This window comes from Bombina bombina, chromosome 9, assembly GCF_027579735.1.
Source record: "Bombina bombina isolate aBomBom1 chromosome 9, aBomBom1.pri, whole genome shotgun sequence".
Taxonomy (NCBI): Eukaryota; Metazoa; Chordata; class Amphibia; order Anura; family Bombinatoridae; genus Bombina; species Bombina bombina.
Genome location: NC_069507.1, coordinates 264,476,770 through 264,620,948, shown reverse-complemented (window position 1 = coordinate 264,620,948; position 144,179 = coordinate 264,476,770). Strand labels below are relative to the sequence as shown.

The following is a 144,179-nucleotide window of genomic DNA, read 5'->3' as shown; positions in this document are numbered from 1 at the left end:
CAGCGGTAGTGAAAAAGCAGCGTTATAACCCATAACGCTGCTTTTGTACTCATAACGCAAAACTCATAATCTAGCCGTATATTTGGTAGCTCATTATAGGTGCCCCCTAGGGACCTTAGTTATATATTGGCACAGGTTGTATTTTATGGGAAATAGATCATGTCAAACTAATCTCATTAGATTATACAAGGAAGTAAATAAAAAACACAATTTATGTAAGAACTTACCTGATTAATATTTTTCATGGTGGCGAGTGTCCACAAGCTAGTTACTGATGGTATATACATTCCTATCAGGAGGGGGTAAAGTTTACCAAACCTCAAATGCCTATAAATACACCTCCCACCTCACTCATACCTCAGTTTAACGTATATCCAAGTTAGTGAGGTGAATAAGGAGTAAAAGCATAAAGAAGAGGAACAGTATAAATAATGTGCTTTATCATAACCCCAAAAAATGGGTGGGTCTCGTGGACTCTCGCCACCATGAAAGAAATTAATTTATCAGGAAAGTTCTTACATAAACTATGTTTTCTTTCATATAGGTGGTGAGAGTCCACAAGCTAGTTACTGATGGGATATAATACCCAAGATGTGTAAGTCCACGAGTAACTATAGAGGGAGGGATACAATAAAAATAGCTATTTCTGCTGAGAAATTAAATCCAAAATAATAATTACGTTTTCTTAAAATAAAAAATAAAAAAAAAATAATAGGCATTAGAATCAAACTGAGGCAGCGGTCTGAAGAACCTTTCTACCAAAAGCTGCTTCCGAAGAAGCAAAAACATCAAAATAGTAATATTTAGTTAAGGTATGCAAAGAAGACCAAGGTCCCAATTTATCAAAGGGCTTGCGGACCTGATCCGACACTGCAGATCAGGTCCGCAAGACCTCACTAAATGCAGAGAGCAATACGCTCTCCGCATTTAACATTGCACCAGCAACTCACAAGAGCTGCTGGTGCAACGCCGCCCCCTGCAGACTCGCGGCCAATGGGCCGCCAGCAGGGAGGTGTCAATCAACCCGATCGTACTCGATCAGGTTGATTTCCGGCGATTCCTGTCCGCCTGCTCAGAGCAGGTGGACAGGGTTATGGAGCAGCGGCCTTTAGACCGCTGCTTCATAAGTTGTGTTTCTGGCGAGTCTAAAGACTCGCCAGAAACACGGCCCTTCAAGCTTCGTACGGAGCTTGATAAATGGGCCTGATAGTGGCTGCTTTACAGTTTTGATCAACTTAAGCTTCATTCTTGAAAGCCCAAGATATGGCAACTGATCATGTAGAATGATCTGGAGACTGGCCACCTAAAAAAATAAGCTTTGGGAATCAGAAGTTTCAACCAAGATGCAAAATAAAATGGCAGAGGCTTTCTGATCTTTTCTAGAACCTGAAAAAAATGACAAATAGACTAGAAGGGGCCTATTTAATAAGGTGCAGTGGACATGATCAGATATTGCGGATCATGTCCGCTGCACATCGATAAATGCCGACAGCATACGCTCTCTGCATTTATCATTGCACTAGCAGTTCTGGTGAACTGCTGGTGCAATACCGCCCCCACAACTTATTTGCAGCCAATCGGCCGCTAGCAGGGAGTGTCAATCAACCCGATCGTATTCTTTAGACCGCTGCTTCATAACTTGTGTTTCTGGTGAGCCTGAAGGCTCGCCAGAAACACAGGGCATCAAGGTCCACTCAGAGCTTGATAATTCAGGCCCCGAAGTCTTTCTGAAGTCTTTAGTAGCATCAGCATAATATTTCAAAGCTCTTACCACATCCAAAGAATGTAATGATCTTTCAAGAGTATTCTTAGGATTAAGACACAAATAAGGAACAATAATTTCCCTATTAATGTTGTAAGAATTCACAACTTCAGGCAAAAATGTTAACGAAGTCCGCAAAACAGCCTTATCCTGATGGAAAATCAGATAAGGAGACTCGCAAGAGAGATCAGACAATTCAGAAACTCTTCTAGCAGAAGAGATAGCCTAGATAAATAACACTTTCCATGAAAGTCGTTTAATGTATAAAGAATGCATATGCTCAAAAGGAGGAGTCTGCAAAGTCTTTAATACCAAATTTAGACTCCAAGGAGAAGAGATAGATTTAATAACAAGTCATGGAGGCCTATTTATCAAGCTGTCAACCGCAAATACACGGGAATTCCGCAGCGTAATTGTGGAGAGCCTGATTCCCCTTATTTATCAAAGCCTACAGACCGGCAAAAGTAGAAATCTGTGACATAACATACGATCCGCCGGTCTCAGTCCGACACAGATCGATGCTTACATCATTACAAATGTTCCGAATGCAAATTCGGCACTATCTGACTACTTTTGCTATTTAACGAATATCTAAGTACGCTCGCCACTATTTCGGCCCAGCGTACCTGCTTTTCAATCCGCTGCCCTGGAGGCGGCGGATGCCATAGGAATCAATGTGAGTCTGAAAGCAGCGAAAGCTTATGTTCGATGCTGCCAGATATCCCATTGATTCCTATGGGAGAATAAAAGTTATGTTTACACCTAACACCCTAACATAAGCCTCGAGTCTAAAAACCCCTAATCTGCTGACCCGACACTGCTGCCACCTACATTATACTTATTAATCCCTAATCTGCCGCCCTGACACCGCTGCCACCTACATTATACTTATTAACCCCTAATCTTCTGCCCCGACACCGCCGCCACCTACCTTATACTTATTAACCCCTAATCTGCCGCCCAACACCGCCACCACCTACATAAAGTTATGTCATAAATAATGTTATTAACCCCTATCCAGCCGCTCCCGGACCCCGCCGCAACTAACTAAAAGTATTAACCCCTAAACCCTTGGCCTCCCACATCACTACCACTTACTAAGTCTATTAACCCCTAAACCGCCAGCCCCTCAAATCGCCATAAACTAAATTGAACTATTAACCCCTAAACCTAACAACCCGCTAACTTTATATTAAATATTACCACATCCCTATCTTATAATAAATTTAAACTTACCTTTATATTTAAATTAAACTATATTAAACTACTAATTAATCTACCCTAACTTTTATACTAAAATTACATTAAACTATATTAAACGAATAATTAACCTACCCTGTTATACTAAAATTACATTAAACTACAAATTAAAATAAATATATTATATAGTTAAAAACCTAACCCTACTCAAATTATTTAAATCTACTAGTAAAAATTACATAGTTACAAAAAACTAACAACTAAGTTACACAAAATAACAAACACTAAGTTACAAAAACAAACAAACACTAAGTTACACAAAATAAAAAATAAATTATCAAATATTTAAACTAATTACACCTAATCTAAGAGCCCTATGAAAAGAAAAAAGCCCCCCAAAATAAAAAAAAACCCTAGCCTACAATAAACTAGCAATGGCCCTTAAAAGGGCCTTTTGCGGGGCATTGCCCCAAAGAAATTAGCTCTTTTACCTGTAAATAAAAAATACAAATACCCCCCCAACAGTAAAACCCACCACCCACACAACCAACCCCCCAAATAAAAGCCTAATCTAAAAAACCTAAGCTCCCCATTGCCCTGAAAAGGGCATTTGTATGGGCATTGCCCTTAAAAGGGCATTTAGCTATTTTTCAAAAGCCCAAACCCTAATCTAAAATTAAAACCCACCCAATAAACTCTTAAAAAAGCCTAACACTAACCCCCGAAGATCCACTTATAGTTTCTTAAGAGCCGACATCCATCCTCAATGAAGCGGCAGAAGTCCTCATGGAAGCCGGCAGAAGTTTTCATCTAAGTGCGCCGATGTCTTCATCCAACCGGGCAGAAGTCTTCATCCAGACGGCATCTTCTATCTTGATCCATCCGGCGCGGAGCGGCTCTATCTTCAAGACACCCGACGAGGGGCATCCTCTTCTTCCGACGTCTTCTTCCGAATGAAGGTTCCTCTAAATGACGTCATCCAAGATGGCGTCCCTTAGATTCCGATTGGCTGATAGAATTCTATCAGCCAATCAGAATTAAGGTTGAAAAAATCCTATTGACTGTTGCAATCAGCCAATAGGATTGAGCTCACATTCTACTGGCTGATTGGAATAGCCAATAGAATGCGAGCTCAATCCTATTGGCTGATTGGATCAGCCAATAGGATGAAAGCTCAATCCTATTGGCTGATTGCAACAGCCAATAGGATTTTTTCAACCTTAATTCCGATTGGTTGATAGAATTCTATCAGCCAATCGGAATCTAAGGAGCGCCATCTTGGATGATGTCATTTAAAGGAACCTTCATTCGGAAGAAGACGTCTGAAGAAGACGATGCTCCACGTCGGATGTCTTGAAGATGGAGCCACTCCACGCCGGATGGATGAAGATAGAAGATGCCGTCTGGATGAAGACTTCTGCCCGGTTGGATAAAGACATCGGCCCGCTTGGATGAAGACTTCTGCCGGCTTCCATGAGGACTTCTGCTGCTTCGTTGAGGATGGATGTCGGCTCTTCAGAAACTGTAAGTGGATCTTCGGGAGTTAGTGTTAGGCTTTTTTAAGGGTTTATTGGGTGGGTTTTAATTTTAGATTAGGGTTTGGGCTTTTGAAAAAGAGCTAAATGCCCTTTTAAGGGCAATGCCCATACAAATGCCCTTTTCAGGGCAATGGGGAGTTTAGTTTTTTTTAGATAGGATTTTATTTGGGGGGTTGGTTGTGTGGGTGGTGGGTTTTACTGTTGATGGGTATTTGTATTTTTTTTACAGGTAAAAGAGCTGATTTCTTTGGGGCAGTGCCCCGCAAAAGACCCTTTTAAGGGCCATTGGTAGTTTTTTGTAGGATAGGGGTTTTTTTATTTTGGGGAGGATTTTTTATTTTCATAGGGCTCTTAGATTAGGTGTAATTAGTTTAAATATTTGATAATTTATTTTTTATTTTGTGTAACTTAGGGCTCCATGTACTAAGCCGTCAATTCATTCGTCATTGTAGACGTGGATAAACTCGCCGTTACTCGCCACGGGCGAAATGTGTCCGCTGTTGCTATGTACTAATAATCCCACAATAAATAGACACGTCTAGCCCGCCGCGAGCAGTGGCGGAATATTGATAAATTTGACGCCTCGCTCGCCGCGACTAAGCTGATGTACTTAACTTTCAGTTCAATTGTCTGGCCAATTGTTAACACGTGACATGCAAGGTGTCACGAACGTCATAGTAGTAGCGGGAATAGAATTTTGCTCCTATAAAAGTACAACTTTTCTAAACAACTTTATTATTGTTCCAAAATTTTTGGAGAGTGATTACAGAGCGTTATTTTTTGTGATCTTTATTTACAAAATCGATATGGCTTCATCTGGATCTGAAACCGCTTCAAAATCCAAGAATCCTCACTTTTCGCATCAGCAAAACGTCGTTTTGATTGACATGATTATTGACTCTTATGATTATTTGTTTGGATGTCGTGTCAAACAGACAAATTTTTCTAGGAGGAAGCAGATCTGGCAAAGGATCAGCGATGCCGTTAGTGCCCAGGGTCCAGGAAAAAAGGATGTCGATCAGCTGAAGAAGCGTTACAACGACATTAAACGTTTTGCCAAAGCTAAATTGGCCAGAGAAAAAAAATCGGCACGTGCTACCGGAGGTGGACCAGCATATGTGGCAGACCTCAACGACTATGAGCAGAAGCTTGTTCAGCGCCTGGGACCAGAGATCATCACTGGCATAACGGATGATTGTAACAGTGATTTAAGAGGTAAATGTACAACATAATTGACGCAAACATGTTTGTTAAATTATGATAGCTCATTGTCTCCAATATATATTTCTTAAAAATAACATGATCTTACTTCTTACGCTTCCGTATCTGAATCCATATAGGCCCCAAATACTCTAATCATTTATGTCGCATATATTTATAAGGGATGGTACAATAATAGGGTTGTTATACTGCCTTTTTTTAAAGCTATAACGGAAATATACATTTGTTGATTATAAATATAGTGATCCCTAAAGATAACACCCATGTGTTCATTTACAAACCAGTATTGCATAGAAACTCCTTAAAGAGATAATGACAATAGAAATAATGTAATTTGAAACTATTACAAAAATATTGATGTTGTGTAACATGGTATGTTCGACATTAATCATGAAATACAATTATTTTAAATTCATATCACTTTAACTTTTATCTCTGCATATTCTGACTGACCCCAGATCACATGCCTTCTTAAATCTCTGATCTATTGACTTCCATGTAGCGGTATTTGAGTATAGAATATTATTTTTAACATCTTTCAAAATTAGAATATATAATTGTTCTCCGCTTTCTAAACATATACTTTTTTCAGACATAGCTATGCACATAGTTGACGCAGTCATATGACCCATCTATGTGCATCAACCAATGATCATTTACTGTGCCTGTATAGATTTGCTTTTCTTCAAAGTATATCAATCCAATGAAGCCAAAAACATAATACAATAAAATATTTTTGAAAAAGCATTTTCTTATGAGATCTCGAAAGGAAATTTTATTTGTTCATGTCCCTTTAATGATTGAGCCTTCATTCACTGCTGTGATTATATTATTATTATTAAAGGGACACTCAGGTTTTATTAAATTTTCATGATTCAGATACAGCATGTAATTTTAAACACCTTTCCAATTTACTTCCATTAAAAAAAATGTGCTTAGTCTTTTATATATACACTTTTTTTGAGTCACCAGCTCCTACTGAGCATGTGCAAGAACTCAGACTATACGTATATGCATTTGTGATTGGCTGATTGCTATCACATGGTACAGGGGGAGTTGAAATATACATAACTTTAAAATGTGTTAGAAAAGAATCTACTACTCATTTGAAATTCAGAGTAAATGATATTGTATTGTCTTGTTATCTTGCATTTGTTGATTATGCAAATCTGCTGTGTTTACTGGTCCTTTAACACTTTTATCTTTCAGTTTAAACTAGAAATAAAAAGAAAACTAAAGTATTAATATTTTTATATATTTTTTTTAAAGCAACACCAACAACACAAGCAGAGCCTGTGAGGAGTAACAACGAAGTGCCCACTTGTTCTACTTCGTCTTCTGCTGTTTACAGACGACCCAGTGCAGCTGTTTCCAGACCTTCGGCAAGTTTTTCACATGGCCAATTCATACGCTCCACATCTACTGTTACACACAGTACTTTATCAGCGGACACACTTCCTGATGTAAGGACCAGCACTCCAGAAACTGGTGTTGGCAGAGCAACTGGTAAGTACTTTACAAATTTAATGAATAATTTCAATGTTGTGTGTTTTATCTCTTTTATCTATCAAATAATAAAAAAAATTTGGACAAAAAAATTTCAAATGTCATTATTGACATAATCGATTTAGAGATCTTTTACTGATGGAATGGAATTTGAAGGACAAATGGCAATGATCTTAGATTTTCATGAAAGGGACACTGTACAATTTTTTTTAAATGAGGATTCATGTAGAGAATGCAATTGTAAGCAACTTTCTAATGGGTTTAAATTTTATCATTATTTTCTTTTTGAGAATTGATAATAGTATTAAATTATAAAGGTGATTGAAATTCCATGCTATATATCTTATTCTCAAAAATATTATTTTTGGTTCAGTGTCCAGTTAATTTCAAAGTACATTTTCATTAATAATTTTACTAATAGAAATTTCACTGAATGTAATAGCGTTTGAATATATGGTTACATTGACTAATAAACCATTTTTATTTTATTTATTTATTTATAGGTGATTTGGGACGTCTTTTCTAGAGATTGACTGGACATTCATCTCCATTATTTGATGGTATGTATCACATATGTATATATATATAATATAACTTAAATTTGTGTATGACTGTTGTATCTGCTCTCTCCTTCTATTCTATTTATGCAAGTGTTTTTAGAAATTTTTATTTTTATTTACTAACAATTTGTTATGTCTTGATCTAGAAGAAGAAAACTCATCAAGGGAGATCACTATCAATCTCATGCCAATAGTGGAAAATCCCATTCAAGATGAACCACCAGGAGGGCATGATGTAAGCGAGACTCCAGATATTCTTGAAGAATGTGGAGATGCACAACCAGATGAAATACACACACCGGAAAACCTGGAGGAACCAGTTGAAACACAGGCACCACCAATTACACTGGAAGCAGGTGCTCTTAATATTGATAATACACCGGCAGAAGGACTATTGGCCGATGTGGGATTAAGGGAAATGTTGACCCTTGCAAGGCAATATAGAGAGGACCACAGAGATATGCAAAATATTATAAACACTAATATTGAACGCTGGGCAGCTCTGTCAAAAAAAAATATTGAACTGGAAATGGAAAGGAATGACATTGAAAGGCAGAAATTACAGCTGCAAAGAGAAATGTTCCAGTGGCAGAGGCAGATGGATGAAGAGAAAAACCTGCAAATTAACAGAGCTTTATCCATCACTCAAAGGACAGTACAATCTCTGTTGTCTATTGTCAGTGAAAGGGAGGGTACAACAGACCCAAAGAGGCCACGTCTGCAGTGAACATTTAATTGATTATTTATAACACCTTAGTCCCTAAAGTTGTATTTTATGTTAATTGTTTTCATCGATATATTTTTAAATTAGTTATTATTTGTGTTCTTTAAGTTTAAAATGTTATTGTTTAATAAAGACAAATTTTTTTATGCCCAAAAAATATGTTTTATTTACATAAATTCAAAATCACTATTGATTCTTCACCAAAAAAGTTTTTCTCATTTATTAATTGTCATCATGAAAAAACAAAAAATTAAATCAAATAACATATTTTCGGTATAAAAAATCTACTTGTTCCATTAACATTCCCAAAGTTGCCCTAATTTCAGAAATTTTTTGTTTAACATGATCTTCAAGACAACTCTGAGTACTTTTGTCTTCAGTTTCTCTAGTTGATGTTGAAGATAAATCTGTCGCAAAATAAAGGCAAAGAAAAATTCCATTTACATATACATATGCAATGTATCATATGGTTTATTTCATCACAAATATTACCTCCTGATGTGTTGTTATCTAGGTTATCTACTATATTGGCTTCTACACTTATGTCCACTCCTTTAAAGCTTTCATCTGAGCCAACTCCTAGTAGAAATATAAAATATGTATTAGTTAAAACTTTCATTTTCTTAGATTTAAGATTACTGAGTATGAAACATACCTTTATCTACCATCATTGTTGTTAAAACTTCTATCCTTGGTTGAGTATCACCTGAACTCAAGGCTTCAAATATTGGCACACTATCAGGATTTTGAAAATCTTCCATTTCAATACTATTTTCCATGTCTTCCATGGTAATATCTATGAACGTAATTACAAAGATAAAGATAGAAAACTATTAAAGCCAAAACCTAAAATATATTATTTTAAACTTAAATAATAAGTCATTAAAAGGGACACTGAAACCATTTTTTTTCTTTCATGATTCAAATAGAGCATGCAATTTAAATAAACTATCTATCTATTGTACTTCATTCTTTTGGTATCTTTATTTGAAAAGCAAGAATGTAAGTTTAGATGCCAGCCCATTTTTGGTGAACCAACTGTGTTGTCCTTGCTAATTGGACAGAACCAATAATAAATTGCTGTCCATGGTGCTCAACCAAAAAATGGCTGGCTCCTTAGTTTAGATGCCTTCTTTTTCAAATAAAGATAGCAAGAGAATGAAGAAAAATTGATAACAGAAGTAAATTAGAAAATTGCTTAACATTGCATGCTAAAACTATTTAAGCCAAAACCTAAAATATATTATTTAAAACTTAAATAATAAGTCATTACCTGTCTGTGTGTTTTTATGAAAAACTTCATATGGTTTGGGAGATAATTCAATATCCAATAGTGTTATTGGCAAAGGTGGAGAAAGAGCTTCACTTCTGGGTGTTTGCACCAACATTGACCCGAGGTAGCGTTGTGGCTGTTCACACTTCATTTTCCTACTTTTCATATCTATAAACATATATATAAAAAAAAATAGAATTAAAAATTTTTTTTTTAATTAATCCAAGTTGTTTATTTTCAAAACATAAAAATTAAGCTTAAAACTACAATTATAATAATTGGACACTGAACCAATTTTTTTTCTATTGGGACTGTAATAGAACATGCCATTTCAAACAAATGTATAATTCACTTCAATTTTTACATTTGCTTCATTCTCTTATTTATTTTTTTTATATAAAAAAAAGGCATCTATGTTTTGGGTTCTACACAATGTAAAACACTTCTTTATTGGTGCATGGATTTACCAACCAATCATCAAGAAGAACACAATAATGTTTTCATACACAATGTGCCTGCATCTAAACTGAAATTATTGCTTTTCAAATAAAGATACAAAGAGAATGAAAATAAATTTGATGATAGGAGTACATTGTAAAGTTGGTTAAAAGGGCAATTAGATTTTACTCTACTTATTCAGTTCTGCATGCTTACTTTTCTAACATGTTTCAATGGTATATACTAATATATTTATATTTTATTCTACTAACTCAGTTCTGCATGCTTACTTTTCTAACATGTTTCAATGGTATATACTAATATATTTATATTTTATTCTACTAACTCAGTTCTGCATGCTTACTTTTCTAACATGTTTCAATGGTATATACTAATATATTTATATTTTATTCTACTAACTCAGTTCTGCATGCTTACTTTTCGAAAATGTTTCAATGGTATATACTAATATATTTATATTTTATTCTACTAACTCAGTTCTGCATGCTTACTTTTCGAAGATGTTTCAATGGTATATACTAATATAGTTATATTTTACTCTACTAACTCTGTTCTGCATGCTAACTTTTCAAACTTCTTTTAAGTGTATATAGTAATATAGTTAAATTTTAATCTACTAACTCAGTTCGGCATGCTTACTTTTGTAACTTGTTGCAATTGTATATACTAATATAGCTACAGTAACACTCAGAAAATAATATTGTACTTAATTCGTCAATGATGACGCAGTTAAAAAATACCATCGTTATTTTCTATTATAATAAATAATGTAATATATAATTTTGGAACTTACATGTCCTTATCAATCTTCAAATCGATTTATAGTACTTCGGTTCTCTTCTCTTCAAATCACTATATTTTCTAAGACACTGTCGTCTTGTTCTTTTAATTTTTGAAATACGATGCATTCTTCTCAGCATCTCATATATAATTTTGTCTCTGCATTCCTGTCTCACTGCCCTCACACCACCAATCCTTTTAGGGAAATATTTATCCATGGCATAAACTAATATCACCAATTCGCCAGCACCAAAAGGTTCAGGACGCGACATGTTTGACGATGACGTGATTAATCGTTATGTCAATCATTAGCGCATTGATCTAGATATGTATCCCCGAAAAATTTTAAACAATATAATGTATATGTGGATTAATGTATTTTATGAAGGTTTGTAAATTGAATCAATGTTTATAGTTATTACAAATGATATTTTGTGTCGCTTGTTACATCTACAATTCAATGACACAATACAATGAATTGCCATCAGCTATGGAGGGATTACATTACACTAATCACATTATTTAAAAGAGTGAGAGCAGCTGTAGACACTAGTGTGATGTCACAAAGACAATGTATTAACTATAATATATTGTCTGTAATAACTTTGATCATAAACTTTATTTATTTGAAACCTTTGATAATTGAAGAGCAACAACTGTTATGTATTTAACTGTTTATCATGAGTGATTTTTAATAACCTCAATTCTTAAAAAAAAAGTAGAAGACAAGTTAATAAAGAAAGTTTTTTATTGATCAACTGAAACTTTAATCTTAAATCTTTAATCTTAAAAGTCGAAGACAAGTTAATAAAGAAGTTAATAAAGAAAGTTTTTGTATTGATCAACTGAAACTTTAATCTTCAAAATATTGTTCGGCAACCATGTCCCTTGTTGCCATACCACGCCTTTTAGCTTGTTCTAAACATATTTCTTCAGTGAAATCATCAGCTTCTATGGTATCTTCATCTTCTAATGGACAGCCTCTTTTTATTGCTATATTGTGCAGTATGCAGCAAACCAATATCATTTTTGCAACTTTCTCTGGTGCATACTGCATAGCACCACCAGAACGATCAAGACATCAAAACCGCATTTTCAGAAGACCGAAAGTCCTCTCAATTAACCCCCTGGTAGATCGGTGAGCTTCATTGAAACGTACTTGACTTCTGGTCTGTGGGTTGTTATAGGGAGTCAACAGCCATTCTGTACATGAGTACCCTTCATCTCCTAATAGAAGATATAATAAATATAAATATTAATAAAAAAATAATTTTAAAGATTGAGAACTATACAATACAAATTTAAAATATACAGATTACAGTCGACAAATTGGGCGCAATTTATGTACATTGAAATGAGAGACAAATTAGACGCCAGTTATGCTTACCTAGAAGCCATCCTTCAGGCATATTTCCGTCCTCGAACTTCCGGTATAAGCCAGTCTGCCTTAAGATGCAAGAATCATGACAGGAGCCAGTAAAGTTAGAACGGACACTGATAATCCTCATGTTGGGGTCACAGACCATCTGGACATTCAAGGAATGGAAATGCTTTCTATTCCTATAGATCTCCTCACGAGCTTGAAGTGGTCTTACAGCAACATGGGTACAGTCTATGGCACCTAGGACATTGGGCATCCCAGCCATCCTATAGAAATTGGACTTTATAGATTGCCATTCTTCAGGGGTAGATGGCAAACAAACATATCGATGAAAAATAACCATCATAGCCCCAATGACTTTGGATAAGTGGCGTGAAAAAGCAGATTGACTCATTCCAATAATGACGCTAGAAACTGCCTGAAAGGAGCCTGTTGCCATAAAATGCAATGCAGCTAATAGTTTCAGAAGTCCCGGAATAGCTTGTGAACGAGCCGTCATTGGCTCCAAATGATCTTCAATCTCTCGATACAGGTGTAATATGGATTCACGATCAAGCCTGAATCTTCTTATGATCTCTCGGTCAGAAAGGCCGTGCAAACCAACCCGTGGAAGGAATACACGGGGACACGAACTCTCCTTCTTCTAACCATACGATTAGCGACATTTCCAGTATTCTGTCTTCTAGCCCGGATTTGCATCACACAGAGAATAAACAAATACAGAATTCTCTCCATAGCTGCTGAAATGAACAATGTAAGTACAATGCTGATATTACTGCCTTTTATATATGTCTAGACGGGCGTCTAGAGTGACTTTCCTATTGTTTTCTACCTTGCCCGCCACCTAAAAGGTGGCGAGGCAAAAATAACGAGGTGGGAGCGGAAATTGTCGCGAGCGGACAAATAGATTTTTTAGTACATTCGTTTTTGGCGAGTTGGTGGTCAAATGTGTCTAATTACAGTGAAAAATGGAGAGGTAGCGAGGTTTGGCGGGTAAGTACGCTCGCAATTTTAAAGATGCAAGTTTGAACATAGTTGACGGCTTTGTACATATCAGTTTGCGAGTTTTGACGCGAGATTTGTTGCGGGTAGCTCACTGACTGCTTAGTACATGGAGCCCTTAGTGTTTATTTTTTTTGTAACTTAGTGTTTGTTATTTTTTGTAACTTATTTGTTAGTTTTTTGTAACTGTAATTTTTACTAGTAGATTTAAATTATTTGAGTAGGGTTAGATTTTTAAATATATAATATAGTTAATTTAATTTGTAGTTTAATGTAATTTTAATATAACAGTTAGGGTAGATTAATTATTAGTTTAATATAGTTTAATGTAATTGTAGTATAATAGTTAGAGTAGGTTAATTAATAGTTTAATATAGTTTAATTTAAATCTAAAGGTAAGTTTTAATTTATTATAAGATAGGGATGAGTTAATATTTAATATAAAGTTAGCGGGTTGTTAGGTTTAGGGGTTAATAGGTTAATTTAGTTTCTGGCGATGTGGGAGGCTGGCGGTTTAGGGGTTAATAGGTTTAATTAATGGTAGTGATGTGGGAGGCCAGAGGTTTAGGGGTTAATACATTTAGTTAGTTGCGGCGGGGTCCGGGAGCGGTGAAATAAGGGTTAATACGTTTATTAGAGTTGCGGTGGGCTCCGGGAGCTGCGGGATAAGGGTTAATACGTTTATTAGAGTTGCAGCGGTGTCAGGGAGCAGCGGAATAGGGGTTAATAACTTTATTTGGTTGCGGCGGGGTCCGGGAGCGGGGGGATAGGGGTTATTACATTTATTAGAGTTGCGGTGGGGTCCGGGAGCGGCAGAATAGGGGTTAATACGTTTATTAGAGTTGCGGTCGGCTCCGGGAGCAGCGGAATAGGGGTTAATAAGTTTATTAGAGTTGCGGTGGGCTCCAGGAGCGGCAGGATAGGGGTTAAACAGTTTAGTATAGTGGAGGTGTTTATTGACAGTATATAAATAAAGCTGTGAAAAAGCCGAATAGCAGCGAGATCGATGACTGTTAGTTAACAACACTCCACTGCTCATTGCCCCGTACTTGGTGTGCAGCTTTTTGACAGCTTTTTTGTTAAATATGGAGAGCGTATTCAGGTCCGCGGCCGCAATTTTAGGCGATGTCAGGCGAGCGTATTGGTGCCATCGAATGCAAGTAAGTTGACTGCTTGATAAGTAGGCCTCAAAGCCTGTACGAAACAGTGAAAATCAGGAAGATTAGCAATCTTTCTGTGAAATAAAACAGAAGGAACAGAGAATTGTCCTTTCAAAGTATTGCAGACAAACCTTTATCCAACCCATCCTGAAGAGACAGAAGAATCCTAGGAATTCTAAAAGAATGCCAAGTATAATAATGAGTGGAACACCATGAAATATAGGTTTTCCAAACCTTGTGTTATATTTTCCTTGAAACAGGTTTACGAGCCTGTATCATAGTGTTAATGACTAGATATGTGCATGGCTAAAAAATTCGTTTTGTTTTCGGTTCGGATCGATTCAGACTTTTCGAACAGAGAATTGTCCTTTCAAAGTATTGCAGACAAACCTTTATCCAACCCATCCTGAAGAGACAGAAGAATCCTAGGAATTCTAAAAGAATGCCAAGTATAATAATGAGTGGAACACCATGAAATATAGGTTTTCCAAACCTTGTGTTATATTTTCCTTGAAACAGGTTTACGAGCCTGTATCATAGTGTTAATGACTAGATATGTGCATGGCTAAAAAATTCGTTTTGTTTTCGGTTCGGATCGATTCAGACTTTTCGAATTTCGGTTCGGATCGATTCGAATTCGGCAAAATTCGAATGAATTCGTTTTGGATTTATTCGGATTCGAATAAATTCGGCTGAATTCGGTTCTATTCGGTTCGATTCGGTTCCGAAATTCGGAAATTCTGTATGTTTTAGGTGGGATATGCTGTGTATTAGACTAATATTATGTACTGTATATTAGGTGTAAATAGTACTAGTGTAATACACGGCCATCCGAATCTACCGAATAAAGTCAGTATTTAAGAGCTTTATGGGCTAACACCGGAATATAAAGCTCTTAACTAGAGTGCTACAAAGTACACTAACACCCATAAACTACCTATGAACCACTAAACCGAGGCCCCCCCACATCGCAAACCCTATAATAAAATTATTTAACCCCTAATCTGCCGACCGGACACCAACGCAACCTACATTATAGCTATTAACCCCTAATCTGCTGTCCCTAACATCGCCGACCCCTACATTATAGTTATTAACCCCTAATCTGCCACCCCCAACGCCGCCGCAATCTAACTACAAGTATTAACCCCTAATCTGCCGACCGGACATCGCCACCACCTACATTATAGCTATTAACCCCTAATCTGCTGTCCCTAACATCGCCGACCCCTACATTATAGTTATTAACCCCTAATCTGCCCCCCCCAACGTCGCCACAATCTAACTACAAGTATTAACCCCTAATCTGCCGACCGGACATCGCCACCACCTACATTATAGCTATTAACCCCTAATCTGCTGTCCCTAACATCGCCGACCCCTACATTATAGTTATTAACCCCTAATCTGCCCCCCCAACGTCGCCGCAATCTAACTACAAGTATTAACCCCTAATCTGCCGACCGGACATCGCCGTCACCTACATTATAGCTATTAACCCCTAATCTGCTGTCCCTAACATTACCGACCCCTACATTATAGTTATTAACCCCTAATCGCCCCCCCCCCAATGTCGCCGCAACCTAACTACAAGTATTAACCACTAATCTGCCGACCGGACATCGCCGCCACTATAATAAATGTATTAACCCCTAAACCGCCGCACTCCCCCCTCGCAAACACTATAATAAATTTTATTAACCCCTAATCTGCCCTCCCTAACATCGCCGCCACCTACCTACAATTATTAACCCCTAATCTCTCGCCCCCAATGTCGCCGCTACTATAATAAAGTTATTAACCCCTAAACTTAAGTCTAACCCTAACCCTAACACCCCCTAACTTAAATATAATTTAAATAAAACGAAATAAATTTACTATAATTAAATAAATGAATCCTATTTAAAACTAAATACTTACCTATAAAATAAACCCTAATATAGCTACAATATAACTAATAATTACATTGTAGCTATTTTAGGATTTATATTTATTTTACAGGCAACGTTGTATTTATTTTAACTAGGTACAATAGCTATTAAATAGTTATTGACTATTTAATAGCTACCTAGTTAATATAATTACAAAATTACCTGTAAAATATATCCTAACCTAAGTTACAATTAAACCTAACACTACACTATCATTAAATAAATTAAATAAATTAACTACAAGTACCTACAATTATCTACAATTAAATAAACTAAACTAAAGTACAAAAACAAACAAACACTAAATTACAAAAAACAAACAAACAAACACTAAATTACAAAAAATAAAAAGAATTTTAAACTAATTACACCTAATCTAAGCCCCCTAATAAAATAACAAAGCCCCCCAAAATAAAAAAATGCCCTACCCTATACTAAATTACAAAAGTTAACAGCTCTATTACCTTACCAGCCCTTAAAAGGGCCTTTTGCGGGGCATGCCCCAAAGAAAACAGCTCTTTTGCCTGTAAAAAAAACACATTTTTTTATTTTGGGGGGCTTTGTTATTTTATTAGGGGGCTTAGATTAGGTGTAATTAGTTTAAAATTCTTGTAATATTTTTTTATTTTTTGTAATTTAGTGTTTTTTAATAGCTATTGTACCTAGTAAAAATAAATACAAAGTTGCCTGTAAAATTAATATAAATCCTAAAATAGCTACAATGTAACTATTAGTTATATTGCAGCTATATTAGGGTTTATTTTACAGGTAAGTATTTAGTTTTAAATAGGAATAATTTATTTAAGTATAGTGTATGGTTAGGTGTAATTGTAACTTAGGTTAGGATTTATTTTACAGGTAAATTTGTATTTATTTTAGCTAGGTAGTTATTCAATAGTTATTAACTATTTAATAACTATTGTACCTAGTTAAAATAAATACAAAGTTGCCTGTAAAATAAATATAAATCCTAAAATAGCTACAATGTAACTATTAGTTATATTGTAGCTATATTAATAGCTAGTAGGGGGCTTAGATTAGGTGTAATTAGTTTAAAATTCTTGTAATATTTTATTATTTTTGGTAATTTAGTGTTTGTTTGTTTTTGGTACTTTTCTGATGGATGGAAGACCTCTTCTTGCCCCGCTTGGATGAAGACTTCTGCTGGTCTGGATGTCCTCTTCTGCCCCATCGGATGAAGACTTCGGCCCGGCTGGGTGAACACGACTCAAGGTAGGGAGATCTTCAGGGGGGTAGTGTTAGGTTTATTTAAGGGGGGTTTGGGTTAGAGTAGGGGTATGTGGGTGGTGGGTTGTAATGTTGGGGGGTGGTATTGTGTGTTTTTTTTTACAGGCAAAAGAGCTGTTTTCTTTGGGGCATGCCCCGCAAAAGGCCCTTTTAAGGGCTGGTAAGGTAATAGAGCTGTTAACTTTTGTAATTTAGTATAGGGTAGGGCATTTTATTATTTTGGGGGGCTTTGTTATTTTATTAGGGGGCTTAGATTAGGTGTAATTAGTTTAAAATTGCCGGTCTGGATGTCCTCTTCTGCCCCATCGGATGAAGACTTCGGCCCGGCTGGGTGAACACAACTCAAGGTAGGGAAATCTTCAGGGGGGTAGTGTTAGGTTTATTTAAGGGGGGTTTGGGTTAGAGTAGGGGTATGTGGGTGGTGGGTTGTAATGTGTTGGGGGGTATTGTGTTTTTTTTTACAGGCAAAAGAGCTGTTTTCTTTGGGGCATGTCCCGCAAAAGGCCCTTTTAAGGGCTGGTAAGGTAATAGAGCTGTTAACTTTTGTAATTTAGTATAGGGTAGGGCATTTTTTTATTTTGGGGGGCTTTGTTATTTTATTAGGGGGCTTAGATTAGGTGTAATTAGTTTAAAATTCTTGTAATATTTTTTTATTTTTTGTAATTTAGTGGGGGGGTTTTTTGTACTTTAGTTTATTTAATTGTATTTAATTGTAGGTACTTGTAGTTAATTTATTTAATTTATTTAATGATAGTGTAGTGTTAGGTTTAATTGTAACTTAGGTTAGGATTTATTTTACAGGTAATTTTGTAATTATTTTAACTATGTAGCTATTAAACAGTAAATAACTATTTAATAGCTATTTTACCTAGTTAAAATAACTACAAAGTTGCCTGTAAAATAAATATAAATCCTAAAATAGCTACAATGTAACTATTAGTTATATTGCAGCTATATTAGGGTTTATTTTACAGGTAAGTATTTAGTTTTAAATAGGAATAATTTATTTAAGTATAGTGTAGTGTTAGGTGTAATTGTAACTTAGGTTATGATTTATTTTACAGGTAAATTTGTATTTATTTTAGCTAGGTAGTTATTAAATAGTTATTAACTATTTAATAACTATTGTACCTAGTTAAAATAAATACAAAGTTGTCTGTAAAATAAATATAAATCCTAAAATAGCTACAATGTAACTATTAGTTATATTGTAGCTATATTAATAGCTAGTAGGGGGCTTAGATTAGGTGTAATTAGTTTAAAATTCTTGTAATATTTTATTATTTTTGGTAATTTAGTGTTTGTTTGTGTTTTGGTACTTTTCTGATGGATGGAAGACCTCTTCTTGCCCCGCTTGGATGAAGACTTCTCCCGGTCTGGATGTCCTCTTCTGCCCCATCGGATGAAGACTTCGGCCCAGCTGGGTGAACACGACTCAAGGTAGGGAGATCTTCAGGGGGGTAGTGTTAGGTTTATTTAAGGGGGGTTTGGGTTAGAGTAGGGGTATGTGGGTGGTGGGTTGTAATGTGGGGGGGGGTATTGTGTTTTTTTTTACAGGCAAAAGAGCTGTTTTCTTTGGGGCATGCCCCGCAAAAGGCCCTTTTAAGGGCTGGTAAGGTAATAGAGCTGTTAACTTTTGTAATTTAGTATAGGGTAGGGCATTTTTTTATTTTGGGGGGCTTTGTTATTTTATTAGGGGGCTTAGATTAGGTGTAATTAGTTTAAAATTCTTGTAATATTTTTTTATTTTTTGTAATTTAGTGGGTTTTTTTGTACTTTAGTTTAGTTTATTTAATTGTATTTAATTGTAGGTACTTGTAGTTAATTTATTTAATTTATTTAATGATAGTGTAGTGTTAGGTTTAATTGTAACTTAGGTTAGGATTTATTTTACAGGTAATTTTGTAATTATTTTAACTAGGTAGCTATTAAATAGTCAATAACTATTTAATAGCTATTGTACCTAGTAAAAATAAATACAAAGTTGCCTGTAAAATAAATATAAATCCTAAAATAGCTACAATGTAACTATTAGTTATATTGCAGCTATATTAGGGTTTATTTTACAGGTAAGTATTTAGTTTTAAATAGGAATAATTTATTTAAGTATAGTGTATGGTTAGGTGTAATTGTAACTTAGGTTAGGATTTATTTTACAGGTAAATTTGTATTTATTTTAGCTAGGTAGTTATTAAATAGTTATTAACTATTTAATAACTATTGTACCTAGTTAAAATAAATACAAAGTTGCCTGTAAAATAAATATAAATCCTAAAATAGCTACAATGTAACTATTAGTTATATTGTAGCTATATTAATAGCTAGTAGGGGGCTTAGATTAGGTGTAATTAGTTTAAAATTCTTGTAATATTTTATTATTTTTGGTAATTTAGTGTTTGTTTGTTTTTTGGTACTTTTCTGATGGATGGAAGACCTCTTCTTGCCCCGCTTGGATGAAGACTTCTGCCGGTCTGGATGTCCTCTTCTGCCCCATCGGATGAAGACTTCGGCCCGGCTGGGTGAACACGACTCAAGGTAGGGAGATCTTCAGGTGGGTAGTGTTAGGTTTATTTAAGGGGGGTTTGGGTTAGAGTAGGGGTATGTGGGTGGTGGGTTGTAATGTTGGGGGGTGGTATTGTGGTTTTTTTTTTACAGGCAAAAGAGCTGTTTTCTTTGGGGCATGCCCCGCAAAAGGCCCTTTTAAGGGCTGGTAAGGTAATAGAGCTGTTAACTTTTGTAATTTAGTATAGGGTAGGGCATTTTATTATTTTGGGGGGCTTTGTTTTTTTATTAGGGGGCTTAGATTAGGTGTAATTAGTTTAAAATTGCCGGTCTGGATGTCCTCTTATGCCGCATCGGATGAAGACTTCGGCCCGGCTGGGTGAACACAACTCAAGGTAGGGAAATCTTCAGGGGGGTAGTGTTAGGTTTATTTAAGGGGGGGTTGGGTTAGAGTAGGGGTATGTGGGTGGTGGGTTGTAATGTGGGGGGGGGGGTATTGTGTTTTTTTTACAGGCAAAAGAGCTGTTTTCTTTGGGGCATGCCCCGCAAAAGGCCCTTTTAAGGGCTGGTAAGGTAATAGAGCTGTTAACTTTTGTAATTTAGTATAGGGTAGGGCATTTTTTTATTTTGGGGGGCTTTGTTATTTTATTAGGGGGCTTAGATTAGGTGTAATTAGTTTAAAATTCTTGTAATATTTTTTTATTTTTTGTAATTTAGTGGGGGTTTTTTTTGTACTTTAGTTTATTTAATTGTATTTAATTGTAGGTACTTGTAGTTAATTTATTTAATTTATTTAATGATAGTGTAGTGTTAGGTTTAATTGTAACTTAGGTTAGGATTTATTTTACAGGTAATTTTGTAATTATTTTAACTAGGTAGCTATTAAACAGTAAATAACTATTTAATAGCTATTTTACCTAGTTAAAATAAATACAAAGTTGCCTGTAAAATAAATATAAATCCTAAAATAGCTACAATGTAACTATTAGTTATATTGCAGCTATATTAGGGTTTATTTTACAGGTAAGTATTTAGTTTTAAATAGGAATAATTTATTTAAGTATAGTGTAGTGTTAGGTGTAATTGTAACTTAGGTTATGATTTATTTTACAGGTAAATTTGTATTTATTTTAGCTAGGTAGTTATTAAATAGTTATTAACTATTTAATAACTATTGTACCTAGTTAAAATAAATACAAAGTTGTCTGTAAAATAAATATAAATCCTAAAATAGCTACAATGTAACTATTAGTTATATTGTAGCTATATTAATAGCTAGTAGGGGGCTTAGATTAGGTGTAATTAGTTTAAAATTCTTGTAATATTTTATTATTTTTGGTAATTTAGTGTTTGTTTGTTTTTTGGTACTTTTCTGATGGATGGAAGACCTCTTCTTGCCCCGCTTGGATGAAGACTTCTCCCGGTCTGGATGTCCTCTTCTGCCCCATCGGATGAAGACTTCGGCCCAGCTGGGTGAACACGACTCAAGGTAGGGAGATCTTCAGGGGGGTAGTGTTAGGTTTATTTAAGGGGGGTTTGGGTTAGAGTAGGGGTATGTGGGTGGTGGGTTGTAATGTGGGGGGGGTATTGTGTTTTTTTTTACAGGCAAAAGAGCTGTTTTCTTTGGGGCATGCCCCGCAAAAGGCCCTTTTAAGGGCTGGTAAGGTAATAGAGCTGTTAACTTTTGTAATTTAGTATAGGGTAGGGCATTTTTTTATTTTGGGGGGCTTTGTTATTTTATTAGGGGGCTTAGATTAGGTGTAATTAGTTTAAAATTCTTGTAATATTTTTTTATTTTTTGTAATTTAGTGGTTTTTTTTGTACTTTAGTTTAGTTTATTTAATTGTATTTAATTGTAGGTACTTGTAGTTAATTTATTTAATTTATTTAATGATAGTGTAGTGTTCGGTTTAATTGTAACTTAGGTTAGGATTTATTTTACAGGTAATTTTGTAATTATTTTAACTAGGTAGCTATTAAATAGTCAATAACTATTTAATAGCTATTGTACCTAGTAAAAATAAATACAAAGTTGCCTGTAAAATAAATATAAATCCTAAAATAGCTACAATGTAACTATTAGTTATATTGCAGCTATATTAGGGTTTATTTTACAGGTAAGTATTTAGTTTTAAATAGGAATAATTTATTTAAGTATAGTGTATGGTTAGGTGTAATTGTAACTTAGGTTAGGATTTATTTTACAGGTAAATTTGTATTTATTTTAGCTAGGTAGTTATTAAATAGTTATTAAATATTTAATAACTATTGTACCTAGTTAAAATAAATACAAGGTTGCCTGTAAAATAAATATAAATCCTAAAATAGCTACAATGTAACTATTAGTTATATTGTAGCTATATTAATAGCTAGTAGGGGGCTTAGATTAGGTGTAATTAGTTTAAAATTCTTGTAATATTTTATTATTTTTGGTAATTTAGTGTTTGTTTGTTTTTTGGTACTTTTCTGATGGATGGAAGACCTCTTCTTGCCCCGCTTGGATGAAGACTTCTGCCGGTCTGGATGTCCTCTTCTGCCCCATCGGATGAAGACTTCGTCCCGGCTGGGTGAACACGACTCAAGGTAGGGAGATCTTCAGGGGGGTAGTGTTAGGTTTATTTAAGGGGGGTTTGGGTTAGAGTAGGGGTATGTGGGTGGTGGGTTGTAATGTTGGGGGGTGGTATTGTGTTTTTTTTTTTACAGGCAAAAGAGCTGTTTTCTTTGGGGCATGCCCCGCAAAAGGCCCTTTTAAGGGCTGGTAAGGTAATAGAGCTGTTAACTTTTGTAATTTAGTATAGGGTAGGGCATTTTATTATTTTGGGGGGCTTTGTTATTTTATTAGGGGGCTTAGATTAGGTGTAATTAGTTTAAAATTGCCGGTCTGGATGTCCTCTTCTGCCCCATCGGATGAAGACTTCGGCCCGGCTGGGTGAACACAACTCAAGGTAGGGAGATCTTCAGGGGGGTAGTGTTAGGTTTATTTAAGGGGGGTTTGGGTTAGAGTAGGGGTATGTGGGTGGTGGGTTGTAATGTTGGGGGGTGGTATTGTGTTTTTTTTTTACAGGCAAAAGAGCTGTTTTCTTTGGGGCATGCCCGCAAAAGGCCCTTTTAAGGGCTGGTAATGTAATAGAGCTGTTAACTTTTGTAATTTAGTATAGGGTAGGGCATTTTTTTATTTTGGGGGGCTTTGTTATTTTATTAGGGGGCTTAGATTAGGTGTAATTAGTTTAAAATTCTTGTAATATTTTTTTATTTTTTGTAATTTAGTGTTTGTTTGTTTTTTGTAATTTAGTGTTTGTTTGTTTTTTGTACTTTAGTTTAGTTTATTTAATTGTAGATAATTGTAGGTACTTGTAGTTAATTTATTTAATGATAGTGTAGTGTTAGGTTTAATTGTAACTTAGGTTAGGATTTATTTTACAGGTAATTTTGTAATTATTTTAACTAGGTAGCTATTAAATAGTCAATAACTATTTAATAGCTATTGTACCTAGTTAAAATAAATACAAAGTTGCCTGTAAAATAAATATAAATCCTAAGATAGCTACAATGTAATTATTATTTATATTGTAGCTATATTAGGGTTTATTTTAAAGGTAAGTATTTAGTTTTAAATAGGATTCATTTATTTAATTAATTTAATGATAGTGTAGTGTTAGGTGTAATTGTAACTTAGGTTAGGATTTATTTTACAGGTAAATTTGTATTTATTTTAGCTAGGTAGTTATTAAATAGTTATTAACTATTTAATAACTATTGTACCTAGTTAAAATAAATACAAAGTTACCTGTAAAATAAAAATAAACCCTAAGCTAGCTACAATGTAATTATTAGTTATATTGTAGCTAGCTTAGGCTTTATTTTACAGGTAAGTATTTAGTTTTAAATAGGATTAATTTATTTAATTATAGTAATTTTATTTCGTTTTATTTAAATTATATTTAAGTTAGGGGGTGTTAGGGTTAGGGTTAGACTTAGGTTTAGGGGTTAATAACTTTATTATAGTAGCGGCGACGTTGGGAGCGGAGATTAGGGGTTAATAATTGTAGGTAGGTGGCGGCGATTTTATTGAGGGCAGATTAGGGGTTAATAAAATTTATTATAGTGTTTGCGAGGCGGGAGTGCGGTGGTTTAGGGGTTAATACATTTATTATAGTGGCGGCGATGTCCGGTCGGCAGATTAGGGGTTAGTACTTGTAGTTAGATTGCGGCGACGTTGGGGGGGGCAGATTAGGGGTTAATAACTATAATGTAGGGGTCGGCGATGTTAGGGACAGCAGATTAGGGGTTAATAGCTATAATGTAGGTGGCGGCGATGTCCGGTCGGCAGATTAGGGGTTAATACTTGTAGTTAGATTGCGGCGACGTAGGGGGGGCAGATTAGGGGTTAATAACTATAATGTAGGGGTCGGCGATGTTAGGGACAGCAGATTAGGGGTTAATAGCTATAATGTAGGTGGCGGCGATGTCCGGTCAGCAGATTAGGGGTTAATACTTGTAGTTAGATTGCAGCGACGTTGGGGGGGGGCAGATTAGGGGTTAATAACTATAATGTAGGGGTCGGCGATGTTAGGGACAGCAGATTAGGGGTTAATAGCTATAATGTAGGTGGCAGCGATGTCCGGTCGGCAGATAAGGGGTTAATACTTGTAGTTAGATTGCGGCGACGTTGGGGGGGGCAGATTAGGGGTTAATTAAATTTATTATAGTGTTTGCGAGGCGGGAGTGCGGCGGTTTAGGGGTTAATACATTTATTATAGTGGCAGCGAGGTCCGGTCGGCAGATTAGGGGTTAATAAGATAATGCAGGTGACAGCGATAGCGGGGGCGGCAGATTAGGGATTAATAAGTGTTAGATTACGGGTGTTTAGAGACTCGGGGTACATGTTAGGGTGTTAGGTGCAGACTTAGTGTTTCCCCATAGGAAACAATGGGGCTGCGGTTTTAGGTTTTTTTTCAGCCGAAACTGCCCCATTGTTTCCTATGGGGGAATGCCGAATTTTACCGAGCTAATTCGGATTTATTCGGAGATACGGCAGCTATTTCGGATTCATTCGGTAGATTCGGAAGTATTTTAATTCGGAAATTCGAATCGATCCGAATCTCTGAATTTACCGAATTTTCCGAATTTCCGAATAAATCCGAAACGAATCGAACATGTCTATAATGACTGGATCAGAGAAACCTCTATGACTAAGAACGAAGCGTTTAATTTCCATGCCTTAAAATTTAGATATTTGAGATCCAGATGGAAAAACTGACCTTGAGATTGAAGGTCTGGTCTTAGAGGAAGTGACCAAGGTTGGCAGCTAGACATTCGGTCAAGGTCCACATACCAGAACCTGTTAGGCCATGCTAGTGCTATTAGAAACACATAAGATTGTGCCATTATGATCTTTGAGATCACTCTTGGAAGAAGAAACAGAGGTAGAAAAATATATGCAGGTTGGTAAAACCAGGAACTGCTAGAGCATCCATCATTTCCGCCTGAGGATCCCTGGACCTGGAAAGGTACCTGGGAAGTTTCTTGTTTAGACGAGAGGCCATCAGATCTATGTCTGAAAGACCCCATATATGCACAATCGGATAGAATTTTAAATCTGCAATTTTATATCCATGCTCCTATATATAACATATATAACAGGCTTCAAAAGAATGGGAAACAGAGTGGGTAAGTATAAAATAAGGAACTGATTTAAAAAAATAATGCTGCACAAAAGCTCTCAATGCGTTTACTGAAAACACTGAATGAGCAGGGGCGGAGCTTATAACGGTAAAAAAGGCCGGAAATATATAGCGCCAAAAACAATGTGAAAGGATAACACATCACGCATGAAGTAAATAGCGTCATCACATGCACGTTTGCACAAAAATTTTGAAAAGTTCTACCATACTAAAGCAGGTAAGAAAAAAATGGCTTGCTGGGCAATATAATGTTTTTTTTTTAACAAAAATAAACTTAACAGAATTGATTACAATGCGGTTATGAGAGACATAAACATAGCATCCTCCAATATTTCTAAAATAACTAATAGCTCAAAAAAAAAAACCTTATATGTTTCACAGACTCTACCAACCTTGACAAATATTTTAGCCACTAATAAAAAAAGTTGCTAAAAAAGAGCACTGAAATATTGTCTCAAGGCATGCAAACAAACAATATACAATATATTTATTTAAAAAGTGCCCAATCTATGGCTGAGAGTGTCTTATAATAATAGAAAGTTTAAACTTACCGTGTAAGACACCCATCCACATATAGCAGACAATCCAATCCAGTACTGAAACATATAAACCGAGGTAATGGTACAAGAGTATATAGCAGACAGCTAAACCAGTAATGTAACATATCAGCAGAGGTAATGGTACAAGAGTATATAGCAGACAGCTAAACCAGTACTGAAACATATCAGCAGAGGCAATGGTACAAGAGTATATAGCAGACAGCTAAACCAGTACTGAAACATATCAGCAGAGGTAATGGTACAAGAGTATATAGCAGACAGCTAAAACAGTAATGTAACATATCAGCAGAGGTAATGGTACAAGAGTATATAGCAGACAGCTAAACCAGTACTGAAACATATCAGCAGAGGTAATGGTACAAGAGTATATAGCAGACAGCTAAACCAGTACTGAAACATATCAGCAGAGGTAATGGTAGAGGAGTATATAGCAGACAGCTTAACCAGTACTGAAACATATCAGCAGAGGTAATGGTACAATAGTATATAGCAGACAGCTAAACCAGTACTGAAACATATCAGCAGAGGTAATGGTACAAGAGTATATAGCAGACAGCTAAACCAGTACTGAAACATATCAGCAGAGGTAATGGTAGAGGAGTATATAGCAGACAGCTAAACCAGTACTGAAACATATCAGCAGAGGTAATGGTACAATAGTATATAGCAGACAGCTAAACCAGTACTGAAACGTATCAGCAGAGGTAATGGTACACGAGTATATAGCAGACAGCTAAACCAGTACTGAAACATATCAGCAGAGGTAATGGTACACGAGTATATAGCAGACAGCTAAACCAGTACTGAAACATATCAGCAGAGGTAATGGTACAAGAGTATATAGCAGACAGCTAAACCAGTACTGAAACATATCAGCAGAGGTAATGGTACAAGAGTATACAGCAGACAGCTAAACCAGTACTGAAACAGATCAGCAGAGGTAATGGTACAAGAGTATATAGCAGACAGCTAAACCAGTACTGAAACATATCAGCAGAGGTAATGGTACAAGAGTATATAGCAGACAGCTAAACCAGTAATGTAACATATCAGCAAAGGTAATGGTACAAGAGTATATAGCAGACAGCTAAACCAGTAATGTAACATATCAGCAGAGGTAATGGTACAAGAGTATATAGCAGACAGCTAAACCAGTACTGAAACATATCAGCAGAGGTAATGGTACACGAGTATATAGCAGACAGCTAAACCAGTACTGAAACATATCAGCAGAGGTAATGGTACACGAGTATATAGCAGACAGCTAAACCAGTACTGAAACATATCAGCAGAGGTAATGGTACAAGAGTATACAGCAGACAGCTAAACCAGTACTGAAACAGATCAGCAGAGGTAATGGTACACGAGTATATAGCAGACAGCTAAACCAGTACTGAAACATATCAGCAGAGGTAATGGTACAAGAGTATATAGCAGACAGCTAAACCAGTACTGAAACATATCAGCAGAGGTAATGGTACAAGAGTATACAGCAGACAGCTAAACCAGTACTGAAACAGATCAGCAGAGGTAATGGTACAAGAGTATATAGCAGACAGCTAAACCAGTACTGAAACGTATCAGCAGAGGTAATGGTACAAGAGTATATAGCAGACAGCTAAACCAATACTGAAACGTATCAGCAGAGGTAATGGTACACGAGTATATAGCAGACAGCTAAACCAGTACTGAAACATATCAGCAGAGGTAATGGTACAAGAGTATATAGCAGACAGCTAAACCAATACTGAAACGTATCAGCAGAGGAAATGATACACGAGTATATAGCAGACAGCTAAACCAGTACTGAAACATATCAGCAGAGGTAATGGTACAAGAGTATATAGCAGACAGCTAAACCAGTACTGAAACATATCAGCAGAGGTAATGGTACAAGAGTATATAGCAGACAGCTAAACCAGTACTGAAACATATCAGCAGAGGTAATGGTACAAGAGTATATAGCAGACAGCTAAACCAATACTGAAACATATCAGCAGAGGTAATGGTACACGAGTATATAGCAGACAGCTAAACCAGTACTGAAACATATCAGCAGAGGTAATGGAACACGAGTATATAGCAGACAGCTAAACCAGTACTGAAACATATCAGCAGAGGTAATGGTACACGAGTATATAGCAGACGGCTAAACCAGTACTGAAACATATCAGCAGAGGTAATGGTAGAGGAGTATATAGCAGACAGCTAAACTAGTACTGAAACATATCAGCAGAGGTAATGGTACACGAGTATATAGCAGACAGCTAAACCAGTACTGAAACATATCAGCAGAGGTAATGGTACAAGAGTATATAGCAGACAGCTAAACCAGTACTGAAACATATCAGCAGAGGTAATGGAACACGAGTATATAGCAGACAGCTAAACCAGTACTGAAACATATCAGCAGAGGTAATGGTACACGAGTATATAGCAGACGGCTAAACCAGTACTGAAACATATCAGCAGAGGTAATGGTAGAGGAGTATATAGCAGACAGCTAAACTAGTACTGAAACATATCAGCAGAGGTAATGGTACACGAGTATATAGCAGACAGCTAAACCAGTACTGAAACATATCAGCAGAGGTAATGGTACAAGAGTATATAGCAGACAGCTAAACCAGTACTGAAACATATCAGCAGAGGTAATGGTACAAGAGTATATAGCAGACGGCTAAACCAGTACTGAAACATATCAGCAGAGGTAATGGTAGAGGAGTATATAGCAGACAGCTAAACTAGTACTGAAACATATCAGCAGAGGTAATGGTACACGAGTATATAGCAGACAGCTAAACCAGTACTGAAACATATCAGCAGAGGTAATGGTACAAGAGTATATAGCAGACAGCTAAACCAGTACTGAAACGTATCAGCAGAGGTAATGGTACAAGAGTATATAGCAGACAGCTAACCCAATACTGAAACGTATCAGCAGAGGTAATGGTACACGAGTATATAGCAGACAGCTAAACCAGTACTGAAACATATCAGCAGAGGTAATGGTACAAGAGTATATAGCAGACAGCTAAACCAATACTGAAACGTATCAGCAGAGGAAATGATACACGAGTATATAGCAGACAGCTAAACCAGTACTGAAACATATCAGCAGAGGTAATGGTACAAGAGTATATAGCAGACAGCTAAACCAGTACTGAAACATATCAGCAGAGGTAATGGTACAAGAGTATATAGCAGACAGCTAAACCAGTACTGAAACATATCAGCAGAGGTAATGGTACAAGAGTATATAGCAGACAGCTAAACCAATACTGAAACATATCAGCAGAGGTAATGGTACACGAGTATATAGCAGACAGCTAAACCAGTACTGAAACATATCAGCAGAGGTAATGGAACACGAGTATATAGCAGACAGCTAAACCAGTACTGAAACATATCAGCAGAGGTAATGGTACACGAGTATATAGCAGACGGCTAAACCAGTACTGAAACATATCAGCAGAGGTAATGGTAGAGGAGTATATAGCAGACAGCTAAACTAGTACTGAAACATATCAGCAGAGGTAATGGTACACGAGTATATAGCAGACAGCTAAACCAGTACTGAAACATATCAGCAGAGGTAATGGTACAAGAGTATATAGCAGACAGCTAAACCAGTACTGAAACATATCAGCAGAGGTAATGGTACAAGAGTATATAGCAGACAGCTAAACCAGTACTGAAACATATAGGCAGAGGTAATGGTACACAAGTATATAGCAGACAGCTAAAACAGTACTGAAACATATCAGCAGAGGTAATGGTACAAGAGTATATAGCAGACAGCTAAACCAGTACTGAAACATATCAGCAGAGGTAATGGTAGAGGAGTATATAGCAGACAGCTAAACCAGTACTGAAACATATCAGCAGAGGTAATGGTACAAGAGTATATAGCAGACAGCTAAACCAGTACTGAAACATATCAGCAGAGGTAATGGTACAAGAGTATATAGCAGACAGCTAAACCAGTACTGAAACATATCAGCAGAGGTAATGGTACACGAGTATATAGCAGACAGCTAAACCAGTACTGAATCATATCAGCAGAGGTAATGGTACACGAGTATATAGCAGACAGCTAAACCAGTACTGAAACATATCAGCAGAGGTAATGGTACACGAGTATATAGCAGACAGCTAAACCAGTACTGAAACATATCAGCAGAGGTAATGGTACAAGAGTATATAGCAGACAGCTAAACCAGTACTGAAACATATCAGCAGAGGTAATGGTACACGAGTATATAGCAGACAGCTAAACCAGTACTGAAACATATCAGCAGAGGTAATGGTACAAGAGTATATAGCAGACAGCTAAACCAGTACTGAAACATATCAGCAGAGGTAATGGTACACGAGTATATAGCAGACAGCTAAACCAGTACTGAAACGTATCAGCAGAGGTAATGTTAGAGGAGTATAATGTTGATCTATAAAGGGAGGCAGCAGATGAATCCCTGTGACCGATTTACAGAGAGCCTTATGAATAGATTTACCATTGGCAAAAAACATGGTATCATCAGGCAATACTCCCTTCACACCCCTCAGACAAACACTGTACTTAGAGAGGAACTGGACTTCAATATGCTTAGAAGCTCCTTTCACTGAAAAAAATCAAATACATCATGCTTCACCACCTCCTAAGGAGGCAAAGTTTTTAAAACTGAAGTATGAGTGAGGTTGGAGGTGTATTTATAGGCACTTGAGGTTTTGGGAAACTTTGCCCCCCCCCCGCCCTGGTATGAATGTATATCCCATCAGTAACTAGCTCGTGGACTCTCGCCACCGATATGAAAGAAATATAGATAAAGGGGATTCAGTTGATATGATATACTTGGATTTTGCAAAGGTGTTTGATACAGTGCCACATGAGAGATTAATGTACAAAATGAATGGACTCTAAAAATGTTATCTCATGGATAAATAACTGGGTAAAAGACAGGGAGCAATGCATAATAGTAAATGGATCATTCTCAGATTGGACAAAGGTAATCAGTGGAGTCCTCAGGGGATCAGTACTGGGCCCTGTTTTAAATAATTTTATTAATGATTTGGAGCAAGGATTAAATAGCAACATCTCTATTTTTGCAGATGATACAAAGTTGTGTAAGGTCATTAGGTCAGAGCAGGATGAAACTGCTTTACAAGGGGATCTACAAAAATTGTAGAATGGACAGGTAATTAGAGAATGCGATTTAATACTGGAAAATGCAAGTTTCTATATTTTGGAAGTAAAAATAAGCAGGTAATGTATTATTTAAATGGGACTAGATTTATCCAAACAGAGGAGGAAATGTTTTTTAGAGTAGTAATAGATAACAAGCTAAATATGGGTGCACAATGCAGGGCAGCAGCTTCTAAGGCAAAGATACTAGCTATACATTAAAAGAGGCATGCAAGGGAGAAAAGAATAATTCTGTCACTATATAAATCCCTGGTAAGACCTCACCTTGAGTATGGAGTGCAGTTCTGGGGAACAATCTCAAAAAAAGTCATTGCAGACTTAGAAAAAGTTCAGAGAAGGGCCACAAAGCCAATAAGGGGAATTGAGAATTTAAGCTATGAGGATAGGTTAGCCAAACTGGGTCTGTTTTCTCTAGAAAAAAGGCATTTGAGAGGTGACATGATTACTTTATATAAATATATTCAAGGCCCATATACAGAGATGGTAGATGTTTGTAAAAAGAGTCACAATTTAATGCTGGAGGAAAAGAAATGTAATATCCTGCAACGTAAAAGTTTCTTTACTGTAAAAGCAATAAAATTGTGGAGCTCATTACCAAAGGAGGTAGTAAATGCCAATTCCTTAGATACATTTAAAAATTGTTTAGATAAATTTCTGGCTAGAAATAGAATTCAGGGTTATAATTGCTTGTGTTAAATAGGTCACCTTTTAATGGGATTAATTTAAAGGGACAGTCAAGTCCAAAATAAACTTTCATGATTCAGATAGGGCATGTAATTTTAAACAACTTTACAATTTACTTTTATCACCAATTTTGCTTTGTTCTCTTGGTATTCTTAGTTGAAAGCTAAACCTAGGAGGTTCATATGCTAATTTCTTAGTCCTTGAAGGCCACCTATAATATGAATGCATTTTGACAGTTTTCACTACTAAAGGGCGTTAGTTCATGTGTTTCATATAGATAACATTGAGCTCAGAAATTCTGGTGTTGACTGTCCCTTTAAGCTCAACTGGAGCTTTTTTTGTAGGTAAATTAATATTTGTATAGATTTAACTTGATGTTCTTCTGTCTTTTTTCACCCTAATCTACTATGTTACGATCATACTATGTAAAATCCCTAATATAGCTGATCTGCAATGGAACAGGCTTGCTCCATTCATATAATGGTCGTGGGCTTTTAAGAACTCTTCAGCCTGCCTACCTGCTAGGAAAGGAACCCCTAAGCTTGCACCTAGTGGGAATCACATTTCAATTTAGCCTGACCGCCACTTCAGCAAGTTAACCCTTAATCGTGTTCCAGACCCACGAAGGGGCTTTCCATTGTCATTATGGTGAAGTATTTGTGAGCAAACAATTCCCAGAGTGCTTCCTTGTTGTCATGTGATTGATCCTCTACACAGCACTCCACAAGTCTAGGGAAACTGCTGCTGGATACACCTGTATCATGGTGGGATTCCACTAATTACAGCAATGTGTTTTGCCAGTTTTTTAAAGCTGATTGGTCCTCTCAGAATCACATGTATACTATACATAATGCACTTAACTAAATGAAATTTCACAATTGGTCAGATATTAACCTCCTTACTGAAACCACAAAAGGGTCAAACACAATTCTGTAGAAAAGTTTATTTATTGAGTTTCTACCAAATTCACCATTATAGACATACAATTGAAAAATGAAAATTCTCAATTTTTTAGATCATGTTATTGCTGCACAATTGTTTACTTACAGATATGTGATCAACCCCTGTAAATAGAGCATCAACCTCAATGGTCTTTTCTATTTACTTTGTTCTCTTAATATCCTATGTTGAAAAGCACACCTAGGTAGAATTAAGGAACAATAGCTGCTGATTGGTGGCTATGCACATATGCCTCTTGCCATTTGTTCACCAGATGCGTTCATCTAGTAGAGTATTTCTGCTCCAGAGCTGACTTGTGTGTTTACACTCTTTGCGATACTTCATGAATAAAATAGGAGCTTTTTCTTTTTTCACTTTTATGTCCCGTTAGTCCACTCTCCCTGTTAGCCCTTACTCATTCTCAGACCCCCACGAACATACCAACTGGCCCACCCTTCTCACGCCATTCCATTACACCAGATGCCAAGCTCTGTGTCACCATCTTGTAAAGTATAATGTGTAGACAATTAAACAAAATATTTCTAACTCTAACATAAAGTGCAAATGAAAACTATTGCTTCAAAAATATCATATTTTATCACACAGTGCAACCTTCTATAATGAAACATGAGTCTATACAGGTCAAGAATTGTTAGTTAGAAACTTCTGTCACTGTACGCTCATTAGATATTGAGGCAGATAAATATTTAGAATTTCTTCATGAGAAAATCTCAGCAATTGAGACTGTCTTCAGTAAATTACACATATTGTAAAGTTCACAGGCTTGTTGCTCACATATCCATTTGTTGGGGTTTGAACAGCTTTCAGGGGAAATATCCCTTCCAAGTGTGGCGCAATTATGGACATCGGATCTGAAGATATAAAGCTTTGATTAGAACTCAGAGACAAACCATGGTTATTTTAAACTTTTAAAAACAAACAAGCAAAAAAAACACAAAAAAAACAGTTGCCTCCCTTATCGGATATATGATTTTCACTTTTACTGAATAAATGCAGAAAGTCTTTGGAAATATTACAATAAATTAAAGAAACTTAAAATACACACAGAAACACACATATAACAGTGAAGCATAGGTAAAATACAGATTACCAGGTACGTATTGTTGTGATGCACTTGGGTATAGTACACATTACCTGCTACATTTCATTGTGATGCACTTGGGTATAGTACACATTACCTGCTACATTTCATTTTGATGCACTTGACTATAGTACACATTACCTATATACCTGGTACACTTGATTATATTAGGGTGAACATATTGCCGCTTTAAAAAAGGACACATATGAAAAATACATATGTCAGGGTTCTTAAAAAAACATGTCTTTAAAAATCCCTGAAGACAGCCCTGCCATATGTATTTTTCATATGTGTCCCTTTTTAAAGCAGCAATATGGTCACCCTAGATAAAATATAATTTACCTGGCTTATATCACTGTAGCGCCCTTGGTTATGGTACAATTTACCTGGCTTATATCACTGTAGCGCCCTTGGTTATGGTACAATATACCTGGCTTATATCACTGTGGCACACTTGGTTATAGTACAATTTACCTGACTTATATCACTGTGGCACACTTGGTTATAATATAATTTACCTGACTTATATCACTGTGGCACACTTGGTTATAATACAATTTACCTGACATATCACTGTGGCACACTTGGTTATAATACAATTTACCTGACTTATATCACTGTGGCACACTTGGTTATAATACAATTTACCTGGTTTATATCCCTGTGACACACTTGGTTATAATACAATTTACCTGGCTTATATCACTGTGGCACACTTGGTTATAATACAATTTTTCTGGCTTATATAACTGTGGCACATTTGGTTATAATACAATTTACCTGACATATTACTGTGGCACACTTGGTTATAATACAATTTACCTGACATATTACTGTGGCACACTTGGTTATAATACATTTTACCTGACTTATATAACTGTAGCACACTTGGTTATAATACAATTTACCTGGCTTATATCAATGTGGCACACTTGGTTATAATACAATTTACCTGGCTTATATCACTGTGGCACACTTGGTTATAGTACAATTTACCTAGTTTATATTAATGTGGCGCACTTGGTTATAATACAATTTACCTGACTTATATCACTGTGGCACACTTGGTTATAATACAATTTACCTGACTTATATCACTGTGGCACACTTGGTTATAATACAATTTACCTGGTTTATATCCCTGTGACACACTTGGTTATAATACAATTTACCTGACTTATATCAATGTGGCACACTTGGTTATAATACAATTTACCTGGCTTATATCACTGTGGCACACTTGGTTATAATACAATTTTTCTGGCTTATATAACTGTGGCACACTTGGTTATAATACAATTTACCTGACATATTACTGTGGCACACTTGGTTATAATACAATTTACCTGACATATTACTGTGGCACACTTGGTTATAATACATTTTACCTGACTTATATCACTGTAGCACACTTGGTTATAATACAATTTACCTGGCTTATATCAATGTGGCGCACTTGGTTATAATACAATTTACCTGGCTTATATCACTGTGGCACACTTGGTTATAGTACAATTTACCTAGTTTATATTAATGTGGCGCACTTGGTTATAATACAATTTACCTGACTTATATCACTGTGGCACACTTGGTTATAATACAATTTACCTGTCTTATATCACTGTGGCACACTTGGTTATAATACAATTTACCTGGCTTATATCAATGTGGCACACTTGGCTATAGTACAATTTACCTGGTTTATATCACTGTGGCTCACTTTGATTATAGTACAATTTACCTGGCTTATATCACTGTGGTACACTTGGTTACTGTACAATTTACCTGACTTATATCACTGTGGTGCACTGGGTTATAGAACAATTTATCTGGTTTTCATCACTGTGGCACACTTGGTTATAATACAATTTACCTGGCTTATATCACTGTGACGAATGTGGGTATAATACAATTTACCTGACATATCAATGTGGCGCAGTTGGTTATAATAAAATTTACCTGACATATCAATGTGGCGCACGTGGTTATAATACAATTTACCTGGTTTACATCACTGTGGCGCAAGTGTTTATAGTACAATTTACATGGCTTATATCACTGTGCCACATTTGGTTATAGTGCAATTTACCTAACTTATATCACTGTGCCACATTTGGTTATAATACAATTTACCTGGCTTATATCACTGTGCCACATTTGGTTATAGTACAATTTACCTGGCCTATATCACTGTAGCACACTTGTTTATAGTACAATTTACTTGACTTATATCACTGTCGCACACTTGTTTATAGTACAATTTACCTGACTTATATCACTGTCGCACACTTGTTTATAGTACAATTTACCTGACTTATATCACTGTCGCACACTTGTTTATAGTACAATTTACCTGACTTATATCACTGTCGCACACTTGTTTATAGTACAATTTACCTGACTTATATCACTGTCGCACACTTGGTTATAGTACAATTTAACTGGCTTATATCACTGTGGCGCACTTGGTTATAGTACAATTTACCTGGTTTATATCACTGTGGCACACTTGGTTATTGTACAATTTACCTGGTTTATATCACTGTGGCACTCTTGGTTATTGTACAATTTACCTGGTTTATATCACTGTGGCGCACTTGGTTATAGTACAATTTACCTGTTTTATATCACTGTGGCACACTTGGTTATAGTACAATTTACCTGGTTTATATCAATGTGGCACACTTGGTTTCAGTACAATTTACCTGGTTTATATCACTGTGGCACACTTGGTTTCAGTACAATTTACCTGGTTTATATCACTGTGGCGCACTTGGTTATAGTACAATTTACCTGTTTTATATCACTGTGGTACACTTGGTTATAGTACAATTTACCTGGTTTATATCACTGTGGCACACTTGGTTATAGTACAATTTACCTGGTTTATATCACTGTGGCACACTTGGTTATAGTACAATTTACCTGGTTTATATCACTGTGGCACACTTGGTTTCAGTACAATTTACCTGGTTTATATCACTGTAGCACACTTGTTTACAGTACAATATACCTGGTTTATATCACTGTGGCGGACATGGTTATAGTACAATTTACCTGGTTTATATCACTGTGGCGGACATGGTTATAGTACAATTTACCTAGTTTATATCACTGTGGCACACTTGGTTATTGTACAATTTACATGGTTTATATCACTGTAGCGCACTTGGTTATTGTACAATTTACCTGGTTTATATCACTATGGCACACTTGGTTATAGTACAATTTACCTGTTTTATATCACTGTGGCACACTTGGTTATAGTACAATTTACCTGGTTTATATCACTGTGGCACACTTGGTTATTGTACAATTTACCTGGTTTATATCACTGTGGCACACTTGGTTATAGTACAATTTACCTGGTTTATATCACTGTGGCACACTTGGTTATAGTACAATTTACCTGGTTTATATCAATGTGGCACACTTGGTTTCAGTACAATTTACCTGGTTTATATCACTGTGGCACACTTGGTTATAGTACAATTTACCTGGTTTATATCACTGTGGCACACTTGGTTATAGTACAATTTACCTGGTTTATATCACTGTAGCACACTTGTTTACAGTACAATATACCTGGTTTATATCACTGTGGCGGACTTGGTTATAGTACAATTTACCTTGTTTATATCACTGTAGCACACTTGTTTACAGTACAATTTACCTAGTTTATATCACTGTGGCACACTTGGTTATAGTACAATTTACTTGGTTTATATCACTGTGGCGGACTTGGTTATAGTAAAATTTACCTGGTTTATATCACTGTGGCACACTTGGTTATAGTACAATTTACCTGGTTTATATCACTGTGGCACACTTGGTTATAGTACAATTTACCTGGTTTATATCACTGTGGCACACTTAGTTATTGTACAATTTACCTGGCTTATATCACTGTGGCACTCTTGGTTATAGTACAATTTACCTGGTTTATATCACTGTGGCACACTTGGTTACTGTACAATTTACCTGGTTTATATCACTGTGGCGCACTTGGTTATAGTACGATTTACCTGGTTTATATCACTGTGGTACACTTGGTTACTGTACAATTTAACTGGTTTATATCACTGTGGTGCACTTGGTTATTGTACAATTTACCTGGTTTATATCACTGTGGCACACTTGGTTATAGTACAATTTACCTGACTTATATCACTGTGGCGCACTTGGTTATTGTACAATTTACCTGGTTTATATCACTGTGGTGCACTTAGTTATAGTACAATTTATCTGGTTTATATCACTGTGGCACACTTGGTTATTGTACAATTTACCTGGTTTATATCACTGTGGTGCACTTGGTTATTGTAAAATTTACCTGGTTTATATCACTGTGGTGCACTTGGTTATAGTACAATTTACCTGGTTTATATCACTGTGGTGCACTTGGTTATTGTACAATTTACCTGGTTTATATCACTGTGGTGCACCTGGTTATAGTACAATTTACCTGGTTTATACCACTGTGATGCACCTGGTTATAGTACAATTTACCTGGTTTATATCACTGTGGTGCACTTGGTTATTGTACAATTTACCTGGTTTATATCACTGTGGTGCACTTGGTTACAGTACAATTTACCTGGTTTATATCACTGTAGCACAAACATTTTTATTGCAATTTACCTGGCTTACATCACTGTGGTGCACTTGGCTATTGTAAAATTTACCTGGTTTATATCACTGTGGCGCACTTGGTTATAGTACAATTTACCTGACTTATATCAATGTGGCGCGCTTGGTTATAATACAATTTACCTGGCTAATATCAATGTGGCGCACTTGGTTACAGCACAATTTACCTGGCTTAAATCACTGTGCACATTTGGTTATAGTACAATTTACCTGACCTATATCACTGTAGCACACTTGTTTATAGTACAATTTACTTGACATATCACTGTCGCACACTTGTTTATAGTACAATTTACCTGACTTATATCACTGTGGCGCACTTGGTTATAGTGCAATTTACCTGACTTCTATAACTGTGGCACACTTGGTTATAGTACAATTTACATGACTTATATCACTGTGGCACACTTGAATATTTTACAATTTACCTGACTTATATCACTGTGGCACACTTGGTTATAGTACAGTTTACCTGACTTATGTCACAGTGGCACACTTGGTTATAGTACAATTTACCTGACTTATATCACTGTGGCACACTTGAATATTGTACAATTTACCTGACTTATATAACTGTGGCACACTTGGGTATAGTACAATTTACCTGGCTTATATCACTTTGGCGCACTTGGTTATAATACAATTTACCTAACTTATATCACTGTGGCGCACTTGGCTATAGTACAATTTACCTGACATATCACTGTGGCACACTTGGTTATTGTACAATTTACCTGACTTATATCACTGTGGCACCCTTGGTTATAGTACAATTTACCTGGCTTATATCACTGTGGTGCACCTGGTTATAGTACAATTTACCTGGTTTTTATCACTGTGGCACACTTGGTTATAGTACAATTTACCTGACTTATATCACTGTGGCGCACTTGGTTATAGTACAATTTACCTGGTTTATATCACTGTGGCGCACCTGGTTATAGTACAATTTACCTGGTTTATATCACTGTGGTGCACTTGGTTATACTACAATTTACCTGGTTTATATCACTGTGGCGCACCTTATTATAGTACAATTTACCTGGTTTATATCACTGTGGCGCACCTTATTATAGTACAATTTACCTGGTTTATATCACTGCGGCGCACCTGGTTATAGTACAATTTACCTGGTTTATATCACTGTGGCGCACTTGGTTATTGTACAATTTACCTGGTTTATATCACTGTGGCGCACTTGGTTATAATACAATTTACCTGGTTTATATCACTGTGGCGCACCTGGTTATAGTACAATTTACCTGGTTTATATCACTGTGGTGCACTTGGTTATAGTACAATTTACCTGGTTTATATCACTGTGGCACACTTGGTTATAATACAATTTACCTGGTTTATATCACTGTGGCGCACCTGGTTATAGTACAATTTACCTGGTTTATATCACTGTGGTGCACTTGGTTATAATACAATTTACCTGGTTTATATCACTGTGACACACTTGGTTATAGTACAATTTACCTGGTTTATATCACTGTGGCACACTTGGTTATAGTACAGTTTACCTGGCTTATATCCCTGTGGCACACTTGGTTATTGTACAATTTACCTGGCTTATATCACTGTGGCACACTTGGTTATAGTACAATTTACCTGGTTTATATCACTGTGGCGCACCTGGTTATAGTACAATTTACCTGGTTTATATCACTGTGGTGCACTTGGCTATACTACAATTTACCTGGTATATCACTGTGGTACAATTTACCTGGTTTATATCACAGTGGTACACTTTATTAAAGTGCAATTTACCTGGTTTATTTTATTGTGGTACATTTTACCTGGCTTATATCACTGTGGTACAACTAAACACATGTTAATCTAAGCTTGTTAATGTTAAAACAACACAATCAAAGAAAGTACAAAAAGGAAGTGCAGGGCGACTAGCCCGGAGCGTAACTAAGGGTTAAGGCCTGGTTGAGTGAGTGCTGCTGCTGTGTGTGTGTTTGTTACAATGTTGCATTGTGTTGGGAGGGGTTTACCAACCTTATATATGGGATGTGCAGGGAATCCACTTCCTCTTTGTTCCAGTGGATCCTTGGAAGCTCTTTCTGCAGCATGGATCACAGCAGAATTCCCATGGAAGACGAACCTGTGGAGTGGGAGGAGATGGATCTTGAGGACATTGAGTGGGTCGCACCATCCCCATCAGGGACTATCACGGTGGGTCAGGGCCATGTTTTAGGGCTGTCTATTTCTACTTCCCCTTCAGTTGGGGATGGTAGCCCCACTCTGTCCCCTTCTCCTGCACGGGAGGAGCGGGATGATGAGGCTACTGCAACTGAGATCCCGTATAGCGGTGCCGCTAGCCTGGAACTGTAAGCCATAGGCCTGCAGGGTTCGGTATCGCCCAGCAGGACCAATGCAGCTGGGTCATGGCAGGTAGTAATGAGGGGGCAGTCAAGAGAGGGCACGCTAGTATCAGCGCCAGCCCAGGTGAGGGTTTAGCTGGCAATGTGAGCGGGGCAGTTGGACCAGGAACGGCGGTTAGGCCACAGGGGCGCAGCAGGGCTGTCAAGTTTGAGGAAGAATATGAATGTGTGCAGAATGCCAGTATGGATGAGGATCTCAACATGTTGGGTGGTGTGAGTGACAGCGATCGGGAGGGATGTCAGGAATACAGGGCTGGGGAGGTTAGGGAGGAGACGGCTGACTCTTCCTGTAGTACTCCCCTCTTGTCCTCTGTGTTTCAGGTCCCCAATGGCTTCATCTGGCAGAGATGTGACTCCTCAGAGGTTCCAGGCTCTCGTTCCTAGAGTGGCGGTAATACGTTCATACGACTCTGGCCCATATGGATCTGGCCATGGTCCTGTGGCATCTTCCTCCGGTGAGTGCCAGTTTGTTTTTTCTCGGGGAGGATATGACTCCTCTAGTTCTAGTGGGTCTGAGTCAGAGATCGATGGGTCCCTGGGTTTGCACACAAAAGGCCATAGGAGAATTTACAGGATGTTGAGGAGGATGAGCAGGGGCAAATCTGGGGAGGGTTCTGTCGGTTATCAGGCTCAGGCATCTCAGCCCCTGGGAGCACAGGTGGGCTGTGAATAGAAAGGCTGCTGTGCATGGGAATACATACTCATGCCAGGTACATAGATTACACGCTCACCTGAAGTCAAAGATGGTGAAGCAGATCCAGGATGGTAAGTACGTTAACATGTTTGAATTATCCACTGAAGCGTTTAAATTCAAAGAAATGGCAGAAGATGGGACGGGCCCGAAAAAATTCAAATGGCCTGATACCTTTGACAAATGGCATCACTGCTTCAGGGTGTATGCTACATGCTACCTGTAGAGGTACCCAGATCAAGGTACTGCTTTGTTTAAGTATGTTGACACTATCGATGCCCTACGTAGGAAATTTGCTGATGGAGCCTGGAGGGAGTATGATATGCTCTACAGGAGGAAAAATGTGGGTAACCCATTGCTGGACTCTGGCACCATGGATCTCCACCTTTGGGCTCATCTCAACTCGGAACAGGGGGCGCAGGCGGCCCCCGGGGTCACTGTTCAGAGCCCTAGGCAGCCCCTGAGATTTCGACGGCGACAAGGGGGAGTGTGCTGGCATTACCAGGATAAGACATGTGAGGGGGCGTATCCTGCATGTTTAAGCATGTCTGTAAGTTTTGCAGCGGGCAGCACCCTGGAGCTGACTGTTCCAAAAAGAGGGACGCCCAAGCTGAATGGTTTGGGTCCAAGGGAAGCTCTGCGGGAAAGGGCGGACTTGCCTCTTAGGGTCCCCATAATCGGTAAGTGGTTGAGCAGGTACCCGAACAGGGCAGCTGCCCGGTTGCTGGACTCTGGACTGTGCTACGGGTTCACCATTCCGGTAGTGGGCCAGGTGCTGGGGTCCAGAGTCAGGAGGAATTTTAAATCGGCCTCTCAATTCCCAGAGGCGGTCTGGGAAAAGCTGAGTAAGGAAGTAGCCTTAGGCAGGGTCGTAGGCCCCTTTGCGGAGTTACTGATTCCAGATTTGGTAATAACTCCACTAGGAGTGGTTCCCAAGAAAGAGACAGGTAAGTTTAGGATGATACAGCACCTGTCCTATCCAAAAGGGCATTCAGTGAACGATGCCATCCCTGAGGCACTGAGTTCGGTGCACTACCAGTCATTTGACGACACACTGGATATGGTATGGGGAGTGGGTCCCGGGGCCCTGATGGTGAAATTAGACATAGAGTCTGCATTTCGGCTTCTTCCCATTTACCTGTCGTCCTTCAGGTTGAGGGGGTGCTGGTTTGAGGCGGGTTACTATGTGGACTGGTGTTTGGCCATGGGCTGCTCCATATCCTGTGCCTATTTCGAGGCATTTAGCACTTTCCTGCACTGGGCGGTAGCATCAGCTGCGGGAAATGACAAGATTGTCCACTATTTGGATGATTTCCTACTAGTGGGATCTGCCAGTTCATCGGAATGTGCCTCCTTGATGAACGTCATGAGGTTCATGATGGCCAGGTTTGGGTTCCTCTAGCTGAGGATAAGATGGAGGGACCTTGTATGTGCTTGATGTGCCTGGGCATAGAGATAGACTCGGTGGTGATGGAATGTAGACTACCTAGGGATAAGGTGAATAGAATGTTGTTGACAGTTAGGTCCATGGCCACAGTGGCATCTTGCTCATTGAGGGATTTGCAGTCGCTCCTAGGTCTCCCGTGGGGTAGGATTTTTAGCAAAAGGCTGGAAAGGTGGTTGGGGGACGGCAGGACGGCAGCGTCACACATCCAGATCATGAGAGATCTGGTGGCAGACTTGAGGGTGTGGGAAAGGTTCCTGCAGGACTTCAATGGCATATGCATCTGGAGGGGTGACCCAGTGTCTAATCAGTCATTGCACCTTTTTACAGACCGGACTGAAGCGTTTGGATATGGCGCATATTTTGAAGGGGCATGGAGTGCAGAGCCCTGGTCGCCTGGCTGGGAGGACCTCGGGCTTACATGAAACCTATGCTTCCTAGAACTGTTTCCCATCATAGTAGCAGTTGAGCTATGGAGCCATCTTTTTCGCAACTGGGCTGTAATTTTCTGGACGAATAATCTCAGTGTGGTTTTCGTCATCAACAGACTTTCGGCTTCATCGCCTGTGGTGGTGCATTACCTGCAGCACTTGGTTTTGAGATGCCTGCAGTTGTATATCGACTTCAGGGCTCACCATGTTCCCGGGGTGCAGAACATAGTGGCAGATGCATTGTCTTGCTTCCAGTGGGAGGCGTTCAGGGCTGCGGCTCCGGCTGCGGCTCCTAATGGTCTTTCTTGCCCCTCTTTCTTGTGGCAGATGGCGGAGGGTTGCAGCAGATGATCCCCCTACTATGCTTGGAGGTACAGCGCATCGTCTGGTGAGATTATTGGAAGCACTGCCGGCAATCTGCTCTTCACCTTTTGAGGCCAAGCTCTTCGGGGTGGCCTTTGGGCTGGCATTTCACGGCGCGCTGAGAGTAGGGGAGTTAGTCCCGCATGCCAAGACAGCGGTGACTGGTGGAATCTTGCACAATCACGTGAGGGTGGAGGATGCCATGCTTCTTTTTATACCCAGGTCTAAGATGGACAAGGAGGGCCGGGTACCTGGCTGTCCCTACTGGGGCAGCCAGGGGTCACCTGTTGCCCGTTATATTTGGTTTCTTCATACCTGGAAGTGCGACCAGGAAGATCTTCCAGGTTTCTTATACATGCAAGCGGGGACGCGTTGACAAGATACCAATTCAGGAAGGTATTGGGGTGGGTAGAGCAGAAGGCTGGTCTTGATGGGTCGTGTATCGCACCACACTCATTCAGAGTGGGGGCAGCTGGTCCTCTGACCGTATTCGCTCATTGGGATGCTGGAGATCTCAGCGGTACAGGTCCTATGTCAGGCCACTGTATACATAAAAGTTAAGTGGCAATATGGGTCCCCAGGTGGTATGGTCTTGGAATGATGGGAAAGGAGGGGGGACTGGCCTTGTAAGCTTGAGGTCAGGTCCATTAAGTGTGCAAGCTAATTGTTGTTTCTTTTTCAGGCATGCGTCCAGGTCCTGTTCGGGTGTGGATCGTTGGCCACTCATACATGCACTGGGCTGCAATTCGAGCTGCGGCCATGCCAGGAGGACAGCAGCTAGGATTCCCATCATCCACGGCTGTGTTGCGTTGGCTAGGACGTAGGGGTTTGTCCTGGGCAGATCTGCCTGCTTTGTTGCAAAACGCTGGGAGAAGGTGGGAAAAGCCCCACATTTTAATTTTACATGCCGGTGGCAACAATGTGGGGGTCATTCCTACATTGGATTTAATACGAGCAATGCAGGCATATCTGCGACAGTTCAAACTCTGGTTTCCAGGTGTGCGAATCGGGTGGTCGAATGTGATCCCTTGATTGAGGTGGAGACACATGTTGTGTCATAAAGCGGCTTTCCAGGTCAGGAAAAAGATCAATAGGGACCTGAGGAAGCAGGTTAGGGACCTTGAGGGTTTTATTATCGAGCATGGGAACATCTCAGCAGACCATAAGGGTTTATATAGGCAGGATGGGGTTCATTTAGAAATGGCAGGAGTAGATCTGTTCGTTCAGAACATCAGGGAGGCATTACTCCTAAGGGTATAGTGGTGGCGGCAAGAGTCTGGACTGTTTAACTGGCAGGTCTGTCTCTTGTGGCGGGTGGTCAGGATCACGGCTGCAGGCTGGAAGGAGGTTTGAATGATGGCCATTGCAGTCAGGGTGACGCCACAGGCTCGGTAGCTTGGGTGTGCTCTCGCTGGTTATTGATGGGCAGAGAAACCCCTAAATTTATAAAGCTGCGTTGAGTATCTCCGCCTTGTGGTATGCAGCAGTGTCCCCTGGCCATTTTTCTAGAAGGGGTAATATATAATTAGACATGTAGGCCCCGATTGCCGCAACCCGTGTTTTTTATTACCTGTTGTTACCTGTTCCCATTAGTCAGGGTTTTTTCCCTGCTTTGTTTGTCATGTGCTGCTGGCAGCCATTTTACTCACCTCTCTTGCTGACTCTGGTGCATAGTGTGTGATGCTGCTCATTTCCTGCATGCCCTTTTATGGCCAGACTGGTGTACATCATCCGTGTGAGACAGGTTGCAGTCTCAGAATTGTGATGACATCACTTATTATTTAAAGGGCCTCTGTTCAGTATGCTTTGCCCTTGCGTTGTCTCAGACCTGTTAGTGAGTTCCAGTTCCTGTGTATTATCTGGCTGTCTGATGTCCCTCCTGGTTCCTGATCCCTGGCTTGTTCCTGACTCTGTTGTTCTCCTTGTTCCTGATTCCGGCTCGTCTGACTATTCGCTTTGGCTCCTGACTCGGCTCGTCTGACTACCAGCCCTGGTTTTGATTCCTTGCTTGTTATTTGACTTGTGGACTTTTTATTATTTTTTGCTATTAATAAAGGTGTGATTATTTTTGCACTTCTCGTCTTGGTCTGATTCCTGGCACCCTGACACCATTGCTGGTATTAATAAATACGACCCACGGGTCTTTCTCCCACCTAATGTGTCGAGTTTTATTTGACAAAGTTATTAAAGTTCAACTGTTAAGTTAAGTTGTTAAGTTATAACTTAATTATGTTACGAGTAGACACTAAAGAAAAGTAGGGCATTTAATCCCTTATGCAATCTTTGCAGTAGTACTGACATCACAACTCACTGTTGCGCTTAGGTTCAGCTTCTTTAGGAGTCCTGGAGTATCTGGTCATCACTTTTTGCAAGTAATTTTTTTGTGAAACATTTGAAGATGTGGGAAAAATTTGGAATACAAAAAAGCCATTGTGAGCCACATCAGATGGTGGATTTTGATACATCAGAAATGAATCTTTTTAAACTGGTTATAGAACATGATTTAAAGTCATGCTACTTACCTTTGTAAGTCTAATTGCGCTCCGGTCTCCCAAACCCATTTGTTCTCTTTCTTAGTTAGACCAATCCAATAGTGACCTGACCTGGATTTAACTTGGCTGGAAATAAAATCCTATAAAACAGAAATGTGCTTAAGTGAAGTGTCACCGTTATATGTGCTTAGTCCAGATGATCTAATCTGCAAGTGTGATATTAGACAGAACAATAGCATTACTGTACTGTAAGAGCTTGTATTTCTGAAATGATCAGCCACTAGACAGAACAATAGCATTACTGTACTGTAAGAGCTTGGTATTTCTGAACTGATCAGCCACTAATCTACAAATGGCACACATATTGATTCCCATTAAAATATTTAATTAAAGGATGCAAAACAAATTTTCAAAGTATTTCCATTATTTCTTTAACCCGCTTTCTTTTAATTTAACTCTCAAAAATGTGTTATTTCTATTGCTCCCAGTTCAGAACCGTCGCTTCACAATACGCTAATCAGTGACCGTTTGATCTGCATAAGAAGAAATGTATATCTTTCCCTAGCAGGCAACATAAAAGGAGGTAAACATAAATAAGAGGCTTTTTAAAAGGGTATGTCCCTTAACTGCAAAACAGTGAACATTATTTAGAATGATAACTGCTTTTAACAATTTATTTTGCAATGCAAATCTTAATTATTGATATGTCCTTAATAAAATGACTTCACATTTTCTATTTTGAAGCTAAATTTCTTAGTAGCTTAATTTACATTGTAGACTCCAGTTTATTTGGTAATATGGATCGGACAAATAATATTGTGCGCTCTCTATTAAGTAAAATAGGTCTCACAGTGTTAATGATTATTCCGTAGTACGACGGCCGTTAACCAGATTTCACGTATTGTCTACGTTTTTCATCCCTACATGACTTGTATGTTAAATAGATAGACATAAAAATAATGCAAAGCTATTATAAACTGCACTAACAATATTGCATTTGGTTTTGTAATCACTTCATCTGTAGAGTTCTTGTCTCTACAGGGTGCTCCCATGTCAAACATTGCACATTCCTGAGACATGCAGATTTTTTTACACTGTCTATGCCTTGCTCATTAGGGTATCTATTTTTCTCACTAAAGTCTGTGCTCTCCTCTTTAAATGCTATGTCGTCCTTATTAGGGTCTATGACTTGCTCAGTAGTGTATATGACTTGCTCATAAGGGTCTATGACTTGCTCAGTAGTGTATATGACTTGTTCAGTAGTGTATATGACTTGTTCAGTAGTGTATATGACTTGCTCATTAGGGTCTATGGCTTGCTCAGTAGTGTATATGACTTGCTCATTAGGGTCTAAGACTTGTTCAGCAGTGTATATGACTTGTTCAGTAGTGTATAGGACTTGCTCAGTAGTGTATATGACTTGTTCAGTAGTGTATATGACTTGCTCATTAGGGTCTATGGCTTGCTCAGTAGTGTATATGACTTGCTCATTAGGGTCTACGACTTGTCCAGTAGTGTATATGTCTTGCTCATTAGTGTATATGACTTGCTAAGTAGTGTATATGTCTTGCTCATTAGTGTATATGACTTGCTCAGTAGTGTATATGACTTGCCCATTATGGGTCTATGGCTTGCTCAGTAGTGTATATGACTTGCTCATTAGTGTATATGACTTGTTCATTAGGATCTATGATTTGCTCATTAGAGTCTATGACTTGCTCAGTAGTTGCTCAGTAGTGTATATGCCTTGCTCAATAGTGTATATGACTTGCTCAGTAATGTATATGCCATTGCTCATTAGGGTCTTTGACTAGCTCATAAGGGTCTATACTTGCTCATTAGGGTCTAGGACTTGCTCAGTAGTGTATATGTTTTGATTATTAGGGTCTATGACTTGCTTAGTAGTGTATAAGACTTGCTTATTAGGGTCTATAACTTGCTCAGTAGTGTATATGACTTGCTAATTATGGTCTATGACTTGCTCAGTAGTGTATATGACTTGCTCAGTAGTGTATATGCCTTGCTCATTAGGGTCTATAACTTGCTCAGTAGTGTATATGACTTGCTCAGTAGTATATATGACTTGCTCAGTAGTAGTTTAAAAGCCACGGCTCATAAGGGTTTTTGACTAGCTCATTAGGGTCTATTCCTTGCAAATTAGGGTATATGACTTGCTCATTAGGGTCTATGACTTGCTCAGTAGTGTATATGACTTGCTCATTAGCGTCTATGAATTGCTCATTAGAGTCTATGGCTTGCTCATTTGAATCTATGGCTTGCTCAGTAGTGTATATGACTCGCTCATTAGGGTCTATGACTTACTCAGTAGTGTATATGACTTGCTCATTAGGGTCCATGACTTACTCAGTAGTGTATATGACTTGCTCATTAGGGTCTATGTCTTGCTCATTAGGGCCTATTACTTGCTCAGTAGTGTATATGACTTACTCATTAGGGTCTATGACTTACTCAGTAGTGTATATGAATTGCTCATTAAGGTCTATGTCTTGCTCATTGGGGCCTAATACTTGCTCAGTAGTGTATATAATTTGCTCATTAGGGTCTTTGACTTCCTCATCAGGGTCTATGACTTGCTCAGTAGTGTATATGACTTGCTCATTAGGGTTTATGATTTGCTCATTAGGGTCTATGACTTGCTCATTAGGGTCTATGACTTGCTCAGTAGTGTATATGTTTTGCTCATTAGTGTGAATGACTTGCTCAGTAGTGTATATGTTTTGCTCATTAGGGTCTATGACTTGTTCAGTAGTGTATATGACTTGCTAATTAGGGTCTATGACTTGCTCAGTAGTGTATATGACTTGCTCAGTAATGTATATGACTTGTTCATTAGAGTCTGTGACTTGCTCATTAGGATCTATGGCTTGTTCAGTAGTATATATGACTTGCTAATTAGGGTATATAACTTGCTCAATAGATTATATGCCTTGCTCATAAGGGTCCATGACTTGCTCAGAAGTGTATATGACTTGCTCATTAGGGTCTATGACTTGCTAAGTAGTGTATATGACTTGCTCATTAGGGTCAATGACTTGCTCAGTAGTGTATATGACTTGCTCATTAGGGTTAATGAATTGCTCAGTAGTGTATATGATTTGTTCAGTAGTGTATATGACTTGCTCAGTAGTGTATATGACTTGCACAATAGGTTTTATGACTTGCTCAGTAGTGTATATGACTTGCTCATTAGGGTCTATGACTTGCTCATTAGTGTATATGACTTGCTTATTGGGGTCTGTGACTTGCTCAGTAGTGTATATGACTTGCCAATTATGGGTCTATGACTTGATCAGTAGTGTATATGACTTGCTCAGTAGTGTATATGACTTGCTTAATAGTGTATATTACTTGCCCATTAAAGGTCTGTGACTTGCTTAGTAGTGTATATGACTTGCTCAGTAGTGTATATGACTTGCTCAATAGTGTATATGACTTGCCCATTATGGGTCTATGACTTGCTCAGTAGTGTATATGACTTGTTCATTAGGGTATTTGACTTGCTCATTAGGATCTATGACTTGCTCAGTAGTGTATATGACTTACTCAGTAGTGTATATGTCTTGTTCATTATGGTCTATGACTTGCTTAGTAGTGTATATGACTTGCTCATTAGAGTCTATGATTTGCTCAGTAGTGTATATGACTTGCTCAGTAGTGTACATGACTTGCTCAGTAGTGTATATGCCCTGCTCATTATGGTCTATGACTTGCTCAGTAGTGTATATGACTTGCTCAGTAGTGTATATGTATGTATATGCTCAGTAGGGTGTACTGTATATGCCTTGCTCATTAGGGTCTATAACTTGCTCAGTAGTGTATATGCCTTGCTCTTAGAGTCTATGATTTGCTCAGTAGTGTATATGACTTGCTCAGTAGTGTACATGATTTGCTCAGTAGTGTATATGCCTTGCTCATTATGGTCTATGACTTGCTCAGTAGTGTATATGACTTGCTCAGTAGTGTATATGTCTTGCTCATTATGGTCTATGACTTGCTCAGTAGTGTATATAACTTGCTCAGTAGTAGTTTATATGCCATGGCTCATTAGGGTCTTTGACTAGCTCATTAGGGTCTATGCCTTGCTAATTAGGGTACATGACTTGCTCATTTGGGTCTATGACTTGCTCAGTACTGTATATGACTTGCTCATTAGGGTCTATGACTTGCTCATTAGAGTCAATGACTTGCTCATTAGAATCTATGGCTTGCTCAGTAGTGTATATGACTAGCTCATTGGGGTCTATGACTTACTCAGTAGTGTATATGACTTGCTTATTAGGGTCTATGACTTACTAAGTAGTGTATATGACTTGCTCATTAGAGTCTATGTCTTGATCATTAGGACCTATTACTTGATCAGTAGTGTATATGACTTACTCATTAGGGTCTATGACTTACTCAGTAGTGTATATGACTAGCTCATTAGGGTCTATTTCTTGCTCATTGGGGCCTAATACTTGCTCAGTAGTGTATATAACTTGCTCATTAGGGTCTTTGACTTCTTCATTGGGGTCTATGACTTGCTCAGTAGTGTATATAACTTGCTCAGTAGTGTATATGTTTTGCTCATTAGGGTCTATGACTTGCTCAGTAGTGTATATGATTTGCTCAATAGGGTCTATGACTTGCTCATTAGGGTCTATGACTTGCTTAATAGAGTCTATGACTTGCTAATTAGGGTATGTGACTTGCTCTTTAGGGTATCTATTTTTCTCACTACATTCTATGCCCTCCTCTTTAAATGCTATGACTTCCTTATTAGGGTCTGTGACTTGCTCAGTAGTGTATATGAATTGCTCATTAGGGTCTATGATTGATCATTAGGGTCTATGACTTGCTCATAAGTTTATATGTTTTGCTCATTAGAATCTGTGACTTGCTTAGTAGTGTATATGTTTTGCTCATTAGGGTCTATGATTTGCTCCTTAGAGTCTTTTACTTGGTCTATAGGGTCTATGACTTGCTCATTAGTGTCTATGACTTGCAGTTGTGTATATGACTTGCTCAGTAGTGTATATGACTTGCTCATTTGGGTCTATGGCTTGCTCAGTAGTGTATATGACTTGCTCATTAGGGTCTAAGACTTGCTTATTAGGGTCTGTGACTTAGTAGTGTATAAGACTTGCTCATTAGGGTATATGCCTTGCTCATTGGGGTCTATGCCTTGTACAGTAGTGTATATGACTTGCACATTAGGGTCTATGACTTGCCCAGTAGTGTAAATGCCTTGCTCATTAGAGTCTATGACTTGCTCAAAATGGTCTTTGACTTGCTCAGTAGTGTATATGACTTGCTCAGTAGTGTATATGACTTGCTCATTAGGGTCTTTGGCTTTCTCCTTAGCATATCTAATTTTCTTACTACATTTTATGCCATCCTCTTTAATTGCTATGACTTCCTTATTAGGGTCTGTGACTTGCTCAGTAGTGTATATGACTTGCTCATTAGGGTCTATGACTTGCTCATTACAGTCTATGACTTGCTCAGTTGTGTATATGACTTGCTCATTAGGGTCTATGACTTGCTCATTAGAGTATATGACTTGATCATTTTGGGTTTATGTTTTGCTCATTAGAGTCTATGACTTGCTAATTAAGGTCAATGACTTGCTCATTAGAGTCTATGACTTGATCATTAGGGTCTATGACTTGATCATTAGGGTCTATGACTTGCTTATTAGAGTCTATGACTTGCTCAGTAGTGTATATTTTTTGCTTATTAGGGTCTATGACTTGCTCATTAGGGTCTAAGACTTGCTCAGTGGTGTATATGACCTGCTCATTGGGGTCTATAACTTGCTCATTAGGGTCTATACCTTGCTTATTAGGGTCTATGACTTGCTCAGTAGTGCATATGACTTGCTCAGTAGTGTATATGAATTGCTATGTAGTGTACATGTCTTGCTCATTATGGTCTATGACTTGCTAAGTAGTGTATATGCCTTGCTCATTTGGGTCTATAACTTGCTCAGTAGTGTATATGACTTGCTCAATGGTGTATATGACTTGCTCAGTAGTGTATATGACTTGCTCATTATGGTCTATGACTTGCTCAGTAGTGTATATGACTTGCTCAGTAGTGTATATGTCTTGCTCATTATGGTCTATGACTTGCTCAGTAGTGTATATGACTTGCACAGTAGTGTATATGCCTTGCTCTTTAGGGTCTATAACTTGCTCAGTACTGTATATGACTTGCTCAGTAGTGTACATGTCTTGCTCATTATGGTCTATGACTTGCTAAGTAGTGTATATGCCTTGCTCATTTGGGTCTATAACTTGCTCAGTAGTGTATATGATTTGCTCAATAGTGTATATGACTTGCTCAGTAGTGTATATGCCTTGCTCATTATGGTCTATGACTTGCTTAGTAGTGTATATGACTTGCTCAGTAGTGTATATGTCTTGCTCATTATGGTCTATGACTTGCTCAGTAGTGTATATGACTTGCTCAGTAGTGTATATGACTTGCTCATTGGGGTCTTTGGCTTTCTCCTTAGCATATCTATTTTTCTAACTACATTTTATGCCATCCTCTTTAATTGCTATGACTTCCTTATTAGGGTCTGTGACTTGCTCAGTAGTGTATATGACTTGCTCATTAGGGTCTATGACTTGCTCATTAGAGTCTATGACTTGCTCAGTTGTGTATATGACTTGCTCAGTAGTGTATATGACTTGCTCAGTAGTGTATATGCCTTGCTCAGTAGTTTATATGCCATTGCTCATTAGGGTCTTTGACTAGCTCATTAGGGTATATGCCTTGCTTATTAGGGTCTATGCCTTGCTCATTAGGGTCTATGACTTGCTCAGTAGTGTATATGTTTTGCTCATTAGGGTCTATGACTTGATCATTAGAGTCTATGACTTACTCAGTAGAATCTATGGCTTCCTCATTAGAATCTATGGCTTGCTCAGTAGTTTATATGACTTGCTCATTAGGGTCTATGTCTTGCTCATTAGGGCCTATGACTTACTCATTAGGGTCTATGACTTACTCAGTAGTGTATATGACTTGCTCATTAGGGTCTATGTCTTGCTCATTAGGGCCTAATACTTGCTCAGTAGTGTATATGACTTATTCAGTAGTGTATATGACTTGCTCATTAGGGTCTTTGACTTGCTCATTAGGATTTATGACTTACTCAGTAGTGTGTATGACTTGCTCATTAGGGTCTATTACTTGCTCAGTAGTGTATATGACTTGCTCAGTAGTGTATATGACTTGCTCATTAGGGTCTATGACTTGCTTATTAGGGTCTAAGACTTGCTCAGTGGTGTATATGACTTGCTCATTGGGGTCTATGACTTGCTCGTTAGGGTCTATACCTTGCTTATTAGGGTCTATGACTTGCTCAGTAGTGCATATGACTTGCTCAGTAGTGTATATGACTTGCTCAGTAGTGTATATGTCTTGTTCATTATGGTCTATGACTTGCTCAGTAGTGTATATGCCTTGCTCAGAAGTGTATATGCCTTGCTCATTTGGGTCTATAACTTGCTCAGTAGTGTATATGACTTGCTCAATAGTATATATGACTTGCTCAGTAGTGTATATGCCTTGCTCATTATGGTCTATGACTTGCTCAGTAGTGTATATGACTTGCTCAGTAGTGTATATGTCTTGCTCATTATGGTCTATTCCTTGCTCAGTAGCGTATATGACTTGCTCAGTAGTGTATATGCCTTGCCCTTTAGGGACTATAACTTGCTCAGTAGTGTATATGACTTGCTCAGTAGTTTATATGCCATTGCTCATTAGGGTCTTTGACTAGCTCATTAGGGTCTATGCCTTGCTCAGTAGTGTATATGTTTTGCTCATTAAGGTCTATGACTTGATCATTGGGGTTTATGACTTGCTCAGTAGAGTCTATGACTTGCTCATTAGAATCTATGGCTTACTCAGTAGTGTATGTGACTTGCTCAGTAGTGTATATGACTTGCTCAGTAGTGTATATGTTTTGCTCATTAGGGTCTATGACTTGCTTATTAGGGTCTATGACTTGCTCATTAAGTATGTGACTTGCTCATTAGGGTATGTGAGTTGCTCATTAGAGTATCTATTTTACTCACTACATTCTATGCCCTCCTCTTTAAATGCTATGACTTCCTTATTAGGGTCTGTGACTTGCTCAGTAGTGTATGTGAATTGCTCATTAGGGTCTATGACTTGCTCATTAGGGTCTATGACTTGCTCAATAGTGTATATGTTTTGCTCATTAGGGTCTATGACTTGCTCAGTAGTGTATATGACTTGCTCAGTAATTTAAATGACTTGCTTATTAGGGTTTATGATTTGCTCATTAGGGTCTATGACTTGCTCATTAGGGTCTATGACTTGCTCAGTATGGTCTATGTTTTGCTCATTAGGGTCTATGAATTGCTCAGTAGTGTATATGATTTGCTTCATAGGTTCTATGACTTGCTCATTAGGGTCTATGACTTGCTCAGTAGTGTATATGACTTGCTCAGTAGTGTATATGACTTGCTCAGTAGTGTATATGTTTTGCTCATTAGGGTCTATGACTTGCTTATTAGGGTCTATGACTTGCTCATTAAGTATGTGACTTGCTCATTAGGGTATGTGAGTTGCTCATTAGAGTATCTATTTTACTCACTACATTCTATGCCCTCCTCTTTAAATGCTATGACTTCCTTATTAGGGTCTGTGACTTGCTCAGTAGTGTATATGAATTGCTCATTAGGGTCTATGACTTGATCATTAGGGTCTATGACTTGATCATTAGGGTCTATGACTTGATCATTAGGGTCTATGACTTGCTCAGCAGTGTATATGTTTTCCTCATTAGGGTCTATGATTTGCTCATTAGAGTCTATTACTTGGTCTATAGGGTCTATGACTTGCTCATTAGGGTCTATTACGTGCTCAGTTGTGTATATGACTTGCTCATTAGTGTATCTGACTTGCTCATTAGAGTCTATGACTTGATCATTAGGGTCTGTGACTTACTCAGTAGTGTATATGACTTGCTCATTAGGGTATATGACTTGCTCAGTAGTGTATATGACTTGCTCATTAGGGTATATGACTTGCTCAGTAGTGTATATGACTTGCTCATTAAAGTCTATGACTTGCTCATTAGAGTCTATGACTTGATCATTAGGGTCTATGACTTGATCATTAGGGTCTATGACTTGTTAATTAGGGTCTATAACTTGATCATTAGGGTCTATGACTTGATCATTCGGGTATATCACTTGCTCATTAGAGTCTATGACTTGCTCAGTAGTGAATATGACTTGCTCATTAGTTTATATGACTTGCTCATTGGGATCTATGATTTGTTCATTAGGGTCTATGACATGCTCAGTAGTGCATATGACTTGGTCAGTAGTGTATATTACTTGCTCATTAGTGTATATGACTTGCTCATTAGGGTCTATGACTTGCTCAGTAGTGTATATTACTTGCTCATTAGGGTCTATGACTTGCTCAGTAGTGTATATGACTTGCTCATTAGGGTCTATGACTTGCTCAGTAGTGTATGTTTTGCTCATTAGGGTCTATGACTTGCTCATTAGGGTCTATAACTTGCTCAGTAGTGTATATGATGTGCTCATTAGGGTCTATGACTTGCTCAGTAGTGTATATGACTTGCTCAGTAGTGTATATGACTTGCTCATTAGGGTCTATGACTTGCTTATCAGGGTCTATGACTTGCTCATTAGGGTCTGTGACTTGCTCATTAGGGTATCTGTTTTTCTCACTACATTATATGCCCTCCTCTTTAAATGCTATTACTTAATTATTAGGGTCTGTGACTTGCTCAGTAGTGTATATGACTTGCTCATTAGGGTCTATGACTTGATCATTAGGATCTAATACTTGATCATTAGGGTCTATGACTTGCTCAGAAGTGTATATGCTTTGCTCATTAGGACCTATGTCTTGCTCAGTAGTGTATATGTTTTGCTTATTAGGGTCTATGATTTGCTCATTAGAGTCTATGACTTGGTCATTAGGGTCTATGACTTGCTCATTGGTGTATGTGACTTGCTCATTAGGGTCTATGACTTGCTCATTAGAGTCTATGACTTGATCATTCGGGTCTGTGACTTACTCAATAGTGTATATGACTTGCTCATTAAAGTTTATGACTTGCTCATTAGAGTCTACAACTTGGTCATTAGGCTCTATGACTTGCTCATTAGGGTCTATAACTTGATCATTAGGGTCTATGACTTGATCATTTGGGTCTATGACTAGCTCATTAGGGTCTATGACTTGCTCAGTAGTGTATATGACTTGCTCATTAGTTTATATGACTTGCTCATTAAGATCTATGATTTGCTCATTAGGGTCTATGACATGCTCAGTAGTGCATATGACTTGGTCAGTAGTGTATATGACTTGCTCATTAGTTTATATGACTTGCTCATTAAGATCTATGACTTGCTCATTAGGGTCTATGACTTGATCAGTAGTGTATATGACTTGCTCATTAGAGTCTATGACTTGCTCATTAGAGTCTATAAATTCCTCATAATGGTCTATGACTTGCTCATTAGAGTCTATGACTTGCTCATTAGGGTCTATGACTTGATCATTAGGATCTATAACTTGCTCATTAGTGTATATTGTTAAGATTACTGCAGCTTTTACTGTATCTTTGCACTAACCTTGTCTCATAATTATATGTTAGAAGTGCTGCAGCTTTAAGCTCAGCTCACCACACCCCCTGGGTGTGTCTGGGTCTCTGTGACATCATCAGAAGCCATGTTAGTTTTACTGATGGAACCTGCTAGTAAATAAGCCATGTGGCTGTAGCTGAATAAAAGTTATCTAAAGTTCCTGCTGCAGAGTCTTCATGATATGTGCAAGAGACATCAGACACAAGGTAACAGCACACAACTGAATGTTCTAATCCTGACTACACACAGAACATAACAGCTGGCGACGAGGATCTGTGGTCTGACCCTATAATGGCACTTATTGGCACCTTACCTGTGTTTGCAGCAGACACAGACAGATGGGACACATGGGTTGAACAGTTTGAGCTATATTGTACAGCAAATAACATAGTTGCTGATAAGCAAGTGGCTGTGTTTCTGACAACTATAGGCTCAGCAGCTTACACTACATTAAGGGACATTCTCTCACCAGATAAACCTAATGCTAAACCTCTGGCAGACCTGATCTGCCTGTTATCTGACCACTACCTACCTAAGCCTCTGGAGATATCAGAACGCTTTAAGTTTTACACATGCAAGCAATTGCAGCATGAGGACATTAAAACTTATGTGATCAGTTTAAAGAAACTTGCAAGTAGCTGCAGATTTGGGGATTATTTAAACACTGCTTTACGTGATATGTTTGTTATTGGACTCATGGACTGTACAGTACAAAAGAGACTATTAGCAGAGGATGATTTAACACTAAAGCGTGCTATAGAGATAGCTACAGTCATGGAACTTGCTACTAAAGATGCACAAATGCTCCAGACCCCAGCACAGGCAGTTTGTGATAAGGAAATAGATGTTTTTCATACAAGTATGCACCTTAATAAACAGTATCCAGCTAGACAAGGGTCACAGACAGCCTGTTACAGATGTGGTGACACAAATCACACAGCAAATGCCTGCAGGTTTAGGAACAGCACCTGCTATGGGTGTGGGAAGATTGGCCATACAAAGAGAGTGTGCAGAAGTTCCTTAGACAGAGATAAAAGTAAGAAAGTCAGCAAGTCAAGTGCAGCTTTTCATGTGCAAGTAGATACACCACACACTGATTCAGAGGAAGACAAACCATTATACACATTACAGATCTACAGCCTTGAGAATAAAATTCCAGAACTGCAAGCAAAGGTGAATATAGATGGTAGACCTCTCATTATGGAAGTTGATACAGGAGCAGCAGTCTCTGTTATCACAGCTGCTGATTGGAACCGCCTGGGACTAAGGCAACCAATTGTTCCAACAGCTGTCACCATGCAAACATATTCAAATGAAATAATAAAGCCTATTGGGTGTGTATCACCTACAGTGACATTTAATGGTATAACTAAAAAGCTACACCTCTACATTTTACCTAAAGGAGGACCACCTTTGTTTGGTAGATCCTGGATCCAAGCATTGGGCATGCCAAAGTTACCACAACAGTTACCGCTTAACAAACTGCTGGACCAAAGTGGGAATTCAAATTCTTCTTGGATTAATTCACTAAGCACAAATATAAGACTTTATTTGATGGGAACCTAGGTTTAGTGAAAGACAAGCAGATTCAGCTTCACCTAAAAGAAAAAGCTATTCCAAAATTTTGTAAACCAAGAGTTGTACCATTTGCACTTAAACCTAAAATTGAAGCAGAACTAGAAAGACTACGAAATCAGTGGATTATTGTTCCAGTGTTTAGCAGTGAATGGGCTTCCCCAATAGTTCCTGTCAGAAAAAACATAATTTATGCTTACCTGATAAATTCCTTTCTTCTGTAGTGTGATCAGTCCACGGGTCATCATTACTTCTGGGATATTAACTGCTCCCCTACAGGAAGTGCAAGAGGATTCACCCAGCAGAGCTGCTATATAGCTCCTCCCCTCTACGTCACCTCCAGTCATTCGACCAAGGACTAACGAGAAAGGAGAAGCCAAGGGTGTAGTGGTGACTGGAGTATAATTTAAAAAATATTTACCTGCCTTAAAAAACAGGGCGGGCCGTGGACTGATCACACTACAGAAGAAAGGAATTTATCAGGTAAGCATAAATTATGTTTTCTTCTGTTAAGTGTGATCAGTCCACGGGTCATCATTACTTCTGGGATACCAATACCAAAGCAAAAGTACACGGATGACGGGAGGGATAGGCAGGCTCTTTATACAGAAGGAACCACTGCCTGAAGAACCTTTCTCCCAAAAATAGCCTCCGAAGAAGCAAAAGTGTCAAATTTGTAAAATTTGGAAAAAGTATGAAGCGAAGACCAAGTTGCAGCCTTGCAAATCTGTTCAACAGAGGCCTCATTCTTAAAGGCCCAAGTGGAAGCCACAGCTCTAGTGGAATGAGCTGTAATTCTTTCAGGAGGCTGCTGTCCAGCAGTCTCATAAGCTAAACGAATTATGCTACGAAGCCAAAAAGAGAGAGAGGTAGCAGAAGCTTTTTGACCTCTCCTCTGACCAGAGTAAACGACAAACAGGGAAGACGTTTGTCGAAAATCTTTAGTTGCCTGTAAATAAAATTTAAGGGCATGAACTACATACAGATTGTGCAAAAGACGTTCCTTCCTCGAAGAAGGATTTGGGCACAAGGATGGAACAACAATCTCCTGATTGATATTCCTGTTAGTGACTACCTTAGGTAAGAACCCAGGTTTAGTACGCAGAACTACCTTATCCGAGTGAAAAATCAAATAAGGAGAATCACAATGTAAGGCTGATAACTCAGAGACTCTTCGAGCCGAGGAAATAGCCATTAAAAATAGAACTTTCCAAGATAACAACTTTATATCAATGGAATGAAGGGGTTCAAACGGAACGCCCTGTAAAACGTTAAGCACAAGGTTTAAACTCCATGGTGGAGCCACAGCTTTAAACACAGGTTTAATCCTGGCCAAAGCCTGACAAAAGGCCTGAACGTCTGGAACTTCTGACAGACGCTTGTGTAACAGAATGGACAGAGCTGAGATCTGTCCCTTTAAGGAACTAGCGGATAACCCCTTTTCTAAACCTTCTTGTAGAAAAGACAATATCCTAGGAATCCTAACCTTACTCCAAGAGTAACCTTTGGATTCGCACCAATATAGGTATTTACGCCATATTTTATGGTAAATCTTTCTGGTAACAGGCTTCCTAGCCTGTATTAAGGTATCAATAACTGACTCAGAAAAACCACGCTTTGATAAGATCAAGCGTTCAATTTCCAAGCAGTCAGCTTCAGAGAAGTTAGATTTTGATGTTTGAAAGGACCCTGAATCAGAAGGTCCTGTTTCAGAGGTAACGACCAAGGTGGACAGAATGACATGTCCACCAGATCTGCATACCAAGTCCTGCGTGGCCATGCAGGCGCTATTAGAATCACTGATGCTTTCTCCTGCTTGATTCTGGCAATCAATCGAGGAAGAATCGGGAAAGGTGGAAACACATAAGCCATCCTGAAGGTCCATGGTGCTGTCAAGGCATCTATCAGGACCGCTCCCGGATCCCTGGATCTGGACCCGTAGCGCGGAAGCTTGGCGTTCTGTCGAGACGCCATGAGATCTATCTCTGGTTTGCCCCAACGTCGAAGTATTTGGGCAAAGACCTCTGGATGAAGTTCCCACTCCCCCGGATGAAAAGTCTGACGACTTAAGAAATCCGCCTCCCAGTTCTCCACTCCCGGGATGTGGATTGCAGACAGGTGGCAAGAGTGAGACTCTGCCCAGCGAATTATCTTCGATACTTCCATCATTGCTAGGGAGCTTCTTGTCCCTCCCTGATGGTTGATATAAGCTACAGTCGTGATGTTGTCCGACTGGAACCTGATGAACCCCCGAGTTGTTAACTGGGGCCAAGCCAGAAGAGCATTGAGGACTGCTCTCAATTCCAGAATGTTTATTGGAAGGAGACTCTCCTCCTGATTCCATAGTCCCTGAGCCTTCAGAGAATTCCAGACAGCGCCCCAACCTAGTAGGCTGGCGTCTGTTGTTACAATTGACCAGTCTGGCCTGCTGAATGGCATTCCCCTGGACAGATGTGGCCGATAAAGCCACCATAGAAGAGAATTTCTGGTCTCTTGATTCAGATTTAGAGTGGGGGACAAATCTGAGTAATCCCCATTCCACTGACTTAGCATGCACAGTTGCAGTGGTCTGAGATGTAGGCGTGCAAAAGGAACTATGTCCATTGCTGCTACCATTAGTCCGATTACCTCCATGCATTGAGCTACTGACGGGTGTTGAATGGAATGAAGGACACGGCATGCATTTTGAAGTTTTGTTAACCTGTCCTCTGTCAGGTAAATCTTCATTTCTACAGAATCTATCAGAGTCCCCAGGAAGGGAACTCTTGTGAGTGGAAAGAGAGAACTTTTCTCTTCGTTCACTTTCCATCCATGCGACCTTAGAAATGCCAGTACTATCTCTGTATGAGATTTGGCAGTTTGAAAGCTTGAAGCTTGTATCAGTATGTCGTCTAAGTACGGAGCTACTGAAATTCCTCGCGGTCTTAGTACCGCCAGAAGAGTGCCCAGAACCTTTGTGAAGATTCTTGGAGCCGTAGCCAGTCCGAATGGAAGAGCTACAAACTGGTAATGCCTGTCTAAAAAGGCAAACCTTAGATACCGGTAATGACTTCTGTGAATCGGTATGTGAAGGTAAGCATCCTTTAAATCCACTGTGGTCATGTACTGACCCTCTTGGATCATGGGCAAAATTGTTCGAATAGTTTCCATCTTGAACGATGGAACTCTTAGGAATTTGTTTAGGATCTTTAAATCCAAGATTGGCCTGAAGGTTCCCTCTTTCTTGGGAACTACAAACAGATTTGAGTAAAACCCTTGTCCTTGTTCCAACCGCGGAACTGGATGGATCACTCCCATTAATAAAAGATCTTGTACGCAGCGTAGAAACGCTTCCTTCTTTGTTAGGTTTGTTGACAACCTTGACAGATGAAATCTCCCTCTTGGGGGAGAGGATTTGAAGTCCAGAAGGTATCCCTGAGATATGATCTCTAACGCCCAGGGATCCTGAACATCTCTTGCCCAAGCCTGGGCGAAGAGGGAAAGTCTGCCCCCCACTAGATCCGGTCCCGGATCGGGGGCCCTCAATTCATGCTGTCTTAGGGGCAGCAGCAGGTTTTCTGGCCTGTTTGCCCCTGTTCCAGGACTGGTTAGGTTTCCAGCCTTGTCTGTAGCGAGCAACAGCTCCTTCCTGTTTTGGTGCAGAGGAAGTTGATGCTGCTCCTGCTTTGAAATTACGAAAGGAACGAAAATTGGACTGTCTAGCCTTGGCTTTGGCCTTGTCCTGAGGCAGGGCATGACCTTTACCTCCTGTAATATCAGCAATAATCTCTTTCAAGCCGGGCCCGAATAAGGTCTGCCCTTTGAAAGGAATATTAAGCAATTTAGATTTAGACGTAACATCAGCTGACCAGGATTTCAGCCACAGAGCTCTGCGTGCCTGAATGGCGAATCCTGAATTTTTAGCCGCAAGTTTAGTTAAATGTACTACGGCATCTGAAATAAATGAATTAGCTAACTTAAGGAATTTAAGTTTGTGTGTGATGTCATCTAGTGTGGATGATTGAAGTGTCTCTTCCAGAGACTCAAACCAAAATGCTGCTGCAGCCGTGACAGGCGCAATACATGCAAGAGGTTGCAATATAAACCCTTGTTGAACAAACATTTTCTTAAGGTAACCCTCTAATTTTTTATCCATTGGATCTGAAAAAGCACAGCTATCCTCCACTGGGATAGTGGTACGCTTAGCTAAAGTAGAAACTGCTCCCTCCACCTTAGGGACCATTTGCCATAAGTCCCGTGTGGCGGCGTCTATTGGAAACATCTTTCTGAATATAGGAGGGGGTGAGAAAGGCACACCGGGTCTATCCCACTCCTTAGTAACAATGTCAGTAAGTCTCTTAGGTATAGGAAAAACGTCAGTACTCGTCGGTACCGCAAAATATTTATCCAACCTACACATTTTCTCTGGGATTGCAACTGTGTTACAATCATTCAGAGCCGCTAATACCTCCCCTAGTAACACACGGAGGTTCTCAAGCTTAAATTTAAAATTTGAAATGTCTGAGTCCAGTTTATTTGGATCAGAACCGTCACCCACAGAATGAAGCTCTCCGTCTTCACGTTCTGCAAACTGTGACGCAGTATCAGACATGGCCCTTGCATTATCAGCGCACTCTGTTCTCACCCCAGAGTGATCACGTTTACCTCTTAGTTCTGGTAGTTTAGCCAAAACTTCAGTCATAACAGTAGCCATATCTTGTAATGTGATTTGTAATGGCCGCCCAGATGTACTCGGCGCTACAATATCACGCACCTCCTGAGCGGGAGATGCAGGTACTGACACGTGAGGCGAGTTAGTCGGCATAACTCTCCCCTCGTTGTTTGGTGAAATATGTTCAATTTGTACAGATTGACTGTTTTTTAAAGTAGCATCAATACATTTAGTACATAAATTTCTATTGGGCTCCACTTTGGCATTAACACATATAGCACAGAGATATTCCTCTGAATCAGACATGTTTAACACACTAGCAAATAAACAGCAACTTGGAAATACTTTTCAAAGTAATTTACAAATAATATGAAAACGAACTGTGCCTTTAAGAAGCACAGAAAAAAATTATAACAGTTAAAATAATTGTTATAGCATCAATCTTTGTCAGAATATACAGTTTTAGCAAAGGATTGTTCCCCTCAGCAATGATAACTAACCCAGGCAGCAGAAAAAAAATACACAAATAAACGTTTTTTTTTTTTTTATCACAGTCAATACAATCAGCACAGCTCTGCTGTAATGATTACTTCCCTCAAAAAAGGCTTTGGAGATCCCTGAACTCTGTAGAGATGAACCGGATCATGCAGGAAGAAAATGAACCTCTGACTGAGTTTTTTTGATGCATAGTAAAAGCGCCAAAAATGGCCCCTCCCCCACACACATAACAGTGAGAGGGATCAGTGAACTGCTCTAATTTAAATCAAAACTATTGCCAAGTGGAAAAATAGTGCCCAAAACATTTTTTCACCCAGTACCTCAGAGAAAAAAACGTTTTTACATGCCAGCAAAAAAACGTTTTACCTCAAGAATTAATTGTCATTTAAAACCTATTGCAAGTCCCTGCAAATTAGGTTAAGTCTATGTATACAGTCTAAAAACCAGAGAAGTACCATTCCCCAGAAAACTGAAGTGTAAAATATACATACATGACAGCCTGATATCAGCTACATCTACTGCATTCAAGGCTGAGTTTACATTATAACGGTATGGCAGGATTTTCTCATCAATTCCATGTCAGAAAATAATAAACTGCTACATACCTCTTTGCAGATTAATCTGCCTGCTGTCCCCTGATCTGAAGTTTACCTCTCCTCAGATGGCCGAGAAACAGCAATATGATCTTAACTACTCCGGCTAAAATCATAGAAAAAACTCAGGTAGATTCTTCTTCAAATTCTACCAGAGAAGGAATAACACACTCCGGTGCTATTATAAAATAACAAACTTTTGATTGAAGATATAAAAACTAAATATATCACCATAGTCCTCTCACACATCCTATCTAGTCGTTGGGTGCAAGAGAATGACTGGAGGTGACGTAGAGGGGAGGAGCTATATAGCAGCTCTGCTGGGTGAATCCTCTTGCACTTCCTGTAGGGGAGCAGTTAATATCCCAGAAGTAATGATGACCCGTGGACTGATCACACTTAACAGAAGAAAAGAATGGGGACATTCGCATCTGTGGAGATTTCAGAGTGGGCCTTAACCCTCAATTACTTGTGGATCAGTATCCTTTACCACGGATTGAAGAATTGTTTAGTTCTCTGGCAGGGGGTGAAAAATTTACAAAAATTTACTTGCATCAAGCATACTTACAATTAGAGGTGCATCCAGACTCCAGACACCTGTTAACTATCAACACTCACAAAGGACTTTTTCAGCATACGCGGATGGTGTTTGGCATTGTCCCAGCACCTGCAGTGTGGCAACGGATAATGGATGAGATCTTGGCAGGTATTCCACATACCCACTGTATGTTAGATGACATGCTTATCACTGGTGAAAATGATGCTGCTCATAAAGCCAATGTTGAAGCTGTTTTACAACGCCTACAGGAATTCGGACTGAAAGTTAACATGGAAAAGTGTGAGTTCTTCTGCAAGAGTTTAGAATATTGTGCACATGTAGTGGACAAGACTGGTCTACACACAACTGCTGAAAAAGTGAAAGCGCTGGTTCATGCTCCCACCCCTGTTAATGTATCTCAGCTACGTTCTTATTTGGGGTTGCTCAATTACTATCACAGATTTTTACCAAATTTGGCTCATTTACTATATCCACTACACCGTCTTTTAGATAGTAAAAACCAGTGGGCCTGGACTGACTTATGTACACGAGCATTTGAACGCTCTAAGCAGCTTCTTCTGGAATCAAGACTCCTTGTCCACTATGACCTTAAGAAGCCTTTGGTACTAGCCTGTGATGCTTCACCATATGGTTTAGGCGCAGTACTTTCACACATTATGCCCGATGGGTCTGAACGTCCTGTGTCTTTTGCGTCCAGATCTTTAACTCCATCGGAGAGAAATTATGCCCAGATTGATCGTGAAGCTTTAGCAATAATTTGGGCTGTAAAGAAATTCCACATTTATATATATGGCAGACCTTTTACTCTGATCACGGATCATAAACCACTTTTGTCCATTCTGCACCCTCAGAAGGGTATCTCCAACACAACAGCTGCTCAACTTCAGCGCTATGCACTTCAGCTGGCGGCTTACAACTACTCCATTAAATATCGATGCCACAGTGATCATACGAATGTGGATATGTTTTCTAGATTACCAATGGTACATCACATGACAACATCTTCTAAAATCATAGAAACCCCTCCACAGCCTGTAAATCTAAATTCCAAAGTGATTGCTACTTATACATGCTCTGATTCTACCTTACAGGAAATCAAGTCTTTTGTTCAACATGGGTGGCCTAAAGTAGTTCGCTCTGACCTTCAGCCATATTTTACAAGAAAGAAGGAAATTGTGCATGACTCAGGCTGTCTGTTATGGGGGTCACGAGTGATAATTCCGAACTTACTGCAAACATTAGCATTAAAGTTACTACACAGCTCACACCAGGGTGTAGTAAAAATGAAGCAAAGAGCACGAGAATATTTTTGGTGGCCTAAATTGGATACAAATATTGCTTCTTATGTAGCTGCTTGCAATGCATGTGCACAGACACAGCGGAATCCCAGCAGGGACACCTCAAAAACTTGGCCATGGCCAAATGAACCTTGGACAAGAATCCATGTTGATTTTGCAGGGCCAGTGGATGGACTAATGTATTTGGTGGCTGTGGATGCTCATTCCAAGTGGCCAGAAGTAGTTCAAATGTCAAGTACTACAACACAACAAACCATTGTCGTTCTTTCCAGTATGTTTGCAAGATTTGGACTGCCACAAACTTTAGTCTCAGACAATGGTCCACAGTTCATATCACATGAATTTGAAACATTTCTAGATACAAATAACATCAAACACTGTAAGACAGCTCCATATTTTCCAGCCTCTAATGGACAGGCTGAAAGATTTGTACAAACTTTAAAACGCCACTTAGCTGCCTCTCACAAATCAAAATTTAATCCAAACTCCCTTTCTAATTTTTTGTTTAACTATCGAAACACACCCCATGCCACTACTGGGCTATCACCTGCAATGTTAATGTTTGGAAGACGCCTGAGAACTCCACTGGATAAAGTTAGACCAGAACATCCCACACAAGAGTTGAACACTTCTAGCGTTTCAGAATTTGTTCTTCATGACAGAGTATGGGTTAGAAACTACCGTGGCCCAAATAAATGGATTCCAGCTGTCATAATACAAGGCATGGGCAACAGAATGTTTAAAGTTCAACTACAAGCTGGTGGTACAGTTTCCCGCCATGTAGAACAAATGAGACATAGATCTCAACCAGCTACACAAATATCAAATGATTCAGATGGTGAGGATATCTGGCATGGAGTGTGGTGCCCACCTGAGTCTTCTGAGGATGAAAATGCAATGAACACAACTGAAACAGATCAACCTCAGAATGATTCTGTCCAACAACAAAATATCACAGGTGATCAACAACCATTGGGTACTCCTCCACAGACAATTTCTCCTGAACCAAATACTCTACGGCCCTCTAGAAACAGAAGGCCACCTTCTAGATGGCAATGTGAGGATTCAGTGAGAGATTATTCAGCAAGGAATGACCTAATCCAAAGGCGGACTTATCGCAGAAAACATAACTGTGACTAAAATCTAGGCTGCGACCTAGGTCTTGTGCACATAGACTATAGAGATAAACTGTTCTAAGTTCAAGTGTATGGTTTAGTTACTTGTTGTATGTTACAATATTATCCACTGTCTGTTCTTTATTTTTCTTTATTTTTTATATATTTATTTTTTTTTTGAGAAAAAAGGGGATGTTAAGATTACTGCAGCTTTTACTGTATCTTTGCACTAACCTTGTCTCATAATTATATGTTAGAAGTGCTGGAGCTTTAAGCTCAGCTCACCACACCCCCTGGGTGTGTCTGGGTCTCTGTGACATCATCAGAAGCCATGTTAGTTTTACTGATGGAACCTGCTAGTAAATAAGCCATGTGGCTGTAGCTGAATAAAAGTTATCTAAAGTTCCTGCTGCAGAGTCTTCATGATATGTGCAAGAGACATCAGACACAAGGTAACAGCACACAACTGAATGTTCTAATCCTGACTACACACAGAACATAACATATATGACTTGCTCATTAGTGTATATGACTTGCTCATTAGTGTATATGACTTGCTCATAAGTATCTATGATGTTCTCATTAAGGTCTATGAATTGCTCAGTAGTGTATATGACTTGATCAGTAGTGTATATGACTTGCTCATTAGTGTATATTATTTGCTCATTAGAGTCTATGGCTTGCTCATTATGGTCTAAGACTTGCTCAGTAGTGTATATGCCTTGCTCATTAGTGCATATGCCTTGCTCACTAGTGTATATAGAAACAGTTGAAACTGTTACACAGTAAGTATTTGAGAAAAAATAGATATAAAGGGAATAAATTAATAAAACACCTCAAATATTGTGTAAACATTTAAAAACAAAAAATGGGATTAGGTGCGCTCAGAATGCCTTTATCAGAGGTGTTCTGATCTAAAATATCTATTAATTCAGATTGGAACAGTCAAAAGATCCTCGGTTAATACCTATATATGTACGTATAAGCAAATAATTTTTCTCTATTTCTACTTCTAAAAATGACTCATGCGTCTGGGGCTTAAATAATTGGTCTTTACTTTGTAAAAAAAAATCAAATAAAAGCAAATCTGCAAATAGATACACATAAATACAATTAAATACAGCAATATCCAATTCAATATTTAAACCCTATTTTCTGTAGATAAAAATAAATGATACATATATAGTTGGAAAATAGCACTTCCTAAAAATCACACACAATTTCTTAATGAGTTATAGATCGTTATGGTCCAAACTTGTTTGGTTACTATTTGCCCGGGACTTTTAGGGTATGATTCTTTTTACAGACCGTATTCCTTGCTGCATTATTGCACGTCCTTGAGCAATAGCCATCTCTTGACCCCGTCCAGGATCTTTGTGAGTGTGGTGAGGCCGTTTAGAACATCTCTTCACTCACTGCGATTGCTCAACCTTAGGAAGTGTGCGCTGAACTTGTTACTCCTGTGCTGACAGCATGCGTTGGTTCTGTGTTAGAAATGTCCCTGATTGCTGCTGCTATGCAAATGTCTCATTTAATAGAGGTATCAATTGTGGTTCAGGTGTCGGTTATTTGATCTAAACTCACTTTAATGATGTTCCTTGCAGTATACAATCTATCTGTACAAAAAATCATTGTAAATTATCTAGACTTTGAATATTATGGATATATTAAAATAGAAACATATAAATATAGAAGAGACTAGTGATGGAATAGAAAACAATAAGACATCTGGCTAAATCTCACTCATAAGAGAACCTTAATATAAACTTGTGCAGAGTCATAATCCTAGTATTATGCTTGATCGAAAAATTTCAATCAAACATAGTGAAAGAATATGAAATAAAAGAAGTCATAAGATGTACAGATAAAAATATAATTTATTTAATTGTGTGCAATTGCGGAAAACAGTATGTGGGCGAATCGACTAGACCCGTTAGGGAAAGGGTAAGAGAACATATCTTATCGATAGAAAATGCTTCTGAGGACAGAAATAAGGATCTCCCGCTCCCTAAACATTTTTCGAAAATGCCACAATTGTAATCTAAATTTTTTTAGATACACTGCAAGTGCTAGACTCAAGGTAAATTTGAGAAGAGGAGATGTATAAAATGAACTATTAAAATTAGAACTTAAATGGATATATGAATTAGAAACCCTACACCCTAAGGGACTAAATATTGAATTTAGCATAACCCCTTTTTTAAAATAGTTTCATAATTCATTTTAATTTTAATGTATTTATTTATTATTATTATTATTTTTTATTTCTAACTCCTCCTATTATATGGAGTCCCCAAAACACACTCATTGTAAGAAGAGTTTATATATATATCCCCAAATATTTTATAACATGACCAAAGACATTGCTAAGTGTATACCATGTTGCCTCTACCTATGGGTTTACTGCAAAAATATAACTTTTTTTAAAAAAATAAGATTTTTTTTTTTTAGATGCCTATGGAAAAATATTAGAGAATATAGCCATAGTTGATACAGAAATGAATTAAGAATAACATTTTTCCATTTTTTAAGTTTTTTTTTTATCCGTTATAGGATCCACTAACCGTTTCTTTATAAAGATACCATAAAAATATGGGTTTTATATACACTCACAATATGAGAATCACATTTTCTCACAAAGATTGTGAAGATTGTGAATAAAGATTGTGAATGAAACTTAGATAATAATAGATGTCTTCTTCTGACACTATAGGAATCAATTTTAAATTCTACTAGGATTATGACTCTGCACAATTTTATATTAAGGTTCTCTTATGAGTGAGATTTAGCCAGATGTCTTATTGTTTCCTATTCCATCACTAGTCTCTTCTATATTTATATGTTTCTATTTTAATATATCCATAATATTCAAAGTGTGGATAATTTACAAGGATTTTATGTACAGATAGATTGTATACTGCAAGGAACATTATTAAAGTAAATTTAGATCAAATGATACCTCTATTAAATGAGACATTTGCATATAAATAGAGGTACTAATCAAGTAATGAAGATCAGCAGCTTGAGAAAGGCTGGAAACCCAGCCGAAATGCATAGAAGCAGCAATCAGGGACGTTTCTAACATAGAACCAACGCACGCTGTCAGCACAGGAGCAACAAGTCCAGTGCACACCTCCTAAGGTCGAGTGATTGCGGTGAGTGAAGAGATATTCTAATCTGCCTCACCACACTCACAAAGATCAATGTGAGCAAGTCAAATACACAACTGAGCAAGTCACATACCCTAAAGAGAAATTCATACACCCTAATGAGCAAAACATATACACTACTGAGCAAGTCAAATACACTAATGAGCAAGTCACATACCCTAATGAGCAAATCATAGACCCTAATGAGCAAAACATATACACTACTGAGCAAGTTACATACACTACTGAGCAACTCACATACCCTAATGAGCAAATCATAGACCCTAATGAGCAAATCATAGACCCTAATGAGCAAATCATAGACCCTAATGAGCAAAACATATACACTACTGAGCAAGTCATAGGTCCTAATGAGCAAATCATAGACCCTAATGAGCAAATCATAGACCCTAATGAGCAAAACATATACACTACTGAGCAAGTTACATACACTACTGAGCAAATCATAGACCCTAATGAGCAAAACATATACACTACTGAGCAAGTTACATACACTACTGAGCAAGTCATAGGTCCTAATGAGCAAAACATATACACTACTGAGCAAGTTACATACACTACTGAGCAAGTCATAGGTCCTAATGAGCAAAACATATACACTACTGAGCAAGTTACATACACTACTGAGCAAATCATAGACCCTAATGAGCAAAACATATACACTACTGAGCAAGTTACATACACTACTGAGCAAGTCATAGGTCCTAATGAGCAAAACATATACACTACTGAGCAAGTCATAGACCCTAATGATCAAGTAATAGACCCTAATGAGCAAGTAATATGCACTACTGAGCAAATCACAGACCCTAATAAGGAAGTCATAGCATTTAAAGAGGGGGGCATAGAATGTAGTGAGAAAAATAGATACTCTAATGAGCAAGTCATAGACCCTAATGAGCAAGTCACATACCTAATGAGCAAGTCATAGACCCTAATGAGCAAGTCATAGACCCTAATGAGCAAGTCATAGACCCTAATAAGCAAGGCATAGACCCTTATGAGCAAGTCATAGACCCTAATGAGCAACACATATACACTACAGAGCAAGTCATATAGACTACTCAGCAAGTCATAGACCCTAATGAGCAAATCATATACACTACTGAGCAAGTCATAGACCCTAATGAGCAAATCATATACACTACTGAGCAAGTCATAGACCCTAATGAGCAAATCATATACACTACTGAGCAAGTCATAGACCCTAATGAGCAAGTCATATACACTACTGAGCAATAATACAGCAAGAAATACGGTCTGTAAAATGAATCATACCCTAAACGGCTTTTACCAGTAATTGCCTCTCTTAAGCGAATTGAATATTGACATTTCACAGATTCCACTGCAGTTGTTTGAGCGTAAATAGATAAAGTTTAAAAAATTTCAAAAAACCCAGGCAAATAGTACCCAAACAAGCTTGCACCATAACGATCTATAACTCACTAAGTAATTGTGTGTGGTTTTTAGGAAGTGCTATTTTCCAACTATATATGTATAATTTATTTTTATCACTAGTGTATATGCCTTGCTCATTAGGGTCCATAACCTGCTCACTAGTGTACAGTATATGTATATGCCTTGCTCATTAGGATATATGCCTTGCTCACAAGTGTACAGAATGTGCCTTGCTCATTAGGATATATGCCTTGCTCACAAGTGTACAGAATATGCCTTGCTCATTAGCGTTATGCCTTGCTCAATAGTGTACAGTATATGTATATGCCTTGCTCATTAGGATATATGCCTTGCTCACAAGTGTACAGAATATGCCTTGCTCATTAGGATATATGCCTTGCTCACAAGTGTACAGAATATGCCTGGCTCATTAGGATATATGCCTTGCTCACAAGTGTACAGAATATGCCTTGCTCATTAGGATATATGCCTTGCTCACAAGTGTACAGTATATGCCTTGCCCATTAGGGTTATGCCTTGCTCACAAGTGTACAGTATATGCCTTGCTCATTAGGATATATGCCTTGCTTACAAGTGTACAGAATATGCCTTGCTCATTAGGATATATGCCCTGCTCACAAGTGTACAGTATATGTATATGCCTTGCTCATTAGGATATATGCCTTGCTCACAAGTGTACAGTATATGCCTTGATCATTAGGATATATGCCTTGCTCACAAGTGTACAGAATATGCCTTGCTCATTAGGATATATGCCTTGCTCACAAATGTACAGTATATGCCTTGCTCATTAGGGTTCATAACCTGCTCAATAGTGTACAATATATGTATATGCCTTGCTCATTAGGATGTATGTCTTGCTCACAAGTGTACAGTATATGCCTTGCTCATTAGGATATATGTCTTGCTCACTAGTGTACAGTATATGCCTTGCTCATTAGGATAGATGCCTTGCTCACTAGCGCACAGTATATGCCTTGCTCATTAGGATATATGCCTTGCTCATTAGGGTTATGCCTTGCTCACTAGTGTACAATATATGCCTTGCTAATTAGGGTTATGCCTTGCTCACTAGTGTACAGTATATGCCTTGCTAATTAGGGTTATGCCTTGCTCACTAGTGTACAGTATATGCCTTGCTAATTAGGGTTATGCCTTGCTCACTAGTGTACAGTATATGCCTTGCGCATTAGGGTTATGCCTTGCTCACTAGCGTACAGTATATGCCTTGATCATTAGGGTTATGCCTTGCTCACTAGTGTACAGTATATGCCTTGCTCATTAGGATATATGCCTTGCTCACTAGTGTACAGTATATGCCTTGCTCATTACGGTTATGCCTTGCTCACTAGCATAAAGTATGCCTTGCTCGTTAGGGTTATGCTTTGCTCACTAGTGTACATTATATGCCTTGCTCATTACGGTTATGCCTTGCTCACTAGTGTACAGTATATACCTTGCTCATTAGGATATATGCCTTGCTCACTAGTGTACATGATATGCCTTGCTCATTAGGGTTATGCCTTGCTCACTAGTGTACAGTATATGCCTTGCTCATTAGGATATATGCCTTGCTCACTAGTGTAGAGTATATGCCTTGCTCATTAGGATATATGCCTTGCTCACTAGTGTACAGTATATGCCTTGCGCATTAGGGTTATGCCTTGCTCACTAGCGTACAGTATATGCCTTGATCATTAGGGTTATGCCTTGCTCACTAGTGTACAGTATATGCCTTGCTCATTAGGATATATTCCTTGCTCACTAGTGTACAGTATATGCCTTGCTCATTACGGTTATGCCTTGCTCACTAGCATAAAGTATGCCTTGCTCGTTAGGGTTATGCTTTGCTCACTAGTGTACATTATATGCCTTGCTCATTACGGTTATGCCTTGCTCACTAGTGTACCGTATATACCTTGCTCATTAGGATATATGCCTTGCTCACTAGTGTACATGATATGCCTTGCTCATTAGGGTTATGCCTTGCTCACTAGTGTACAGTATATGCCTTGCTCATTAGGATATATGCCTTGCTCACTAGTGTAGAGTATATGCCTTGCTCATTAGGATATATGCCTTGCTCACTAGTGTACAGTATATGCCTTGCTCATTAGGGTATATGCCTTGTTTACTAGTGTACAGTATATGCCTTGCTCATTAGGGTTATGCCTTGCTCACTAGTGTACAGTATATGCCTTGCTCATTAGGATATATGCCTTGCTCACTAGTGTACAGTATATGCCTTTCTCATTAGGGTTATGCCTTGCTCACTAGTGTACAGTATATGCCTTGCTTATTAGGATATATGCCTTGCTCACTAGTGTACAGTATATGCCTTGCTCATTAGGATATATGCCTTGCTCACTAGTGTACAGTATATGCCTTGCTCATTAGGGTACATGCCTTGCTCACTAGTGTACAGTATATGCCTTGCTCATTAGGGTATATGCCTTGCTCAGTAGTATATATGCCTTCTCATTAGAGCAATCAGCTCTTTTGCAACCCATTAAAATAAAAAAATCCCTAATCTAAAAAAAAAAAAACACAAAAAATTTAAAAAAAGCCTAATTCTAACCCCGAAGAAAGTCCGGCGGTGAAGTTCTTCTTCCAGGCGGCAATATCTTCATCCAGCACGGGGACCTCTTCTATCTTCATCAAGGGCGATGGCAGAGCAGAGGTGGCCGCGGAACAGGACCGGCGGCCGTGGAGCCATCCAGCGTGGAGGATCATCTTCGTACGATCGATGCCGCACACTGAAGCTTCAATGCAAGGTACCCGTTTTATATTTGGGGTACCTTGCATTCCTATTGACTGAAAAATTCAAATCAGCCAATAGGATGATAGCTACTGAAATCCTATTGGCTGATTTGAACAGTCAATAGGATTTCAGTAGCTCTCATCCTATTGGCTGATTTGAATTTTTAGCCAATAGGAATGCAAGGTACCCCAAATATAAAAGTGGGATCTTGCAATCAAGCTTTAGTGTGCAGCATTTATCACATGAAGAGAATCCTCCACAATGGATGGCTCTGCGGCTGCCAGTCCTGTTCCGCGGCCACCGCTGCTCTGCCCCACTCCGCCATCGTCCTGGATGAAGATAGAAGAGTTCCCTGCACTGGGTGAAGATGTCGCCGCCTGGAAGAAGACCTTCACCGCCAGATTTCAGGAATGGTGAGTGCCTATTTCAGGGTGAGACTTAGAGGCCTATTTATCAAGCCGTCAACCGCAAATATGCTGGAATTCTGCAGCATAATTGTGGCGAGCCTGATTCGCCCTATTTATCAAAGCCTACAGACTGGCAAAATTAGAAATTTGTGATGTAACATACGATCCGCCAGTTTCAGTCCAACACAGAGCGATGCTTACATCATTGCAGATGTTCCGAATGCAAATTTGGCACTATCTGACTACTTTTGCTAGTTATCAAATTTCTAACAAGTACGCTCGCCACTATTCCGGCCCAGCGTACCTGCTTTTCACCTTAATAAAAGTTATTAACCCATAATCTGCCGCTCCAGACACCGCCGCCACCTACATAAAGTTATTAACCCCTATTCCGCCACTCCCGGAGCCCACCACAACTAAATAAATGTATTAACCCCTAAATCCCTGGCCTCCCACATCACTACCTCTTACTAAACGTATTAACCCCTAAACCGCCAGCCCCCCACATCACCATAAACTAAATTAAACTATTAACCCCTAAAGCTAACAACCCGCTAACTTTATATTAAATATTAACTCATCTCTATCTTATAATACATTTAAACTTACCTTTAAAATTAAATTAAACTATATTAAACTAATAATTAACCTACCCTAACTGTTATACTAAAATTACATTAATCTATATTAAACTAATAATTAATCTACCCTAACTATTAGACTAAAATTACATTAAACTATATTAAACTATTAATTAATCTACTCTAACTGTTATACTAAAATTATATTAAGCTACACATTAAATTAACTATATTATATATTTAAACACCTAACCCTACTCAAATAATTGAAATCTACACTAAAAAAAATACTAAGTTACAAAAAACTAAAAACTAAGTTACAAAAAATAACAAACACTAAGTTACAAAAAAAATAAACACATTAAGTTACAAAAAAAATAAACACTAAATTACACAAAATAAAAAATAAATTATCAAAGATTTAAACTAATTACACCTAATCTAAGAGCCCTATGAAAATAAAAAAGCCCCCCAAAACAAAAAAAACCCTAGCCTACAATAAACTACAAATAGCCCTTAAAGGGATAGTATAGTCAAAATTAAACTTGTATGATTCAGATAGAGGATGCAATTTTAAGCAATTTTCTAATTTACTCCTATTATCATTTTTTCTTTGTTCTCTTAATATCTTTTTTTTTAAAAGCTGGAATGTAAGCTTAGAAGCCAGCCCATTTTTGGTTCAGCATCTGGATAGTGCTTGCTGATTAGTGTCTAAATGTAGCCATCCAATCAGCAAGCGCTATCCAGGACGGTGTTGAACCAAAAATGGGCTGGCTCCTAGACTTACTTTCCAGCTTTTTTAAATAAAGATACCAAGAGAACAAAGAAAAATTGATAATAGGAGTAAATTAGAAAGTTGCTTAAAATTGCATGCTCTGTCTGAATCATGGATGTTTATTTTTGACTAGACTATCCCTTTAAAAGGGCCTTTTGCGGGGCATTGCCCCAAATAAATCAGCTCTTTTACCTGTAAATAAAAAATACAAATACCCCCCAACAGTAAAACTCACCACCCACACAACCAACCCCCCGAAAATAAAAACCTAACTAAAAAAACCTAAGCTCCCCTTTGCCCTGAAAAGGACATTTGGATGGGCATGATTTCTTTGGGGCAATGCCCTGCAAAAGGCCCTTTTAAGGGCTATTTGTTGTTTATTGTAGGCTAGGTTTTTTTTATTTTTTGGGGGGGGGGGCTTTTTTATTTTCATAGGGCCCTTAGATTAGGTGTAATTAGTTTAAATCTTTGATAATTTATTTTTTATTTTGTGTAACTTAGTGTTTATTTTTTTTGTAACTTAATGTTTGTTATTTTTTGTAACTTAGTTGTTAGTTTTTTGTAACTTAGTCATTTTTTAGTGTAGATTTAAATTATTTGAGTAGGGTTAGGTGTTTAAATATATAATATAGTTAATTCAATTTGTAGTTTAATGTAATTTTAGTATAATAGTTAGGGTAGGTTAATATAGTTTAATTTAATTTTAAAGGTAAGTTTAAATTTATTATAAGATAGGGATGAGTTAATATTTAATATAAAGTTAGTTTTAGGGTTTAATAGTTTAATTTAGTTTATGGCGATGTGGGGGGTTGGCGTTTTAGGGGTTAATAACTTTATTTAGTTGCTGTGGGCTCCGGGAGCGGCGGGATAGGGGTTAATAACATAATGTAGGTGGCGGCAGGGTTCCGGGATAGGGGTTAATAACTTTATTACAGTTGCGGCGGGGTCCGGGAGCGGTGGGATAGGGGTTAAACAGTTTAGTATAGTGGCGGTGTTTAGTGACAGTATACAAATAAAGCTGTGAAAAAGCTGAATAGCAGCGAGATCGATGACTGTTTGTTAATAACAGTCCGCTAGTCTTCGCCCCGTACTTTGTGTGCGGCTTTTTGACAGCTTTTTTGTTAAATATGGAGAGTGTATTCAGGTCCGCGGCTGCGATGTTAGGTGATGTCAGGCGAGCGTATTGGTCCCGTCGAATACAGCACGGTTGACGGCTTGATAAGTAGGCCTCTTAGGACTTTTTATTTTTTTGGGGGTGTTTTTTTTTTTTTTTAGATTAGGGATTTTTTTTATTTAATGGGCTGCAAACGAGCTGATTGCCCTTTTAAGGGCAATGCCCATACAAATGCCCCTTTATGGCAATGGATAGCTTAGGTTTTTTTATTGTAAGGTTTTTTATTTTAGGGGGTTTGGTGGGTTGGGGGGTTTACTGTTAGGGGTTAATTTGTATTTTTGAGGTAAAAGAGCTTTTTAACTTAAGGCAATGCCCTACAAAAGGCCCTTTTAAGGGCTATTGGTATCTTAGTGTTAGATTAGGGGGTGTTTTTATTTTGGGGAGACTTTTTTATTTTTATAGGGATATTAGATTAGGTTTAATTTTTTAATTTTTGATCATTTGGTTTATTTTTTTCTGTAATTTTAGACTTTTTTTATTTTTTGTAATTTTAGATTTATTTATTTTAATTTAATCTTATGTTTTTTTTAATAATGTTAGGATTTTTTATTTTAATTTTAATTTAGTATTTTTTTATTTTATGTAATCGGGGATAATTTAGGGGGTGTTAGATTAGGGGGCATAGTGATTAAAACACTATTGATCAAAAGAAAGAAATGTGTAGTGTTAAAAATTGAATAACTACACGAAAGACAGGGATTTCAGCATCCAATTTTATTATGGGTCAAAAGCTATGCACAGAAGCTGTAACAAAATAATACATAGGATCCTATGTATTATTTTGTTACAGCTTCTGTGCATAGCTATATGTTATCCATCTATCCATTTATTAGGTTGCTAATCTGTTACATGTTTGTAAGAACAATACTGCACTGTTGAATTTTCTAGACATTTATGTTTAGTTGGGTATTTTGACCCATAATAAAATTGGATGCTGAAATCCCTGTCTTTCGTGTAGTTATTCAATTTTTAACACTACACATTTCTTTCTTTTGATCAATAGTGTTATAATATTTAAAGGGTCTGCATTCAAATCCTCTATATGAGGTTTAAACCAGGTTAATCACTATACCTGGTGTTTTTCTACAGCCTGACTCCCCTACCTTTGTACATATTTGGCATAGTGATTAAATTAGTTATTTGTGTTGTGGAGGATGGGGGTTTAGGGGTTAATAAGTTTATTTTATTAGTAGCGATGTGGGGGACCAGCGGTTTAGGGGTTAATAGGTTTATTTAGGTGTTAGCGATGTCGGGGGTGGCGGATTAGGGGTATTTAGACTAGGGGTTTATGTTAGGGTGTTAGGTTTTTACATAACTTTCTTTTCCCCATAGACATCAATGGGGTTGCATTACGGTGATCACCATTCCGTGATCGCAGGTGTTAGTTTTTTCTAAAACTTTCTCTACATTAATGTCTATGGGGAAAATGTGCACAAGCACGTCAAGTTAGGCCTTGGGTTTTGTGCGGTATGGAGCTAAACGCACCAAAACTCACAACACAAGAAGGTTTTTCAGTAACTTGTAATGGCAGTTCTATGGAGAGTGCGATACCGCTCATTTTTTGCGTTATTTACGCACCAGGTTTAGCGCACAACCTGTAATCTTGGTCTTTCTTCTTTACAGTCGATGCTTTCTGACTAGGGTTATGCCTACCTTAGGACAATCTAAAGCTTGTGTTCTGTTCACTCTATGAGGCCTATTTATCGGAGGGTGTCAATCAACCCGATCTTACTTGATCGGGTTGAATTGTGGCAATCTCTGTCTGCTTGCTCAGAGCAGGCAGACAGGGTTATAGCGCAGTAGTCTTTAGACCGCTGCTTCATAAATGGGCCTCTATGACTAGGGTCTAAATCTTCCTCACGTAAACCTATTTATTAGCTATAACTTGGCAGAACCCATATGTTTCTCACTAAAATCTATACCATTATTATTAAGGGCTCGATGATCAAAAACAACGTAGAGAAATTACACAAAATCTTTGGGATTTTATAAGACCTTATATTGTAATATAGGAGTCTGTCCTTCACATACAGAACCTGAATAGTGAGATAAAGATCTCTCAAGATAAAATGTGTGTTTATAAAATTATTTAAGGGATCTTGCTGTACTGATCAGATTCTTAGATCATCTCACCGGACCAAAGAGCTTTAGATCGTTAGACCCTAAGTTACTACTATAATGAATAACTTTTAAAAAGTACTTTATAACCTTTTCTATTTGGTCCTCCATGGAAACAATATCTGCATTCATGTCTTGACAACTTTTTTTACTGTTTGTCCAGTTTAGCCTCTCTTTTGAAAAGTGATAACAGGAACCATTGAGAGCAACCCAGTCTTGTGGACAAACATCACACTTGAAGCCTAAAGAGGAGAGATTATAAGAAAATATAAATATTGTACAGGTGAGAGCAAATTAATATATTCAAAAAAATTGGTAATAATTGTTTCTTAAATGAAAAACAAAAAGACGTAGATTACAAGTGGAGCACTATTGATAGCGCAGGGGGCTAAGATTATTGCACATTCTTGTATTACTAGTTTATGGTAAAACAGAATAACCAGAGAATGTTTAGCGTAACCGACATCCCTTTATCGAGCCCTTTGCTTTTAATGGATAATTTAGCCATGATAAACATTGCTCTTATTACAAGCTTAAAGTTATTAAAGTACAGTATTAGGACAACAAGAAAAGTATAATACAAATATTTAAAACATTGTGAAAATAAAATATTACACTCATATAAATATTAAATATAAATTATAGATAAAGGGGCCTATCTATCAAGCTCTGAATGGAGCTTGATGGTCCCTGTTTCTGGCGAGCCTGCAGGCTCGCCAGAAACAGCAGTTATGAAGCAGCAGTCACAAAGACCGCTGCTCCATAACCCTGTCTGCCTGCTCTGAGCAGGCGGACAGGAATCGCCGGAATTCAACCCGATCAAGTACGATCGTGTTGAGTGACACCTCCCTGCTGGCGGACGAGAGTCTGCAGGGGGCGGCGTTGCACCAGCAGCTCTTGTGAGCTGCTGGTGCAATGCTGAATACGGAGAGCGTATTGCTCTCCGCATTCAGCGATGTCTGTCGGACCTGATCCACACTGTCGGATCAGGTCCGACAGACATTTGTTAAATATGCCTCTTAGTATTGAAATAAATGTTTAAAAAGTGTTTTAAAGGGTGCAACCCACTACAAAAAAGTTGGGAATGTTGACTGTTAATGGTGCCCTCAAAGATGTGCAAGTTACCCATGCCATGGGCACTGGGACACCCCCATACCATACCAGGAGCATGAATAAGAGAGGTTCTCCTGAAACATTGCTGCTGTTGCGACTGTGCTGATGAAATGAGCATAAATAAGCGACGTTCTCCTGAAACATCGCTGCTGTTTGTGACTGTGCTGATGAAATAAATTTGTATTTGCTCCACCATGGTTGATGATTGGTTGAATATTGCCTTGGAGGAAGAAGTAGGCCTCCTGCGTGGCGTGCACAGACCATTGTGTGCTGGGCTGAATTGTGGTCTTTACACCCCCATACCATGACAGACGCTGACTTTTGAACCTGACGCTGATAACAGCTTGGATGGTCCTTTTCCTCTTTGGCCTGGAGAGCACGACGGCTGCTTTTTCCAAAAACTATTTGCAATGTTGACTTATCGGACCACAAAACATGATTCACTGTGCTACTGTCCATTTCAGATGAGACCGAGACCAGAGAAGTTGGCGGCACTTCTGGACAGTGTTGATGTATGGCCTCTGCTTTTCATAGTAAAGCCTTAACTTGCATCTGTGGATGCAGCAGTAATGGTGTTGACTGACAAAGGTTTACCAAAGTATTCCCAAGTCCTTATCAGGATATCCGTTACAGACTCATGACAGTTTTTGAGACAGCAACGTCTGAGGGATCAGAGATCACGCGCATTCAGAAGTGGGTTTCAGTCTTAACCTTTATGCACAGAGATTTTAACCAGATTCCTTGAATCTTTTAATTATATTGTGCACTGTAGAGGTTGAAATGCCCAAAATCCTACCGATTTGTCTTTGGGGAATGTTGTTCTCAAAGTGTTGGATTATTCACTGACGCATCTTTTGGCAGATTGCCGAGCCTCAACCCATCCTTGCTCATGAAGGACTTGGCCTTTTTTAGAGGCTCCTTATATACTATAATTTCATGATTGCCTCACCTGTTTCACATCACCTTCTTATTTCAACTTGTCACATCACTATTAGTCCTAAATTTCCCTTGTCCCAACTTTTTTGGGATGTGTTGCATTCATCAGTATTGAAATGAGTGCATATTTTCAAAAATATATTCAATTCACAAAGTAAAACATTAACATTTTTTTAAAACATTAAATAATGTGTTAATAATGAATTTTCAACATAGTACAGGGTGTTTGTTTTTTTTTTGCATTTCCAATACTGTCCCAACTTATTTGGAATTGGGGTTGTATGTATATGTAGATAATATATGCAAATGTCCACAGCACTAGTGATATAAAAGATGTATTTTTTGACAAAAAAACAGCAACGTTTCGTGACTAGTGTCACTTAATCATGATAGCATGATTAAGTGACACTAGTCACGAAACGTTGCTGTTTTTTGTCAATAAAGACATCTTTTATATCACTAGTGCTGTGGACATTTGCATATATTATATTGTTTGTGGAACAGGCAGGTTTCCACGTTCACACAAGCACAGATTCATCCAGCAGCTGTTCCAACTATTACAAGGACTTATATGTAGATAATAATAAAAATAAATCTAACATGTTGCAAACACCTGCACATGTAGACAAAATACATCTTACAAATATAACAATTAAACAATGAAACAATCAGTGAATCCCCAATTGCTCCCATATAAACCTAAAATATTATGATTTAAACTTCATAACTAGAATATTTACAATCCATACTATGCATTAAAACAGCTTACTATAGTTCATCATCAGCAATGGTGTTAATCACACATGCATTTTGATTACCCATATATTTTAAACAAAGTTTATGCAATATTGCGGAGCTAAGCATTTCTCATCATCCAATGCTGGGACATGACACATAGGCATCTATTTATCAAGCTGTCAACTTACCTGCATTCAACAGCACCAATACGCTCGCCTAAGATCGCCTAACATCGCTGCCGCGGACCTGAATACGTTCTTCAAAATTATCAAAAAAGCTGTCAAAAAGCCGCACACCAAGTACGGTGTGATGAGCAGCAGACTGTTGTTAACTAACAGTCATCGATCTCGCTGCTCTTCGGCTTTTTTACAGCTTTATTGGTATCCTGTCACTAAACACCCACACTATACTACACTGTTTACCCCCTATACCGCCGCTCCCGGAGCCCACCACAACTCTAATAAATGTATTAACCTCTAAACTGCCGCTCACGGACCCCGCCACAACTAAATAAAGTGTTTAACCCCTAAACCGCCACTCCCGGAGCCCACCACAACTCTAATAAACTTATTAACCCCTAAACCGCCACCCACGGACCCCGCCGCAACTAAATAAAGTGTTTAACCCCTAAACTGCAACTCCCGGAGCCCACCGCCACCTACATTATATTTATTAACCCCTAATCTGCCCCCCCTACACTGCCGCCACCTACATTATATTTATTAACCCCTAATCTGCCCCCCCCTACACCGCCACCACTATATTAAATGTATTAACCCCTACACCTAAATCTAGCCCTAACACCCACTAACTTAAATATAATTTAACTAAATCTAAATAAATATTCCTAGCATTAAATAAATTATTCCTATTTAAAACTAAATACTTACCTATAAAATAAACCCTAAGATAGCTACAATATAACTAATAGTTACATTGTAGCTATCTTATGGTTTATTTTTAATTTACAGGTAAGTTTGTATTTATTTTAACTAGGTACAATAGTTATTAAATAGTTATTAACTATTTAATAACTACCTAGCTAAAATAAATACAAATATACCTGTAAAATAAAACCTTACCTAAGTTACAATTACACCTAACACTACACTATAATTAAATTAATTCCCTAAATTAACTACAATTAAATAAAATTAAATAAAATTATCTAAAGTACAAAAAAACCAAACACTAAATTAAAGAAAATAGTAAAAAAATTACAAGATTTTTAAACTATTTACATCTACTCTAATCACCCTAACAAAATAAAAAAGCCCCCCCAAAATAAAAAAAAGCCCTACCCTACACTAAATTACAAACCCCCCAACATTAAAACCCACCACCCACACAACCAACCCTACTCTAAAACCCACCCAATCCCCCCTTAATAAAACCTAACAATAACTCCTTGAAGATCACCCTACCTTGAGAAGTCTTCACCCAACTGGGCCGAAGTCCTCAACGAAGCCGGGCAAAGTGGACCTCCAGACAGGCAGAAGTCTTCATCCAAGCCGGGCAGAAGAGGTCCTCCAGATGGGCAGAAGTCTTCAATTAAAGACGGCATCTTCTATCTTCATCCATCCGTTGTGGAGCGGCTCCATCTTCAAGACATCCGACGCAGAGCATCCTCTTCATCCGGAGTCTTCTTGAACAATGACGGGTCCTTTAAGTGACGTCATCCAAGATGGCGTCCCTTCAATTACGATTGGCTGATAGAATTCTATCAGCCAATCGGAATTAAGGTAGGAAAAATCATATTGGTTGATGCAATCAGCCAATAGGATTGAGCTCGCATTCTATTGGCTGATTGGAACAGCCAATAGAATGCAAGCTCAATCCTATTGGCTGATTGGATCAGCCAATAGGATTTAACTTCAATCCTATTGGCTGATTGCATCAACCAATAGGATTTTTCCTACCTTAATTCCGATTGGCTGATAGAATTCTATCAGCCAATCGGAATTGAAGGGACGCCATCTTGGATGACGTCACTTAAAGGACCCGTCATTGTTCAAGAAGACTCCGGATGAATAGGATGCTCCGCGTCGGATGTCTTGAAGATGGAGATGCTCCGTGCCGGATGGATGAAGATAGGAGATGCCGTCTGGATGAAGACTTTTGCCCATCTGGAGGACCTCTTCTGCCCAGCTTGGATGAAGACTTCTGCCCGTCTCGAGGACCACTTCGCCCCGGCTTTGTTGAGGACTTTGGCCCAGTTGGGTGAAGACTTCTCAAGGTAGGGTGATCTTCAAGGGGTTAGTGTTAGGGTTTTTTAAGGGGGGATTGGGTGGGTTTTAGAGTAGGGTTGGTTGTGTGGGTGGTGGATTTTAATGTTGGGGGGGGTTGTAATTTTTTTTACAGGTACAAGAGCTGATTACTTTGGGGCAATGACCCGCAAAAGGCCCTTTTAAGGGCTATTTGTAATTTAGTGTAGGGTAGGGCTTTTTTATTTTGGGGGGGGCTTTTTTATTTTGTTAGAGGGATTAGATTAGGTGTAATTAGTTTAAAAATCTTGTAATTTCTTTATTATTTTCTGTAATTTAGTGGGGGGGTTTTGTACTTTAGATAATTTTATGTAATTGTACTTAATTGTAGTTAATTTAGGGAATTAATTTAATTATAGTGTAGTGTTAGGTGTAATTGTAACTTAGGTTAGGTTTTATTTTGCAGGTATATTTGTATTTATTTTAGCTAGGTAGATAATAAATAGTTAATAACTATTTAATAACTATTCTACCTAGTTAAAATAAATACAAAGTTGTCTGTAAAATAAAAATAAACCCTAAGATAGCAACAATGTAACTATTAGTTATATTGTAGCTATTTTTGGGTTTATTTTATAGGTAAGTATTTAGTTTTAAATAGGAATAATTTATTTAATGCTAGGAATATTTATTTAGATTTATTTAAATTATATTTAAATTAGGGGGTGTTAGGGTTAGGCTTAGACTCAAGTTTAGGGGTTAATAAATTTAATATAGTGGCGGCGGTGTAGGGGGGGGCAGATTAGGGGTTAATAAATATAATGTAGATGGCGGTGGGCTCCGGGAGTGGCGGTTTAGGGGTTAAACACTTTATTTAGTTGCGGCGGGGTCCGTGAGAGGCGGTTTAGGGATTAATAAGTTTATTAGAGTGGCGGTGGGCTCCGGGAGTGGTGGTTTAGGGGTTAATAAGTATAATGTAGGTGGCGGCGGTGTAGGGGGTGGCAGATTAGGGGTGTTTAGACTTGGGGTACATGTTAGGGTGTTAGGTGTAAACGTTCCCATAGGAATCAATGGGATATCGGGCAGCAGCGAACAGAAGCTTTCACTGCTTTCAGACTCCCATTGATTCCTATGGCATTCGCCGCCTCCAGGGCGGCGGATTGAAAACCAGGTACGCTGGGTCGGAATAGTGCCGAGCATACCTGGTAGACATTTGATAACTAGCAAAAGTAGTCAGATTGTGCCGAACTTGCGTTCGGAACATCTGTAGTGACGTAAGCATCGATCTGTGTCGGACTGAGTCCGGCGTATCGTATGTTACGTCACAAAATTCTACTTTTGCCGGTCTGTAGGGTTTGATAAATAAGGGGAATCAAGCTCGCCACAAATACACTGTGGAATTCCAGCGTATTTGCAGTTGACGGCTTGATAAATAGATGCCATAGTACGCTGCAGGGTTGTAACACTTTGCACCTATGGAACCGGTGCACTGTATGCAGCTAATGCGGGTGGCCGTCTAGTCTCTAGGTATATCAAGCAATTATAAGTAAAGATAAGTAAAGAAGTCGGTGCGAATAGTTAATAGCCAGCAGAGAGGGAACTGTACGCATTGATGTATAATAACACCATGGATAAAACGAAGGTGCGCATAAAAAACAAAACAAGCATCGATGTCGCAAATTCACATACCTTAATTAATAGTCATCACAGTGTGTAACACTCCTCTCCCTGTGAAGTCTAATTAAATAATATGGTGTTTCCCTATTGAAATACCCGCTCTATAGCTTATGTAATGGTACGTGGCACGTGAGCAAGGGGTGTGTGTCAAATAGCCAATAGACAGAAGGCATCTACGTAATCATAGTCATTACCAGACTGGAAGGCAAACAATCCCATAGGTAATTTGTTGAAATTCTAACGCTGCTCACTATTGTGGAAATAAGAATAAAATTAAAGCTATGTCATAGACAGCAACAAGATAACTTCTGTCTGCAACTTAATACAATACCGCCCCATGTAAAATAACCAGACATGTTACATGTGAATTACACTCCTTGTACATAAAAGGAATATGGTCAATACGCTATTTTATACCCAGAACAAGAGTGATATGAATATGAGCTAAAAAATTTACAAATAACTACAAAGTTGACAGTATAATCTTAGAGCAGCACCCCAAACCCCCAAGGGGTACATGACCACTCAATCCATAAAACAGGGCCCTTAATCCACAAAAGTTAGATCAATATCGGTCCCTAGGGACCTTTAATATTGTGCTAAACTCGTTAACATTTATATAATCAGAATAATACTGTCATCATGTTTATATATGCAGGACCTTTAATAAAATAAAGATAAATCTTAATGTGTGTTGAGTCCTTTCAGATGCATTGTACCAAGTTTATGTATCCACATAACTTCTCTTTTTAACAATTCGTCATCCCTGTTGCCACCTTTTCTCGGGGGTGGGGGGGGGGGAAATACGATCTTTTAACATCGTTCTCATCAAGGCAATGGAGCCACTGACTGGTCACTTTTATGATTCTTAAAGGCAGACCTGATGGTACTCTTATGGTTGGCAAGACGCTCTCTGAACGAGGTGCAGGTCTTGCCAACTTAATATTTGCCACACGGACAAATGATAATGTACACATCATAATCTGAAGTACAGGTAAGTCTATGTCTGATTGTGTATTGTTTAGTCATATAAGGGTGCGAGAACCGATCACCTGTCAACATAGTGTTGGAAGTGACACAATTCCCACATTTGAAACATCCAGTCTTTATACTAGTTAACCATGTATGGGGATCATGATAAATATCATGCTGGACTAGTAGGGACCTCAGAAATTTGCCTCTTTTATACACCATTCGTGGTGGTTTGGTTTCATTGAATGGTAGGGAAGGGTCTTGTCTCATTTGGCTAATGAGTTTTTAACTATTTTACTAGCCGGAGTATATGTGGTGATGAAGATTTAGGGTCTAACCTTATCCTGATCAAGATGTACAATATCATTCCAGGTTTTTATTATGTCCTTCAGTTTGTAACCCCTAGCTAAAAACTTGTCCCTCATAAGCATGAACTGACACCATTTATCCTCTGAACCTGTGTTGTTCCTTATGACTCTTAATAATTTAGATTTTAAAATCCCAAATTTAAGTTTTGGAGGATGTTGGCTATGAATATAACTTTGTATTAAACTTCCATAATGCACCATCAGTGTTTTTATAGATGCATAAATCCAAGAATTTAATTTGAGTAAAATCATATTCCATTTTAAACTGAACATTGGCCGAATTTTTGTTAAGTTGATTGTATCAGACTTCAAGTTCTGACACACTGCCACCCCAAATGATCAACAAATCATCGATATAGCAACGATACAGTAAAATATTGGGATTGTTGACAGTCTGAGAGTGCAGTCCCCTTCCGTGTTTTGTATATATCTAGGGTGATTACATAAGCCTGTGAACCCTTCACTTGTTCCCAGTTTGTTGGATTGAGAGTTTGCATTGTGTGACTGTTTTAGGGACCCAGGTTTTTGTAAGGGACTTTGACGAGTTACCTGGACTTGTCCTATTTGGCCAGATGCGGTAACTAACCCTTCCATTTTTGCTTTTAATCTTAGCTTAAAGTGTAAGTGAGTGCTGGACTTTGTCTGTGTGTTGTATATATATATATATATATATATATATATATATATATATATATATATATCAAAATGACAAGAGTATTGCATTGAGCAATGATACTTTTTTTATTGGACTAACTATACATTTATAAGATGACAAGCTTTTGAAATTATAATAAACTAGTCGATAAGCCTGCCCAGAGGGCAGTCTAATTATGTTTTAAACTACAGATGTAGAAACAACGTATTTTGTAACTCTTCTTTTATATAAAAATTTTAGCTACAGGTGTAGCAATACTATAATTTTAATGGACTACTATTAACCCCTAAACCGCAAAATGCCTACATCGCAATAAACCTATTTACCCTATTAACCCCTAAACCGCAAAACCCCCACATCGCAATAAACCTATTTACCCTATTAACCCCTAAACCGCAAAAACCCTACATCGCAATAAACCTATTTAACTTATTAACCCCTAAACCGCAAAACACCCACATCGCAATAAACCTATTTACCCTATTAACCCCTAAACCGCAAAAACCCTACATCGCAATAAACCTATTTAACTTATTAACCCCTAAACCGCAAAACCCCCACATCGCAATAAACCTATTTACCCTATTAACCCCTAAACCGCAAAACCCCAACATTGCAATAAACCTATTTACCCTATTAACCCCTTAACTGTAAAACCCCTACATTGCAATAAACCTATTTACCCTATTAACTCCTAAACCACAAAACCCCTACATCACAATACACCTATTTAAGTATAATAGTTAGCTAACCAAGTTAATTTATAAATATTTTGCTATGCAAGGGTTGCATTTTATAAAACAAAATAACTGTCTGTTGGTTTGTATCCATTTTTTTTTCTTGTTTCCTGTGTGGGTAATTAGGGGTGGGATTATTTTCAGCTGTTTGGACCTAGCTAGACTATAAATTTAGCACATTTACTCTGTGATCTTGCTCTTTTAGGGTTGCTGCATTGATTCTCTATTAAAGTAAGATGTCTGTTTGAGTATAATATCTAACCAAGGTAGTTAGGCAACCAAGGGTTTGGAGTAACCAAGGGGAAATATGGGACATCCTAAAACATTTAATGTGAAAATGGCTTAATGTAGCTTAATGAGTAAAAAAGTGGCCAAATGTTAATCAATTGCTGCATAATTTAGCACAACCCAAGATTTCCACTATCCAAGCCTATCCTAGAAGTTTCATGGATTTTGGAATTCCACAAGGCAAATGAGTGACATTAAGCTTGTTTTTTGGGGAGCTTAAAACATACCAAAAGTTATTCACATTTAACTATTTTTTTACAATCCTAAAACATTTAATGTGAGCAGCTTAATGTAAAAAGAGCTTAATGTACCAAAATTCACCTAAACATCGATCAATTGCCTTGAAACTTGGCACAAACTCAGTTTGTCACTTTCCAAACCTATCCTAGAAGTTTCATGGATTTTGGTGTCCCACAAGGCAAATAAGTGACATTAAGCTTGTTTTTTGGGGAGTTTAATGTGGCTTAACGTACAAAATTAAACTTAAAGGTTAACCAATTTCCCTCAAACTTCTCACAATACATTAATCTATCTATTCAAACATGTTCTGAAAATGTAAGGACATTTGATAAAACATAACAAAAGTTATTCACATTTAAATATGTTTTTTACAATCCTAAAACATTTTGGGGCCCATTTATTAAGCTCTGTATGGAGCTTGAGGGCCCGTGTTTCTGTCGAGCCTTTAGGCTTGCCAGAAACACCAGTTATGAAGCAGCGGTCTAAAGACCCCTGCTCCATAACCTGTCCGCCTGCACTGAGGAAGCGGACAGACATCGCCGCATTTCAACCCAATCGAATACGATCAGGTTGATTGACAACCCCCTGCTAGCGGCCGATTGGCCGCAAATCTGCAGGGGGCAGCATTGCACCAGCAGTTCACAAGAGCTGTTGGTGCAATGCTGAATGTGGAGAGCGTATTGCTCTCCGTATTCAGCGATGTCTGTAGGACACAAGGCAAATAAGTGACATTAAGCTTGTTTTTGGGGGAGCTAAATGTGGCTTAACGTACAAAATTGAACTTAGATGTTAACCAATTTCCCCCAAACTGCTCACAATACATTAATCTATCTATTCAAATATATTTTGAAAAATTTAGGACATTTGATAAAACATACCAAAAGTTATTTACATTGAACAATTTTTTTTACAATCCTAAAACATTTAGGGGCCAATTTATCAAAGCTTCAACTGATAATATGATGGAATCCGCTAGAATCTCGCGTCATATCTGATGCAAATGGAATCCGCCGTAATTATCAAATTGTCAAGATCGTCAAATGTTGAAATGTGTGACAAAATATACCCTCCCGCGATCTCAATCTGACGCAGATCGATGCTTGCGTCATCCCAGATGTTTCGAATACACATTCGACTCTATATGACCCTTTTTCCAATTTACCAAACATTTAACAGGTACACTTGCGTCTATTCCAGCGCAGCGTACCTATCGTTCAAACCGCCACCCTTGAGGCCGCGGAGGCCATAGAAATCAATGGGAGTCTGAAAACACAGGAAGGTTATGTTCGATGCTGCAAGACGATAAAGCATATTAGATAATAAAAGTAAATTATAAACTTTATTAAAATTCTATACTCTTTCTAAATCAAACAATATTATTGCTCCAAATTTGGAGCAAAGTATTGCTTCAATTTTGATGCACTAGTAGATATAGGGATAAAAATGAAATACATTACTACTTATGGATTATGTTACATCTTTGTCTATTATTGCAAAGCAAGAGGACAATATTATTGCTCCAAACTTGGTGCACTAGTAGATATAGAAATAACAATTAAATAAATACATAACATAATATAGCTAACTTCCTTTTTTAATTTTTTTTTTTTTTATAAATCTATATGCACCATGTTTAAGGCATGTAATACAAGTCCCACTCACCACTTCGCACCAAATTTGATGCAACACTTTTCACACCAAATATGACGTAATACTCCTAGACAACCCACACACTAGTGAATTTTTCCACCACTTTTGATTGGGATATGCATAATCACATGAATTATGACATCAGCTAATCAAATTTAAATATAAATTGTATAGTATCACTAACGAATAAAATTGCTCAATACTTATGTCATTGATCACCCATCAGAACTTGTAAGTGTTATCTGTTACATTGTGTATTATACTTTGAAAGTATGTATATGTGAAATTAGTATTAAAGATAAACATTGATGATGACATTAGGACACACAATGTAATATTTTAGACAATGATTTTAGAATTTGAATGATGTTTGATTCAATATAATCTTAAAATGATAGCTTAAAGGGATAGCCCACCTAACATTAAACTGTCATGATTCAGATACAGCAGAAATTAAAATCACCTCTTTACTGTCATGCTATTATTAGTGTATTTCTTCCTTCTCTTGAATTTCATTTTCATTAAGAAATGTCATCTTATATGCCAGCCCATTTTATAACTCCTGTGTAGGGGTGGTTTTTAAAACTAGATTGCAATCCGGAGGGGTTACACAGGTACAGAGAAAAAACTGGCCCAGCTCTTAAAATATCCATTGATTGTAAATAAATACATATGATACCCTGATGACATGTTATATTCACAATTATTCCTTCTCAGAATAATAATACATTTACACTATATACATATATTGGTATAAATAAACACAGAGACATGAAAGACAACATTGTTTAGAACAAAAAAAGGAATTTAGGGACATGTAAATATGTTTGCAAAAGATTTCTGACATAACACACACACACATATATATATATATATATATATATATATATATATATATATATATACAAATTATGACACTTAGGGAAGTCTCCCTATGTGTGATGCGGGAATCCAGACATGGACCCGTTGCTCAGTGTGCCTAGAGGGATATGGCTGCACCTCAATGACGAGGCCCACAATAGGCCGAAACGTACGTCTGGGGTTTTGCTGTATCTCTCGTTCAGAGAGGGATTGCCTGGTATTTCGGGGCTGGACTGTACTGTGAAGTCAGGATCAGACTGTTATGCTTCAGGAAAGTTCTTCTCTGTGAAAGGCACATGTTGGGCAAAAAGAGGCTGCTTCTTGGGTGGTAACTAGCCATAGAACAAGCTATTATGCTAATGTTCGTTCTCAGGTTGAGCGCTTCTCTCCTTCTATTTATATACAGTAAATATATATATATATATATATATATATATATATTTATACACACACACAAGTATGTGCAAAGATATATGTACACATTCTAGCATTAATAATCATTTATAAAAAAAAATGAGATAAAAGCATATCATGACTTCTAGAAATACAAATACACATTAATTTATGTGAAAGTATCATATAACAAATAAATATAAAAATAACTTTCTATGAGATATTGTTTGTTGAGGTATAAATCAAGCTATTTCTTGGACATTAACAGATGAGAAATAAAAGATTAACTTTAGAGAAATGTGCTTGGTTATGGACAGTAATGAAATGGTATAAATAAAGTTGGGAAAAACCTGAATAACTGCAACATCGATGACTGTTAGTTAACAGTCCGATGCTCATTGCACCATACTTGACGCACGTGTTTTTGACGTGTTTTTTTATAAATAAGAGCATTGTATGTGGATCCTCGGCAGCAATGTCTGGCGAGCATATTGACGCCTGCGAACGCACCGAGATTGACACTTTGATAAATAAGCTCCCATATGTTTTACGATTGTAAAAAAATTGTTAAATGTAAATAACTTTTGGTATGTTTTATCAAATGTCCTGAAAATTTTAGAATATGTTTGAATTGTGGGACGTTTTGGGGAAATTGGTTAACATCTAAGTTAAATTTTGTACGTTAAGCCACATTAAGCTCCCCAAAAAACAAGCTTAATGTCACTCATTTGCCTTGTGGGAAACAAAAGTCCATGAAACTTCTAGGATAGGTTTGGAAAGTGAAAAACTGAGTTTGTGCCAAGTTTCAAGGCAATTGATTGATGTTTAGGCGAATTTTTATACATTGAGCTCTTTTTACGTTAAGCTGCTCACATTAAGGGGCCTATTTAACAATGGTCTGTCGGACCTGATCCGACAGTGCGGATCAGGTCCGACAGACCTCACTGAATGCAGAGAGCAATACGCTCTCTGTATTCAGCATTACACCAGCAGCTCTTGTGAGCTGCTGGTGCAACGCCACCCCCTGCAGATTTACGGCCAATCGGCCGCCAGCAGGGGGTTGTCAATCAACCCGATCGTACTCGATCGGGTTGATTTGGGGTGATGTCTGTCCGCCTGCTCAGAGCAGTCGGACAGGTTATGGAGCAACGGTCTTTTGACCGCTGCTTCATAACTGGTGTTTCTGGCGAGCCTGCAGGCTCGCCAAAAACACGGGCCCTCAAGCTCCATCCGGAGCTTGATAAATGGGCCCCTAAATGTTTTAGGATTGTAAAAAAATAGTTAAATGTGAATAACTTTTGGTATGTTTTATCAAATGTGCTTAAATGTTCAGAATATGTTTGAATAAATAGATTAATGTATTGTAGGAAGTTTGGGGGAAATTGATATTTAGGTGAATTTTGGTGCATTAAGCTCTTTTTACATTAAGCTGCTCACATTAAATGTTTTAGGATTGTAAAAAGATTGTTAAAGGCGAATAACCTTTGGTATGTTTTAACAAATTTCCTGACATTTTCAGAATATGTTTGAATAGATAGATTAATGTATTGTGGTAAGTTTAGATGAAATTGGTTAACATCTAAGTTCAATTTTGTACGTTAAGCCACATTAAGCTCCCCAAAAAAACAAGCTTAATGTCACTCATTTGCCTTGTGGGACACCAAAATCCATGAAACTTCTAGGATAGGTTTGGAAAGTGACAAACTGAGTTTGTGCCAAGTTTCATGGCAATTGATTGAAGTTTTGGTGAATTTTGGTACATTAAGCTCTTTTTTCATTAAGCTGCTCACATTAAATGTTTTAGGATTGTAAAAAAAATGTTAAATGCAAATAACTTTTGGTATGTTTTATCAAATTTCCTGAAATTTTCAGAATATGTTTGAATAGATAGAATAATGTATTGTGAGAAGTTTGGGGGAAATTGGTTAACCTTTAAGTTCAATTTAGTACGTTAAGCCACATTAAGCTCCCCAAAAAACAAGCTTAATGTCACTTATTTGCCTTGTGGGAAACCAAAATCCATGAAACTTCTAGGATAGGTTTGGAAAGGGACAAACTGAGTTTGTGCCAAGTTTCAAGGCAATTGATCGATGTTTAGGTGAATTTTGGTACATTAAGCTCTTTTTATATTAAGCTGCTCACATTAAATGTTTTAGGATCGTTAAAAAATACCTAAATGCGAATAACTTTTGGTATGTTTTATCAAATGTCCTGACATTTTCAGAATATGTTTGAATCGATAGATTAATGTATTGTGGTAAGTTTAGATGAAATTGGTTAACATCTAAGTTCAATTTTGTACGTTAAGCCACATTAAGCTCCCCAAAAAAACAAGCTTAATGTCACTCATTTGCCTTGTGGGACACCAAATACCATGAAACTTCTAGGATAGGCTTGGATAGTGGAAATCTTGGATTGTGCAGCAATTGATTAACATTTGGCCACTTTTTTACTCATTAAGCTACATTAAGCCATTTTCACATTAAATGTTTTAGGATGTCCCGGAAATATAAATATTTTATACTTTTAAATCAAACATTTTAGTAAATATGTGTGAATCTCATTTATTGTACAGCTTGCCATATGTTTGCCTCACTGGAGCAGCCACTTCAGGGATTATATGTCTGTGGCAAGTGTGAGCATATTGTCTCTTTAGAAACTCGTATTGGAGATCTGGAGGAACGAATTGCAACACTGCATGAAATTCAGACACTTGAAAGGGAAATGGATAGGACAGAGCTTATTGTTAATGGTTCTTGCAGTGGGAATGGGGAGGATTCAGATGAGGAGACTCCAGAATGTAGCTGGGTCACAGTTAGAGGGCGAGGTAAAAGTAAGCGGAAGAGAAAGGCCAGTTCTGAGCTGGTGCACCCCAACAGATTTGCCAGATTAAGTGAAGATGTTGGGGATATCAGTTCAGGGGTGGCAGTGGCAGAGAGGGCTGGTTTGCCTAGTATAGTGAACAGTCCTTTAGTTGTGGAAGAGGAGCATACTATGGTGGGCAGTCCTTCAGACATGGTAGAGGGGCATACTGTAGTTAACAGTCCTTCAGTCATGGAAGAGGGGCATACAAGTCAGGACCTGAGACAGATGTTGGTGGTAGGAGACTCTATTATTAGGAAGGTTGATAGGATAATTTGTCATCAAGACCCTTTAAATAGAACAGTTTGCTGTCTTCCAGGGGCTCGTGTTAGGCATATTGTGGAGCATATTGATAAATTGTTAGAGGGTTGTGGGTCTGATTCTGCAGTCATGGTACATATTGGTACTAATGAAGTAATCAGCGGGAGATGGAGAGTCCTAAAAAATTTACTTCAGGGAGTTAGGTAGCAAGCTTAAAGCAAGGACCTCCAAAGTAATATTTTTCGGAGATATTACCAGTGCAGTGTGCTAACTCAGTAAGGCAGAAGGAGCTAAGGTCTGTTAATTCATGGTTAAAAACATGGTGTAAAAATGAGGGGTTTGACTTTTTAGAGCACTGGGCTGACTTTTCACTTGGGTACAATTTGTACAGTAAGGATGGATTGCACCTGAATGACATGGGTGCTGGTGTGTTGGGGGAAAGGATGGTAGCAAGTTTAGAGAATATTTTAAACTAGGCAAAGGGGGGAGGGTCAGTTAGAACACAATAGAATAGAGAGATCAGTCTGTGAATCTGTCACTCCTTTAATATCTCAAGGAAGAGATGACTAAAGAAATGTCACATTAGAAAGTATGGAGGAAAGAACACCAAGTATCAGCAGAAAGCATATGAAAATTAAATGTATGGCAACAAATGCAAGAAGCATGACAGGTAAAATGGGGAAGCTGAAGCTCTTAGTTGCAGAAGAGGACTATGATGTTATCAGTATAACTGAAACTTATTGGGATGATTAACATGATTGGGCATTTAACTTAGAGGGGTATACTTTATTTAGAAGGGACAGTAATAATAAAAGGGATGGAGGAATCTGCATGCGTATTAAACCTTACCTTAAACCTACAATAACGGAAGATATTTCTGATACAGGCGACAATGTAGAGAGCCTGTGGGTGGAAATAAAGAGTGGGGGAAAAAATCCTAAAAAAATATTACTAGGAACATGCTACAAGCCCCCCAACATTAGTGACCTAGATGAAACTCAGCTACAAATGCAAATAGGTAAGGCTGCTAATAACAGTGCTGTAATTATGGGAGATTTTAACTACCCTGATATAAACTGGGCCAATGAAACTAGTAATTCAGCTAAGAGGGATAGATTTTTAAATGTTCTCAGGGATAACTTCTTGTCACAATTAATAGAGAAGCCAACTAGGAGTAACGATATATTGGATTGAGTGCTATCAAATAATACAGATATAATATCACACATAGGGGGGTAGTTATCAAGCCGTCAACCTCAAATACGCTGGAATTCCGCAGCGTATTTGTGGCGAGGCTGATTCGCCTTAGTTATCAAAGGCTCCAGACCGGCAAAAGTAGAATTTTGTGACGTAAGCTTCGATCCGCCGGACTCAGTCCGACACAGATCGATTCTTACGTCACTCCAGATGTTCCGCACACAAGTGCGGCACATTCTCACTACTTTTGCTAGTTATCAAAAAACTAGCAGGTACGCTCGGCACTTTTACGGCCCAGCGTACCTGGTTTTCAAACCACCACCCCTGGAGGCGGCGGATCCCATAGGAATCAATGGGAGTCTGACCATAGCGAAAGTACAAGTTCGCTGCTGCCAGACATCCCATTCATTCCTATGGGAGCTGTCTACACCTAACACCCTAACATGTACCCCGAGTCTAAACACCACTAATCTGTCCCCCCTACACCGCCGCAACTAAATAAAGTTATTACCCCCTAAACCGCCGCTCCCAGAGCCCACCGCAAGCTACTCTATACATATTAACCCCAAAACCGCCGCTCCCGGAGCCCACCGCAACTATAATAAATGTATTAACCCCTAAACCGCCGCTCCCTGAACCCGCCGCAACCTATATTAAATGTATTAACCCCTATCCTGCCCCCCCTACACCGTCGCCACCTATAATAAATTTATTAACCCCTAATCTGCCCCCCCTACACCGTCACCACCTATAATAAATTTATTAACCCCTATCCTGCCCCCCACTACGCCGCCGCCACTGTAATACAATTATTAACCCCTAAACCTAAGTCTAACGCTAACCCTAAGGCCCCCCAACTTAAATATTAATTAAATAAATCTAAATAATATTTTTATTATTAACTAAATTAATCCTATTTAAAACTAAATACTTACCTTTAAAATAAACCCTAATATAGCTACAATATAAATAATAATTATATTCTAGCTATTTTAGGATTTATTTTTATTTTACAGGCAACTTTCAATTTATTTTAAATAGGTACAATAGCTATTAAATAGTTATTAACTATTTAATAGCTTACCTAGCTAAAATAAAGAGAAATGTACCTGTAAAATAAATCCTAACCTAAGTTATAATTACACCTAACACTACACTATACTTTAATAAATTATTCCTATTTAAAACTAAATACTTACCTGTAAAATAAACCCGTAGGCCTAGATTTGGAGTTTGGCGGTAAAAGGGCTGTTAACGCTCCGCGGGTTTTTTTCTGGCCGCACCATAAAATTAACTCTGGTATCGAGAGTTCAAAAAAATGCTGCGTTAGGCTCCAAAAAAGGAGCGTAGAGCATTTTTACCGCAAATGCAACTCTCGATACCAGAGTTGCTTACGGACGCGGCCAGCCTCAAAAACGTGCTCGTGCACGATTCTCCCATAGGAAACAATGGGGCTGTTTGAGCTGAAAAAAAACCTAACACCTGCAAAAAAGCAGCGTTCAGCTCCTAACGCAGCCCCATTGTTTCCTATGGGAAAACACTTCCTACGTCTGCACCTAACACCCTAACATGTACCCCGAGTCTAAACACCCCTAACCTTACACTTATTAACCCCTATTCTGCCGCCCCCGCTATCGCTGACCCCTGCATTACACTTTTAACCCCTAATCTGCCGCTCCGTAAACCGCCGCAACCTACGTTATCCCTATGTACCCCTAATCTGCTGCCCTAACATCGCCGACCCCTATGTTATATTTATTAACCCCTAATCTGCCCCCCACAACGTCGCCGACACCTACCTACACTTATTAACCCCTAATCTGCCGAGCGGACCTGAGCGCTACTATAATAAAGTTATTAACCCCTAATCCGCCTCACTAACCCTATCATAAATAGTATTAACCCCTAATCTGCCCTCCCTAACATCGCCGACACCTACCTTCAATTATTAACCCCTAATCTTCCGATCGGAGCTCACCGCTATTCTAATAAATGTATTAACCCCTAAAGCTAAGTCTAACCCTAACCCTAACACCCCCCTAACTTAAATATAATTTACATCTAACGAAATAAATTAACTCTTATTAAATAAATTAATCCTATTTAAAGCTAAATACTTACCTGTAAAATAAACCCTAATATAGCTACAATATAAATTATAATTATATTATAGCTATTTTAGGATTAATATTTATTTTACAGGCAACTTGGTATTTATTTTAACTAGGTACAATAGCTATTAAATAGTTAAGAACTATTTAATAGTTACCTAGTTAAAATATTTACAAAATTACCTGTAAAATAAATCCTAACCTAAGATATAATTAAACCTAACACTACCCTATCAATAAAATAATTAAATAAACTACCTACAATTACCTACAATTAACCTAACACTACACTATCAATAAATTAAATAAACACAATTGCTACAAATAAATACAATTAAATAAACTAGCTAAAGTACAAAAAATAAAAAAGAACTAAGTTACAGAAAATAAAAAAATATTTACAAACATAAGAAAAATATTACAACAATTTTAAACTAATTACACCTACTCTAAGCCCCCTAATAAAATAACAAAGCCCCCCAAAATAAAAAATTCCCTACCCTATTCTAAATTAAAAAAGTTACAAGCTCTTTTACCTTACCAGCCCTGAACAGGGCCCTTTGCGGGGCATGCCCCAAGAAGTTCAGCTCTTTTGCCTGTAAAAAAAAACATACAATACCCCCCCCCCAACATTACAACCCACCACCCACATACCCCTAATCTAACCCAAACCCCCCTTAAATAAACCTAACACTAATCCCCTGAAGATCTTCCTACCTTGTCTTCACCATCCAGGTATCACCGATCGGTCCTGGCTCCGATATCTTCATCCAACCCAAGCGGGGGCTAGACATCCACTGAAGAAGTCCAGAAGAGGGTCCAAAGTCTTCCTCCTATCCGGCAAGAAGAGGACATCCGGACCGGCAAACATCTTCTCCAAGCGGCATCTTCTATCTTCTTCCATCCGGAGCGAAGCGGCAGGATCCTGAAGACCTCCAGCGCGGAACATCCATCCGGCCCGACGACTGATCGACGAATGACTGTTCCTTTAAGGGACGTCATCCAAGATGGCGTCCCTCGAATTCCGATTGGCTGATAGGATTCTATCAGCCAATCGGAATTAAGGTATGAATTTTCTGATTGGCTGATGGAATCAGCCAATCAGAATCTAGTTCAATCCGATTGGCTGATCCAATCAGCCAATCAGATTGAGCTCGCATTCTATTGGCTGATCGGAACAGCCAATAGAATGCGAGCTCAATCTGATTGGCTGATTGGATCAGCCAATCGGATTGAACTTGATTCTGATTGGCTGATTCCATCAGCCAATCAGAAAATTCATACCTTAATTCCGATTGGCTGATAGAATCCTATCAGCCAATCGGAATTCGAGGGACGCCATCTTGGATGACGTCCCTTAAAGGAACAGTCATTCGTCGATCAGTCGTCGGGCCGGATGGATGTTCCGCGCTGGAGGTCTTCAGGATCCTGCCGCTTCGCTCCGGATGGAAGAAGATAGAAGATGCCGCTTGGAGAAGATGTTTGCCGGTCCGGATGTCCTCTTCTTGCCGGATAGGAGGAAGACTTTGGACCCTCTTCTGGACTTCTTCAGTGGATGTCTAGCCCCCGCTTGGGTTGGATGAAGATATCGGAGCCAGGACCGATCGGTGATACCTGGATGGTGAAGACAAGGTAGGAAGATCTTCAGGGGATTAGTGTTAGGTTTATTTAAGGGGGGTTTGGGTTAGATTAGGGGTATGTGGGTGGTGGGTTGTAATGTTGGGGGGGGGGTATTGTATGTTTTTTTTTACAGGCAAAAGAGCTGAACTTCTTGGGGCATGCCCCGCAAAGGGCCCTGTTCAGGGCTGGTAAGGTAAAAGAGCTTGTAACTTTTTTAATTTAGAATAGGGTAGGGAATTTTTTATTTTGGGGGGCTTTGTTATTTTATTAGGGGGCTTAGAGTAGGTGTAATTAGTTTAAAATTGTTGTAATATTTTTCTTATGTTTGTAAATATTTTTTTATTTTCTGTAACTTAGTTCTTTTTTATTTTTTGTACTTTAGCTAGTTTATTTAATTGTATTTATTTGTAGCAATTGTGTTTATTTAATTTATTGATAGTGTAGTGTTAGGTTAATTGTAGGTAATTGTAGGTAGTTTATTTAATTATTTTATTGATAGGGTAGTGTTAGGTTTAATTATATCTTAGGTTAGGATTTATTTTACAGGTAATTTTGTAAATATTTTAACTAGGTAACTATTAAATAGTTCTTAACTATTTAATAGCTATTGTACCTAGTTAAAATAAATACCAAGTTGCCTGTAAAATAAATATTAATCCTAAAATAGCTATAATATAATTATAATTTATATTGTAGCTATATTAGGGTTTATTTTACAGGTAAGTATTTAGCTTTAAATAGGATTAATTTATTTAATAAGAGTTAATTTATTTCGTTAGATTAAAATTATATTTAAGTTAGGGGGGTGTTAGTGTTAGGGTTAGACTTAGCTTTAGGGGTTAATACATTTATTAGAATAGCGGTGAGCTCCGATCGGAAGATTAGGGGTTAATAATTGAAGTTAAGTGTCGGCGATGTTAGGGAGGGCAGATTAGGGGTTAATACTATTTATTATAGGGTTAGTGAGGCGGATTAGGGCTTAATAACTTTATTATAGTAGCGCTCAGGTCCGCTCGGCAGATTAGGGGTTAATAAGTGTAGGCAGGTGTCGGCGACGTTGAGGGGGGCAGATTAGGGGTTAATAAATATAACATAGGGGTCGGCGGTGTTAGGGGCAGCAGATTAGGGGTACATAGGGATAACGTAGGTGGCGGCGCTTTGCGGTCGGAAGATTAGGGGTTAATTATTTTAAGTAGCTGGCGGCGATGTTGTGGGGGGCAGATTAGGGGTTAATAAATGTAATATAGGGGTCGGCGGGGTTAGGGGCAGCAGATTAGGGGTACATAAGTATAACGTAGGTGGCGGTCGGCAGATTAGGGGTTAAAATTTTTAATCGAGTGGCGGCGATGTAGGGGGAGATCGGTTTATGGGTACATAGGTAGTTTATGGGTGTTAGTGTACTTTAGGGTACAGTAGTTAAGAGCTTTACAAACCGGCGTTAGCCAGAAAGCTCTTAACTACTGACTTTTTTCTGCGGCTGGAGTTTTGTCGTTAGAGCTCTAACGCTCACTTCAGAAACGACTCTAAATACCGGAGTTAGGAAGATCCCATTGAAAAGATAGGATACGCAAATGGCGTAGGGGGATCTGCGGTATGGAAAAGTCGCGGCTGAAAAGTGAGCGTTAGACCCTTACCTACACGACTCTAAATACCGGCGGTAGCCTAAAACCAGCGTTAGGAGCCTCTAACGCTGGTTTTCACGGCTACCGCCGAACTCTAAATCTAGGCCTAAGATAGCTACAATATAATTATTATTTATATTGTAGCTATATTAGGGTTTATTTTACAGGTAAGTATTTAGTTTTAAATAGGAATAATTTATTTAAGTATAGTGTAGTGTTAGGTGTAATTGTAACTTAGGTTAGTTTTTATTTTACAGGTTAATTTCTCTTTATTTTAGCTAGGTAAGCTATTAAATAGTTAATAACTATTTAATAGCTATTGTACCTAGTTAAAATAAATTGAAAGTTGCCTGTAAAATAAAAATAAATCCTAAGATAGCTAGAATATAATTATTATTTATATTGTAGCTATATTAGGGTTTATTTTAAAGGTAAGTATTTAGTTTTAAATAGGATTAATTTAGTTAATAATAGAAATATGATTTAGATTTATTTAATTAATATTTAAGTTAGGGGGGCGTTAGGGTTAGTGTTAGACTTAGGTTTAGGGGTTAATAATTTTATTACAGTGGCGGCGGTGTAGTGGGGGGCAGGATAGGGGTTAATAAATTTATTATAGGTGACGACGGTGTAGGGGGGGCAGGATAGGGGTTAATAGGTTTAATATAGGTTGCGGCGGGTTCAGGGAGCGGCGGTTTAGGGGTTAAACTATTTATTTAGTTGCGGCGAGGTGCGGGATCAGCAGGATAGGGGTTAATAATTTTATTATAGAGGGCGACGGTATAGGGGGAGCAGGATAGGGGTTACTAGGTATAATGTAGGTGGCAGCGGTGTCCGGGAGCGGCGGTTTAGGGGTTAATACATTTATAAGAGTTGCGGCAGGGTCTAGGAGCGGCGGTTTAGGGGTTAGTAACTTTATTTAGTTGCGGGGGGCTCCGGGGGCGCCGGTATAGGGGGTAGAACAGTGTAGTTTAGTGTGGGTGCTTAGTGACAGGCTAGCAAGAAAGCTGTCAAACAGCCGAAGAGCAGCGAGATCGGATGAGTGATAACTCTCACAGTCCGCTGCTCATCGCCCCGCGGCTTTTTGACAGCTTTACTTGATAACTTAGGCGAACGTATTCAAGGTCCGCGGCGGCGAAGGTAGGCGAGCTTAGGCGGGCGTATTGGGCCGGCGAAGGAAGAAAAGTAGACGGCTTGATAACTACCCCCCATGGAAGTCAAAGAACATTTGGGTAACAGTGATCATAACATGGTCACATTTGAAATCTCTTTTCATAAGCAGTGTCTTAAAGGTTTATATAAGACTTATAATTTTAAGAAAGCAAAATTCAACGATTTAAGGAAATCATTAAATAACATAAATTGGGACAAAGTATTCTCTAATAAAAATACAGAGGATAAATGGATAACATTTAAAACTTTGTTAAATAAATATACATATCAACAAATACCATATGGTTATAAAAATAAAAATAAAAAATCCAAGCCAATGTGGCTGAATATAAATGTGTTAAGAGAAATTAGGAAAAAACGTAGGGTAACAAAGCATGCAAAAAAGCAATCAAATTAGCCAAAATTGAAAATGAAAAATTAATTGCAAAGGATTCTAAGTCTAACCCTAAAAGGTTCTTTAAGTACATAAATAGCAAAAAATCTAAAAAAGACAATATAGGTACATTAAGCATGATTAACAGTGACAGGGAGAAGGCTGAGATACTAAACCAGTTTTTTTTCTTCAGTATACATAAGAGAGGAACCATTGGATGATACTTTGGAACAAAATAGAACATGCCAGCCCATACCATTAACTGGGTTATGTATAGAGGATATCAGGAACAAATTGGATAATATTAAGGTAAATAAAACTCCAGACCCAGATGTAATACACCCAAGGGTGTTAAGGGAACTTAGCACTGATATAGACAAACCTCTACACTTCATTTTTCAAGACTCATTATCCTTAGGCATGGTACCCCCGGATTGACGTAAACTACCTACTTACAGCAAAATCAAAAGGCCACTTCTCTCTGCTTATTCTCCTTGATCTGTCCGCAGCCTTTGACACTGTTGACCACCCTCTCTTGCTCCAAACCCTCCAATCCTTCAGCATATGTGACACAGCCCTCTCGTGGCTCTCTTCCTACCTGTCAAACCGTACCTTTAGTGTAGCCTTCTCTGGGGCCTCCTCTGCCCCGTCACCACTTTCTGTCGGAGTACCGCAAGGCTCTGTCCTCGGTCCCCTTCTCTTCTCAATCTACACATCATCACTAGGTTTCCTAATAAAGTCCCACGGTTTACAATATCATTTGTATGCCGATGACACCCAAATCTACTTCTCTGCACCAGACCTTTCTCCTTCCTTGCTAAACCGTGTCACTAACTGTCTTTCTCACATCTCCAACTGGATGTCCTCTCACTACCTCAAGCTAAATCTCTCCAAAACTGAGTTCCTTATTTTCCCCCCTTCTTCTAAACTCTCCACCCCCAATCTCTCTATAACTGTCGACAACTCCATCATTATCCCTACCCCGCATGTCCGATGTCTCGGGGTCACATTTGACTCAGATCTTTCTTTCACTCCTCACATTCAGTCTTTGGCTAACGCCTGCCGCTTCCACCTTAAAAACATCTCTAAAATTAGACACTTCCTTACACAAGACACAACTAAGATTTTAATCCACTCTCTCATCCTCTCCCACCTCGATTACTGCAACTCTCTGTCCTCTCTGGTCTCCCCACCTACCGCCTAGCTCCTTTACAATCCTTAATGAATGCCTCTGCCAGACTCATCTTCCTTACAAGTCGCTCTTCATCTGCTGCACCTCTGCCAATCTCTTCACTGGCTTCCTCTTGCCTCTAGGATCAAACACAAAATTCTCACTCTGACATACAAAGCCCTCAACTGCACTGCTCCCCCCTATATCTCAGACCTTGTCTCCAGATACTCTCCCTCCCGTCCCCTTCGCTCTGCTCACGACCTCCTACTCTCCTCCTCTCTTGTCACCTCATCACACTCCCGTTTACAGGACTTCTCCAGACTGGCTCCCATCTTGTGGAACTCTCTGCCTCGCTCCACAAGACTCTCTTCTAGTTTTAAAAGCTTCAAGTGCTCCCTAAAGACTCTACTGTTCAGAGATGCATATAACCTACGCTAACCTTTCTTTATATCAGTTCCTCTCCTCCATTGCTATCCCCTGAACCCCCTTAGCATGTAAGCTTAAGAGTCCAGCTGTTTGTTGATCACCTTCTCAAGAGCTGACTGCAACAGTGCAACTCTTGGCAGGGCCCTCTACCCATTTGATCCCTATAACTGTTTTGTTGTACTCCGCATTTGTTAATAGTGCTGCGGAATCTGTTGGCGCTCTACAAATAACCGATAATAATAATAATAATAATAATCAGCATGGTTTTATGAGAAATAGATCATGTCAAACTAATCTAATTAGATTCTATGAGGAAGTAAGTACAAATATAGATAAAGGGGAATCAGTTGATGTGATATACTTAGATTTTGCAAAGGCGTTTGATACAGTGCCACATGAGAAATTAATGCACAAAATGAAGGGACTGGGAATAGCTGAAAATGTTAGTTTACGGATAAATAACTGGATAAAAGATAGGGAGCAATGAATAGTAGTAAATGGATAATACTCAGATTGGAAAAAGGTAATCAGTGGAGTCCCCCATGGATCAGTACTGGGCCCTATTATTTTTAATATTTTTATAAATGACTTGGAGCAAGGATTAAATAGCAACATCTATTTTTGCAGATGATACTTAATTAAGTAAGGTCATTAGGTCAGCGCAGGATGAACTTTCGTTACAAAGGGACCTGCAAAAATTAGAAGTATAGCAGGTAAATGGAAAATGAGATTTAATATAGGAAAATGCAAGGTTCTACATTTTGGAAGTAAAAATAAACAGGCAACATATTATTTAAATGGGACAAGACTTAGCCAAACACAGGAGGAAAGGGATTTGTGGGTAGTAATAGATAACAAGCTAAAGATGGGTGCACAATGCAGGGCAGCAGCTTTAAAGGCTAATAAGATACTAGCATGTATTAAAAGAGGCTTTAATTCAAAGGAGGAAAACATAATTCTGTCACTATATAAAGCCCTGGTAAGACCTTACCTTGAGTATGGAGTGCAGTTCTGTGGACCGATCGCAAAAAAAGATATTGCAGAACTAGAAAAAGTTCAGAGAAGGGCCACAAAGCTAATAAGGGGATTGGATAATTTAAGATATGAGGAGAGGCTAGCCAAACTGGGTCTGTTTTCTTTAGAAAAAAAGGTGCTTAAGAGGTGTCATGATTACTTTATATAAATATATTCAAGGCCCATATACAGGGATGGCAGAAGCTCTGTTTATTCCAAGAAAATTGTTTGCAACCAGAGGTCACAATTTAAGGTTGGAGGAAAGGAGATTTAATCTCCTGCAACAGAAATGTTTTTTCACTGTAAGAGGAATACAATTGTGGAACTCAAAACCAAAGGAGGTAGTGAATGCCAATACCCTAGATACATTTAACTGGAGCTTTTTGTATATATTTTAGATTTGTATAGGTTGAACTCGATGGACTTCGGTCTTTTTTCAACCACATCTACTATGTTACTATGTTATTAACCCTTTAAACCACCAAAACCCACAACGCAAATAACTATTTAAATAACTAAGTACAGTACACTAACCTAACACCCCCTAACCTAACAACCCCTGACCTAACACCCCCTAACCTAATACCCCATTAAATAAACCCAAATTACCTAAACTAATACATTTTAAAGTTACAAAAAATAAAAAACTAAGTTTACAAAAAATAAAGATGCTAACATTACAGAAAATAAAAAAATCAAATTACCAAATTTAACAAAATTAAACTTAATCCCTATTAAAATAATAAAGACCCCCCCAAAATAAAAACACCCCCTACTCTAATAATAAACTACCAGTAGTCCTAAAAAGGGCTTTTTGCAGCGCATTGCCCCAAGATAATCATCTCTTTTACAAAAAATATACAAAGTCCCACCTAACATTAAACCCCCCCCACCCCCCAAAATAAAAGAAAAGGGCATTTGTTTGGGCATTGCCCTTAAAAGGGCATTTAGCTCTTTTTCTGCCCATCCCTAATCTAAATAAAACAAATCCCTCCAAAAAACCCTTAAAAAATCCTAAGTCTAACCCCCAGGTTGGTACTCACAGTTCCTTAAGTCCGGCGGAGAAGGTCCTGTTCCAGGCGGTGAAGTCTTTTTCCAAGCGCAGCCTCTTCCAGGAACATCCTCAGCTGATTATCTTGGGGCAATGCAAAAAGCCCTTTTAAGGGCTACTGGTAGTTTATTATTAGATTAGGGGGTGTTTTTATTTTGGGGGATCTTTTTTATTTTAATAGGGATTAGGTTTAATTTTGTTAAATTTGGTAATTTGATTTTTTTTATTTTCTGTAATGTTAGCTTTTTTATTTTTTGTAACTTTAGAATGTATTAGTTTAGGTAATTTGGGTTTATTTAATGTGGTGTTAGGTAAGGGGTTGTTAGGTTAGGGGGTGTTAGGTTAGTGTACTGTACTTAGTTATTTAAATAGTTATTTGTGTTGTGGGTTTTGCGGTTTAAAGGGTTTAAAAGTTAAATAGGTTTATTGTGATGTAAGGGTTTTGCGGTTTAGGGGTTAATAGGGTAAATAGGTTTATTGCGATGTAGGGGTTTTGCGGTTTAGGGGTTAATAGGGTAACTAGGTTTATTGCGACGTAGGGATTTTGTGGTTAAGGGGTTAATAGGGAAAATAGGTTTATTGCGATGTAGGGATTTTGAAAACAATTAAAATATAGTGTAGTGTGTTGTAAAACACACTAAATTTAAAGCTACGGCGCTCTATGCAGAACTAAATAGTTTCCGGCTATCTATAAAAATAGTCTTATTTATTAAAAAATATATAAAAAAAATATATAAAATAAAATGAAATAAATAAAATCAAAATCAAATTAGACAATGGTAATGTGCATAATACATAAAATAATACAAAAAATGCATAAAAACAATGTTGCTATTATGTCATATATGTCATATGCCTTGATATAATAAAAGGAAGGATAAATATTTCCAGAGCAATATTATGCTGTGGGTTTGAGCCAAGGAGCCTATTTTAAGCAGTTGATTGCGTGAAGGCTGCAAGAGAGATCCGGGATTCCTGTAATGAAACAGGGGATCCTTGTCACCAATTATAAAGGTCACAAATAAAAGGTATTATTAATTACTTACACCGGGTAGGTGCCTTGTATCCTCATGAGTATCCCTCGAGATGTTATGTTTATTTTAGCCGATCAATGTGTGAGTCTGTCAGCATGTGAGCAGTTTCTCTGAGGTTTGCACTACCATGTAGCGTGTCAGACTACTTTGTATCAAACTCAGGTGCAGTCTTTACAGAATCTTTGTGACTACGGAAGCCGGATTAGGACCAAACAAGGAGCGTATGAGTCCGTCAGCATGTGAACAGTCTCTCGGAGGTTTGCGATACCATGTAGCATGTCAGACTAATTTGTATCAAACTCAGGTGCAGTCTTTACAGAATCTTTGTGGCTACGGAAGCTGGATTAGGACCAAAAAAGGAGCAACGCGTTTCGGCAAGGTGCCTTTCTCAAGCTCTATGGTTCACAGTCTGTGTTGGCAATATATACCCTTGAACATAGAAAGTTTCCTCCCATATTATTTGTATCTTAAATTGAGGGTTTAGCAAAAAAAACACGAATTTTATACAGGTATACCTTCATAAAAAAGTACATAGAAAACTATATGAAAAACACAATTTATGCTTACCTGATAAATTTATTTCTCTTGTGGTGTATCCAGTCCACGGATCATCCATTACTTGTGGGATATTCTCATTCCCAACAGGAAGTTGCAAGAGGACACCCACAGCAGAGCTGTTATATAGCTCCTCCCCTCACTACCATATCCAGTCATTCGACCGAAAACAAGCAGAGAAAGGAGAAACCATAGGGTGCAGTGGTGACTGTAGTTTAAATTTAAAAATTACCTGCGTTAAAATGACAGGGCGGGCCGTGGACTGGATACACCACAAGAGAAATAAATGTATCAGGTAAGCATAAATTGTGTTTTCTCTTGTTAGGTGTATCCAGTCCACGGATCATCCATTACTTGTGGGATACCAATACCAAAGCTAAAGTACACGGATGAAGGGAGGGACAAGGCAGGTACTTAAACGGAAGGTACCACTGCCTGTAAAACCTTTCTCCCAAAAATAGCCTCCGAAGAAGCAAAAGTATCAAATTTGTAGAATTTTGAAAAAGTATGAAGCGAAGACCAAGTCACCGCCTTGCAAATCTGTTCAACAGACGCCTCATTTTTAAAGGCCCAAGTGGAAGCCACAGCTCTAGTGGAATGAACTGTAATCCTTTCAGGAGGCTGCTGTCCAGCAGTCTCATAGGCTAAGCGGATTATGCTTCTTAGCCAAAAAGAAAGAGGTTGCCGAAGCCTTTTGACCTCTCCTCTGTCCAGAGTAGACAACAAACAAAGCAGATGTTTGACGAAAATCTTTAGTAGCTTGTAAGTAAAACTTTAAAGCACGAACCACGTCCAGATTGTGTAATAGACGTTCCTTCTTCGAAGAAGGATTAGGACACAAGGATGGAACAACAATCTCTTGATTGATATTCTTGTTAGATACCACCTTAGGTAAAAACCCAGGTTTGGTACGCAGGACTACCTTATCCGTATGAAAAATCAGATAAGGAGAATCACATTGTAAGGCAGATAACTCGGAGACTCTACGAGCCGAGGAAATAGCTACCAAAAAAAGAACTTTCCAAGATAAAAGTTTGATATCTATGGAATGAAGAGGTTCAAACGGAACTCCTTGAAGAACCTTAAGAACCAAATTTAAGCTCCATGGTGGAGCAACAGGTTTAAACACAGGCTTGATTCTAACTAAAGCCTGACAAAAAGCCTGAACGTCTGGAACATCTGCCAGACGTTTGTGCAAAAGAATAGACAGAGCAGAAATCTGTCCCTTTAAGGAACTAGCTGACAATCCTTTTTCCAAACCTTCTTGGAGAAAAGATAATATCCTGGGAATCCTGACCTTACTCCATGAGTAACCCTTGGATTCACACCAATAAAGATATTTACGCCATATCTTATGGTAAATTTTCCTGGTGACAGGCTTTCGTGCCTGTATTAAGGTATCAATGACTGACTGGGAGAAGCCACGCTTTAATAAAATCAAGCGTTCAATCTCCAGGCAGTCAGTCTCAGAGAAATTAGATTTGGATGGTTGAAAGGACCCTGAAATAGAAGGTCCTTTCTCAGAGGCAGAGACCATGGTGGAAAGGATGACATGTCCACTAGATCTGCATACCAGGTCCTGCGTGGCCACGCAGGTGCTATCAGAATCACCGATGCTCTCTCCTGCTTGATCTTGGCAATCAGTCGAGGGAGCAGAGGAAACGGTGGAAACACATAAGCCAGGTTGAAAGACCAGGGCGCTGCTAGAGCATCTATCAGCATCGCCTTGGGATCCCTGGACCTGGATCCGTAACACGGAAGCTTGGCGTTCTGGCGAGACGCCATGAGATCCAGTTCTGGTTTGCCCCAATGATGAATCAATTGTGCAAACACCTCCGGATGGAGTTCCCACTCCCCCAGATGAAAAGTCTGACGACTTAGAAAATCCGCCTCCCAGTTCTCTACACCTGGGATATGGATAGCTGATAGGTGGCAAGAGTGAATCTCTGCCCAGCGAATTATTTTTGAAACTTCTAACATAGCTAGGGAACTTCTTGTTCCTCCTTGATGGTTGATGTAAGCCACAGTCGTGATGCTGTCCAACTGAAATCTGATGTACCTCAGAGTTGCTAACTGAGGCCAAGCCTGAAGAGCATTGAATATCGCTCTTAGTTCCAGAATATTTATTGGAAGGAAAGTCTCCTCCTGAGTCCACGATCCCTGAGCCTTCAGGGAGTTCCAGACTGCACCCCAACCTAGAAGGCTGGCATCTGTTGTTACAATTGTCCAATCTGGCCTGCAGAAGGTCATACCTTTGGACAGATGGACCCGAGATAGCCACCAGAGAAGAGAATCCCTGGTCTCTTGGTCCAGATTCAGTTGAGGGGACAAATCTGTGTAATCCCCGTTCCACTGACTGAGCATGCATAGTTGCAGCGGTCTGAGATGTAAGCGTGCAAACGGCACTATGTCCATTGCCGCTACCATTAAGCCGATTACTTCCATACACTGAGCCACTGAAGGGCGCGGAATGGAATGGAGAACACGGCATGAATTTAGAAGCTTTGATAACCTGGACTCAGTCAGGTAAATTTTCATTTCTACAGAATCTATCAGAGTCCCTAGGAAGGAAACTCTTGTGAGTGGGGATAGAGAACTCTTTTCCTCGTTCACTTACCACCCATGCGACCTCAGAAATGCCAGAACTACGTCCGTATGAGACTTGGCAATTTGGAAGTTTGACGCCTGTATCAGGATGTCATCTAAATAAGGGGCCACTGCTATGTCCCGCGGCCTTAGGACCGCCAGAAGCGACCCTAGAACCTTCGTAAAGATTCTTGGGGCTGTAGCTAATCCAAAGGGAAGAGCTACAAACTGGTAATGCCTGTCTAGAAAGGCAAACCTGAGAAACCGATGATGATCTTTGTGTATCGGAATGTGAAGATAAGCATCCTTTAGATCCACTGTAGTCATATATTGACCCTCCTGGATCATAGGTAGGATGGTACGAATAGTTTCCATCTTGAATGATGGAACTTTGAGGAATTTGTTTAAGATCTTTAGATCCAAAATTGGTCTGAAGGTTCCCTCTTTTTTGGGGACCACAAACAGATTTGAGTAAAAACCCTGTCCCTGTTCCTCCTTTGGAACTGGATGGATCACTCCCATAACTAGGAGGTCTCGTACACAGTGTAAGAATGCCTCTCTCTTTATCTGGTTTGCAGATAATTGTGCAAGGTGAAATCTCCCTTTTGGGGGGGAAGCTTTGAAGTCCAGAAGATATCCCTGGGATATAATTTCCAACGCCCAGGGATCCTGGACATCTCTTGCCCACGCATGGGCGAAGAGTGAAAGTCTGCCCCCTACTAGATCCGTTACCGAATAGGGGGCAGTTCCTTCATGCTGTCTTAGAGGCAGCAGCAGGCTTTTTGGCCTGCTTACCTTTGTTCCAGGTCTGGTTTGGTCTCCAGACCGTCTTGGACTGAGCAACAGTTCCCTCTTGTCTTGCATTAGAGGAAGTTGATGCCGCACCTGCCTTGAAGTTTCAAAAGGCACGAAAATTAGACTGTTTGGCCCTTGATTTGGACCTGTCCTGAGGAAGGGCATGACCTTTCCTCCAGTGATATCAGCAATAATCTCCTTCAAACCAGGCCCGAATAGGGTCTGCCCCTTGAAGGGAATGTTAAGCAGCTTAGATTTTGAAGTCACGTCAGCTGACCATGATTTAAGCCATAGCGCCCTGCGCGCCTGTATAGCAAAACCAGAATTCTTAGCCGTTAGTTTAGTCAAATGAACAATGGCATCAGAAACAAAAGAATTGGCTAGCTTAAGTGCTCTAAGCTTGCCAAGTATGTCGTCCAATGGAGTCGCTACCTGTAAGGCCTCTTGCAGAGACTCAAACCAGAACGCCGCAGCAGCAGTGACAGGAGCAATGCATGCAAGGGGCTGTAGGATAAAACCTTGTTGAATAAACATTTTCTTAAGGTAACCTTCTAATTTTTTTATCTATTGGATCTAAAAAAGCACAACTGTCCTCGACAGGGATAGTAGTACGCTTTGCTAGAGTAGAAACTGCTCCCTCCACCTTAGGGACTGTCTGCCATAAGTCCCGTGTGGTGGCGTCTAGGGGAAACATTTTTCTAAAAATAGGAGGGGGAGAGAACGGCACACCTGGTCTATCCCATTCCTTATTAATAATTTCTGTAAACCTTTTAGGTATTGGAAAAACATCAGTACACACCGGCACTGCATAGTATTTATCCAGTCTACACAATTTCTCTGGCACTGCAATTGTATCACAGTCATTCAGAGCAGCTAAAACCTCCCTGAGCAACACGCGGAGGTGTTCAAGCTTAAATTTAAATGTAGAAATATCAGAGTCAGGTATCTTTCCTGAGTCAGAAACATCACACACAGACTGAAGCTCTCCTTCCTCAGCTTCTGCATATTGTGAGGCAGTATCAGACATGGTTCTTAAAGCGTCAGTATGCTCTGCATTTCATCTAACCCCAGAGCTATCTCGCTTACCTCTAAATTCAGGTAGTCTGGCTAATACCGCTGACAGTGTATTATCCATGACTGCCGCCATGTCTTGTAAAGTAAACGCTATGGGCGCCCTGGATGTACTTAGCGCCATTTGAGCGTGAGTCCCTTGAGCGGGAGTCAAAGGATCTGACACGTGGGGAGAGTTAGTTGGCATAACTTCCCCCTCGTCAGATTCCTCTGGTGATAAATTTTTTAAAGACATAATATGATCTTTATTGCTTAAAGTGAAATCAGCACATTTGGTACACATTCTAAGAGGGGGTTCCACCATAGCTTTTAAACATAATGAACAAGGAGTTTCCTCTATGTCAGACATGTTTATACAGACTAGCAATGAGACTAGCAAGCTTGGAAAACACTTTGAATCAAGTTAACAAGCAAATATAATAAACGGTACTGTGCCTTTAAGAGAAACAAATTTTGTCAAAATTTGAAAAACAGTGAAAAAAGGCAGTAAATCAAACGAAATTTTTACAGTGTATGTAATAAGCTAACAGAGCATTGCACCCACTTGCAAATGGATGATTAACCCCTTAGTTCAAAAAACGGATCAAAAAAACGATATAGACGTTTTTTAACAGTCACAACAAACTGCCACAGCCTGCTGTGGCCCTACCTTCCCCAAAAAACGATTTTGGAAAGCCTTTGAGCCCTTCAGAGATGTCCTATAGTATTCAGGGAACTTCTGAGGGAAGCTGGATATCTCAGTCTGTAATTTTAACTGCACAAAAAAGCGCTAAAATAGGCCCATCCCACTCATACTACAACAGTGGAAAGCCTCAGGAAACTGTTTCTAGGCAAAATTTAAGCCAGCCATGTGGAAAAAACTAGGCCCCAATAAAGTTTTATCACCAAAGCATATATAAAAACGATTAAACATGCCAGCAAACGTTTTATATTGCAATTTTAAAAGGGTATTACCCCTGAGAGTAAGCATGATACCAGTCGCTATTAAATCACTGTATTCAGGCTTAACTTACATTAATCCGGTATCAGCAGCATTTTCTAGCATTTTCATTTCTAGAAAAAATTGTAACTGCACATACCTCATAGCAAAGTAACCTGCACGCCATTGTCCCGCTGAAGTTACCTCTCTCCTCAGACATATGTGAGAACAGCAATGGATCTTAGTTACAACCTGCTAAGATCATAGAAACCTCAGGCAGATTCTTCTTCTATTTACTGCCTGGGATAAAATAGCACAACTCCGGTACTATTTAAAAATAACAAACTTTTGATTGAAGACATAAAACTAACTATATTTCACCACTCTCTCTTACTACCTCCATGCTTGTTGAGAGTTGCAAGAGAATGACTGGATATGGTAGTGAGGGGAGGAGCTATATAACAGCTCTGCTGTGGGTGTCCTCTTGCAACTTCCTGTTGGGAATGAGAATATCCCACAAGTAATGGATGATCCGTGGACTGGATACACCTTACAAGAGAAAACAATATTAGAAATTATATAAAAAAAGTATAGATAACATATATAACAAACAAATATGTTTCCTTTTGGATTTGGGAAAATAACTATAGTAGTGTTTCATCATTCGTAATATTGTTAAGACACATACAGCACTTTAGCATAAGCATATTACACCAATTTTAAAAAATATATATATATGTATATTGCACCAATTTAAAAAATATATATACATATATATTTTGCATCAATTTTAAAAATATATATGTATATGTTTGCATTGATTTTAAAAATACATATATGCGCATATAATGCGTAAAACATCAAAACGTTGAATAAATAGAAACTATGAAATAGATAAAATCGATTTATAAAGATGAATAGAACTAGTAGCCGAGAGGAGTGGAATCAATTCTAAAATTCAGATTTTTAAGGCCTAGAATTTTTTAAACTAGAAATCTTTTTATTAAAACAGAACTTTTTAAGAGTGCAGAAGTTTTTTAATTCTTATATGAGTCTGTCAACATAGCCTATATAATAAGTGGGCAATAACAGCAATAGGGAATAACAAAAATATGATATTTTATTGTGATCTCTATTTTTCTTGGACTATTTTTTAAATATTTATGTTTTTATTTTTATTTTTATCTTTATTTTTATCCTAGAGTATTTTTAAACTAGAATGTATTATACTAGAATGTTTTTTTATGTGCATATAAATGTCTAGTGTGAAAACACATGTCATTATACCATATAAGAAAAATAAGAAAAATAAAGAATTTTTTCAGAATTTTTCAGAATAATTACTAGGGTAGTCTCACAACATCCTATTTCCATTTCTTGGTTTAGACCTCTAGGGGATAGAGTTTTTAAATCATATATCCATCTTGTTTCTAATTTAAGTAGGTCTTTGTGAGTGTTAGTGCCTCTCCAATTGGTTTTTACTTTATCAATACCCATGTATGTTAGACAGTTTATATTTGCATTATTACATTCAGCAAAGTGTTTTGGTATTGGGAGATCTTTGTTTCTCTCTTTATCATAGTTTTGTATTGACCATAAATGTTCTCTAATCCTATCGCGTAGAGGTCTTTCTGATTCTCCAATATATTGTTTGCCACATTTACACTCCAGGAGGTATATCTTATGGTGTTGTATATTTTATAACTTTTACCCGTAATATTTTATTTGAATTCTTTGGCTTTTTTTGGCATGTTTGCAAGCTTTACATGTTATGCATGGGAAAAAAAACTTTTATGTTCTTTCCAAAAAGATCTTTTTGAATTCCTTTTTTAGTCTTGTTTTTTAAATCAGTGGGAGCTAGAAATGATTTTAAATTTCTTGCTCTTTTATACATTATATTTGGAAATTCAGGCAACAATTCACCTAGTCTTTCATCACTTTTTAATATATGCCAATGTTTTTTTATGATATTTTCTATCAGATGTTTATTTTGACAGTACGTTGTAATAAATGGAACAAAAATTTTCATCTGCTTTAATTTTTGGTGCCTTTTTACAGAGTAAGTCCTTTCTGTTAGTAAGACTCACAAGTTCTGTAACTTTATTTATTTCTTCTTCAATGTAGCCTCTAGCTATACATTTGTCTTGTTCTTTAAAATCTAACTCATTACTACAGTTTTTCTTTATTCTAAGTATTTGACTTTTTGGTATATTCTTTTTCCATTTTTGATGGTGGCAGCTGGTTTGATGTACATAATTGTTAGCATCAACAGTTTTAAAGAATGTTTTCGTATTTATCTTACCATCCTTTATAAAAATTACCAAATCTAAGAAATTGACACTTGTTTTGCTTATTTCATAGGTGAATTTGATATTTTTATCATTTCTATTCATTTCTTAAAAAAATTGATTCAATACTAGTTCAGACCCCTTCCATATAATTATGACATTTTGCAGTTTAGGAGTTAATACTTTTTTTTTGTTATATTTCGTGCGGGCGGTGTTTTTTTTTTTTTTAAATACTTTAATGTGGGCGATTAGGTGTTGCTTTTGCAATGCTCTGTTTGCCTTCGCTGCATCCCGGTGGATTTGGTGGATTTGGTGGATTCTTTCACCACCCTGCCATTTTCGGAATTCACCTGGATGCAGCTTCGCGCTGCCAACATTCCATTGAGGATGCGTGCGCAACTGCCGATGTATAGTTAGTCCAATAAAAAAGTATCATTGCTCAATGCAATACTCTTGTTATTTTGATATCTAAATCTCTGGACTAACACGGCTACTCCAATCAACGTATATACTGTATATATATATTCAGCCTTTTATAACTTTCAGTCAGCCTTTACTACAATTTGGTAAGATTGCCACGAGTATTAAGCATGCGTGACAGTCGGCTCCTTCACACATGCACAAAGATTGCCGCCTCACACACGTGGTGCTGTTATTTCACTGCTGGTGGCCATCTTAGTTAAGGTCACCGGCACTTCAGTTAACAGTGAGCATAAATGGCCCGGGAAGGCTTCAGATTTTGCACTGCTGTAAGGAGGGGTTTTAAAGTTTTTAGAGTAAACTTCCCACAGTACTGTGGAGTCGTATGTGCAGCAATGACTGTGCTTAGTGTATGAGCCTTTTCCTTACCTTTTGCACACATGTCCCATAATACATTTTGGAGTTTCTGATGGGTAGTATTTGAATTAACCTCCTTGCTCCTGTTAAGTTCTGCGTTTCCAGTGAAGACACAAGGCTGTTTCCAAACTGTAAACATAAACACACAAATATTTATTTTAGATATGGTTCTAAGTATTATCAGTTTTATGTTATAATAATTGTAAGTGCACACTGCAGACTCCACAAGTCTAACCCTGCTACATATCTGTTCCTAACTGGCCTCAGTAGAGGTGATAAAATAAAACACTGCAAAACCACAAATAACATTTGCAACAAACAGATTAATGCATTTAAATGTTTTCACACTTGGTTGGTGTATTAATGTATTGTAATAGCACACAATGGTTTGGTAATTACAAGGTGGGTTATGTCCCATTACACAGTCAGGAATTCCAATACCTTTGTTCATTTAAATGAAAACCCCCCTAAAACTCTGGTGTTGACAGAGAGGTCTGTAAATGATGTTCCTTTTGACGCTATCTTTTATTCCATGGGGCCGAATTATCAAGCTCTGTATAAAGACCGCTGCTCCATAACCTGCTCTGAGGCAGTGGGCAGAAATTAACCCAATCGAATACGATTGGGTTGACTGACACCCCCTGCTAGTCTGCAGGGGGCGGCATTGCACCAGCAGTTCACAAGAACTGCTTGTGTAATGATAAATGCAGACAGCGTATGCTGTCAGCATTTATCGATATGCAGCGGACATGATACGCTACATCGTATCATGTCCGCTCGCACATTAATAAATATAGCACAAAAACAAGAGTTTGCGGCAGCAACAAGGAGAGTAAAAAAATGAAACTGTATTAAAAGAAAAATACTTTATTGATCCATTTAAAAGCCAGTAGGCAAAAATACAAAAGGGTAGCAGGGCTTTTAAATGGATCAATAAAGTATTTTTCTTTTAATACAGTTTCATTTTTTTACTCTGCTTGTTGCTGCCGCAACCTCTTGTTTTTGTGCTGTATTACAGCAGCGGAACCGGCTGCTATCAGCGGCGTGCACCCCCAGTGCTCCACTGCTTCTTTCCTCCCATTCACTTCCGGCTGAGTCACAAGCTGGTCCGGGGCTTCGAGCGGTTCAGCGTTCGAGGATGTCTATGATTAATAAATATACCCCCATGAATGTATTTTCTCATTATCTTCATTTGTGATTTTTTTTATTAACCCCTTCACTATAAGGAATTTCAGAGAAAATGTCCAAGAATTTGGAGAATTTTTAGAATTTTTGCTATCAATCCATTTATAGGGACACTGATCCCAATTTTTTTTCTTTCGTGATTCACATAGAGCAGCAATTGTAAGCACATTTCTAAATTACTCCTATTATCAAATTTTCCTCATTCTCTTGGTATGTTTATTTGAAAAGCAAGAATGTAAGTTTAGATGCCGGCTCATTTTTGGTGAACAACCTGGGTTGTCCTTGCTAATTGGACAGCATCAATAAACAAGTGCTGTCCATGGTTCTCAACCAAAAATATTCTGGCTCCTTAGCTTAGATGCCTTCTTTTTCCAGTAAAGATAGAAAGAGAATGAAGAAAAATTGATAATAGGAGTAAATTAGAAAGTTGCTTAAAATTGCTGCTCTGCCTGAATCATAAAAGAAAAAAATTGGGTTCAGTGTCCCTTTAAACACAAATAGAGCCTTTATTTAACTGTCAAAACTCTATATTTATTTTAAGTAGACAGCCCAAGGTTTTGATCTAGACCCAATTTGCTATATTTCATGCCACCAATTTGCAGCCAAATGTGATCATATACCAAAAAAAATATTGTTAACTTTTTCAAAAATGTGTTTCTCACTATAATTATTTGCATACCGCTTGCGCAGTCATATAACAAATGGATGTAAAAACTTTCTGGAATCCCCTTTGTTCAGAAATAGCCGACATACATAGCTTTGCAATTGATTTTTGGAAAGTAGAAGGCTGCTAATTGCAGCTGTGCAGCACAGCTCTGAAATTCTATGCCGTAAGGGTTATAGTATTGTAATGCGGTGACTACCCTCCCACCTCCCTGATCCCTCCCACCTCCCTGATCCCTCCCAAGCAGCTCTCTTTCACTTCCCCACCCACCCGTCCCCCCACCATTTTAGTTACTGGCAGACAGTCTGCAAGTATGTAGTCTAGGGCTTTTTTTTTACTTTTTTTTATTATAATCATTATTATTTTTTTTGCAGTATAGGGAACCCTCTTCAACCCTCCCACTTCCCTAATCCCAGGAATGTGTTTCTATTAACACAGACTGAGAAAACTTTGGCTTGGGGTTAGATTTAAACAACTTTTAGGAAAATATTCTGTTTAACATGAACCTTCTTCAAAACATTTACTTGAGACTTAAACCTGTATTCTAACCACCTAAACATAACTCTTCTTGTAACCTACTAACCCTAACCATAGCTGTCACCTATTAACCCTAACCATAGCTATTACCTACTAACCCTTACTCAGCTCTTCATCCATAATTGTTATTCCTTGTTTGTATCTCTTAATCCATAATTGTATGATACATGTTCCTGACCTTACCTAACAGCTGAACATAATATAATGACACCCACGACATTTCAGCTTACAGTAGTAACATGTAGCACACTCATTGTATTATTTGCTTCCTTTCTTTTGTAGAGTGGAAGCAAATAGTTCAGATAGGGGATTGTTAACATTAATATATGTGACACAAGTGTCATTCTAGCATATACTGTGCAATTGTTTATATGGTGCATTTAGTACAGGGAAAATGAAAGAATAATAAAAATAGGTTTTTACATCTTTACATTTTCCTGGGTCTTATTGAATTTTTAGCAACCATTGTATTAACTATAGACTCCCCAAAAGCTAATATGAAGTAACCCATTCTCATTTACATTAAACAATGTAGACATATTTATGTTTCCTATGTCTGCAATGTGAGATTTGCTGACACATCAGTTAAGATCAACAGCACATGCAGGTTAGTAGCTGTTCACTTTATGTCACCTCTTACCAAACAGGCAAATCGCACCCACTTCCACCACCTTTAGCAGGACAACAAACACGGCCGTGATGCTAGAGAGACACTTTACATGATTTATAGCTGTAGAGAAAGCACAGGCATATTGTTAGATTATTATCAGAATTCCTTCATTTCTTTATTGCTCTGTAAACTCAACAGAAGAATGTCTACTAATGATAAGACCAAAGCAAAATAACATGCTACCCTGAGGCAATAACTTCAGCCTAAAATGTCATAATATTACTAGCGGACACACAAATATAAATGTATGGAGGCCCATTTATCAAGCTCTGAATGAAGCTTGAGGGCCCGTGTTTCTGGCGAGTCTTCAGACTCGCCAGAAACGCGTTATGGAGCAGCGGTCTAATAACTTGCTCCATAACTTGTGTTTCTGGTGAACCTGATATGCCCCAAATAGTTTGTCTATTTTTGTGTAGAGCAGTTGCGCTAAAAATACAGATCTGAGTGTACCAGTGGATCACTGATCATTACCCAGTGGGGGATCACAAGACTGTTGTGTGATTTCTCATTTCCCTCTCAGCCAGTAGTTATGGTTTGCGTTAAGTTAAGCAAAGTAAAAATGTGTTTGTAGATGTATTTTCTGCATCTCTACCTCAATGCTAACCTCATAAGCATAAATATTAGTTCCTGTACTAAACCAATGCAAGAGCATGATGACATTTTCTTATGCTACATGTGTAGGGTCAGTCTCACTAAAATGTGCATAGCCCTGTTATAGAGAGTTTGTGCTACACATTTATTGCATGCATTATTTGTATTATTTTATTATTAATTGCACCTGATTCACAACCTTTAACCGTTATTGAACCTGCAAACAATAATAAAATACTGAAGCTGGAAACCACAGAGATCTATTACTGAATTCTGCCAATTTTTTGTTACTAAAATGTGAATCATAATTAAATGTAGCTTTTATATTACATTTATATTCTAAAAAAAAAATGGGTCTTATATTCCAACATTTCTTATATGTTGTAAAATATGAGTGCTAAATTAGTAAGTAGTTATTGACCTACCGTACAACACACTTAAACAAAGTGAAATACCGATACTATAATATATATTATAGTATGTGTATAGTTATTAGTTTATATCGCTATACAATTTGTACTCTAACTACAATGTATTTCTAGCACTTATGTCAGGTTATAATCTAGCACACAAGGCCATAAGATATTTGTATTCATATACCTGAGTCAGGTTATATTCTAGCTCACAACACCATAAGATATTTGTATTCATATAACTGGGTCAGGTTATATTCTAGCTCACAACACCATAAGATATTTGTATTCATATAACTGGGTCAGGTTATATTCTAGCTCACAACACCATAAGATATTTGTATTCATATACCTGAGTCAGGTTATATTCTAGCTCACAACACCATAAGATATTTGTATTCATATACCTGAGTCAGGTTATATTCTAGCTCACAACACCATAAGATATTTGTATTCATATACCTGAGTCAGGTTATATTCTAGCTCACAACACCATAAGATATTTGTATTCATATACCTGAGTCAGGTTATATTCTAGCTCACAACACCATAAGATATTTGTATTCATATACCTGAGTCAGGTTATATTCTAGCTCACAACGCCATAAGATATTTGTATTCATATACCTGAGTCAGGTTATAATCTAGCACACAAGGCCATAAGATATTTGCATTCATATACCTGAGTCAGGTTATAATCTAGCACACAAGACCATAAGATATTTGCATTCATATACCTGTCAGGTTATAATCTAGCACACAAGACCATAAAATATTTGCATTCATATACCTGAGTCAGGTTATAATCTAGCACACAAGACCATACGATATTTGCATTTGTATACCTGTGTCAGGTTATATTCTAGCACACAAGGCCATAAGATATTTGCATTCATATACCTGAGTCAGGTTATAATCTAGCACACAAGGCCATAAGATATTTGCATTCATATACCTGAGTCAGGTTATAATCTAGCACACAAGGCCATAAGATATTTGCATTCATATACCTGAGTCAGGTTATAATCTAGCACACAAGACCATAAGATATTTGCATTCATATACCTGTCAGGTTATAATCTAGCACACAAGACCATAAAATATTTGCATTCATATAACTGAGTCAGGTTATAATCTAGCACACAAGACCATAAAATATTTGCATTCCTATACCTGAGTCAGGTTATAATCTAGTACACAAGGCCATAAAATATTTGCATTCATATTCCTGACTCAGGTTATATTCTAGCTCACAACACCATAAAATATTTGCATTCATATACCGGAGTCAGGTTATATTCTAGCACACAAGACAATAAGATATTTGCATCTATATACCTGACTCAGGTTAAATTCTAGCACACAAGACCATAAGATATTTGCATTTGTATACCTGTGTCAGGTTATATTCTAGCACAAAAGACCATAAGATATTTGCATCTATATTCCTGAGTCAGGTTATATTCTAGCTTACAACACCATAACATATTTGCATTTGTATACCTCAGGTTACAATCTAGCACACAAGACCATAAGAGTCTTGCCTAAATTAGGTTATATTCTAGCACACAAGACCATAAGATATTTGCATTCGTATACCTGAGTCACTTATATTTTAGCACACATGGCCATGCATTCGCATACCTGATTGTTTGGTTCTTTTGCAGCGAGATTTTCCGTATTCCATCGTAACAGCAGTCTTTAAACATTAGAAAACATAAACTGGTTGGTGCTATGCCTACAAAAGTGCCCAAAATTTGCATAATTAGAATCTGAATATGAGTCCAGTTTCTTAATTTTACCTCTATACTGATAAATTCAATATAATACATAAAGATATTAAAACAAAATAGTAAAACTAAACTTAGTTCCACCTGTGGCTACTATGAACCCTACCAAAAGCAAAGAGTTTCATAAACTAGACTGAAGAAATGTATTTGCAGACAACCAATTAGAACCAATTTCTAAGTAAATCTGTTATTCAAGGTTTTTTTTTGGTGTTTCTTCACACAACACCATGAGAAAAGTTTAGACAGACTTTTACATTTTCAGATTATGACCTAGATAACAAGTTGCACAATCAATCTGTTGTGAAAACACTGCGCGTGTTACATTACAAGTTTCAAAATAAAGTACTTTTTGTGTGCGTTATACGTTAACCCACATACCGCGCACAAACCAAATAGGGATCAATGGAGAAAAAATGTTTAAAAAAAACTTAACACCTGCGATTGCGAAATCGCCATCGCATTTTCACATTCCCCATTGAAGTCTATGGAGAAAAAAAGTGTCCCAAAAATACCCTAAGACAAGCACCTAGTCTAGTATCCCCAAACCGCCATGCCCTGCATCACAACCACTAAATAAACCTATTAACCCCTAAACCACCATCCCCCATATTGCAACCACTAAATAAACCTATTAACCCCTAAACCACCATCCCCCATATTGCAACCACTAAATAAACCTATTAACCCCTAAACCACCATCCCCCATATTGCAACCACTAAATAAACCTATTAACCCCTAAACCACCATCCCCCATATTGCAACCACTAAATAAACCTATTAACCCCTAAACCACCATCCCCCATATTGCAACCACTAAATAAATCTATTAACCCCTAAACCGCCACCCCCCACATCACAACCACTAAATGAAGCTATGTACCCTAAACCGCCATCCCCCCACATTGCAAAGTATTAAAGTAATACCTAAACCCCCTAACCTAACACCCCCTAACCTAACCCTAATTAAAATAAACATAAATTAAAGTAAAAATAAACTAACTACCTTAAAAAAAAACTTAACAGTAAAACAAAATAAAAACCTAAGCTTAAACTAAAAAAAAACCTAACATTACTTTAAAAAAAATACATAAAAGGAAAAAACCTACATTACAAGAAAACCCTAACATTACAAAAATAAAAAATACTAACATTACAAAAAAATTAAAAAAACTACCCTTACAACAACAAAAAAACCCTTTTATATAGGGGTACCCTTGCATTCCTATTGGCTGAACAAATTCAAATCAGCCAATAGGATAAAAGTTGCTTTCATCCTATTGGCTGATTTGAATTTGAAGAATCAAATCAGCCAATAGCAATGCCAGGGTACCCCTATATAAAATAGGTATCTTGCATTAAAACTTCAGAGTGCAGCTGGAGATCGCATGAGGAAGACCTCTGTATCACCTGACTGAAGAGGAGGACTGGCATCGCCGATGACCTCCCCACCTTCATCGCCGCCACCACAGCCTGGATGAAGATTGAAGAAGATGGTCCAGCAATGGATGAAAATGGAGCCCCGCCAGGATGAAGATAGAGAGCTGCCCTTCATCATTGTTGAGTACCTATTTTGGGGTTAGTATTAGGTTTTTTGTTTTTATGGGGGATGTTTTTTAAAAATGAGGATTTTTTTATGGGAACAAAAAGAGCTATATGCCCTTTTAAGGGCAATGCCCATCCAAATGCCCTTTTCGGGGCCATGGGTAGAATAGGGAATTTTTAGTAAAGATTTGTTATTATTTTGGGGTGTTGGGGAGTGGGGGTTTGTAATGTTAGGGTTAATTTTATTTTTTTAAGTAAAAGAACTGTTAGCTTTAGGGCAATGCCCTACAAAAGGCCCTTTTAAGGGCTATTGGCAGTTTATTTGTAGATTAGTTTTTTTTATTTTGGGGTGTTTTGTTTTATGGGGGGTATTAGAATAGGAATATTTTTATTTTATTTTTTGGATAATTTCGTTGTTTTGTTTTTTTTGTAATGGTAGGGTTTTTTATTTTATGTAATTTTTTTTTTTTACAAGTAATGTTAGGTTTTATTTTAGTTTAAGCTTATATTTTAATTTTGTTTTACAAGTAATTTAGGTGTATATTAATTGTGGTTAATTTAGGAGGTGTTAGGTTAGGGGGTTTAGTTATTAATATATATACACTTAGAAAACAGAAAGAGTAAGTGTTATACAAATATGACACACTTACTAAAGTAGGACACGGCAGCACTGTATATAAAAAAATATTGCTTTATTGAGAACAAACAACCTAAAAATCCACCTTTCCCTTTACAAAAGAACCAAGGTACAGCAGTACCTTCCCAGACAGGTCAGAATGCAGATGTGCACATAAAATTAACCCCACATGCTAGCATGTCCCATAGCCGGCAATATTAACAGTCAAATAGATCACAGTCCGAGCATTTAAGTGTAAAAAAACACACTCCGGTGACTATCAAGTAGCAGCTTCTTAGTAAGTATTTATCATGGGACAGCTGATGTGACCGATACTAGAACAAATGTCCATATTCTCTGTTTGTAGGTGATAAAAAAATGGCGTTCCTCCTCACATCCCACAATCACACTGCTAAACTTAGGAGCCGCTCCACTTACCTTTCACCATGATCTCTGTTTCCAATTCAGTTATTAGTTTAATACTTTGCAATGTGGGGGTTGGCAGTTTAGGGGTTAATAGTTTTATTCAGTGGTTGTGATGTGGAGGGTAGAGGTTTAGGGGTTAATAATGTAGTTTATGGGTGTAGGTGTACTTTGTAAAGTATTTTTGATGTGTTTTGTGAAACTATGTTGTTTCACAAAACACATACCTACATGTCTTTGAGTGCGGAATGAATTGTTGCGGTAAAGGCCATATTGCGTGCGGAAAAGACAGAGTGCGCAACTTGTAATATCAAATCAATAACCATTCCGCATTCAAAGACCATATCCCACGCAGAAAAGCCATACCGCAGGACTTGTAATCTAGGTCTATGAGGCCTAGTTATCAAGCCATCAACCGCAAATACGCAGGAATTCCACAGCGTAATCGTGTCGAGCCTGATTCGACCTAGTTATCAAAGCCTACAGACCGGCAAAAGTTGAAATTTGTGACGTAACATACGATCCGCCAGTCTCAATCCAACACAGATCGATGCTTACATCATTACAGATGTTCCGAATACAAATTCGGCACTATCTGACAACTTTTGCAAGTTATCAAATTTCTAACAGGTACACTCGCGGCTATTCCGGCCCAGCGAACCTGGTTTTCAATCCGCCGCCCTGGAGGCCGCGGATTCCATAGGAATCAATGGGAGTCTGAAAGCAGCGAAAGCTTAAGTTCGATGCTGCCAGATATCCCATTGATTTCTATGGTAGAAAACCAGTAAAGTTTACACCTAACACCCTAACATAAGCCATGAGTCCTAAAACCCCTAATCTGCCACCCTGACATTGACGCAAGGTAAATAAAATGTATAAACCCCTATCCCGCCGCTCCCGGAGCCCACCGCAGCTAAATAAATGTATTAACTCCTATCCCGCCGCTCCTGAAGCCCAGCACAACTAAATACATCTATTAACCTCTATCCCGCCGCTCCCAGAGCCCACCGCAACTAAATAAATGTATTAACTCCTATGCCGCCGCTCCTGAAGCCCAGCGCAACTAAATAAATCTATTAACCTCTATCCTGCCGCTCCCGGAGCCCACCGCAGCTAAATAAATCTATTAACCCCTATCCCGCCGCTCCCGGACCCCGCCACAACTGTAATAAAATTATTAACCCCTAAATCCCTGGCCTCCCACATCACTACCACTAACTAAACCTATTAACCCCTAGACCGCCAGCCCCCCACATCCCCATAAACTAAATTAAGCTAATAACCCCTAAACCTAACAACCTGCTAACTTTACATTAAAAATTACCTCATCCCTATCTTATAATAAATTAAAACTTACCTTTAGAATTAAAATAAACTATATTAAACTATTAATTAACCTACCCTAACTATTATACTAAAATTGCATTAAACTAAAAATTAAATTAACTATATTACATATTTAAAAACCTAACCCTACTCAAATTATTTCAATCTACTATTAAAAATTACTAAATTACAAAAAAATTAAAACTAAGTTAAAAAAAAATAAAAAACACTGTTACAAAAAATAAAAAACAAGAGTATCAAAAATAAAAAACAATTACACCTAATCTAATAGTCCTATCAAAATAAAAAAGTCCCCCCAAAAAAGTTTGTATTTATTTTAACTAGGTAGAATAGTTATTAAATAATTATTAACTATTTAATAACTACCTAGCTAAAATAAATACAAATTTACCTGTAAAATAAAACCTAACCTAAGTTACAATAACACCTAACACTACACTACAATTAAATAAATTAACTCAATTAAAAACAATTAAATAAATTAAATTAAATTAGTCAAATCACAAAAACAAACAAACACTAAATTACAGAAAATGATAAACAAATTACACAATATTTAAACCAATTACATCTAATAGCCCTATCAAAATAAAAAAGACCCCCCAAAAAAACTAGCCTACACTAAACTACCATTGCCCCAAAGAAATCAGCTCTTTTACCTGTAAAAAAATATACAAACACCCCCCAACAGTTAAACCCACCAGCCAACCAACCACCCCCCCCCAAATAAAAACCCTATCTAAAAAATCTGAGCTCCCCATTGCCCTGAAAAGGGCATTTGTATGGGCATTGCCCTTAAAAGGGCATTTAGCTCTTTTATTGCCCAGACCCTACCCAATAAACCCTTAAATAAACCTAATACTAACCCCCGACAATCCACTTACAGTTTTCGAAGACCGGACATCCATCCTCATCCAAGCAGCAGAAGTTCTCATCGAAGCCGGCAGAAGTCTTCATCCAAGCGGGCCGAAGTTTTCATCCAAGTGGGCAGAAGTCTTCATACAGACGGCATCTTCTATCTTCATCCATCCGGCGCGGAGCTGCTCCATCTTCAAAACATCCGGCAAGGAGCATCCTCTTCTTCCGATGGTCGCTGAAGAAGGAAGTTTCCCTTTAAGGTACGTCATCCAAGATGGCGTCCCTTACATTCCAATTGGCTGATAGAATTCTTACATTCTGATTGGGTGACAGAAACAGCAGTAATGAAGCAGCGGCCTAAAGACCCCTGCTCCATAACCCTGTCTGCCTGCTCTGAGCTGGCTGACACACATCGCTGAAAATCAACCCGATCAAGTACGATCGGGTTGATTGACACCTCCGATTGGCCGCGAATGTGCAGGGGGCGGCGTTGCAATGCTGAATACGGAGAGCGTATTGCTCTCCGCATTCAGCGAGGTCTGGTGGACCTGATCCGCAGTGTCGGATCAGGTCCGCCAGACCTTTGATAAATATCCCCCTATGTGTGTAACTGTACTGTGTAATGTATTTTTATTAGATGGTGTTATTATGAGTGTAACTGTAATGTGTAATGTATTTTTATTAGATGGTGTTATTATGAGTTTAACTGTACTGTGTAATGCATTTTTATTAGATGGTGTTATTATGAGTATAACTGTACTGTGTAATGTATTTTTATTAGATGGTGTTATTATGAGTGTAACTGTACTGTGTAATGTATTTTTATTAGATAGTCTTATTATGAGTGTAACTGTACTGTGTAATGTATTTTTATTGATGGTGTTATTATGTGTGCAACTGTACTGTGTAATGTATTTTTATTAGATGGCATTATTATGTGTGTAACTGTACTGTGTAATGTATTTTTATTAGATGGCATTATTATGTGTGTAACTGTACTGTGTAATGTATTTTTATTAGATGGTTATTATGTGTGTAACTGTACTATGTAATGTATTTATATTAGATGGTTTTATTATGAGTTTAACTGTACTGTGTAATGTATATTTATTAGATGGTGTTATTATGAATGTAACTGTACTGTGTAATGTATATTTATTAGACAGTGTTATTATGTGTGTAACTATACTGTGTAATGTATTTTTATTAGACAGTATTATTATGTGTGTAACTGTACTGTGTAATGTATTTATTATGTTTAAATTATTTTTATTAACATTTTCTGGTTCACATACATTACAGAATGAACTTCAACCTACTCTAGTAGAGTACAAACATTAGTTGTGAAAGACAACACAGCCTACATGCTTAGATATTGGTCTGCAAACCCTCCCATTGTCCTCTTCTCTCTCCATGTCCTCATGGGACTCAGCCTTGTATATGGAGGGTCTGGTGTAGTGGATTAAAATCCATGTTCTTTGTGTCCCCTAAAATCCTTTGTTGTTTTTAAAGGTGTTACAAAACCGTTAATTAGTGAATAAACTAATAAATTCTTAAACATAGGAATATACACATAAACAATTAAATAAGCTTCCTTTAAGCACATGGCATCTGTACACATTTTTGGGAAGAATGGGGGGGGGGGGGGGAGAGAAAGTAATGTCCCTATACTCAGCGACTCCCCGTAACGCAAAAGTATCTCATGGTCTCCTTACTAGGGACCACGGTGTATCATCAATTGCGGTGTAAATTGTGTACTCCTCTGAGAGGTGTTGATTTTCCTATCCAGTAGTACCAAATCTTGTGAAATGAGGCCCTGTCATTTAGAATGTCGGCTGCAGATTCATACATAGTATAGGTGTAGTGTATTTTGTTATATATCTCTGACCATGGGGGGGATCCCACCTTCCAGTATTTTGCGATGCAAATCCTCATTACTGTGCATAGGATTTGAATAAAGGTGTTTAGGTATCTGTGGAATTTGTCTATGTGTTCGTGTAGCAGCACCTGCTGTATAGTGAGAGTAACCTCTTCATCTAGCAACTGACTAATGAGAGTAGAGAGCATCCTCCATATACCCTGTATCATCCTGCAGTCCTACCACATATGTTTATAGGACCCTAGTTCTTCGCATCCTCTGTAGCATAAGTTGCTGCCATTTGGGTGCATGTGAGCAGTTCTTATTGGAGTCAGGTACTATCTGAATATGGTCTTCATAATGTTTTCTTTTAGATCCATACTGACTAGTCCCCTATCAGTTACCTGGATCAACTCCTCCCATTCTTGTACCCCTTTAAGCATATTCAGCTCTTTCTCCCATGCTACCATTACTATGGACTTGGTTCTATTTGGGGGGATTGTAATGCTAAATATATCCTAGATATAGAGTGTTTGGCCCTAGTGGGACTGTTTCCGCAGTCCTCCAAAACCGTTGATCCCCCACCCGGGGCCTTTTTCAGGAAAGAATGTAAGGAGGAACTTAACTGAAGGTAGAGATACCAGCGAAGTTTGATAGGCGTGATTTTTGTCTGCACCTGGGTGAAGGTGAGCAATTGTCTCCCATTCACTATGTCTGCCACCCTGTAAAGCCCTTTGTTTTCCCATTTTTTAACCAATATGCGGGAGTCGCCTGAAAGGAGGCATCTAATTGGAGTCAGTAAGGAATATTTATGAATCATGTCTTCCCTCTTAAGTGCCTTCGTCCAAGTCTTTATGGTCAGATCTGATGTGTGGGTCTTAGTATGCATTTTGTCTGAGTGTGGAGAGTGTACATCCCATAGAATTGAGTCTCTCCTCCCATCCCCCTAATTCCATTTCCAGGAGCACCCAGGTGGCTTCCTTTGATCTCCTCAGGAGAATGGAATCCTGGGAGAATCTCGCGGCTCTGTAATATTCCAACAGATCTGGGGCTTCCACTCCCCCCAGAGCCCTACTCCTGCAAACTATCTGTTTTGCAATTCTCAGAGATTTCGGTCCTCTAACAAACGCTAATATTTCAGCTTGTATTCTTTCAAGATCTGGCTTGACAATCTTAATGGGAAGGGCCCTAAAAAGGTATAGAATGCGTGGGAGAAAGTTCATTTTCACTAAAGCCAACCTCCCCATCCAGGAAAAGCTATATTTTTTCCACTTCAGGAGATATTTTCAAAAATGATTAAGGAATGGGGTGTAGTTATGTTTGTATAAGAGCTGAATCTGTACCGGGAAGTTAATGCCCAGATATCTAATTGTATGTTTGACCCATCTAACCTCAAAGTTTAGTTCGATAATTTTTTGGGTTTGGGGAGGGATAGCCACAGGGAGGATTTCGCTTTTTTTTCCATATTTATCTTGTATCCAAATATATCCGAAAAGTCGTGCAGCAACGTATATAGGTTGGGGAGTGATATAAGTGGTTTGGTGATGGTTAACAGGATGTCGTCCGCGAATAGAGCTAATTTGTATTCTGAGTTGGCTATCTGGACTCCTGTTTTTTTTGGATGTGCTCGAATTTTGGCTGCTAGGGGTTCAATGCAGAGGGCAAATAGCAACAGTGATAGGGGGCACCCCTGTCTTGTATCATTAAGTATGGGAAAGATACTAGATTTATAACCTCCCAATGTCACCTGAGCATGGGGCATTGAGTAAATTGCTTGTAAAGCTGTTATAAAAGATCCATCAAAGCCCATCTCCTTTAGGACTGACAACATGTACCTCCAGTCTATTCTATCAAACGCCTTCTCTGCATCCGAGAGGAGCAGAGAAGGCGTTCACGAGCCCTCCAAGTAGGGGACCAGATTAATCACTCTCCTTATGTTATCCGGGGCCTCCTTATTCTGTATGAACCCCACCTGGTCAGGGTGGATTAAATTTGGCATAATTGGCTTTAGACGATTAGCTAGGATTTTGATAAAGATCTTAAGGTCTTGATTTATTAATGAAATTGGGCGATAATTTCGACATTTCCTATGGTCTTTATCAGGTTTGGGGATTACCACTATCTTTGCATATAATAGCTATGGGGGGATAGGGTTGCCATCTAGAATAAAGTTACAAAACTTGGACAAATGGGGGACTAGTGTGTTTTTGAAGAGTTTATAATATTCCCCTGGGAAGCCGTCAGGGCCTGCCGCTTTACCCTGTTTCAAATTTTTAATAGCCCCCCGGATCTCCATAGAGGATATCGGGGCATTAAGGGCATTTCTTTGTTCCGTCGTCAGCGAAGCCACCGAGCAGTCTCCAAAGAATTTTGCATTCTGGTTCACTGTCCTTGCATTGTGAGTCACTTTTTTCCCATCGTATAGTTTACCATAAAAGTTTGCAAAGGTGTCAACTACTTCCTGGGGGTGGAAAGTCAAGATTCCCAGTTCTGTTTCTATTAGGGGTATTGCTGACGCCCTGCATCTTTCCCTGATCTTATGTGCCATAAATTTGTCTGGCTTATTCGCATAGACAAAGTATTGTGATATGAGCCGGTGTGCCGCTCTCGCCGCTTGTGAGTTAAGTATCGTTGTTAGGGTATATTTTTTGTCTTGTAGAATGCTCAATGTCGCTGTTTTTTTGGTCAGTCTGTGTTGTCACTCCAATGTTTCAATTTCTTTGTGGAGTTGGTCAATGTGGGCTCTGTTCTTCCTGTTAATTTTGGCTTTTACTTGGATCAACAGTCCTCTAAGTACTGCTTTATGAGCAGCCCATAAGAATATTGGATTTGTTGTAGAGTCAGTGTTAATCATCCAATATTCTGTCATGGAGCGTAGTATGTCATTGTGAGTCTGAGTGTTTTTTAATAGTGTATTGTCATATGTTCAGGTCTTGCTTCTATTTGTATCTCTTAATCCCTCTAAATCGACTGAGATTACGGAATGGTCTGACCACATGCATGCGTGTATGCTTGAACTGTGTAGCATAGGTTGAAGTATCTGGCTAATATATATGTAGTCTAATCTGATGTAGGTGTTATGTGCAGCAGAATAGAATGTGGTATCTGTGGTTGTACCATATAGTGTGTTCCATGTGTCTATCAGGGAATGTGGGCAAGTGAGTCCTGTATTGTTTTGACTATGCGGTTGTGACGGTTTTTGTGAGTCAGTGGCTTGTCATTTGATGGTTGGAGTGGAGTCATAGTTATGTTAAAGTCCCCTGCTAATATAATTTTGGTTTGTGACCAGGAGATAAGGAGATGGGCAATGTGTGCAAAGAATGTATGTTGGTTGTCATTGGGGGCATAAATGTTACATAGGGTTACTTCAGTTTCTAGAATGCACCCTCTCACTATCAGGTATCTCCCTTCTGGATCTGCCATTTTGCTGTCATGAAAAAAACTCACAAAAGAATGGATTAGGATAGAGACCCCGCGGGTCCTAGTGGGTGCCGTCAAATAAAAGTGTGTAGTGAAATGTTTAGCCCAGTATTTTGGTATATTTTCCCTGAGAAGGTGAGTTTCCTGTAGAAACACCAAATTGTCGTTCAATGCCCTATACTGATTCATCGCCATCCTGCGTTTAATATCAGTATTTAGCCCCCTTAGATTATGGGATATCAATTTAATCTTAGTATTCATGGGTAGTTGCACTATTTTTTTCTATTATGTACTGTGAATCAAGATTGTGTGTGGAGGTCAGTAGGTAGACTATCTTACCCCAGGTCCCCTGGCCCAATAGGTTGCCTTTCACTGTGAGGTAGATATGTGTGATTCGTTTTGGATCGATTCGGAAATTCGTCCGAATTCGGTAAATTCGGAGATTCGGATTGAGTCGAATTTCCGAATTGAAATAGTGCCGAATCTACCGAATAAATCCGAATTATTACTAGTCTAATACACAGCATATCCCACCTAACACATACCGAAATTCCGAATTTCCGAACCAAATCAAACCGAATTCAGCCAAATTTATTCGAATCCGAATGAATCCGAAACAAATCCAAAACGAATTCATTCAAATTTTTCCGAATTCAAATCGATCCGAACCGAAATTCGAAAAAATCCGAATTGATCCAAACTGAACCAAATTTTTCGATCATGCACAAGTCTACTGTGAGGACTTGCATCCCGGAGGAGTCACTGAGAGGGGGAGAGAAGAATAGGGATACTTAACAAATTATTAAAAAATCAACATTTAACTGGTCCCCAACAATGGGACAACTTGTTTATAATATAAAGTAATTCAGAGGTTGAAAGTTTGCCATGCAGTGGGGGACAGATATCTGCCACATTTCAGTGTCTTTGTTGCGGCAGAGACTGTGGAGCAGTCCCACCCCAACAATGTCTAAGGCAGTCAGTAGTAGTGAGGAAGCCTGTCTGACCCATGTCTCTGAATATATTTAGATAAAAAATTTAAGAGGGGTCAATTCCTCAGCCTTTTTTTGTCCAAAAACACCTGTGTCTCATATCTATAGGACACAGTGTTGTGTCCTACAGCACTTGAATCTGTGTCTCAGTGAAGAAAATCACAATACCATTTCTCTGGTCTCTTTTGTTTTCTGCCTCTTGTGGTTGACCTTCTGCCAGGACATTTGGGCTGTAGAGGTTGTGGTGGTACTCTTCTGTAGCAATGGAGCATTTTGCTCCGGAAGGACCGGGGTCTCCAAGCCCAACACCCTGCACACCTCCGGTATATCCTCCTGTTCCTTGATGTTGATTTTTGTGGAGTCTTTTATGATGGTTAGAGCAAAGGGGAAGCCCCATCTATATGGGATATGCTGTTTTCGCAGAATGGTCAGTGGTCTCAGCGTGCCTCTCCGCTGCAGGGTGCGTAAACTCAGGTGTTGGTAGTACTGAATCATGTTCCCCTGGAATTTGAATCAAGGCCCCTAAACTAGGTGCTTTGGGCGGGTTGTATGGTTTTCTGTGTGGGCCAGGTGATTTTAATACAGCGGTGACCACCAACGTGTGCTATTGCTTCTTGGTGAGGCGTTCTATGTGTGTGGAGCAAACTGTTGCGCCCTTACTTATCTCCTAAGATGGCGGCATTCCGTATCTGTTTCCTTCGCTGCAGACTGCGGAAGAGAGCGTGGCCTCCCGCCCCAAGGCTGCCACCCACTGCGGTATCCTCACCGCTCTAAGTGAAGCTGGATGCGGCCACCAGGATTAGCTGCGGCCCTCCAGTAAGCGCTGTGTAGACTTTGGAGGTGGATTACATCAAATGGCTGTGTGACTCCACACGGTAAGGTAACCCTGCAGGCCCAGACGGTGGGTAGATGCGGCTGATCCGGGATGGTGTCTCCTCACATCCGATCTGGGCAGAAGAACTGTTGGGCCGTGTGGCTTTGCTGCTTGATTAGGCCCGGTATAGGCCGCAAGTGTCAGCTGCAAGGCTGATTGTGCCACAGGTGCTTCTTTCCATCTCACCTCCTCAAATTTTAGTCAAAAAGTCTCTGTGGACCCCAGATGTTATGGGGTCCCTTCAGCTAGGTAATCTTTAGGTGTTTTGGGTGGTAGATACCCCTTTTTAAACTTTAATATTATGTATCGTAATGTATTTATTAAAGGGACAGTCTAGTCAAAATTAAACTTTCATGATTCAGATAGGGCATGCAATTTTAAACAGCTTTCCAATTGACTTTTATCATTAAATTTGCTTTGTTCTCTTTGTGATATTTTTGAAAAGCTAAACCTAGGTAGGCTCAAACTGATTTCTAAACTGTTGAAAACCGCCTCTTAGCTCAGAGCATTTTGAAAGTTTTTCACAGTTAGACAGTACTAGTTGATGTGTGTCATATATATATAACATTGTGCTCACTCCTGTGGAGTTATTTGGGAGTCTGCATTGATTGGCTAAACTGCATGTCTGTCAAAAGCACTTAGATAGGGGGGCAGTCTGCAGAGGCTTAGATACAAGGTAATCACAGAGGTAAAAAGTATATTAATATAACAGTGTTGGTTAAGCAAAACTGGGGAATGGGTAATAAGGGGATTATCTATTGTTTTAAACAATAACAATTCTGGTGTAGACTGTCCCTTTAAAAGGTGTAATTATATGTGTAACTGTACTGTGTAATGTATTTATTTTAGATGGTGTTATTATGAGTGTAATGGTACTGTGTAATGTATTTTTATTAGATGGTGTTATTATGAGTGTAACTGTACTTTATAATGTATTTTTATTAGATAGTGTTATTATGAGTGTAACTGTACTGTATGATGTATTTTAATTAGATGGTGTTATTATGTGTGTAACTGTACTGTGTAATGTATGTTTATTAGATGGTGTTATTATGAATGTAACTGTACTGCTTAATGTATTTTTATTAGATGGTGTTATTATGTGTGTAACTATAATGTGTAATGTACTTTTATTAGATGGCGTTATTATGTGTGTAACTGTACTGTGTAATGTATATTTATTAGATGGTGTTATTATGATTGTAACTGTAGTGTGTAATGTATTTTTATTAGATGGTGTTATTATGTGTGTAACTGTACTGTGTAATGTATATTTATTAGATGCTGTTATTATAAGTGTAGCTGTGCTTTGTAATGTATTTTTATTAGACAGTGTTATTATGTGTGTAACTGTACTGTGTAATGTATTTATATTAGATGGTGTTATTATGAGTGTAACTGTACTTTGTAATGTATTTTTATTAGACAGTGTTATTATGTGTGTAACTGTACTGTGTAATGTATTTTTATTAGATGTTATTATGACGTGTGTAACTGTACTATGTAATGTATTTATTAGAGGGTGTTATGTGTGTAACTGTACTGTGAAATTATTTTTATTAGATTATGTTATTATGTGTGTAACTGTACTGTGTAATGTATATTTATTAGATGGTGTTATTATGAGTGTAACTATACTGTGTAATATATATTTATTAGATAGTGTTATTATGAGTGTAACTGTACTGTGTAATGTATATTTATTAGATGGTGTTATTATGAGTAACTGTACTGTGCAATATATATTTATTAGATTGTATTATTATGTGTGTAACTGTACTGTGTAATGTATATTTATTAGATGCTGTTATTATAAGTGTAGCTGTGCTTTGTAATGTATTTTTATTAGACAGTGTTATTATGTGTGTAACTGTACTGTGTAATGCATTTATATTAGATGGTGTTATTATGAGTGTAACTGTACTTTGTAATGTATTTTTATTAGACAGTGTTATTATGTGTGTAACTGTACTGTGTAATGTATTTTTATTAGATGTTATTATAACGTGTGTAACTGTACTGTGTAATGTATATTTATTAGATGGTGTTATTATGAGTGTAACTGTACTGTGTAATGTATATTTATTAGATAGTGTTATTATGAGTGTAACTTTACTGTGCAATGTATATTTATTAGATGGTGTTATTATGAGTAACTCTACTGTGTAATATATATTTATTAGATGGTATTATTATGTGTGTAACTGTACTGTGCAATGTATATTTATTAGATAGTGTTATTATGAGTGTAACTGTACTGTGTGATGTATTTTTATTAGATAGTGTTATTATAAGTCTAACTGTACTGTGTAATGTATATTTATTAGATAGTGTAATTATGAGTGCAATTGTACTGTGTAATGTATATTTATTAGATATTGTTATTATGTGTGTAACTGTACTGTGTAATGCATATTTATTAGATGGTGTTATTATGAGTATAACTGTACTGTGTAATGTATATTTATTAGATGGTGTTATTATGTGTGTAACTGTACTGTGTAATGTATATTTATTAGATGGTGTTATTATGAGTATAACTTTTTATTAGATAGTGTTATTATAAGTCTAACTGTACTGTGTAATGTATATTTATTAGATAGTGTTATTATGAGTGCAATTGTACTGTGTAATGTATATTTATTAGATAGTGTTATTATGTGTGTAACTGTACTGTGTAATGCATATTTATTAGATGGTGTTATTATGAGTATAACTGTACTGTGTAATGTATATTTATTAGATGGTGTTATTATGTGTGTAACTGTACTGTGTAATGTATATTTATTAGATGGTGTTATTATGAGTGTAACTGTACTGTGTAATGTATATTTATTAGATAGTGTTATTATAAGTGTAACTGTACTGTGTAATGTATATTTATTAGATAGTGTTATTATGAGTGTAACTGTACTGTGTAATGTATATTTATTAGATAGTGTTATTATGAGTGTTACTGTACTTTTTAACCCCTTAACGACCAACGACGTATGGGTACGTCCTGCAAAAAAATGCAGTTAACAACGCCGTTGGTCTTTGAAAGTGGTGGAAGCAATCCTGATCGCTTCCAGCCGCTTTCATGTTATTGCAGTGATTGTGGGGTGGGGGAGGAAAGAGAGCTGTTTGGGAGGGATTAGGGGGTGTGATGTGTCAGGTGGGAGGCTGATGTCTACACTAAACCCAAAATTAACCCTGCAAGCTCCCTACAAGCTACCTAATTAACCCCTTCACTGCTAGACATAATACACGTGTGATGCGCAGCGGCATTTAGCGGCCTTCTAATTACCAAAAAGTAACACCAAAGCCATATATGTCTGTTATTTGTGAACAAAAGGGATCCCAGAGAAGAATAATTTCAGTGAGAAACCTAAAGTTTGTGAAACAATTTGTGAAAAAGTGAACAATTTTTTTTACTTGATCGCATTTGGCGGTGAAATGGTGGCATGAAATATACCAAAATGGGCCTATATCAATACTTTGGGATGTCTTCTAAAAAAAATATATACATGTCAAGGGATATGATTCCTGAAAGATATCAGTGTCCCAATGTAACTAGCGCTAATTTTGAAAAAAAGTGGTTTGGAAATAGCAAAGTGCTACTTGTATTTATTGCTGTGCTTTGTAATGTATTTTTATTAGACAGTGTTATTATGTGTGTAACTGTACTGTGTAATGTATTTATATTAGATGGTGTTATTATGAGTGTAACTGTACTTTGTAATGTATTTTTATTAGACAGTGTTATTATGTGTGTAACTGTACTGTGTAATGTATTTTTATTAGATGTTATTATGACGTGTGTAACTGTACTATGTAATGTATTTATTAGAGGGTGTTATGTGTGTAACTGTACTGTGAAATTATTTTTATTAGATTATGTTATTATGTGTGTAACTGTACTGTGTAATGTATATTATTAGATTGTGTTATTATGAGTGTAACTATACTGTGTAATATATATTTATTAGATAGTGTTATTATGAGTGTAACTGTACTGTGTAATGTATATTTATTAGATGGTGTTATTATGAGTAACTGTACTGTGCAATATATATTTATTAGATTGTATTATTATGTGTGTAACTGTACTGTGTAATGTATATTTATTAGATGCTGTTATTATAAGTGTAGCTGTGCTTTGTAATGTATTTTTATTAGACAGTGTTATTATGTGTGTAACTGTACTGTGTAATGCATTTATATTAGATGGTGTTATTATGAGTGTAACTGTACTTTGTAATGTATTTTTATTAGACAGTGTTATTATGTGTGTAACTGTACTGTGTAATGTATTTTTATTAGATGTTATTATAACGTGTGTAACTGTACTGTGTAATGTATATTTATTAGATGGTGTTATTATGAGTGTAACTGTACTGTGTAATGTATATTTATTAGATAGTGTTATTATGAGTGTAACTTTACTGTGTAATGTATATTTATTAGATGGTGTTATTATGAGTAACTCTACTGTGTAATATATATTTATTAGATGGTGTTATTATGAGTGTAACTGTACTTTGTAATGTATTTTTATTAGACAGTGTTATTATGTGTGTAACTGTACTGTGTAATGTATTTTTATTAGATGTTATTATAACGTGTGTAACTGTACTGTGTAATGTATATTTATTAGATGGTGTTATTATGAGTGTAACTGTACTGTGCAATGTATATTTATTAGATAGTGTTATTATGAGTGTAACTGTACTGTGTGATGTATTTTTATTAGATAGTGTTATTATAAGTCTAACTGTACTGTGTAATGTATATTTATTAGATAGTGTAATTATGAGTGCAATTGTACTGTGTAATGTATATTTATTAGATATTGTTATTATGTGTGTAACTGTACTGTGTAATGCATATTTATTAGATGGTGTTATTATGAGTATAACTGTACTGTGTAATGTATATTTATTAGATGGTGTTATTATGTGTGTAACTGTACTGTGTAATGTATATTTATTAGATGGTGTTATTATGAGTATAACATTTTATTAGATAGTGTTATTATAAGTCTAACTGTACTGTGTAATGTATATTTATTAGATAGTGTTATTATGAGTGCAATTGTACTGTGTAATGCATATTTATTAGATAGTGTTATTATGTGTGTAACTGTACTGTGTAATGCATATTTATTAGATGGTGTTATTATGAGTGTAACTGTACTGTGTAATGTATATTTATTAGATAGTGTTATTATAAGTGTAACTGTACTGTGTAATGTATATTTATTAGATAGTGTTATTATGAGTGTAACTGTACTGTGTAATGTATATTTATTAGATAGTGTTATTATGAGTGTTACTGTACTTTTTAACCCCTTAACGACCAACGACGTATGGGTACGTCCTGCAAAAAAATGCAGTTAACAACGCCGTTGGTCTTTGAAAGTGGTGGAAGCAATCCTGAACGCTTCCAGCCGCTTTCATGTTATTGCAGTGATTGTGGGGTGGGGGAGGAAAGAGAGCTGTTTGGGAGGGATTAGGGGGTGTGATGTGTCAGGTGGGAGGCTGATGTCTACACTAAACCCAAAATTAACCCTGCAAGCTCCCTACAAGCTACCTAATTAACCCCTTCACTGCTAGACATAATACACGTGTGATGCGCAGCGGCATTTAGCGGCCTTCTAATTACCAAAAAGTAACACCAAAGCCATATATGTCTGTTATTTGTGAACAAAAGGGATCCCAGAGAAGAATAATTTCAGTGAGAAACCTAAAGTTTGTGAAACAATTTGTGAAAAAGTGAACAATTTTTTTTATTTGATCGCATTTGGCGGTGAAATGGTGGCATGAAATATACCAAAATGGGCCTATATCAATACTTTGGGATGTCTTCTAAAAAAAATATATACATGTCAAGGGATATGATTCCTGAAAGATATCAGTGTCCCAATGTAACTAGCGCTAATTTTGAAAAAAAGTGGTTTGGAAATAGCAAAGTGCTACTTGTATTTATTGCCCTATAACTTGCAAAATAAGCAAAGAACATGTAAACATTGGGTATTTTTACACTCAGGACTAAATTAAGAAACTATTTAGCATGGGTGTTTTTTGGTGGTTGTAGATGTGTAACAGATTTTGGGGGTCAAAGTTAGAAAAAGTGTGTTTTTTTTCATTTTTTCTTCATATTTTATATTTTTTTTATAGTAAATTATAAGATATGATGAAAATAATGGTATCTTTAGAAATTCAATTTAATGGCGATAAAAACGGTATATAATATGTGTGGGTACAGTAAATGAGTAAGAGGAAAATTACAGCTAAACACAAACACCGCAAAAATGTAAAAATAGCCTTGGTCCCAAACGGACAGAAAATAGAAAAGTGCTGTGGTCATTAAGGGGTTAATGCATTTTTATTAGACAGTGTTATTATGTGTGTAACTGTACTGTGTAATGTATATTTATTAGACAGTGTTATTATGAGTGTAACTGTACTGTGTAATGTATCTTTATTAGACAGTGTTATTATGTGTGTAACTGTACTGTGTAATGTATTTTTATTAGATGGTGTTATTATGAGTGTAACTGTATTGTGTAATGTATTGTTATTAGATGGCGTTATTATGAGTGTAACTTTACTGTGTAATGTATATTTATTAGATAGTGTTATTATGTGTGTAACTGTATTGTGTAATGTATATTTATTAGATAGTGTTATTATGTGTGTAACTGTATTGTGTAATGTATATTTATTAGATAGTGTTATTATGTGTGTAACTGTATTGTATAATGTATTTTTATTAGATTGCGTTATTAAGAGTGTAACTGTACTGTGTAAGGTATATTTATTAGATGATGTTATTATGTGTGTAACTGTACTGTGTAATGTATATTTATTAGATAGTGTTATTATGTGTGTAACTGTACTGTGTAATGTATATTTATTAGACAGTGTTATTATGTGTGTAACTGTACTGTGTAATGTATATTTATTAGACAGTGTTATTATGTGTGTACCTGTACTGTGTAATGTATATTTATTAGATGGTGTTATTATGTGTGTAACTGTACTATGTAATGTATTTTTATTAGACAGTGTTATTATGAGTGTAACTGTACTGTGTAATGTTTTTTTATTAGATGGTGTTATGATTGTAACTGTACTGTGTAATGTATTTTTATTAGATTGTGTTATTATGAGTGTAACTGTACTGTGTAATGTATATTTATTAGATGGTGTTATTATGAGTGTAACTTACTGTGTACTGTATATTTATTAGATGGTGTTATTATGAGAGTAACAGTACTATGTAATGTATATTTATTAGATGGCGTTATTATGAGTGTAACTGTACTATGTAATGTATTTTTATTAGATAGTGTTATGAGTGTAACTGTACGGTGTAATGTATATTTATTAGATGGCGTTATTACTAGTGTACTGTGTAATGTATATTTATTAGATGGTGTTATTATGTGTGTAACTGTACTGTGTAATGCATTTTTATTAGATAGTGTTATTATGTGTATAACTATACTGTGTAATGTATATTTATTTGATAGTGTTATTATGTGTGTAACTGTACTGTGTAATGTATATTTATTAGATGGTGTTATTATAAGTGTAACTGTACTGTGTAATGTATATTTATTAGATGGCGTTATTATGAGTGTAACTGTACTATGTAATGTATATTTATTAGATAGTGTTATTATGAGTGTAACTGTACTGTGTAATGTATATTTATTAGATAGTGTTATTATGTGTGTAACTGTACTGTGTAATGTGTATTTATTAGATAGTGTTATTATGTGTGTAACTGTACTGTGTAATGTATTGTTATTAGACAGTGTTATTATGTGTGTAACTGTACTGTGTAATGTATATTTATTAGATGGCGTTATTATGAGTGTAACTGTACTATGTAATGTATATTTATTAGATAGTGTTATTATGTGTGTAACTGTACTGTGTAATGTATTGTTATTAGACAGTGTTATTATGTGTGTAACTGTACTGTGTAATGTATATTTATTAGATGCTGTTATTATGAGTGTAACTGTACTTTGTAATGTATTTTTATTAGATAGTTTTATTATGTGTGTAACTATACTGTGTAATGTATTTTTATTAGATGGTGTTATGTGTGTAACTGTACTGTGTAATGTATATTTATTAGACAGTGTTATTATAAGTGTAACTGTACTGTGTAATGCATTTTTATTAGATGGTGTTTTTATAAGCGTAACTGTACTGTGTAATGTATGTTTATTAGCTGGTGTTATGAGTGTAACTGTACTGTGTAATACATTTTTATTAGATGGTGTTTTTATAAGTGTAACTGTACTGTGTAATGTATTTTTATTAGCTGGTGTTATTATGAGTGTAACTGTACTGTG

The 144,179-nt window shown here is 37.9% G+C and overlaps 1 protein-coding gene across 1 annotated transcript; it reads right to left on the bottom strand.

Moving 5' to 3' along the window:
- Positions 1 to 33,306: 33,306 nt before the first annotated feature.
- Positions 33,307 to 135,447, bottom strand: LOC128640569 (killer cell lectin-like receptor subfamily E member 1). Its single transcript, XM_053693040.1, has 7 exons — positions 135,121 to 135,447; positions 132,803 to 133,004; positions 121,075 to 121,164; positions 118,061 to 118,177; positions 80,341 to 80,492; positions 46,914 to 47,023; positions 33,307 to 34,189 (listed from the first exon to the last, which is right to left on the bottom strand). Exons 1-7 carry the CDS (start codon positions 135,445 to 135,447, stop codon positions 34,036 to 34,038), a joined length of 1,152 nt encoding a protein of 383 aa, XP_053549015.1. The 3' UTR covers positions 33,307 to 34,035.
- Positions 135,448 to 144,179: the final 8,732 nt, after the last annotated feature.

Excerpts from the sequence above, each read along its gene's own strand:
- LOC128640569 (XM_053693040.1), bottom strand. The coding sequence starts at position 135,447 with ATGATTCAGTACTACCAACACCTGAGTTTACGCACCCTGCAGCGGAGA. Across the intron at positions 133,005-135,120 it reads CAAAAGAGACCAGAGAAATG|GAAGTAGTTGACACCTTTGC; the intron begins GTATTGTGATTT and ends TTCCACCCCCAG. Across the intron at positions 80,493-118,060 it reads ATGGGACATGTGTGCAAAAG|GCTTCAAGTGTGATGTTTGT; the intron begins GTAAGGAAAAGG and ends TCTCCTCTTTAG.